The 144,179-nt window shown below is 37.0% G+C and overlaps 1 protein-coding gene across 2 annotated transcripts; it reads right to left on the bottom strand.

Moving 5' to 3' along the window:
- Positions 1-54,365: 54,365 nt before the first annotated feature.
- Positions 54,366-110,138, bottom strand: LOC149217287 (B3 domain-containing protein At3g06220-like). Of its 2 annotated transcripts, XM_089392970.1 has the most exons (3): positions 109,828-110,138; positions 109,519-109,693; positions 54,366-55,043 (listed from the first exon to the last, which is right to left on the bottom strand). In XM_089392970.1, exons 2-3 carry the CDS (start codon positions 109,645-109,647, stop codon positions 54,768-54,770), a joined length of 405 nt encoding a protein of 134 aa, XP_089249096.1. In that variant the 5' UTR covers positions 109,648-109,693; positions 109,828-110,138; the 3' UTR covers positions 54,366-54,767. The 2 variants fall into 2 exon arrangements, with proteins under 2 accessions (XP_089249096.1, XP_089249095.1); XM_089392969.1 differs by having other exon boundaries at positions 109,519-110,137.
- Positions 110,139-144,179: the final 34,041 nt, after the last annotated feature.

The following is a 144,179-nucleotide window of genomic DNA, read 5'->3' on the forward strand; positions in this document are numbered from 1 at the left end:
ACACTTTCATCATTATACATCTTGAGGGTCTCATATTGAATCCTGAGAGTTTGAAGTTTAGCTTGCTTTACCTGTTCATCTCCTTCATAGCTAGTGATCATTTTGTCCCATATCTCTTTTGCTGATTTGAAGTGCATGACCTTCATGAATTCTGTTTGAGATATACTTCCTAATAGAGTACTGACTGCTTTTGCATTTGTTTCATATGCCTTTTTCTCAGCTGGATCTGTAGGAGTAGCTGAAGGAAAAGCATAGCCTGTTTCTACAATGTCCCAAACTTCTGTACCAAGAGATTGAAGATATGCAGTAACTCTTACCTTCCAATAATTGAAATTTGTTCCATCAAAAACTGGTGGCCTGATTGATGCTTCTTTCTCGTAGTTGCTCATGATGAATGATCTTCCTTCAAGCGATCAAGCTTCTCTGAAGAACCTGCTCTGATACCAATTGTTGGAAATAATACTGAGAGGGGGGGTGAATCAGTATTATCAGATTAATCAAACTTTTTAAATGCTCAGAAACATATACGCTACTTCAGTTAAGTGAACCAGCGTGTACACGCTACTGTGACGAAGTAAAACAGCGTATAAGAAGAAAACCCACAATTTAGTTAGCTTATTCTTCAATTAAGTGCATCAGGACATTATTCACCACATTAACAGTAAACATGTGCAGTATATCAGAACAAATAAAAAGCCACACACATGAACACCAAGATATAAGGTGGAAACCCAATGTGGGTGAAAACCACCTGCTGCAAGTTGTCTCTATCTTTCTTTAATATGAAACTTCAGTTTACAATCTTTTGTACTGGTGCAGCCTTATACCAGTACGCAGGCTACAACCTGCAGAAGGCTACAACCTTCTCTCGTTCTCCAAACTTCCTTGGAAAGGAGCTCCAACCCCCTTTGCTCTTGTACTAGCCAAGATACTAGTACGTAGGTGCTGACCTACAATCTTCCTTCTTCCAGGTATCACTTTTCATACATTTTCAGACTTGGATATTCCTGAAGCACAACATTACAATCTGAAGACCACAATTCATTCAATTTTCACAACAGATCATTGAAGCATAAAACAACCAAACTTTGAATCACTGAGCCACTGAACCCTGTCAATCACCAGTTACCAGAACACAGAGCAGACTACAGAACTCTGCAATAACAGTCAGACCCCACTGTAAACCCAAAGTCAAGCTTTAAAAGATATACGCTACTTCAATGAGCAAAACCCGCGTATACACGCGCTTTTACCGAATCCAACCTGCGTACAGATCTAAAATTAAACTTTCTCAATTTGCAGCTGTACCAGACATTAGTTAGACCCAGAACGTAACATTGCGACAATATGCAGATCTAGAAATACGCATAATCAACCATATCATGATAGTGCATTTCAAACCATTAGATCCCGATCTATCCTTAGATCTAGTCTTCCATCAACCGATGTGATCTCTCCTTAGCTCATATCAAGCAACCCGAACCCTGCATATCAGATCTCTTTCTCTCTTAGATATTCAAGCCTTGTCGAAAAGATGATTTTGCCTAATGATCTTCTTCTCCTTATATAGTCTTAGGCCTAGCTTAATACCAAGAGCCAAAACCATAGTAACACAATACCATCAACTTTAAAACTAGGGATCGACACGCCCGTCGAGACATAATGGTCCGAAATCATAGGCACAACTTCCAAGGACTAACCACCATGAACCAAAGGAACCTTTCCACATACACGCGCTTTTTCTGAATCGAACTAGCGTGTACACGTGACTTGGGCTTAACGAAACGGCGTGTATGAGCTTCCTTGGCATGCTGTACAGAGATCTGTCTTCTGATTAAGTTGCCATCACCTGTACCAACCTCTGAGCACCTGTACCAACCTCTGAGTGAGTTGCCATCAAGGACAATACTTGAATCATAATGCCAACAACGAATTGATGTTGCTCTTCCCAAAGTTGTAGTGCTCGGATAGATATTTCTAACAAGCTATTGTACGTGTCAAACGAAGATCGGGTGCCAAAGTTATGACCCTGGGAAGTTGATGTACCAACTTACCCAAAACGGGGCCCACAATTTGGTGTTTCATCTTCTAGGGTTAGGTTTTGGGATGTTAAGGGCTTTCCATTGTTTCTCAACAATAAATAGGCCTTCGAGCCTCATTGTAACACAGTTCAGAGGCATGTTGCCGCCACATCTCTTCTCAGAGATAAGCTACCATCGCCCTAGCTGGTTTATTTCTAATTCTATTTGTAAGCATATTTTAGTATTTTACATTAATGAAATGAATTATTATTTTCGCTACATCTCTGTGTTTATGGTTATCTCTGTAATTTTTTGCGTTCCTATTTAAATCCGGATCACAAGTTGAGGTTTATCGAGCACGAACAAAACTATGTACAATGAAATCTCTTTGCACAATGAAATTTGTTGGTATAAAACTCTCTACATAAGCACAAATGTTGGTGAACACCTCTCGCAGACATGGTATTTTTCCGCAGTTCAGCAAAATCAACTTATTTTGTGCTCAAGACTTTGCTAATCAATTGATTAATGGTTGTAATGAAATCTCTCTGCACAAATATCTTTACATGGTGAAATCTTTGCTCATGGTTATCTTTGTGTAATTAGGCATATGTGCGAGGTCGAGCAAGAAGTCCATTATGCTAAGGAATATTTCAAGCTTTTATTGTGTGGACCCCCACACTCCGGACAATGACAAACCTTTCACACAATTCATACATTCTCACACTCATAAACAAGTTTTCAATCACATAAATTACAAAAAATACTTGTGTTCATCTTGACATGAGGAGAATAGCTTTGACTCTGCCATTGACCAAGATTCCCCTCCTTGTGAGCTTGAGCCAAAATTTAATGTGCTTGTAGGTGTGTTTTGGAGACTATATGGTGAAAATTAGTTCAGAATAGCTTATATGGTCCATTGTGAACTATGTCAATCCTTCTTAAAGTTTTTGGACGTTAGAAGAATAAATCTTGGTTGATGATGTACAAGGTTGTGGCCTTTCACCTTATTTCCTCATCAAATTCGAAAATAACAAAATTAATTTCCATGCATGAAAATTAGATATGTGTGGTAGAATCTTCATTCATTGTTTTTAACACTTTCACATGTGTTATCCATCCACACATAGCAACGTTCTGGAGAGTGTATTACTAAATATTGAAAGCTAATTAAGGCTAATAATGAAATTGTTATGGAGAAGCATTTTGCTCGCACTCTAAAATAACGAAAAGTTGCAAAAATGCAAGCATTCTCGAATAATAAGAAAATGTGAGCCCTACATAAATAAGCATGGCCTCAAAAAATTAATTGGAAGAAGAGGTTTCTAGTAATTTTTCCAATGATTCCAAAGCTCATGAGAGTTCCAAATATGCATAAATAGATTTGAAATGGTTTATTGTGTGCGGAGAACATGTATGTGTGGATATAAGGGAATATGGAGAAGCACTTCGCACAATAAAAAATTTGACTCTACCTCCGCATTTCACTATAAGGACAAATTGCACTCCTAATTAAAGTTTCATCAATCATTCTATCATTAATAACAAAATTAGTAAACGATAACGAGAATACATGCAATAACAACAAAGTCCATAATCCATGCAATCTGAACAAATAACAGTAGATGCTTTATTACATTTAATATGATTTTGTCTAGGCATGGTCACATTATCTAGCTATCTGGTTTTGATTAAACATATTTGTGACAAAATAAATATGCAAATAGAAGTATACAAATGAGATCTGCATTATATTGTTTCAATTTTCTATGAGGCATATTGGTTGCAGAAATCTATGTATATACTTGAATTCACTAAATAAATGCCAAAACATTATTTTATAATATTGATAGATACGATTTTATTGATAGAACAGTATGATATTGAGAATTTTAGTGATAATGTGATTGTGTATTGTTTATCTGAATATATATTAATAGCACTGTGAAGCATTATTAATTCTTCAATGGTAAATAAGAATTTGTTTGCATATCAATCAGTATATGTATTCTCTCTCTGCATAGTTCTTTCATATCATTTTTATTATATATTATTGGTAATATTTTAATGCTATATTGTATTCTGAATACCGCTAGTTAATTGATTAAAGGTTGTGCAGAGTGCAGATAAAACTCTACACTATGAAATCCCTCTTCACAATAAAATCTCTCTCTACATAATGAAAGTTGTCGCTAAAATCTCTCTGCACTGTAAAAGATATCAGCATAATGAAATCACTCTCTCCACAGTAAAAGCTCTCGACATAATGAAAGCTTTCTGCATAATGAATTTTGTTTGCAAAAAACTCTCTGGATAATGAAATATTTCTGCAAAAGTGCAAAGAATAGTGATTTTCCCATGATGTCATAGAATCAATTTCTTCTGCACTGAAGACACTGCATTGTAGATTTTTTCTTAGAACATGTACGGGAGTGCATATCTTTGTTTGAATGTGGAGAGTGAGTACAGGAGATTTCAAATCTAACATAAAATTATGCACAATCAAATTATCCGCACTTCAAATCCAATATACAATATCAATTCTCATTTATCAAATTTAATATTTCATATTATACTTGTTATTTTGTGCAGTTTAATAATAGAAAACATATTTTATTATGTAATTATTGTAATGATAACAGGTAACATACAAGTTGTTGGAAGCATTTAGTACTAGATCATGTGAGAAAGGCCAAGTGTGTTATATGCAAAACCTCTGTCAAGATGGTAATGTTTACGAAGATGCGGAAACTTAGAAATTTCACATAGCATTAAAGAATTAATTAATGATTAGGAGTGATATTAATATCTATTTTGAAAATCGATACACAATTATGTTATCATTGAAGAACTTAATAGCATATAATTTGATGCATTGTGTAATAATTACTGGTTGCAAACATATTAATAAAATCATATCTATCAATATTATAAAATACTTCTTTCGATGTTTATTTGGTGAATTAAAGTATACATATTGCTTTTAAAATATTGGCTTCGGTTAGAGATGTTGTTGGTGTTGGTGTTGGTGCATATGGTGTTGGTGATCAGTAGTTTGTATCTACATGTGACCAGTCAGAAATATTAGTCATAAACGGAGGATATGTGGAGGAAGTACAATTTACAAATTAGACATTAGTTTGGAGACCAAGTGATAGCTTTGTGAATGGACATGCTTATGTTCCTTGGATGGAATATTAAATCTATTTCCAAGTCTATTTTTTAACTAAATAGTTTGACTTATTTCTATTATTTTGTGCCTATATGAACGTGCAAGATGGAGATAGATGGTGTTATTTAGTCTTAGCTTTCTGATGATGTTCAAAGCATAATGGTTTTTGGCAATGCAATGATTCTAAAAGTTTTCAAGATCCTGAAATTTTTGTTAAGTTGTTATCGATACTATAATATTTTCTTTTTCCTTTCAAAGTGTAGAGTTTACAATCAAAGTTTTTATTGTGCATGAAAAGATTAGAATAGTTTTGGAATGCTAGTTTTTAGCTAGACACAAAATGATAGAACCCATACCAAGTTATAAACTATTACTTACTTTTCTTATTTGAGTGAAAAGAGTTCATTTAATATTTGGATAGTGTGACAAAGGAAATGACGCATCTAAGTCATGAATTGACATCTAAGTCTTCCACATAGTAAAATTTGGTCGATAGCAAGACAAGTTTGCATAGTAAATTTGTTGAATACGTGTTGGTTCGATGAATAAATTTGTAAAATACTTCTATTTATTGGCAAGAGATCTTTAGTTAATCAAAATATAATATGGTTTAGGATATTGATAAAATAGTATCTCGATATCGATTTATAAATCGTGCAAAATGGATCAATCATGAAACATAATCATATCAATTAGACTATTTCAAGTTGGAATTTAAGTAAAACATATATGATTTATTTCTTATTAAAGATCAAGAAAATAAGTTCTATCCATATTGATGACGATCACTTGTTAATGAATACCATTAAAATTGATAGTAGTTAAAGGTCGTTTTAGAACATAGATGTCAATTCGTGATTTAGATGACTTATCACCTTTGACGCATTATATGCAGGCTTGTTTCCTATCAAAGCAATTTGCCAATGTTTATTTTGTTGTAGACTCGTTAGTAAGTTCTTGGAAATCGACTTGTTTTGTTTGTTCTGAAACTGTTAAGTGTTTTCAGGTTTTTCTTTATAATTTGTCTATCGTTTTCTGAATTTGTTACTAAGATCGAAAAAATGGCCCAAAGAAACAATCATAGAAATACACAGGAAGAGGTACATGCAGAGAGCCAAGATATCTTAATGCTTAATCAAGATATTTTAATGCTAATGGAAAGATATTGGAACTTCAAAAAATGTTTAGGTGATTCAAAGATGAACTAGACACCATAAGAATGTTGGAAAAAGAGTTCTTGAAAAACACGAACAGAGCAAATAGATCTCCATTTCGGTAGCATAATCAATACAAGCTTTAATCTCCATAACCAATGGTTAATTAGTAAAGAAATTGTTACCAAATTTTTCTGTTTGCTCAACGAATTTTGAAATTCAATATATTTTAAAGGCTATGTATTATAATATTCTCAACACACATAAAGAGAATAACATATCAGACTATTTTGGATTACAAGTGTATGTATAGATGCAAAATATTTCACAACTTATATCGTAGTCTTGCTTATTTTATTTAAAAATTTGTTTCATCTATGTATGATAATAATTTATTTAGATATTTGTTTAAATATTGCATGAAATGACTTTTTTTATAGAAACAATATTGGATTGGTTGACAATGTAAACAAAGAAAATCGTGATTGTAAACTCCATTAATTAATAACAATGTCACTAGAAAATGATTAAACAAGTTGTAAAATCTCACGTAACCAAGTTTCAATATTGTCTGAGTAGTATGGAACTTGAAAATTTGATAAATAAATAAAACAATGTAAGAAAGGAGACTGCAAAAAAGAAAACATGACAAAGCATAGTGAAAAACATAGAACCTAAACTTGAAAATGTGATAAATAAATAAAACAATGTAAGAAACAAGACTACAAAAAAGAAAACATGACAAAGCATAGTGAAAAACATAGAACCTAAACAAAATAGTTCATTGAAATACATTCTTGCACAATGTCATATTAACAATTGCATTAGTAGAAGTAATCGCCTTGTTTTATCTAATGATTGCATTCCTAATCTTGTTCTCATGAGTATAGTATATTTCTTGACAATGCGAAATCAAATCCCAATCATCGAGTAAAATGAAAGAGTTGTTTGACAATAGTCTAATTCCTAAACCAGAAATTATAAGGCAATGTTAAGTTGCTTGACAATGCAAACAACGAGAACTGTGTCATTACTAGATTTGACAACGTAAACAAATAACATCATCATTGTATATGTATAATCAAGTTTTGATGGCTTATTTTAAATGTGCCATGTGTCTCAAATCAAATCAAAATTATTTTTGTTCTTTTTTCTTTATCTATGTCTGTATAAACAATTTAATAAATTTTACCATGCATATTCCACTGAGCGAAGAAAGCAAGTTTCTTAGATTATTGGCTTTCTTTCCTATTTTCAATGGACATATGAACGTTGATTGTGAAATTACGAAAACTCTTTCTTGTTTTCTAACTATATTTTCAGCAATATTAGCAGAAAAAAAAAAAAAAAAAAAAAATCTTGCAATTGTCTTTGAATTGAAAGACATGCCAAAACAATTTTATCGTGTACTTGAAGTTGTCACATATGTATAATTTGTAAAATAGTACATGAAAACTATATAACACATGGACAATAACTTTGTAATATTGAAACATTCAAATAAATCTAAGCTTATTGTTTCCCTGTCCTATTATGCATTGTCATCTTTGATTTCCAATACACATTGCATTGTTGTGTGTGTTACCAAAATTGAAATAGTAGTGATTGTTCTAACTAGAAATGAATCTTCATTATATGACAGGTTTTCAATCGTCATATCTGGAAAGAATCAATACTCTGCACAAACAGGATAAATATTTTCTACACTGCAAAAACTATTTAGATAAATAGGTTTTCATAATTACCATTGTCGTATTTATGCTTTAGAATTATTTTGAAATCTCTAATGGAAACACCAACATTTGCAATAAGTTTTGTCTCATGTTGTTCGATAAATTGTGTTGGCACAAACAATGTTATTGTCATTTTTGCTTTCTTATCTATTAAATCTGCATGGAGTATTGCTTTTGTCTTGTTTTATTTGTCCAAAAATGTTTGATATGTAACCAAGAAAAGGCCATAAAAAATCCTCCCAGTTATATTATTAATGATATATTTGATCAACAATGGAATAGACTCGATTTCGTTTTTCCTATTCATGAGCATTGAATTGAAATAAATTCAAAAAAAAGAACAAAAACACAAAAAGAAAAATTTGATATATAGTTAACTAAACCTTCAAAGAACTACCTATTTTCTTTTTTTTATTTGTTGGTTTATGTTGCTTTCGTTTTGTCTATTGTGATATTTGTTTCTGTAGTATTGCTCATTTCTATCTCTACACCCTCATCCATCTCTACTATGACATCATTCGAATTCGATATATTTTTCCTGTTCACAAATAATACATTGAAATCACTACTTAAAAGAACATTATAATTGAAACTAAGTAAGAACTATCTAATGAAAATAGAATGAGATAATGTGAATTCATTGCTAACGTACATAAATTCTAAATAGATTTTAGTTTCAGCAAATACAAATGTTTTATAGAAATGTTCAAATTACTTTTTTCCTTGTAATTATTATCCTGGATCCAAATTTCTAAGTGTTATATGTTTCCTGAAAATTGAAAAAGCCTTGCTTTTAGTTATAATACATTAAAAATATAGCCAAAAAAAAAAACTTTGGGTTGTATAATGTAAAAATAATCAAATAACAATAAATAGAAGAGAAACACACCTCTTAGCAAAGTTATCATTGTCTTTAATGGTATATTTTCTAATTGTGTTCATTTCTACTGCTTCGATGATATGAGTTAAATCAAATATATAGAAATAAGAAAAATAATACGTTATAATTTCATAGCACGGGAGTAATTCAAAAGTAAGAGCTATACGAAAGTAATGCATGGTGTAAATATGTTTAGCATTATCACATTATCCAGTATTTGAAGTTTGTACATCATTTGTACAGGAATGTACCTATATTGTATAAATGTTCTAAGCACTCACATATAAATGAAACAATGCATTGTTTGCCTATCAAAAATGCTACATGTTTTTCACTTTTATTCGAAATAAGCTTGCAAAGATAATCCCTCACAACATGCAACTACTAGAACAACATTGTACAGCCTGGAAAAGGAATCTATTTGTAACCAACTCGTTTCAAAAGCAATGTAACATGCATTCATAATGTGTATGCTAAAAAAAATGCATGATGAACACCTGGAAAATGCTTCTAGGAACAGCACAACCAAAATTAGTGGCTACAATTGTCACATTACCTTATAAATATTTAACATGCGTATGATATAGTCAATGGAGTTCGACCTATAGATACGAAAATTATAGTAAAAAATAATTGATAGTCAGCGGACTTTGACCATGAGTCAAGTGATATAATATCCAACAAGGTAGGGAGTTATCAATGCATTTCGTTCATGAACAAACTACTATTAATAATAAAAAATTAACATTAAATAAATTTTATTCAATATATCATTGTAGAGAGTAAAGAAAAAATGTTCTCCGGAATTATTATTATTTTCATATACAAAAGTTTTGTTAAGAGGTGCGCTTATGTTCAATTTATTAAAATAAATCTTAAAATAAGCAAATATGTAAAAGTTTTAAATGCATAAGAGTTTAAAATTAATTATGTTCATGGAATAAAGTTTGCTTTGCACATTTGTTCTCCCACACATATCTTGTCCTCTGCACTGCTTCTTCATTCCATACAGCTTCAACACCTTTGCACGTACCCTATCCTCTGCATATCCTTCCTTCCACATAGATAAATATGTAGAATAATAAAATATAAATATAGTATCAATACTTGTCTTGTTGTCAATGATAAAGCAGTAGTCAAATAAATGCTCCTCCCGGCCCCACCCCCACCCTCTCTGGCACGCAATGGAAGCTCCCCACAACAAAAGTTTTAGACAATGAAATGTGCTAAAACTGACTGAATATTGTTAGTTCAAAGTAGGTGTAGAAAGTGACTGAAAAGCTAATGGTTATTGCTAAATAAATTGCATTGTGTGGAATGCTTAAATATTATATCAAACCTTAATATTGGTTTACTGTCTCTATAAATGAAGTAAAATCAGAGCTACTTGGAAAATTCAAATCTATTTTGTTTAATAACAATAATTTTCTGATATGCAGAAAAAAGATAAACGTTGTGGGAGAACTAAGCCAGAAATATTATATAAGAAAAATTGGGAAGAAATATGAAAAAGTAAATTTGAAATATTAATTTAATGTGAAATATGAAAAAATGAAGAAGTATAACATATACAGTTAGAGACAATGGTACATAATGATAATTTTTCTAAAAGGTTCACTTTCTGCAGCACATACCCCATTCTCTGCACATCTTTCGTCCCACGCAACTAAATTTGTAAATAATAAAAGGTAAACAAAATAGCAATACTTTCCTTGTTGACAGTGATAAATCACTAATCGAAGAAATGCCCACCCACCCTCCTGCTCTTTCTAGTTTTTCCTATTACATTATGACTTGAAGTTTGTGTTCCTAGTCAAATTAAATTTGCGTCTATGGAGTAAAATTCCCTCTGCACCTCGGTTCTCGCGCACATACCTCATACTTTATACATCCTCCAGTCCACACGCACTCATATCTCTATGCAACCACTCTTTCACATAGCTAAATCTTTAAAGTCTTAAATGTAAAAGAGTTTTAAATTAATTTCATCTCATTTGATTATTATTATCACATTATACAACCATGTATTTTTTGCTATATCTTTTATGCATTCTATAACATGTAATGTTGTATACAGAAAGGCACTCAAAATGTATACAGACATAAAAAACATTATGGAACAATCCTTTTGTTGCCTGTCCCATAGAACCATTCTTCCGCACAAAAGAGGCAGTTCATTTAATTTTGCATAAAATCTTGAGTAAGAGCACCATCATTCCATTTCCTATAAGCAGAAACAAATGAAAAATTTTCAATAGCACTAAGTCAATGTTTCCTTAATAGTTCTTCATGATTACTTCCTGCTTTGAAAGTATTGCTACTCCACAACTTGCCCCATTTTCATTAAATATACTATTAGTATTAATTAATTATGCATATGCATATTAATTATAATCCCAGAAAATTGAAAAGATCCTTTCCACTCTAGAACATGCCCCGTGTCCTTTAAATCTACTATATCCCACTTCTTTACATATATCAAATAAAATAGGCAATTGTATTAAGGATCCACATAATCTTCAAGCACTCTTCACAACGTTTCACACCTCTGCACAATCTGTGAACGTTACTTGTTCTGCACCTCCGCACAATGTGACAATGTTACTTTTTCTAAACCTCCGCCCAATAATATAAGGAAATTTATATAAGTGACAATATGATTTTAAAGTTAAATTTATTTTCATCATAATCAAAGCTTCATTTTGCAACTCTAGCTTCCCTCTTAGAATTATAACATAACACTAAGATTTTTTGATACATTGTATGAAATGCGGAAGTGCCCACTCGTACATTTTTTGGATTTATACATTCTACTGAACATAGTTAATAGTTAGAAGGAGACTTCATTTAGTATTAGATACTAATGCTAGAATGAAAAGGTGCAAACAGTGTTTTCCTTGTACGAAGTGCGGAAGCGGAGTTGAATTTTCTTTTCTCTATACATAGCTATTGTTGTGGCTTTCGCACATGTATCCCTTCAATAATGTGTCTTGGAGACTAAGGCTATTTTTCTTTTCTGTGAGGAGCACAATACACTAAACAGTGGTTTAAAGGTTTGTCTAATTTTTAGGAAATGTTGTTATAGTGAATTAATGATATCATTGCATTTTTGTTTATGCAATGTCCTCCAATATGGATTTCATGAAAGCATTTAGTTCTCATTGATGTTAATTCTAGTAACGGTTCTACTAGCATGTGAAGCAATTGTCATGTAGAAAAACATGCCAACCACTTCCACACTGTAGGATCTAAGAGTTTCAATAGGCTTTAGTTGATTTCACAAAAATATTTTCTAAAATTATTTGTAGCTTTCCCTGTGCAGAAAGATCTTCACACTACTTGTTCGTACAAGCAAAGCTCTCCACACTACCTATCCCTCTTTAACAAACTTGGCAAAGGTATTAAATTTTATTTTTTAATTCCAAGGTGAGAAACTTTATTCACACTATTAACAAGTTTTCATTGGGAATGCAATTCAATATATATGAAAAATTATTATCACCTAACGATGTTGTCTAAGATGGTGACAAGTTCATGGCATTGTGAGGAGGAAAGTTTCCTCTCATTGTGCAGAGGCAAGTTTCCTTCACACAACGGGAAGCTCCATTCAAATTTGAGACCACAATATGTCTAATTTTTATGTTTATTAATAGTCTAATGTTCATATTTGTTTATTAATATTCTAATGTTAACAAATATGTCATGAAGTGATTTTCTTGGGATAGCATGTGAAGCAATTGTCATGTTGAAATATAGGCCATCCACCTCCACATTGTAGGATCTAGGAGTTTCAATAGGCTTAAGTTGATTTCATGAAAATATTTGCTAGACCTGAGCGAAGCTTTGCATCTAGCACTAGCAAAATGTGTCCCCAATTGTAGAAGCACCATTTCACTGCAGGTAGCTTTGCATAGAAATATTTCACTGTGCGAAGAGCTTTGTGTACAGAGTTTTGTGAGAAGTGTAGAAGTGGAGTCAAAAGTTTTACTATACAAAGCACTCTTGCACTTTTTCTTGTCTCCACATATAGATTTTGTTGACACCTTCGCACTTTGCACATGTATCCACTCAATAGTATGTCTTAGAATTATAAGGAAATGTGGAGGTGTGGAAGCTTTCATTATGAAATGGGAAACTCAATGTTTTTATGTTAGGCCCCTATACTACTAGTATAACCCCTTATTGTTATTAGTACAACCCCCTTATTATATTGATGTACCCATGTAGTGCCCATATTGTTACTATTGTGCTCCATAAAAGCCCACTATTGTTATTATTGTGCCCTTACATTATTATTGTTATGTCGGCTCTGATTATATTATGACCCCTTAGACTCTATATAGAAGGAGGTATTTTCATTTGTATCATCCAAGAATTGTTCATTTGTGTAATGTAAAGGAGGTTGCCCTCTCGAAGAGGCTGAATTCTAAGGCGTTGATCTATCTTTTCTATCTTTTTGTGAGCTGGATTCATAACATTTTATTGTATGGAGTGCAGAGGGACAATGAACTTATTTCTGCAAATCTTTCACTGGGTGAAATGCATTACTCCATTATGGTAGAGTGTGCGGAAAAATATTCATTCATTAGTTATGAAATCTCTATGCACAATGAAATATCTCCACAAAAATATCTACCACTAATTAAATATTTCGGAACAAAACTTTCCGCATTTTTTCTTTCTTGAACAATATCGGTTCATTTTCTGCAAAGTTCTTATTTTGCTTAAGATTGAAATGCAATTTATATTAAGAAATTGTATACCTGAAAATCGAAATCACATAAAATCAATATACCAATTTCATTTCAAAATACAGGAAAAATATTCAATTATGTACAGTAGGAAGATATAGGAAAAGCGTGATAAAATCCTTTCCTATACTATCGGAGTCTGCACAAATTTAAAATATTAAGGAAATCAACATTATTCAAGCTTCATAGCAAATAAAAGTACTTGAAAATATAAAAAACTCTTAACTACATTTCTATTATGTATTATTGGCATATGTATGTATGACATAATATAGGAGCTCAAAGCATAAGTATCTAACATTAAGAAATACAATCACAGTAACAAGAATTATATCGAGTTTCAAATTTCAATCATCATAGCTATGATTAAAATAAATACAATATATGAAACATACATCTGAAATCTAAAGTTGTTCTTGACTATTCATTATAACTATGATCAGTAACTTATGCTCTATTAATGTTTCTGAGCAATGTCACAGAATACAGATGCATACAAGATCTTATGCAAAACATTAAGAACTCTAATTCTCAACGGAAATCGCTTATATTGATAATGAAAATGCTCAATAGCTCAGTTCATTAGCTCATTCACTATGTTATTTTGACATCTTCTCTTTAACTATCTACTCCTACATTCTATAAAAGTAAATGTGTTCATCCCAATGGGGACCGAAGTTGGGCTCTCGTGAATCATAATATGGAAAAAGGCAACTACAGAAGAAAACAAAGAACTGCATTGAGAAACTAGACTAGGTGACATTAATAAAATGAACAGATCCCATTAACTAAATACTACCAAGTAGAAAACAAATATGTTAATATTAAGGACACTTACAGTTTGTGAAAGCATATACGCTAATTGTTTCACTATTAGTTGTCTTCTCCATTCATGACGTGTTGAACCAATGTCTTCAACGTAGCTTTAATGAAATATTTCATTGGACTGATTGTAATATCTATCTTAACATGATGGTTCAATATATGTTTTTCGATCTCGATGACCTCTTTTTGTAATTGAGAAGCTAAGATAGACTTCTCATCATTAATACTAACAAAGCTAACTAGCCATTTGCTAATTTCTTCTGGATTAAAATTATTTATATCATCAAATTATTTTTCCAATGACTCTTTTAGCTTTTCCAATTCAACTATTAGCGTATCTTGAGTGATCAATTAAGAATTTCATATGATGCATGGACCGTCTAGATCTTTAATTTGCACCGCCTCTAGAAAAACGCATTTCTTCTATTCTTTATGCTTTCACATTCAGAAATAAGGTTTTCTAGTGTATTGATTCTTTTAAACCATTTAGATTTGATTTGCCTCATTTGATTAGCATTTGGGAGTTCTCTATTTTTTTGTCTAGATCAGACGGCAATTCAAGATTTTAACTAAAAGAAAGTAAGTAATTATTAATGAAAGTCTTGTCTTTGTAATATTTCTTGTGCTAATCGTAGCATATCAAAAATTGTTTTCCATGCATGTTCAATGATTTCTAATCTTTGGCATACATTAGTGAAAATATGACATTTGGTTGCATTAATGAGTTTCAAAGCATTAATAGATCCATGATATGTGTTAGCAATGGGAATTGCAGAAGCCATTGTCTGTAACATGAGTGGAGTCATCAACAAAGGACTCAAATTTAAAGCATTTTTCATCCCTTATATTTTTGTTTTCAGTACCATGTTCTTTGATTCTTGTTGCTCAATAGACACTCAAGTGCATTACCATTAGTTTGATGGAATCACATGAGGCCATTGGTTGTGATTCCAAACATATCAACATTTGTTTCTACTTTATCAATAACTTTTTTATTATGCATCTTTACTTTTTCAATTTTAAATGTTTTACTATCCTTGTTATAGTTTTCATCTTGAAAAGTGACAGAGTGATCATCAAAACTAGAAGCTTCTTTAGAAATTTGCTCCATTATTTTTTGATTTTTGTTCAAACAAGTATTGACCCAATCACGTAGTAGACCACTTTCAATTTCGACATTCATAACTTCTTCAATGCTTCTTATTTTCAAGGTACTTTTTTTTCCAATTCACTGATGTGCATTTTGTCTGGAATAAATTTTCGACGAGATCAGTCATCATCCCCACTAGCTGATAGCTTACCGTGAATCATCTTTTCACTTTCACTATATTTTCTCTTTCTTTCACTCAGAAAAGAAGTCGAACTAGCTCTAGATGTGCAAGCTAAATATTGGGAAGGGTTTCCACTTCCTTTCATGTACTTTGTTAGTGTTGATGCTCTATTCTACAACAATTTCTCTATCACTCATTATCGGTTCTTGATTATTTCTTGGAGCACTTTGACTCTTTTCAATTTCATTTTCAAGTCTTGTCAGCTAGCTCTCGTATTTAATAGAACCTATATGTGCGATAAATAAGCCTTCTGAATCAACGTCTCGCCAGGCTTCAACGTCTTTTAAATTAAAGCAACACAAAGACTTCGTAAACTCTACAAGGTGGTTTCCATTCTTCACAGTTACTTTTCCAACAGTAAATGGCAAAGAAATAATTTTTTTTTCTTTTTCTATTCAAATATAACTTTTCAATCGTAGTATTATCTTAAAAATTCAACAAAAATATACCTATCTATAACAATTCTTGGAAGCAACAGTGGTTTACCTCAAAACCCATAAACTCGAATAACCATATTATTTCCTCTTTCTTCATGTGTCCCTTTTCCACACAAGAAAACGTGTGCTTTACTAGATATCGATGGGGCTCTTGTTTAGTTATCATGCAAATAGCTTGTTTTATAAAAATATCTTGGATTAGACAAAAATTTGAAGTATCTTCCTACCTCCACAATATGGGATACGATAATTGCATCAGTTCTTCATTAAAATTGAAGTTAGGGTTATGCAGAAAGTCATCAAATACATGACTTGAGATGAGGGTTGTTATTAGATACGCCATCAGGAAGAATATATTTCTTTTGAACAAATTCACTAATTTAAAATCCAATTCATTTCAAATATGATCAGCCTAGTCAGATACATATTTTTTTATATGAATAATAGAGCACATAGATAATGGATCTTGGGACACTAGAAGTAGTTTCTCAGCCGATTAGACAGGCATAGAGCCAATAAAACTCTCTAAACATTTGTCTAAAAAAATTAAATCTAGAAAGGAAAGATTAGAAGGAACCTCAGAAGTTGGTGAAATGAATTTTTGAATGATGTTCGAGCCACCTACCTATGACTCTAAAAAACTATCTGCTTTTGACAAATTTAAGCATATATCTAGATTTGATAGCTTGAATATGTGCCTGAATGCCTCTGAAGTCAAAGAAATAGGAGTATTTTTGGTTTTTGGCATGATATCTCTTGTGAGTGCAGCACGCACCTGCCTTCATAGGAGTGTCATCAATCAAAAAGAGGCGCTTGCCTCCGAGAGTTCGCTTACTCACCCTCGCCCTTGAGAAGGGGCGATGACATTGATCTGTTAGTGCATGTCTCAACAACACAAAACGAGGGTTTCGCTCGTTATAGGACTTAACCAAACATCTCACGACACGAGCTGACGACAGCCATGCAGCACCTGTCTTTAAATCAAAATTCTATGTGAAAAAATAAAATATTTCTCTGAAATCAAACACTTTTGGGACGCATGCAACATTCGCTAATCCCTTAGACCAAACATTATCACTATTCTTCTCTTCTATGGAGAGATTCATATATTGTTGATACACGGTCGACCACTGAAATATTTGATCAATAAGCTCAAGTGATTTAATCTTATTTTTGCAAATAACTTATTTCCTTCCCCTGGTATACATTTTTTCTTTGTACTTTTAAAATATTTTGTCAATCAGTAACCTTTTCATTTCCCTTTAAGTATAGATTTATCGATAAGATAAACAATCACCACTTGTTACTATTTTGCATGTGAAATCTATTTTACAAGAAACTCTCAATAAATAGAAATTCAAAATAGAAAGTCGACGTTTACGGGAAATAGTAGAGATAATTTGCATAGTCGAAATGGGCCAAAATTTTTACCAAAAAACAATAGAAATTTTAGCATGATGTTTAGAAAACCCAGCACAAATTTTTGGAAAATTGGATTATAGTTGTCAAGATTTAGGATGTTCGGTACTGTGGTGATTGTTGATGGTATTGAATCCATTTCTCAAATAAAATGTCAAAATTATAATGCTAATTTGAAATTTTTGTTTTTTTCATTTGTGCTATTTGTTACTATTCTGCATGTGAAATCTGTTTGTCAAAACATTTTAAATAAATAGAAATTCAAAAACAGTAAAGTTGACATTTCCGATAAGTAGTGGAAATAATTTTTAAAAAATATCAAAAATTAGAAACCATTTACTCCATGTACGAACCAAATTAAATGTGAGTATTTTCTAATAACTATTGTTAGCCTACAAGTTATCAATAATCTATATTACGAAACAACTTCATAGTTTGAATCGCATCCACTACTATATCAATGTCAGTTTACAGCTAGTAGCATTTACCATTCTCGATTACGTGTTGATTCGTTCATTCGCCAAAAGAATATTGAACTGTTAATGTCATTATGCCAAGTACAAAAATGAGGAAAGTGTACTCTGTACAGTGAAATCTTTTTTTCCGTTGTGCATGACGCTAGTTTGTAATTTCATGCATTTTCCATTTGCAGTGTGATCCTTACGTATTCATTACAAAAATGAAATTGCATTAGTATCGATTCAATAACAGTAATTTTTCTCACACGGACTAAAAAAAAAAAATTGGATATTCAATAATTAGTATTTAATTCACAAATGTAAGAAGCAAAAACAAGTATAGGAAAGAAATTTGTTGACGGAAAATTTACATGCAAAACCGTAACATTTCCAATGAAAGTTTTTGTTACACTACAAATTAAAGTTTCTATTCCTTGCTTCACACACTCATTCGCCCACACAATAATGACTATCCACACACGTCAAAAAGATGTTTATCACAAATGCATATAGTATTCAAAAATATTGAGCAAAGAGAAAATGTTACACATTTCACTATTCGGCAAACGTAATCAAAAGAAAATGACTATGTATGCATGAAATTATTAAAACTTCAAGAAAAAACTTAGTATCCAATTGAAATAGAGATAAGCTTTCTCTGTATAATGAAAAGTCTGTATACAATTATATTTCTCAATTTACTAGGTCAAAGCTTTCTTGCATGTATTAAAAAATAACTGAATTTGCATTCATAATAACATTATTAATTATTTTTTGCAATTGATAAAATTTATTATTAAATAATTTTGATTTCGTCATAAAGTTAAATTAATTTAATTTATATTTATGATTTTTAGGTTTATAGTTGTTTAATAAAAGCTTTCATTGCACGGAGAAAGCTTTGTGCGCACAATGTAAGCTTTAATATGAGCTTCATACAAGAAAATATTTTCACAATGAAATCGGTTTCTACATCTAGCAAGAGCTATTTAAATACTTATTTTCTTTAAGAAAAAAAGTGTACATGTCTATAACTAAATTACTTACAAAGACTAATTTACCATTGATTATTGCAAAATGAAATATGAAGTTTTTGCACAATGCTTTGAAAAATAGAACCCATAGTTTAACGTATTATTATTATTAATATTACTAGAGATTTATTTGAAGTTGAGAAAAATCATTTATCGTGTCATAAGTCCCTCTTGTTTTCTTACAAAGTGATAAAATGTATTATAAAACAAATATGATTTAGTCATAATCAATGTTACATTATGTGGATCTTTTACTCCAGGCAAGAAGTTTACTCTGCACAATGAAAATCATGGGTATGTTATGAAAACTTTCATTCTAAGCCCTGCACAATGAAACATTGATTTTTGTAACTCTCACTTTTGTACATGGATTCATAAATAAAGACAATAGGGATAGAATAATCAGTCTTTCTACTTGAGAAGCTTTAAATGGTGATCAACATAGTTACAACAACTATAATTGTATTCAGATTCAAATGTTAATAACCATAGTTGTAATTAAAATAAACATTACAAATGAAATAGACAACTGGAAACGCACAGGGGTTTGGACTTGTGGTTAGCGAACAGTCTGCTAAGTCATTCATGCGACTGTGCAGGTCACGGGTTCAAGTCTCGTCTTACCCTGAGGGGTCATTCCTTGCGGGTTGGGCGGTTCCTCCTAGCTATTATAGTGGCAGCCGGTGGGATTCGACCCCGTGTAACGCGAGTACGATACTACCACCGTTGCCGATTCAACTAGATATCAACAAAAAAAAAAATAGACAACTGGAAACCAAAACTTTTTCCAAACATTCATTTCCATTGTAAACAGAACTCAAACATATTAATGAGTCTTTATGCTTCACAAGCCTTGAACAGTAATGGACATAGTTACAGTAACAACAATTGTATTCAAATTATAATTCTAATCGCTTTATCAATCATTAAAATAAACATTACAAATGGAATAGATATCTCTAAACCAAAACTCCTGCTAAACATTCATTTTTATTGTCATCAATTTCACACCATTACATAGAATATAAAATCTCAAAAGCATAGTCTCATGAACTTATGTTCAATCAATGTTCTTGAATAATTTTACAGAATCCATAGTAATACAAGTTCACATGAAAAATATTATCTAAGAATTATTTATATAATTAGTAAACAGTTTCAGTATTAGGACAGAGAAAATAAATCCTTTAATTATCATGAATTATAAAACATTAGCTAATATATAAAATCTCAAAGAAAATACTGGAAAACACATGTTCAATTAGTGTTTTTTTGTATAATGTGGCAGAATTTAGGCCTATACAATATCCCATGCAAAACTTTATCTCAGGATTGTTTACATAATTAGTAAATAGACTGAGAAATAGAAAAGACAATAACCAAAATTCAAACAAGGTATGGTTACAGACTCATGGTCCAAAAAAAACCTTTGTTTCATAAAGCATTTATCAAAATGCTAATACTTAAGTCATAAAATTACATCCATTTGTCCTAATGGGGATTGAGATTGGGCTCACGTCAACAGTAATCTATAAAAGTCATATGCAACAAACAATAAGAAATTTCATTCAGGTTAGACTATTCCATCATAACTTACCGAGAAAAAATCAATAGTTAAATAACATAAACAAAACAAACAAACAAACAAATGTTCCAATGTATTAAAACACTTACAATATGCAAAAGAATAGCCCAACATTGTTTAGCTATCAGTTATCTCTCAGAATCTTGTTTTCTATAATGAATTAATTTACTTTAGCTTCAATGAATTCTTTCATCAGAGCGACAGTAATGTCATGTTTAACACATTCATTTAATATCTCCTCTTCAATTTCTCTAGTTTCTTCTTGTAATTGTGAAGCCAAGGTAGAGTACTCTTCATTAACACTAACGAAAGTAATTATCCATTTGCTAATTTCCTTTATAGTAAAATCAGTTATATCATCAAATTGGTTACCTATGATTGTTTCAGCACCTCCAATTCAGAAATCAGCTTGTCTTTCAAAAAATTTCTAGGCTCATATGTAATGCATGGACAGTTTAAATCCTAAACAATTGCTAACGCCTTGAGATTGGCATCAGCTCTTCTATTTTCTATTTCTCCACACTCAAAAAAAATGTCCTCTAATGTTTTTATTTTCTCTTACCATGTAGCCTTGATTTGCTTCATTTGATCAGCATTTGGCAGCCCTTGTTTATCCTTTTTTTTTTTTTTAGACAATAGATTAACCTTTTGACTAAAATTTCGTAGGTCATTTTCTATGAATTCCCTGTCTCCTTTGAGCTCACTTTTGACCAAATTGACAGAATAATTAGTTATATGCTTTAAATGTTTCAAATCGAAAGTTGTTTGCCATGCAAATTCAATAATTTGTAATCTTAAAATATATATCTAATAATATACAATTTCATTGCATTAAGAAGATTGACAGGTTTATCAAATCTATGAGATTTATCGGGACTAGAAATTTCCAATGGTGGTCTATGTATTGGTAGTAGAGTCTTCAACAAAGGACCTGGGCTCAAAGTATCTTCTAGATATTTTATTTTTTCCTTCAACTTTAATTTTTTTGATTGTTATCCGCTAATAAGCTATGAAAGCACGTCACAAGTAGCTTGACATAATTTCATCAGCCCTGGCGTCGCAACCCTAGATAAATCAAAATTCATTTCTACTCAATCAACAACCTTTTTTTCAAAGTATACCCTTTCAATCTTCAATCTTTTACTTCCCCTATCACAATTTGCATCTTGCAATGTGATATAACATTCAGCAATGACCTCTTCGGAAATGTGCTCCATCATTTTTTTATTTTCTTTCAAACAAGCACTAACCCAATTAGGTAGTATAGCGCTACCAACTTCCATATTCATGGCCTCTTTAATGCTCCCTATTTTAAATGGAATCTTGGATCTATTTGATTCAGTTGTGTGCACTCTTTCTAGTGTTACTCTACGAAGAGGTTTTTTGTCATCCCCAGCACCTGATATCCCATTGCCAAACAATTTTTATCTTGCAGTAGTTTTTTTCCTCTTTTGGTTGGTAGATGAAGTTAGACCAACACTGCATGTGAGAGATTGAGATTGTCCCATAGGATTTGTGCCTCTTTTCTTGTATCTTCCTCCCGTGATGATGATCTCTTTTTCAGGGATCTCTTAAGCACCTACTAGTATTTTTTGATGTTGTGTTGATAGATTGTGACTTCCTCACTCTGATGTCTAGATCTTGGAAATAATTTCCCATACTTAATAGACTCTAGGTGTTCAGTGAAAATTTTTCCTCCATCAAATCCTTCAATAGCTTTAGCTTCACCTAAGTTAAAAGCATCTAAAGAATTTGCAAGAATGTCAACGTGAGACGTATTCTTCACAGTGACTTCTCCAACAGTAAAAGGAAAAGAAATAAATTGTTTTTTATTTTCTTGTTCAAATGTAAGCATCTAACAATGATATTGCATATAGACTACCTATTGAGAACAAACTTCGTCAAGAGAAATGGCCTATCTTCAAAACCATAAGTTTGAATAACTGTATTTCTTTCTCTTTCCTCATGTTCCCCTTTTCCATATAGGAAAACCTCAGCCTTTGTAGATATTCGAGGAGGCTCTTGTCCAGTTAGCATGCAATAGAATTTCCTTACAACACATCTTGAATTAAAGAAAAATTTAAAGAAGCTCTATACTTCCATAATATAGGATACCAGAACTGCATTGGTTCCTCACTAAAACTGAATTTAGGATTACAGGGTAAACCGTCAAACATATGCCTTAACACAAGAGTTTTTATAAGAAATGCCATCATAAAGAATCTATTGTTCTTGGATATTCTATCCAACTGAACAGTTAATTCATTGGAGATGACATCAGCCGAATCGAAAATACAATTATTTTTTTATGTCTCATAAAGCACATAGAAAATTCATTTCATAACATTTATTATACTTTCTTGACCTATTATGCGTGAAAAGAGCTAACACAAATACCTAAATGGTTTCCTAAACAAAGAAATATCTAGCAGAGAAAGATCAGAAAGAACCTCAAACTTGGATAAATGAATTCTTGCACAATGTCAATCTCGCCTGCTTCTAACTAAAGAAATTTATTCGCATCGAAAATTTCTAAACTCTTGTTTGGTTCCGATAACTTGAGTAACCATCTGAATTCCTTGGGATTTAGAGGAACCTTCATCGCTCCTATATTAATTTTTATTTTTCTTGAATCAAAATTATTTGCAGAGAGATAAACAATTTCTCTAAAATCAGAGACTTATCGTTTTCTCTTTCATTGACATATTCACATATCACTCATATGTTTTCGACCATCCAAAGTTATCATCGATAATTGCATGTGAGTTAACTGTCGCTGAAAATAGACTCTTTCCTTCATCTGCTAACCATTTTCGCTTTGCAGTAAAAAAAAATACTTTGTCAATGAATCACATTTTCAAATATTGTTTAACTTTACAATTCTCCATTCTCTTCACAATCATTGTTTCTTCCTATTACTCATGTGAAAACTATTACACATGACACTCTGAATAAATAGAAATTAAAGATACCAAAGCCAACGTTTACAGAAACTAATAGAAAAAAAAAAATTGAAATTCCAAAAGCATCATGTCCGTTTACTCTACACTTTGCTCTTGCTTCAATAGTATTGATGTATGTGGAATAATAATCAGAAACTTGTGATATAAAATAATAGGTGTCATCTACCAAGGCATCAAATTTTCCTGCATGGCCAAAAATCATCAGAATCCTGCATCTTTTTTCCAACAAAAATTTGGTAGTACGAATGTTTAAATTGTGTGTTTTATTGTGGAAATGGATTCAGCGTCATCAAAAAACCCTAACGACACCCAAGATCTTTAATGTTGACAATTGTAACCTAGATTTACAAAAAAAAATTGTAGAATTTTATCAAGAATGTGTCAAAATTTCCATCGTTTTTCCAGATAAATTTGAAGTCTCATTAAACTATGGTTGTGATCATGGTAGTTATCTTAAAAATATCAATAATAGCTATATATAGTAAACTATGTAAGTACATTCGCAAATAAAGATATACAAACACGTATTCAGCTACCTTCTACAACGAATCGACTTGACAAGTGGTCCCCACTACGATTTACGAAAATCTTGACACTCTATTTTTAACATTATGGCACAAATCTAATTGTCAAGACTTATTTGAGCCAACTAAACAGAGTAGAATATATTCCCATGCACATTCCTTCCGCATACCTATCTCCCGCACAAAGAATTTAGTTTTCAATTCTTCCATTTAAAACTTTTATAGATTTTGTGCGGAAACACAGTTTCATATAGCTATGAATTGAATTCCTACGTCAAGCCTGTAAATATTTAGTTGTGTAAAAGAGAAATTTCATAAAGTTGTGAATCTGTGCGAAATGAAAGATGTGTGCAATATGGGGTGTATAGGGTACTTTATTCCGTAGACGCGAAATTAATTTAATTACTAGAAACATAAACTTTAATTCGTAATGTAACATGCATAACTAGAAAGAGTGATTTGTAAACTAGAAATAACAAATAAATTTTAGATTAAGTACTTATTATTATTATGTAATTTTAATTTAAGTTTCTTTTCAATTCATGTGAACAAGTAGTGTTCTGCAGTAGAATGTATGTGCACAACAAATATGGGAACCATTGATACATTGTGTGCATCGGTACATTGAATAAAGTCATGTGCACGTACGTACCCGGTAAATTGAATGCAAAGAGAGATGATATTTACCCACAACGATGTTTTCTGTTAATTAGAGAACAAACATTGGAACAATACAAAAATCTAAATGACAGCTTTATCTTCGATACAGATATTTCGTAACATGTTTCAGAATAAAAATAGTAGCATGTAGTTATTTTTAAGGATAAATCAGCAAGCATTTGAAATCGCTACTATAGTGAAGGAAAATGTCATTTAACATTAGAATTCATTCAAAAAAAAAAACCAACGAATTCAAGCAAACTACAAAAGTCAATGAACAAAAACTAACACTTCGTACATATGTATACATTATGCTAATTAATTAGGCATCATTTACAATTTATCCAAACCCCACATAAGTACTTTCATTATAAGCTTCGAACAAGAAAAAGCTCTTATCAGTATTATGTTTACCAATTTGTTAAAAAAACTAATGTTTCCAGTCTTCAAATTTTAACTTCTAATAACATATTCTTGCTATGAAATTCAATAATATTGAATGCAGAGACTCATGTGAAACATTGCAATGAAAAATTTTATGTTCCTTGCTCTGCACACTTGTTCTCCCACAATTGTTACTATTACCCATGTCAAAATTGTTACATACGACATGCTCAATAATTAGAAATTGAACATACCAAAGCTAACCACCATTGCATGCATTTACTCTGCACTTTTCCACTTCTTTAAAATCTCGTTTATACATGTCGTAAAAAATAGGAATTTACCATATAAAATAAGTTTGAACTACCTTTGAATATGATAATCAGCTAAGAAATTGTCAATATTAAATGCAAATAGAAAATTGTCAAAGGTTAATCGGTTTAAATGTTGGTAATATTATAGATATTTTGTATTTATACACTACTTCTACCAACCATGAATTAATATAAATTCCATATATACACTATTGAAGTCGAGGATATGATTTTATGCAACCTCGACTTTAGAGATAAAATTTTATGTAAGGAAACAGAAGCTCACACACAACAAGCTTTTAAACGCAATTTGTAAAGAGAAAATGTTACATGATACACTATTCAAAATACGTAGTCAACAAGAAAAGGCTCATATTGATATGAGAAAATAGATTCTTTCCTTTCTCTGCTAATGATCTCAAAATTTTGTCGACTCATTTCCCTATAAATCACCACTTGTCACGTTTTTGTGTCTCACATATGTCACGAAATCTCTGAATCAAAGAAAAAGTTGGCATCGAGATATTTTTATCATCTCAATGTTTGTCCTGTAATTATTATTTAATTAACAAATCTAAGAAGCAAGAAGATGTGTGTGAAACAAAATTTGTCGACAAGAAATCTATGTGCAAGACTACAGCATTGCGAATGAAATATACTTCAAAGAGAAAATGTTACACATTCTATTATTCAAAAAATGTAATCAAGATTAAATGAGTTATTTGTATCACTACAAATAGCATTTTTTCCTCACTATACTATCTATTTCAAATTCTTGCAAACATGTTTCCTTGGAAATCACCACCTGCTACTATTTTGTGTCTGAAAAATGTTATAGAGATAAAGCTGCCATTGAAAATTTTAAAAATGTTATAGAGATAAAGTTGCCATCGAAAAAATTTATCGCCTCGATGTTTGTCCTCTGATTAATAGAAAACATCGTTGGAGGTTAATACCATTCCTATCAGCATTCAATTCACCGACTATGCACCTGCACATATCTTCAATTAATGTACCGATGTGTAGACAAAATGAGAAAATGACACAAGCATTAGAATATCAAATCTAGAAACATGATTTTCAAAGCATTAAAGTATTAATACTAACGTATATTTTGAAAATTAATACAAATGAATATGTGCAGGACTGTAGACGAAATCAATTATGTAGAGGAAGCTTTCAAGATTTCATTATGTGGACCTTCACAATTCGCACAATCTGTGAATAATAAAATAACCATTGGTCATATGTCGAACTGCGAATGAAGCTTTCAAGCTTTCATTGTGTGGAACTCCATACTCTACAGAATATACTAATAAAAAAATTAAGTGTGCCTAATTACACAAAGATAACCAGAATAATAAATGAGGTGGGTCAAAGTACACATGTACTAACTCCAAAAGAGTTAAAACGCATTAAAATTAAAAGATCATTTTGCACACCCTTCATTCTACACATATTCATAGCTTTATGCAATTTCTCTTCCACACAATTAGATCTATAAAAGTTTTAAATGGAAAACAATTTAAAATGAATTCTATCTCAATGGAATAAACTCATCTTTGCACCCCTATTATCTCACACTTATCTCGTCCTTTGCACATCTTAGCTCCATATTCTTACCCCCCATTCTCCTACACTAACCCTGTCCTCCTCACATCCTTCATTCTGCACATATTCACATATTTATGTAACTGTTGTTCCACACAACTAGATCTGTAAAAAAAAAAATACAAAAGAGTTCAAAATTAATTTCCTCTTTGCAGAATAAAGTCATCTTTGCACCCCCGCTCTCTGGAACATACTTCATCCTTCGTACAGTACAAGCTTCACACAAGGAAACATTTGGGTGTTACATACATTGTTTAGTTTTGCAGACATATACTAAACTTTTCATGACACAAATTGCTTCTCAATTAACTCACTCGTAGTATGGTTCGCATATTCATTTTACCGCACAACACTTCTTCCTCACACAGATTGAAAACACAGTTTATTAATATTGCATATTATGAGTTCAATTGAAAAATGTAAAATCACTAATGCATTTAGTATTGGGTAAAAAAATTGATATTAGTTTGAATATTTCCATGTAGCTTTGACCAATCATTGCAAGATGAACATAAACAATTTCTTTCACAACCAACGGGCCTACATATAATGCATCAAAAGCAATAATGCATCTAAATCACGAATTGACATCTAATATATGAAATCACTTCATCCTCTACACAGTAAAATGAATTGTTCGGCACTCACAAAATTAGTTTTATTTTAATTTTAAAATGAATTGTTAGACAAGTTTGTTGGGTTTGGGATCTGACTTGTTATTAAGTAGGTTGACTTGACAGAGGTCAAAAATCTAGTTTCTCCACTTGAAAAATTCATTTCTCCTCAATGGAGAGGAGCTATGAGGCATGTAAATACTCGTTTGGAAGGGCTTAAAGTCCTATTTAAGCCTGTGTAATTTTCTTCCTTGACTAGAATCCTTTTGACATCAATAACAATTACTTTCTCCATCGATCTCCCCTCTTTTATTGATGGAACCATTCCTCAACATGCTAGTCCCTTTTTCATTGTGCTACTCCCCATGTCATCATGTTATTCCCCCTATCTTCATGTTCTCCCCCTTTGAAATCAATAGTAAAGGTATGCTCTACTAGGATGCAAGAGAGATGGGCCCCCATATTTTTATGAATATATTCAAATGATTCTCAAGGTAGGGGTTTTGTGATGATGTTTACAATATGTTCCTTAGTGTAAACATATTCCATTTTGATGTTCTATTTTGCAACTTGTTCTTAGAGAAAATGGTACTTGATTGGATATGTTTTGTTTTTTAATACATGATTGGATTATTTGAGAGGTTGATTGCACTGGTATTGTCACAGTAGATGGTGATAGGTTGATTTCTTTATATTTTGATATCCTTCAATGCTTCCTTCATCCATAGGATTTGTGTACGAAAATCTACTATTGTTATATACTTGACTTCAGCCGTGGAAAGAAATATAGATGATTGTTTTTTGCTTAGCCAAGATATAAGACAGACTCTTAAGAATAATGCATTTACACTAGTGATTTTTCTATCATCAATGCTTCCCACCCAATCTGCATCAATATATGTTGTCAAAGTAATATTTGTGCTTTTAGGGTACCACAGTCCAAAATCAAGAGTCCCATTTAAATATCTGAATATTCTTGTCACTACTTGCATTAGAGGAAATTCCAGCCTAAAAGTGGCCTTCTAAGGAAAAATAATAAAATAATAAAATAAGAGATGAATTTGGAGGGAAAAGAAGAAAACTATTTTTTATTGTATTTTTACTTTATCTTCTTATATGTGTACTCTAATTTCAAGTGTAGACACTCGTTGGATGCAGAATTTAATTCTGCATCTAACAAGTGTCTACACTTGAAATTTGAGTAAACCTATAACAAGATAAGCCAAAAATGCCATTAAAAAAGTAGTTTTTTATATTTTCCCTCCAAAATATTTACATGTATCTCTTTCTAAACTTAAAGGATTTTGATTGGTTTACATATTATGTATGTGAAAATTTCATGGGCTCTTTTACGCTGAAATTTCCTCTAAAGCATGTGTGATTCCTTAGGGGTTGACTGGAATCTTGCCACCATTCCTACTACTTGCATGATGTTTGGTCATGAAGTTGTCAGATATAGAAGCCCTCCAATCATTGATTTTTAGAGAGTTGCATCTACTGTAGGAGAATCATCATCCTTACTCAGCTTACAACCTATAAACATATGTGTGCTTACAACAGCACATTCTTCCATCCCAAATTTCTTAAGCATCTCCTTGAGGTACTTTATTTGTGTTATGAACATTCCAACATCGGTTTGAGTTACTTGAAGTCCAAGAAAGAAAGGAAACTCTCCAATCATTGACATTTCAAATTATTTTGACATTCCTTGGGCAAATTTGTGACTCATCTCATCATTGTTGCAGCCAAATTTTAGGTCATTCATGTATACTAGTGTGATCAGCAGACTGTCTTTGTCTATTTTCATGTAAACATTACTTCCTACAAATCCTTTATTGAACCCTTGTTGTTGAATATAGTGATCAATTCTGGCACACCAAGCTCTTGGAGCTTGTTTAATCCATACAGGGCCTACTTTAGTTTGCATACGAAGTCCATATTTTCTAACAATTCAAACCCATCTAGTTGTTCCATGTATTCTTCTTATTTTAAGTCACCATTTAGAAACACTGACTTTACATCCATTTGATATACTTTGAATCCTTTTCAACATGCAAAATCTAAAAACATCCTTATGGCCTCTAGTCTAAAAACTAGAGTGAAGGTCTCATCAAAGTTAATTCCTTCAATTTGAGTGTATCCCTTTTACGTCAATCTTGATTTGTTTCTAATGACTTCTCCATGTTCATTCATTTTATTCCTGAATACCCACTTGGTTCCTATGATATGTGGTACAAGTTTTCATTTCCATTCTTTTAAATTTGGTTCATATCCTCTTCCATTTCTTTTATCCAATGTGGATCCTCGCTTGAGAAAAATCATTTGGTTCTATTTGAGGCAACAAAGTGATGTCATTTTTCTTTGGTGTGTTTTTCATCTTTCTTCAAGTTTGTATTCCTCCATCCACTTCTCCAATAATTTGGTCTTCTGGATGATATTTTTATACAAATTTTAAGGTTTTCCTTGATGGTGTTTGAGATGATTTCTCCTTTTTGTCGTCTGGTTTCTGCTCTTCTTTTGCATCACCTTCCTCTTGATCTAAAAAGAGAGGTTCTTCTTCATTTGTTTCAACAACTTTTTTTTTGGGAAGTGCCTCATATATATTTAAATCATTGCTTTAAACTATCTTCTGCAAATGATTGTTGTAGCATTTGTAATCCTTTCTTCTTAATTAGTATCTAAAAAAAAGTTATTTCATCAACACATAAATCAAATTTACCTACTAAATAGTCATTAATATTCATAAAGAATTTACTTCCAAATATTCTAAAGTGTTTCACTGAAGCAGGCCTTCCCAACTTCCATAGTTTGTATGGAGTTTTGTCATTGTTTACCCGAAGTTGTGCCTTTTTCATGATGTATAAAACTTCCCCAATTACTTACCTCCAAAATTTATCCTGTAAGTTAGTGTCATTAAACATTTTTCTTGTCGTCTCTTGTACATATATGTTCTTTCTTTCTACCACTCCATTTTGTTGTGGAGTCATAGAAACAGAAACTTGCATCTTGATTCCATGTTTTTCACAAAAATCATTGGATTCTCCTGAGGTAAATTCTCCACCTCTATCCATTCTTAATGTTCGAAATAATACTGAGAGGGGGGGTGAATCAGTATTATCTAATTCTTTTAATAAATCTTCTTTATTTGTTCTTTGAATTATTTTTACATGTCAGTACCATAAAATAATGAGCATGAACAAAAGAAAACAGATAGTCACACCAAAGAACACAAGATGTAAGGTGGAAACCCAATGTGGGTGAAAACCACCTGCTGCAATATGTCTCTATCTTCTTTCAAATTAGAAACTCCTTTTACAATGGTTTTGTACTGGTGCAGTCCTTTACCAGTACGCAGGCTGCAACCTGCAGAGAGCTACAACTCTCTCTCTCGTTTTCCAGTTTCTCCTGGAAGGGAGCTACAACCCCCTACTTCTTTTCTTACAAGGACCACTTTTCATAAATTTTCAAACTGGATCCATAAGCATCAAATGATCATCAAGTATAAGAGAATCACCCAGTCAAATGTAGTAACCAGATCAACAATAATAGGACCAAACCCAGAACACAACAATGATAAACAAAGATTTTAAGAGAAGTAAGCACCCTGCTCAACTGCTAGCCTGCTTATGTAAGCACCCTGCTCAACTGCTTGCCTGCTTACAGTACTCACCCTGCTCAACTGCTTTCCTGCTTACAGTACGCACCCTGCTCAACTGCTCGCCTGCTTACGTACGCACCCTGCTCAACTACTAGCCTGCGTACCTCGCTCTGAGTCCATTGAACTGCCTGCGGACCTCCGCACCTGCAACCCTTCTGTGCCTGCGTACCGGCGCACCTGCAACCCTTCTGTGCCTGTGTACCAGCGCACCTGAAACCCTTCTGTGCCTGCGTACCGGCGCACCTGCAACCCTTCTGTGCCTGCGTACCGGCGCACCTGAAACCCTTCTGTGCCTGCGTACCGGCGCACCTGAAACGCTTCGTTCCTGCGTATGTACGCAATTTTCTCTCACTGTACCTGCGTACCTTCGGGCATAGATGATTTCAAGACTTCAGAAATAACCCAGACAGTCAGATCTACAGATCTGAACATGCGCCGAAGAGATCTCGGTCCATCAGTAGATTCGCCTTATTTAGATCTAGACCAGATCTAGCCCTCATAAGATATTCAACCAAAAACATGCAAAAGCCAAATGATCTCCTTTGCTTTATATAGGAAAGCTCTTCCTTAAATCATGGATCAATACCACGAGCCGACACCATAATAACACAATACTGTCGGCTAAATACCAAGAGTAAAACATAAGAAAACCCCACATGTGAATTTCTTTGTCTTGAAATGTGTGCACTGGGGGTACGCACCTCCTGAACGGGATAACTGCGGGTATGTACGCACTTTATGTAACACTGACCTGCGTGTACGCACCTTATGTAAAGTGTACCTGCGTACCCCTTATTTTCTTCAATATTTGATAGCTGATCATCAATCTCTGCTGCTGACTTGAAGTACTGTGATCTATCACCTGAATGGGTTGCCATCAAGGACAACACTTTAGCCATAATGCCAACAATCTCCCCCTTTGGACTTGATGGCAACCTCAAAACTTCAGCTTCATTCTCCCCCTTTGACATCAAGGGCAAAGGGTTATGCTCCCCCTAAGAACATGCTCCCCCTGAATATGAACCAGATCTGCAACGAAGAACCATAATCCATCATGAAAGAGATAGAGACATATTGCAGCTACTTCCAAGATCTCCTTCTGCACATCCTCCATAATTCCAACAATGCATTATATGCTCCCCCTGAACCTGTACCATCAATCAGAAGAGGTTCAGCAATAAGATGATGCATCAACAACCCCCAGCTTTTGCCTGAGGTATTCAAAAGTTTCCCTGGGCAATGGTTTGGTGAGAATATCAGCAACTTGTTCCTTAGAAGGAACATACTCCAACTTGACCTTCTGTTCAAGCACTTGTTCCCGGAGAAAATGATACTTGATTGGTATGTGCTTGGTTTTTGAATGCATAACAGGATTCTTTGAGATGCTGATTGCACTTGTGTTATCACATAAGATGGGGATTGGTGGTGTACAAGTGATTTGAAAATCCTGCAAAGTCTGCATCATCCAAAGGAGTTGGGTGCAACAAGATGCAGCAGCAACATATTCCGCTTCAGCTGTAGACAAGGCAATCGAACTCTGTTTCTTGCTGAACCAAGATACCAGTCTGGAACCCATAAAGAACGCACCACCACTTGTGCTTTTCCTGTCATCCACGCTTCCGGCCCAATCTGCATCTGTATAAGCATGAAGTGTAAGATCTGTATCTCTAGGATACCATAAGCCATAATTTTGAGTCCCTTGAAGATATTTGAAAATTCTCTTCACTGCCTGAAGATGAGTCTCCTTTGGATTTGCCTGAAATCTTCCAACTATTCCAACTGCATGCATGATGTCCGGTCGGGTACCTGTCAAATAAAGTAAACTTCCAATCATAGATCTGTAGGTTGGTTGATGTACTGCTGCAGATTCATCATTTGCACTGAGGCTACATCCTGTGACCATGGGTGTACATAATGGTTTTGCATCTTCCATACCATATTTCTTCAAAATCTGTTTGAGATACTTGGTTTGAGATAAAAAGATTCCTCCTTCTTTTTGTTGGATTTGCAAACCAAGGAAATATGTCAGTTCTCCTAGCAAGGACATTTCAAATTCTTTCTGCATGACCAAGGCAAAGTTTTGACTCATAGCTTCTTCATTGCTCCCAAAAATAATGTCATCTACATACACAACAAGTATTAGCAATTTGTGATTTTCAACTTTTATATAAAGATTGCTATCTGCCGATCCTTTTGAAAAGCCTTGTTGATGAAGATATTTGTCCAAACGATAGTACCAAGCCCTTGGAGCTTGTTTGAGACCATAGAGAGCCTTTTTCAATCTGCATACAAGATTTGTATCATTTCCAAGAATGAACCCATCTGGCTGTTCAATGTACACTTCTTCTTCCAAGTCTCCATTCAGAAAGGTTGATTTCACGTCCATTTGAAATACTTTGAAGTTTTGAAAACTTGAGAGAGCAAGGAACATTCGGATGGCCTCAAGTCTTGCAACAGGAGCAAAGGTTTCTTCAAATTCTATTCCTTCTTGCTGCGCATACCCTTTACAAACAAGTCTGGCTTTGTTTCTAATTACTTCTCCATTTTCATTCAATTTGTTTTTGAAGACCCATTTTGTCCCGATAACATTCTTATCTTTTGGTCTAGGAACCAGCTCCCAAGTGTTGTTCTTTTCGATCTGCTCAAGTTCTTCATCCATTGCTTTCACCCAACATTCATCTTTGCATGCCTCTTTCACATTTTGTGGTTCAGTAGAGGAGAGTAATGCCAAATAGCTTGAAGCTTCTGCAACTGTTCTTCTTGTTTGTACACCTGCTTCTTTCTGCCCCATAATCTGAGATTCTGGATGGTTCTTCTGAACATATCTGGATGGAGTCTTTTCTTCTATTCTTGTTTTTCCTCTGGTTCTTCTTGAGGTTCTTCTTGAGGTTCTTCTTCTTCATCATTCTGTCGTTGGGGGTAGCCTTCATCTTCTTCGATGTCTTCATGATGTACTTGCCTAGGAATGTATCCCTTCTCATCAACCACTACATCAATGCTGTCAACAATTCTGCCAAGTCTTTTATTGTAGCATTTGTATGCTTTGCTATGTGGAGAGTAACCAAGAAGAATGCCTTCATCTGCTCTAGGTTCAAGTTTGCCTAGCTGCTCATCAGTATTCTTGATATAGCATTTGCTCCCAAAGATTTTGAAGTGCTTTACTGAAGGAGTCCTACCACTCCAGAGCTCATGAGGAGTTTGAGTGTTGTTCACCCGGACATTTGTTTTGTTGAGAATAACAACTGCAGCATGTGCAGCTTCACCCCAGAAAGTTGCGGGAGTTCCTGAGTCATCAAGCATAGCACGAGCCATTTGTTGGACTGTTCTGTTCATTCTTTCCACAACTCCATTTTGCTGAGGATTTCTTGCTGTAGAGAATTCTCTTCTTATCCCATGTTCTTCACAGAAATCGAAAAATTCATTTGAAGTAAATTCCCCACCTCTGTCGGATCTGAGGCACTTAATTTTGTGACCTGATTCATTTTCAACCAAGGCTTTGAAGGATTTGAATTTTTCGAATGCTTCATCTTTGTGCTTCATAAGTCCTAACCAAACAAACCTGGAGAAATCGTCAATGAATAATATCAAGTATTCTTCTCCTCGAGGTGTTCTTTTCCTAAAAAGACCGCATGTATCTGTATGTACTAGCTCAAGAGGCATGCTAGCTGATCCTTCTTTCCCTGGAAAGTTAGTTCTGGTTTGTTTTCCAAACTGACATGATTTGCATATGGTGTTGTCAGGAATTTTGATATTTGGAAGATCGTGAACTGCCTGATATTTGCATGCTTTCCTTATTTGTGAAAAGCTTAGATGTCCCAACCTCCGATGCCATAACCGGTGCTCATCATCCTTGCTCAGATAGCATTGTTGTTGTCCTTCTTCAAATATGTATAGATTATTTGGAGTTCTTTTGCCTTTGATCACTGTTTTACCTGTATCAAGATCACGAACAAGACATCCATTTGATCTGAATATAACCTCGGTTCTTTGATCACACATCTGGCTGACACTTAGAAGATTATGCTTCAATCCATCAACATACAAAACATTTCCAGCCTTGACCTTTTCTTTTAACTGAGCAATGCCCTTTCCTTTTATAGTTGCAGGAGTATCATTTCCAAAAGAGACTTTCTTTCCCTTTTCTAGAGTAGAATAAGACTCAAGTTTTTCTTTATCACCTGTCATATGCTTTGAACATCCACTGTCAATGTACCATAGATTTTCCTGTCCCTCTGCATAAAATGCTATCCCACATCTTTCTGTTTGAGGTTCCTTTATTCTCCATGTTTTGGTGCTTGAGGCTTGTTCCTTTTTCTGCTGAAACCTGCTCCTGCATTCAGAGTCTTCATGACCAAAGTTATTGCAAATAGAACATTCAACTTCATTTTCAAGAACCGAAAAGTTGTTATAGGTCCTTTTTGTAATCCCCGTCATACTTCTTTGTTTTTGAGCTTCCCTAGTCATGATCGTTTTATATGCAACACATTGAGCTGCTTTGTGACCAAAGTTATGGCAAGAAAAGCATTGTCCATTGAAGAAACTTCTGCGGTTATCAAATCTACCAGCCAATTGATTGTAATTTCTATTGTCATCTATTCTTGACCCAAATTGAGAAGATTTTACCTGTGGCTGGTTGTAGCTTTTGTTCACCCTTAAGATGGATTTCCCCTGATAGTTTCTGTTTGTAATTCGTCCCTGCTTTACCTGATGATCTTCATTGTGCTTTTGCTCATTTCTTCTTGCTGCATCAAGATAACTTTTTGAGGTGGATGCTTGAGAAGTTTCTCCATTATAGCCCAGACCTGTCTTGTTTAGTGGAGACCGCTGCACATTGATAATCTCATCCAAAGTTTCAGATCCTTTGACAAACTTGAGATTAATAGCTTTTGTTTTCTCAATCTCTTTTCTAAGACCAACAATTTCACCTTCTAATTTTTCAAGATGTTTTTCCTTTTCATCAATTTGAAATTGTAGAGTATCAATGATCATGTTCTTTTCTTCTATACATCTCTTGAGTCTAGTAATTTCATCATAAAGGTTATCCACATCTATAGCATCCATATAATCATCATCTTCAAATGCCATTAACAACTTATATTCATTACCTTGTTCATCTTCATCATTGTTTGATAGACCATCACTATCTTCATGAGTGTAGTAGCTTTTCTTATTTGCATTCTGTTTCTTGTTCCATCTAGCAGGTTCCTTTCCTTTATCCTTATAAAGACATTTTGCAGCATAATGAACTACTCTTCCACAAGCAAAGCATTTAAAAGGTAACTTACCTCTGAACCTTCCAGAACCCCTTTGAAGATTTCTGACAAAATTTGATTCTTCTTCCTCTTCTTCTAGGACGTGGCTCTCTTCATAATAATCTCCTTTGCCTGATGCCTTGAAAGCAGCTTCTCTTCTGTCTGATGGACCTCCCTTTCTCATTTCATAAGCAGTTAGAATTCCATGTAGCTGAGACATAGTAAGAATTCGTAGATTTTCCTTTTCTTCTATTGCAGATACTTTAGATTCAAACTTGGGGGACAATGATATTAGAACCTTTTCAACCACAATAGCCTCTTTTATTTCTTCACCCAAATTTTTCATACAGTTAACAACCTCATCTACCCGAAGAAAATAGTTAGCCACACTTTCATCATTATACATTTTGAGAGTCTCATACTGAATTCTGAGAGTTTGGAGTTTAGCACGCTTTACCTGTTCATCTCCTTCATAGCTCGTGACAATTTTGTCCCATATCTCTTTTGCGGATTTATAGTGCATTACCTTCATGAATTCTGATTGAGATATACATCCTAATAGAGTACTGACTGCTTTCGCATTTGTTTCATACTTCTTTTTCTCGGCTGCATCTGTAGGAGTAGCTGAAGGAAAAGCATAACCTGTCTCTACGATGTCCCAAACTTCTGTACCAAGAGATTGAAGATAGGCAGTAACTCTTACCTTCCAATAATTGAAGTTTGTCCCATCAAAAACCGGTGGCCTGATTGATGCTTCTCTCTCGTAGTTGCTCATGATGAACGATCTACCTTCAAGCGATCAAGCTTCTCTGAAGGACCTGCTCTGATACCAATTATTGGAAATAATACTGAGAGGGGGGGTGAATCAGTATTATCTAATTCTTTTAATAAATCTTCTTTATTTGTTCTTTGAATTATTTTTGCATGTCAGTACCATAAAATAATGAGCATGAACAAAAGAAAACAGATAGTCACACCAAAGAACACAAGATGTAAGGTGGAAACCCAATGTGGGTGAAAACCACCTGCTGCAATATGTCTCTATCTTCTTTCAAATTAGAAACTCCTTTTACAATGGTTTTGTACTGTTGCAGTCCTTTACCAGTACGCAGGCTGCAACCTGCAGAGAGCTACAACTCTCTCTCTCGTTTTCCAGTTTCTCCTGGAAGGGAGCTACAACCCCCTACTTCTTTTCTTACAAGGACCACTTTTCATAAATTTTCAAACTGGATCCATAAGCATCAAATGATCATCAAGTATAAGAGAATCACCCAGTCAACTGTAGTAACCAGATCAACAACAATAGGACCAAACCCAGAACACAACAATGATAAACAAAGATTTTAAGAGAAGTAAGCACCCTGCTCAACTGCTAGCCTGCTTATGTAAGCACCCTGCTCAACTGCTTGCCTGCTTACAGTACTCACCCTGCTCAACTGCTTGCCTGCTTACAGTACGCACCCTGCTCAACTGCTCGCCTGCTTACGTACGCACCCTGCTCAACTGCTAGCCTGCGTACCTCGCTCTGAGTCCATTGAACTGCCTGCGGACCTCCGCACCTGCAACCCTTCTGTGCCTGCGTACCGGCGCACCTGCAACCCTTCTGTGCCTGCGTACCGGCGCACCTGAAACCCTTCTGTGCCTGCGTACCGGCGCACCTGCAACCCTTCTGTGCCTGCGTACCGGCGCACCTGAAACCCTTCTGTGCCTGCGTACCGGCGCACCTGAAACGCTTCGTTCCTGCGTATGTACGCACTTTTCTCTCACTGTACCTGCGTACCTTCGGGCATAGATGATTTCAAGACTTCAGAAATAACCCAGACAGTCAGATCTACAGATCTGAACATGCGCCGAAGAGATCTCGGTCCATCAGTAGATTCGCCTTATTTAGATCTAGACCAGATCTAGCCCTCATAAGATATTCAACCAAAAACATGCAAAAGCCAAATGATCTCCTTTGCTTTATATAGGAAAGCTCTTCCTTAAATCATGGATCAATACCACGAGCCGACACCATAATAACACAATACCGTCGGCTAAATACCAAGAGTAAAACATAAGAAAACCCCACATGTGAATTTCTTTGTCTTGAAATGTGTGCACTAGGGGTACGCACCTCCTGAACGGGATAACTGCGGGTATGTACGCACTTTATGTAACACTGACCTGCGTGTACGCACCTTATGTAAAGTGTACCTGCGTACCCCTTATTTTCTTCAATATTTGATAGCTGATCATCAATCTCTGCTGCTGACTTGAAGTACTGTGATCTATCACCTGAATGGGTTGCCATCAAGGACAACACTTTAGCCATAATGCCAACACTTAAGAATTTGATCTTCAACTCACTTTCATGTTCAATTGTTGCTTTGAAAGTTTCAAAACAATCTAGTGCTTTTGACTTATATCTTATGCAAATACCCACATCATTCTAGTATAATCATCTATAAATAAAATAAAGTGCCTTTCTCCTCATAGATTTGGAGTTATGGTTGGACCGTATAGATCTGCATGAACGATTTCCAGAGGCTTTGATGTTGAACATTCCTTTGATTTGAAGTTGGTCCTGGTTTGCTTTCCATTTTGACATGGTTCTCAAATAGCATTTGTTGGCTTTGATATTTTGAGGATATCTCTTATTATTTGAGTTTTTCTAATCTTCTTCAAGTTATCAAAGCTTAGGTATCCCAAATCAAAGTTACCAACTTAACGGGAACTGTACCGAGTTCTCATTTTTTTAGAGGCTACAGAAAATCATCCGATTTTGAAACCCATTTTTTTGGGAGGCTTATTTTTTACACTTTAAATTTTATAATGTATTAAGTATGGATAATTACTTTTTAAATGTTGTCTACCTAGGGTAGCTCAAGCGGCGGTGGTCGTGGAAATGAAGTCTCACCGAACCGGAAGTCTTGGGTTCAAATATTGGGCTACCCTCCCCCATAGGAGGGTGAATAATGGACATGTAAACACGAAAAGCGGAAAGTCCTACCAAGCTTACAAAAAAAATACTTTTTAAATATTGGTTATTTAACAATTTTTGTAGTCTTATTCTTCTTCTTCCTCTTTTTCCCTAAGATGTTTGTTTTTGAGTGTTTTTCAGGTTTGTGTTTTTTTGTTTTTATTTTCAATTTTTTTGTAATGAAATCTTCGTTTTTTTTGCATAGTTATAAAAATAAAATTAAAAAGGTCAAGATTTTAAAGTTAGGATTTTCTATATATTTATATATTGTTAGTTAATATTTTAATGTACATCAAAAAATTGTCACTAAAAAACATTAATTTTAAAATTTGGCAAAAAAATACACATTTTGAATATAAATATAATTAAGAAAAACACATTTTGGGAATTTTTGGCTACAAATGGCATGTCCAATAAATAATTTGTATGGTAAAATTTTAAAAAATAACATTTTTTATGAATTTTATGTCAAAAAATAGTAGTATTCAAAGTTTGTTTTCAAAAAATAATGATTCACATAAAAATTAAAGTTAAAATTAAATAATAAAAATAGTAAGCATATAACAACAATGGTTGAATATTTATTCTTATCATAAAACCTCAAAGTCAAAACATTACAAGTATACCTAATGATTAGTTCTTAAAATTGAGCTTGATTTTCAAGCATAACTTAAATTTAATCAACAATATCATATAATCCATGCTCGTCACCTTCTAGAGCTTCATTATTATCTTCTTCCATAGTATTTTGTGCTCCAGTTTGGTCATTTTCCTCTCCCATTGGATCTTTGATGTCTGCAAATCTTTCGAAGTATCCCTTTCCAATCATTCCATCTAAAGCAATGTTGACGTTCCTTTTCTTTTTTTGTCATACGTGATTCATTTAAATCCCCCAACTTTTAGCATTTCATCTAGAAAAAGTTTAGTAACATTAATTCTTTGTTGAATAAAGTGCATTATAGTCAACTTTTTTCAATGATTATCAAAGTTATGTTAATCTAGGTTGTCATTGATGTCAATATGGCAGTGTTTGTGATGGCAAATTCTTGTGACATGTGTGGTTACCCATTGATCATAATACTGCTTATGGAGGACCCAAGTGGATTGATATATATATATATATACAGACAGAATAGAAGAAGTAGATCCATGAAGCAACAGGAGCAAGAAGCCAAAGAGGAGAAGTCATCGTGAAGTCAAATAGTGAGAGGAAGAGTTCATCGGAAGCCATTAAAGAAGCGGGTTATGGAGAAACAGAAGCAGGTTTTTGCATATGCCCAAGGGTAAGTGCTATTGGAAGAAAGAAGAGGAACATTGCATCGGAGGAATTATATCGGCGGGTTATCGGCGGCTTTATCTTTTTATTATGTGTCACATTGAATCCCCTGACTGTGAGATGTACTGCGGACCCGATGATTCCATTACAATATGCCACAATACAATATCGCATCCATCGTATAAAATTTCATATCGCAAGTCATAAATGGATGTCACAATAAAAACTGCAATTGCAATATAAGCTGCAGACCCGATAGCACAATAGAATATACCTTTATGTAATATCGCGTCGAGGTATCGGGGAAGTTATGCAAATCTTAAGGGTTGACATCGCCACACTGCCAATTGCGATAAGTCTTGTGAACCCGACTGCTGATTGTGATATGTACTGCGAACCCGATCATTTTATGGTAACAACTCTATTGAAATATCGCATCCAATGCATTGCAAGCTTTAAAGCCTTATCACGTCGAAGCCCCAATTGTGATAGTATTCTGACCCGCTCCACCATTATAATACATCCTAAAGAAATATTGCATCTGTCGCATATCGCAAGTCTTGAAGAAATGTAACGATGAAAATCGTTGATTGAGATAGAATTGTGGACCCACGGATTTATTAACAATTGTTTAATATCGCATCGCATCCGCTCATTCGGAAATAGGGGCATCGGCAATGTTATATCATGAATCCAAAGGGTTGTGATTGTGGGAGTTTTGTGAAGTTGTGATTGCGATTTTAGCAATGACGTGGCATATGGGACTGCGAGACATTTATTATAATATGAAATCCTCCGTAAATAAACAAGTTTATGAGTAATTGGATGAATATCCATAAGTCGGCCTCTCCTTTCAAATGAACGTGTCTTTTGAGTATTGGTGAAACTCGTATAAAAACAAGTTAAAATGCTTCACTTCTGAGCATTGATCTCAGGCATAAAAATAGAGTATAAAGAAGTTCACAACTCGTGAACTTGAAGAGACAGAGGAAGTTGAAGGTCAAGAAGCCAAAGGTTGAACAAACGAAAATGGAAGTTGAAGGTCGAGCGAGCGAAAAAGGAAGCCAAAATCCGAGCAAATAAAAGTGGAAGCCGAAGGTCGAGCGAGCGAAGAAGGAAGTCAAAAGGTCCAGCAGAAGAAGAAGGAAGCTGAAAGGTCCAGCGGAAGAAGAAGGAAGCTGAAGATCGAGAAGTCGAAAGGTCGAGAAGCCAAAGGTCTAGTAGACAATGGAGGTACAAAAGAAGCCGAAGATCGAGTGAGAAGGAAGGAAGTCGTAGGTCCAGTAGGACAGAAGGAAGCCGAAGGTCCAGTAGGATAGGAGGAAGCCGAAGGACAAAGCAATTTTGTTGATTGGGTTAATCTATGAAAGGCTCAGACCTATGATAAATTAATCTATGGAAGAAGTACAGAACGCGATTTGAAGAATAGTTCTGTGAAAGGAAATAAAGTTTCATCTGTCATCGTTTGAAGGGAGAAGTACACAACACCAGCATTGAAGTGTTTGTGAGTTTGTTTCTTGGAAGTAAGATATCGTGACAATAAGAAGTTGTCACTCCCAAAAGAGTTACTGCAACAGTAAGAATAGAGGGTTGAAAAACAAAGAATTGTTTTTTTTTTTTTGTGCAGACATTGAAGCTGAGCGCAACTTATCAAAGATATCTTGTTGAAAAGCATCAGCAAATATTGGAGACATTATTGGAGATCATGATGCCTATTTGAAATCATCATGAGGTAACTTTGTAGACTCTGTGTGGGCAATATGAATAGTTGTGAAGACTCCTTCATATAAAGACAGGTTATCATTGATGATGTAGCATGGAGACTATAGTGAAGCTATAGATTAACAGAATTCAGTGAAGAAGATTTTGGAAGGATTGGTGTCCTTGGAGTTGGTGCTCCTAAATCCAAGGTTGGTGCCTTGACAAGATAGGGTCGGATCCCTTGGGGTTGGTGCCTCAGAATTGGAAGGATTGGTGTACTTGGAGTTGGTGCTTCTAAATCCTTGACAAGACAGGGTTGGTGCCTTGACAAGACAGGGTTGGTGCCCTAGAGGTTGGAGCCTCACAAAAAGTCCAAGTTGGTGCTTGGGAATAGGTTGAAGCCCTATATATATTGTACTTGATTTATTATAAAGATTATATTAATAAAAGCATTTATTCCTATTGTTCATTTTGCGTTCTAAATATAAATTATTTAACTGGTAAAAATAACAATTGAAAAGAAATACTAATTCACGCCCTCCGACCCCACCCTCAATATTTACAACAATTTATTCATTTTTGTATGCATCATGCTGGTGTTGTACCCAATCATCTAGTACAAAAATAGTTAAGAAAATTAATATAAACACAAAAAAAAGATTGAATTTTTACATGAATATAAAAAATATTTGTATCTAGCACCAAATATATATCTCGTACCTTGTTCACTATCTCATAATTTTTACCATATCGAAGCTCAACCCAATATTGAAATATTTGTCCTCTTTCGTTGCTTCGTCTATATTTAATATACCATGAAAAGTCCATTTTATTTTCATTTAGTACCATCTTCCATTCTCTAACATTCTTCATTGATTTTTGGGGGTAGGTTGCTTGAATTTTACCGTAGGGGTTAGTTCGGTTTTGTTGAGTAGCATTTGTAGAGGGTCGAATGGAAACTTTAGATGTCGTAATTGTTATCATTAATCCAGAAACATTCACAGATAACCTCTTTAATACCATTTTCATTTATATATATATATATATATATATATATATATATATATAAGTTTGTAGTTTATTATTAGAAGAAATTATACTCATATTATATTTATTTTTTTAAATACACTCTCAATTTAAACAAAGTTAAATATTTTAGTAAAAAAATAACAAAAAACACATTATAACGTCCAAGAAAAAAATTATAAAAATATAAATATAAATAAAATATAATATAGCAAAAAATATTAAAAATAAAACAAAAAATTTAATCCAAAAATCATAACATTGTAATTAAAAAAAGCATTATTAACTTAAATAAAAAAATAAAACAAATTCAAAACAACATTAAAAGTAACATTAAAAAATTAACCCCCGGTGGGGGTGGACAAATGGTAAATCGACGGTCCTTAGGGTTATCCCCCTCCACCACGGGGCACAGATGCTCGTATTAAAGAGTGGTTCCATCATTTGATACACTCATAGGAAGGAGCATCCAAAAGCTACGAAGGTTATGTTAAGAGGCGTGTTGGAATTCATGGCACTGTTGGAAGTTTGGGCAATGAATTTTGGGAGGATGGAGCATTGCAAGAAGTGCGATAGAGACCATGGGTGCTCGCCTGGGTGTTGGCTCTGTCGTTGTAGCATAGTGGAAGGCTAGTTCACAGTATCTTGGAATGAATTCGGCTCCCAAATAAGTATTTGGGACCCAGTAATGACACTAAGCAATGATTTGGTGTCTGGCTAGGCTCTTAGGCCCCTTCGCCCCAATCTGGTTTGCAAGTTTGTGATGGACTGCCTTTCCTGCGACAAAAAGGTAATCCTGGTTCGCTAGGTTTATTGGTCTCGGTTGTGTATCAATCGTCCTCTGGGTAAACTCTGGAATCAATTTAAAGAGACCTCGGCTAAGCTCTGGGGTTTGCGTGTTGAAGTTTTCAGTGTTCATAATTGTGTCTTTATTCTTAGTTTTAGTCCGTGTTTTTGCAATCTTGTTTCTGGTTAGCGCTCTTGTTTTGGCATGGCCTTGGTCGTATTTCAGGTTTTTCGCTTGACCAAAAGGTAGTTCAAACTCCCCTTAAGTTTCTTCAATCTCCCAAATTGTTGTTGTTCCTAGGTCATTTTTTCGTGGGTTTTCTCTCAAACCACCCAAGAGAAATATTTTAGAATTTGGGGGTATGTGGGTTTCAATGTCGTGTCTCTTCTGGGCACTTACTTGGCTTCAGGGAAGTCTCATTATGCAACAGGTCATTGTTCCCATTTCTCTTTTGTTCAGAGATTAAAGGGCTACTCAAAAACCACGACAGTCAGCTTCGCTGGCTTGAGGTAAATGTCGTGTCAGAGAGAGAGGCCTCACCATGGGGGTGGACAACACCCCAATGCAAGTCGTCTAGCTCACAGCCACAGTTCTTTCTTAAGTAATTAGTGAGAACTCCAATCCTCCCTTACAAAAATTCAGGGTCCAACCTATACAACAAACCCTTTAACTTCTTCAAGGCTCCAACCTTGAATGAGGACTCCAATCCTCAAAGAAAAATCCAGGCACCAACCTAGTTTCAATGATGAAACCAACCCTCTTAGGCTCCAACCTAAACAAAACACTTCCAATATACTTCAAAACTTTACCCTAGCACTACTTCAAGATGTCTTCAAATCAGCACCAAAAATTTTGCTTCCAAAACTCTTCAAGTGTGTTCAAAGGTATCTTCTAAAGACTACTAAGTAGCAGTTAGCTACAAGGCTACTCCAATGTGGTTCCAAGGCACTACTCTAAAGTCTTCTTTAGAATTTCACCAAGGTATGTCCAAAAAAAGGCATTCAAGCCTACTCCGAAAATCATCAAGAATTCTCTAAAAAGGTTTGCTTCAAAGCGGCTATAGGATTACTTCAAAACACTTCAATCAATGCCTTCAAGATAGCTCAAAGAGTTATACAAGTTTTCTTCATAAATCACTTCAATTTTTCCTTAGGGATTGCTTAAGGACCACTCAAAACTATTACAGAGAAATGCTCTTGAAAGCCTCCAAAGTAAGCACAAAGTATGTATGGAATCTGAGTCACAAATGGCTGAAAATAAAGATCAACTAGGGTCGAAAGTATGTCCCCATCAAGCCAAATTACAAGCCTAAATCAGTCCTCGGAAATTCCATAGTTGTAGAGTCGAAAATCTTGGTTGCGGGGATCAATTTTGCATTAATATCATGTTGAGGTTTACTACTACTTCAGACCGAGTTCTTCCTTCTTCCGCAAGCTAAGACTAGGACAAGTATGTTGCTCTTCAAGCGCTGAAAATCGTTCTTCAGATAGGGTCGTAGTCTTCTCCAATATTATCCAAAGAATTGATTAAGAAAACCCCAGTAACTATTATGCAAGAACATAACCAGAAACTATGAACTTCTCCTTCAATTTGCCTTAGGTTTCATGGGGTATGAACCACTAAATCTCCTTGTTACAGGTCTGAACTTCCCTTATTTGTATTCAGGTAGCTAATCTCACCAAATTGGGAGGATTGTGGCCTTAATTTATACTAATTCAATTATACATTAAACTAACGTGTCTATTGGGGAGGGGGTCTAACTTGTTCTTAAGTAGGCCAATTTGACAAACGTCAAAAATCTAGTTTCTCCACTTGAAAAATTCTTTCTCCTCAATGGAGAGGACTTGGGAGGCGTGTAAATACTCTTCGGAAAGGCTTAAATTTTTCTTTAATCCTATGTAATTTTCTTCCTCGGCTGGAATCCCTTTGACATCAATAACAATTAATTTCTCGAACAAACTCTTGTTAAGTCATAAGTTTCTGGTATATCTGGCTTGTGGGTTGTTGGATATACTCTTGGTTTTACAATGGTAGCTACTATGTTTGATCCTCGGCCTCATATAGATTAGTCCAACAAGTCACCAAAACACCATGGCCAAAAAAAAAAACTCATAATCCCAACCTTGAAAGCAAACACTATGCAACTTGCATGTCGAAACAAAACAATAAAGCACTTAACAATTCGTATATTTTCAACCATCAAAAAAGGCACTATCATCAAAATTGGGAAGACATTTATTTTGTCAAGGTATTTATCCAAGAGTTATTACCATAATATTTCCCCTTAATAATCATAATCTCAATTCCAAAAAAGAAAAGACTTCGCAACGCTAAGAGAGTAAAACACTTTGCAAGTGGCAACTTTTCAAGAATACCGCAACATGAAAAGCATTTGTGTTGTCAGTGTCTTCATCCATCTACAAGTGCCATTATATATTTTAATTTCCCAACATGTCCTTACAACACAAAGATGAATTCTTACATACGAATAACATGCAAGGACTCCGTCATCTCCTCCTTCAGGCATTGAAGGTTATTTGGTTGGTTATCGGTTGCCACGTTTTTTGACACCACCCCTCTAGAAGTTCGAAAGGAAATTTTACAGCTAGAAGCAAGGTAGTTTGAAGACCGAATATATCACTTTGATTTTGAAATTGGCAGTTTCTCTCTGAAATGGGTTCTTGATCCTGGAAAGTTCAGGTAAAGAAGCGTACACTTTCTTCACTACATCACAACCCATAGGAAAATGGAAACTTTGTTAAGTATGGTTATACAGGACAAACAAATTGACAATTATAAACTTTTTGTTGGACAAGAAGATATCAAGAAGATCAAGAGTCATCAATGCTCCTCCCAATGTTCCACCCATAAACATTTCAAATGCACACTCTCCTCCACTTTCTCCAGTCATCATCTTGGACTAATATGTCCAATATGCTTCTATGCCTTTTGGTTTCTTTTACTTATGATGTACTAAATAGTTGTTAGTGGCTATCTACTTGTTTGTTTACCGGTTTTTTTTCCTAGTTGTTGGAGGCTATCATTGGCTTTCTCTTGGACTTGGCAGCGTAGTTTTTTGTTTTTAAGAGGTCGCTATAAGGTGCCTACAGTTAGCATCTTTTTACCTACAATACTATCTCACAATCTCCTGGACAGTGAGTACGAATATCAAGTTATATTTATGTAATCTTCTCTTTTGCTATTAATAGAAATCTACGGACAAAATTTACAATAAAAAAACATGCAAGAACTCCAAGAATATTGCACATAGGGTGAACCATATAAGTATTATGGAAAGTGGAAATCAGGCAATGACCAAGCATGAGGCTTTGGAAAAGGTTGTAAAAACTACTTTTGACTTTAGTAAATGTTAATTGTAGATTTCTCATGTTTATTAGGTGCAAGGAATTTGTAATACATAAAATAATGTTCTTTAGAGGGTTCTAAAGCATTTGTTATTGAAATGTATCAAGAAAATATACATTTTGTTAATTCATTTTTTTAAATGAATATATATTATAAAACGTTGTGTTACTAATTCATTACTTATCACTAAGTTGTAGTTATATATATAAATAAATAAAAAATTTGAATTGTACTAGCACAATTATTAAAAGTGATTTTGTAATTGTCGCAATAAAATTAAAATAAAAATTGAATATATACTAGCACAATTGCATTTTTAAGGTGGTTCATATATATATATATATATATATATATATCCCATTTTCACATTGAAAAATATTAATCGCATTGATTGATGTATATCAAATTTTAATAATGTGGTTATCATGGTTGACGACCAACATGCATGAAGAGAAGTATTAGATCATGATTGATAATGTTTGATTGTTGTTAAATACAATCAACATATGGTTAAATAAGAGTGACCATGGTTGACCATGTTTAACTATAGTTGATTATGATTGATTATGGTTTACTATAGTTTATAATGTTTGATCACGTTGACCATGCAAACAATACTTAACTATGTTTAATATTGGTTGACCATGAGTCATTGTGTTTGAACATGTGGACATAGTTAAAAACGGTTCAATATAATTTGTCCATGGTTCACAATGTTGTCCATGCTTGACTATTGTTAACCAAGCTTGACTATTGTTGACCATGCTTGACCATGGTTGATCTGGTTTCAGAATGGTTTAACATGTTGAACTTATTAACCATGGTTGAGTTAGCTTGATCATGGTTGACCATGGTTGAGCTAGCTTGATCATGGTTGACCGTAGTTGAGCTTATTTGACCATGCTTGACCATGGTCAAACTTGTTTGTCCATGGTCCCCATGGTTGGCTTGGCCATCTTTGACCATGTTTTTCAATGTTTGATGTTAATTGGTTTTGACCATGCATACCATGCTTTGACTATGGTTGACCACACTTGACTATGTTTGACCATACTTGACCATGCAAGCCATGTGAAGCATGTTGACCATGTTGAATATGGTTGAGCATAGTTTGACCATGGTTATAAAGAGAATGGGATATAAAGAAAATGCATTAATATATTTAGTAATTTGAGAGTTAATTAGAATCAACTTGATCCAATGTCTTTAGATAAGTTGTGTTTCCTTAATGTGAATTTGTAATTATGTAATTCGAAAGACAAATAAGTTCTAGAAACATGTAGTTTTTCATTATCTTGTTTCATAAGCACTGCAAGATATTTAATTTTCTCAACAATCCACTAGGATGTATATCTATTGGCATCATCTTGAGATCGTTAATATTTATTGAATAGATTTTATAGGTCCTTAATGACAACTTTTCAACATTTCCTATAATTATTACATATTTACAACTTTTTGCATTTTCTAACTTCTTTATACACTTTATAATTAACAACTCACCTACTTTCCTAAACCTCTATGCTTTTAAAAATCCTTACATTCAAATTGTACAAAAATCACTTGCAATACATTTTTTAATTTGAAATTCACATCAGTGTTCTTTAATCTATAATAAAATAATTGTCAAATTATCGCATGTTACATTATTAATACATTTTTTAATTTGAAATTCACAACATTATTCTTTAATCTAAAACAATTATTGTCAAATTATCGCATGTTACATTATTAATAACAAACTTGTTAAGCTATGTACTAGATTGTCTACCTATACATATATGATATTTGATATCATACAAAACAAAATCATTTATAAGTAATTTCGGTTTTACGCCTTTAACCTTATTTTTATTTTCATTACCTTTTATAATAAAAGACTTTGTCAAAGTACTTTATTTTTATTTTCATTACCTTTTATAGTAAAAGACTTTGTCAAAGTAAAAGACTTTGTCAAAGTGTGTAATAAGCATGCACACGCTTGTTGTTTACCGTTATACAAAATTTTAAAAGATTTTAAAAACATTCTTAAAAACCCCTTCTTAAAAAATTCTCAAAGCCTTCTAACAATTTCAATTTCCAATGAAACTCGATATTATAAAATATTTTACACCAATCAAAAGAGACTTTCAAAATTTAAAAGTTATAAAGCTCCCTATATCATCTATAATAAAAACACCTTCTTAGAAAATTCTCAAAGCCTTCTAACAATTTCAATTTCCAAGGAAGCTCAATATTCCCTATATCATCTATAAATTTCCAATGAAGATAGATATTATAAAATATTTTACATATTGTTTAACGTTATTAAAATTTTAAAATATTTTAAAAACATTTATTATAGAATCTCTTAAGAGATACCTTCTTAGAAAATTCTCGAAGCCTTCTAACAAAATTTCTAATAAAGCTAAATATTATAAATTTTTAATAAAGCTAAATATTATAAAGCCTTCTAACAATTTCAATTTCTAATAAAGCTAGATATTATAAAGCCTTCTAACAATTTCAATTTCCAATGAAGCTAGATATTATAAAGCCTTCTAACAATTTCAATTTCCAATAAAGCTAGATATTATAAAATATTCAATTTCAATTTCCAATGAAGCTACATATTATAGAATATTTTATAATACTCAAGAGAGACTTAAAAAATTTTAAAGTTATAAAGCTCCCTATATCATCTATAAATTTCCAAATTTCCAATGAAGATAGATATTATAAAATATTTTACACCAATCAAGTGAGACTTTCAACTCTCAAATTTGAAAAGTTATAAACTTCCCTCGTACATATGTTCGAGATGTATTGAAAACACAATCATGCGAAATATTAGCCAATCATGACAGGTTGGAATAATCACAAGTTTATTCCAAGTGGAACACACGATATTTTCTCATTATCTTCTTTATTATTTTCTTTTATTTCAAAATAGCTTGAACAATTTAATGGAAAGTAAAGTGAACAAAGAACCCCTTAAAAGTTAAGGCTAATGGAAAGTAACGTGAACAAAGAACCCCTTAAAAGTTAACGCTAGATTAACAAGAAAGAGCAATTGAGATACTTTACAATAGAGAGGTTAGCAAAGTATAGTAAAAGTTGATTTCAAAAGAGAAATCAAATTTAGATCATTCCAATCTCATCACTATTTCGAAAGTGACCAAAGAATCGCGTTGATTTTCTTTTATAGTGAATTGTTTCAAAATACCGGATAATTTTCACCATTGATTATCCACGAAATTTAGTAGATGATACTTCTCAAGGGTGCACCCAAATCAATTTGTTAATGTGCTTCATGCCAATGCAATATTATAGTTAGTATTAAGTTGACAAGTTGACAACTTAGTTGGGCAGGCAACTCATATATAATTCAACATGTATGTTCTACGTTATGGGGAAGAGGACAGTGGTTCAATTCTTATGGCTATAATGTGCTTGTATGTTCTATAAATGGTATGTGCATATGGGCAAGTTATCTCGCATGACTAAAGGTCAAATGAATCAGCAAGCAGCTCTCTTACCAAGGTTCTAATTCCCCAAACCCCAAGTGAATTGCCTTTCTTCGAATCATTGTAGCTTAACTCGTGAATGTCATAGTCGCATGACTAAAGGTCAAATGAATCAGCAAGCAGCTCTCTTAGCAAGGTTCTAAGTCCCCAAACCCCAAGTCAATGCAATGCCTTTATTCGAATCATTGTAGCTTAACTCGTGAATGACATAGTTGCTTTCGCCCAACTTGTCACAATCTGTCATACTCAACTGCACACATTTTTTAAAGTCATCACTACTATTAGTGTCATACCTTTAAAGCCTTTTTCAAACTAGATTGTTGAGTGTGTGTTACGTGTATACATAACAAATATGCAATTGTGCATAATTTACAATCAAAACCTTGATTGCACTACAAAGCATCCATTGGACCCTAGATTTTGATTACTCCCACATAGCCTTAATCAAAACCTTAATTGCACTAAAAAGCCTCCACCGGACCCTCGATTCCACAATTGAAGTGTAGTCTCCGAGAAGCATGGATTGCCCATATGGATTAACCCGTACCTACACCTTCTAACACTTTTTTGACAAAAAAAACATGATTCCACAATTGAAGTGTAGTCTCCGAGAAGCATGGATTGCCCATATGGATTAACCCGTAACTACACCTTCTAACACTTTTTTGACAAAAAAAACTTGCACATACATGATTGATAAGGATGGTCGATCCATTCACCTGTGTGTAATTCATATTATTATGACAAAAAGATATAATGTTCATACGTATTCTCCTTGATGTGTAAGTTTACTCTCTAAACATATCAGTAAAATTTTACTTAGAATTTTTCATTTCACCAAGCTTTTGGTCAACTTTATCAAGCGACAACTACTCGACTTTAGGTTTAACACTACAACCTAAACATCTTTCCATGTTACAAAAGTCTTGTTCAACTAAGAAGAAGTCACGAGAAATCAAGACGAATATATGCAGTCCATATTTTGCAATATATGCATGTATGTCATGTATTTACCTAAAACACCCTTTGATTGGATCAAGAGAGCAATTGACAATTCCTTGGAACCTAAATCACACCCTTTATTAATTCCACGTAGCCTTAATCAAAACCTTTATTGCACTACAAAGCCTCCATTTGACCCTCAATTCCACAATTGAATTGTAGCCTCCAAAGATCATGGATTGGCCATAACTACACAATCCAACACCTTTTCGACAGAAATACTTGCACATACATGCTAGATAAGGATGGATGATCCATTGACCTCTCCATGTAATTCGTATTATATGACAAAAAAGATATAATGTTGGTGTTCATAAGTGTTCTTGTTGATGTGTTAACATATCAAGATCCAATAATGATGCTTCAAAATTTTACTCGGAAACTTCCTTTTCAGCAAGTTTTTGGTCAACTTGATCGAGTTGGAAATTATTCTATTTTTAGATTTAACACTGTGATAGAAACATCTTGCTCAACTAAGAGGCCATGAGCACTCAAGACTACTCTCGCAACCACTGGATCACACAAGCACAATCTATCAGTCCTAAATGAAGAAGACCAATTTGTTCAGAAATCTGCAGGAATTTTACAATAATGGAGGAAGCAACTCCATTCTAGATGCATGATTATTGTACTTGATTAACTGGAAACAGCTTCCACATGAAGCAGCCACATGGGAGCAAGATACTTTTGTTAAAATGTTGAAAACTATCGTCACTTGTTCGAGCTTTGAAGCCAAAGCATCTTGAGGTTTTCTTTTCTTTGTTGGGGGGCATGTAACAACCCTTACAGTCGTAGGTTATTTGTTTACCTTATAAAATTATTCAAGGAATCAAGATGTCGGCCTTGTTTAAAATAGCTAAATTTGGCTATTATTCTAATTGTTGTATAGGTCCACTGTCCCTGTCTTCCAGACCCTCCAGTCCGATATAAGAGTCTCAATTGTTATGTTATTTTATTGGGCCTCTCTCGAGGTATGAATAGAATGATTGCTTTAGTATCTATCTTTATCTTTCCTAGTGTATTCTCGTCTCTTGTTCGTTACCAATGAGAATCTCTTGGATCCTTACCAACTTTGCAGCGATTGCTTGATATCATGGAAATGATCAATTGCAAACCAACGGACAACAGTGTACGTAAAAGATGAAACTACATGGATAGTAGGCAGAACATCCTGTGAGAATAGCTGTCAGCATTGCCATCACCATGGTCACAAGCTGCTTTCCACATGAGAAAAGTTATTCTATGATCGGTGCATGTATGATTGAGACCACATGCAAATATGATCATACGCCGTAGTATCTATCTTTCAGATACAAAATGTGAAGGTGGTCGGTAAACAATGTCCTTCAGATACAAAAGGTGAAGGTGGTCAATAAACAATAATGTTTGTTCGCACAAACTTGAATCAAAATACTGTTTTTTGAATTCACATTTTACTTCATGTAAAGGGAGACTGAAATAGATTTCACATTATTAAAACAATTGAATTAAATGACACATATTTATTGGCATGTTAGAGCAACCTTCAGATACTATCAGAAGTTTACTCTTTATCACAAAAGAAGCAGCTTGATGCAAAGTACCAACATTAATAAAGCATCCACTCAAAGAACGACTTCATATAAAACCATCATTGACAATAGAAGAAGAGAAATAATTAGGGCATTCAGTCTACATAAGATCACTCTAGAGTCTGGAACAAGGGCATAACAAAACAATGAAGGAACAGCCAGAATCATTTAAAAAAAAAAAATGACAAGATTGACATTCCAAAAATCTCACTTCAGGACAAGATACTTCCTCTGGATGTTCTGACAGCATAGAAGATACCTTGAACTGTAATAAGAATTGCTTGGCTGTACATTAAATGATCATAACATCGACATTTCATGAAATAAACATGTTTCCCATTAGCAATGTACATAGATTGCAAAGAGTTTCATATACATAGGAGATACCTTGAACTGTAATAAGAACTGCTTGGCTGTACATTAAATGATCATAGCATGGACATTTCATGAAATAAACATGTTTCCCATTAGCAATGTACATAGATTGCAAAGAGTTTCATATACATCTCACATATCTGGAATCCTGGAAGTAAAGGAGACAAAGATGGATAATCTATACCAGACAAGCACTACAAAATTAAAGGAAAACACTTCCAGACAGACGTCAGCTCATGGAATGATACCTGTGAGATAGGTTCTAGACAGTATTTCATAACGAAGATCAAAATACTAAGCAAGAATATTAGAACCACTATTTTATAGACAAACATTTATGGTCGTTAATTTATCCTGAATCTTTGGCTTTATGCCTTCCAACCCGTCCTTTTTATCTCATACCATGCAGGTTTACTCAAGAAAGTGCCTCGGAATTGATTCTGAAGGGTATATGCTTCTCACCACCCCCTTTACCATAGATATGAACTTTGAAGAATGAAGCGTTGTCCATATTGAAAACGAGAAACTCCCCAGCTTGAAGGTTATGATCGGAGACAAACGATTCCCAACCTTTGACCAAATTCATCTCAGGATCACGGTTTACAAGCCATATCTGCCCGCTTGGTCCTTCCAATACAATGTGCTCTCGAAGATGGTTGCCATATTCATCAACAAATTTTCTAGGAATTCTCTGTAACAAATAAATTAAACAAATTGGTTATAAAATTTCAAAAAACCTATCCCTCTCTCTCTCTCTCTCTCTCTCTCTCTCTCACGCACTAAAAAAACTCCTATACGTAGATGATATCATTTTAGCAGTCAGGACACTCCACAGCCTACATGCCCACTTAGGGGCTTTGGAAAGCTTCTGCAAAGAGGTGGAGATGAATTTGAATACAGGTAGATTAAGGTGGTACTTTTCTCGCTCAAAAAAAGCCAAGGAAAATCCATGTAAGTTTTGAAGCTAACAGCTAGAAGTGACTCAAAATTTACAGATCTCTAGCTCTAGAATTTAATGAAAGATTAACCTGGGCATGTGGGCCAGAAAGAGGCTTCAATGGAGTTGGAAAGTTCTCTTCTCACCTCAGAACAGATGTAGAACAGCTAAAATATCAGACAAGTAATGTTATGTTCTCTTTTCAGACATTCACGACATCTGTGCTCCTCTATTGTTTGGAGGTATAAGGACCTAGCTCAACCAATGCTCAGTAGAATCTGCTGGAAATGGTAGAGGAGCACTTAACAACATGCATCTTGAGGGGGGAAATCAGCACTCCTTACAAGATTTTTCTAGCTGAAACAGGCCTTTATTCCTTAGATATGGAAGCATTCAGAAGAAAACGTGGAATCAGCAAGGTAAGACATGGCTGAAGGAGTGGGATGCATTAAACGAAAGTCCTCCAATAGATGGGGAAGAGCTGAAAACACACAAGAATGTTGAAAGGCAGGAAAGTGGAGGAAACATGCAAGGAGAAAACAACTATACTATATAGAACAGTTGAACATACTAGCAGAGATTAGGGCTCTATTCTAGACACTCGTCGCACCTGCTCTCATCTATGGTTGTGACATATGGACCTAGTGCAACCAAGACTAAGTGGAATCCACCATAAAGGGTGCAGAAGCACTTGATAACATGCATCTTGATGGTGAAAATCAGCAATCATTATGAGATTTTGTTGGCCTAAAGAGGCATTTATCCCATAGAGACTGAGGCACTTAGAAGGCTGATTTTGTAGAATGAAAGGGTGGCATCCATGGATAGCAACTGGATACCGGCAACAATCAGCAGGGAAAAGCTTAAAAGAAGAAAGAAAACATGGAATCAGCAATGTAGGACACGGCTGAAGGAGTGGGATGTAATAGAGGAAAGTCATCTAATAATGGGAAAGAGTTGAAAACACACTTACAAGCATAGTACATTGCAGGAAAATGGAGGAATCAGGCCAAGAGAAAACAGCTATACTATATAGAACAGCTCAACATGCTAGCAGAGATTTGGGCTTAGGACTACAGTACTACTTGAAGCTTAGCCTGCCTTGAGTAGAGAAACAGCTAATATTTCAACTATGGACAAGTTCTCACAGACTAAGGTGTGATACAGGGAGACAGGTACAACCAGAGGAAGTTTGGGAGGACAAAACATACCTGCTATGTGGAAAGGGTGAAATATAAAAGGGTCAAGAACAAAAATCAGCAACTGGGAAGAAGCTCTTTAGGAAGAAACAATAGAGGTTACAGTGAGTCTGGTGACAAGAATGATGAGGGCCAATAACATGTTTCAGATATCAGCAATGGGGCGACAGGCAACAGCCAGAGCAGCGCAAAGGATGGGATTCCAGATAAGTCCAATACTTCTTTGTACCATGATATAGATCAAACCTACAATTTTTCAGCTCTTTGCTTTCCTTGCTGCAATATTTTCTGCAGTCATTTTAATGTAGACTGACATAGTTATTCCATTTTTGCACTGCCTGGAAAGATAGCTCTCATTGTAAGCATCTTAGTCCCATATTGGTTTAATAAAACTTATATTCTGTCTGATCGCTTTACAATTTCATGAAGCATATTCTCTTATAAACACAAAGAACAATCTTCAGCTAAATCAAAACCACCTACAAACTTCAATACATTATTATAAAATTTGGTCTCCTTTTTTATTATTTTATATGTCATAATATCTAACGAAGAGATCTTTTGCAAATATGACGTAAAGTAAATAATAGAAATAGACTATTCCTGAAATAAGATGGATAATAGGAATGTTCATCCCCTTAAAATAAGAAAATCTAAACTCACCTTGCAGTTCATTAATATCAAATAAGCATCCGGGCCATTTGAGCGCTTAAATCAAATTAGCATGAAGATTGAGTTTGAACAAATTTGCTGCTATAACTTGAGGTCAGAGACTGCAGAATATATTTGTCCTTGAAGTTTGAAAACTGGCAGGTAAACAAGAAGAAAAAGGATACTGAGGTGTGACACTTCTAAACAGTGAACCATCAAGGATGGAAGGAGTCGTAACAGTAGGTCTAAATTTTGTTGAATTCTGTACCTGCAGGTCTTCTAGCTTGGTGTCTTAGATAGGAAGATCTTGTAGTAGGAAGATCTTGTTTTGCCTCTTTAGGAGCTTGCATGGGACATGCAAGGAATGCATGAAGGTTGCATCCGACATGCAAGGCATGCATGAGGGTTGCATGAGACACATGCATGGCATGCAAGCTATTTATAACTTCTTTCTTATGTTTAGGAAAAAAAGACGTAAGAAAAGTAAGTTACTTAATTTAATAGACTTGTCTTTAGTAACTCAACGATTTAATCTCAAAGGTCGATCTAGACCTTAATGAAGTTATAAATTGAGCCTAAGAGAAGAGGTTAAGACACACAATCATTGTTGAGCACTCGAGCGAGTGATTTTTCGAGTGAAAAGGCTTGACTTGACCAAGGAGATTCAGGAGGACGCTGAGAAGATTTTGGGAGGAAATCTAGAGGTCGAATTGTAGGTAGGAGGCGGCCGAGCAGCAAGGAATCAAGCCAATGCCCACGTGTGCAAGTGAGGAAGGGTGCAGACAGTCTACATGTGCAACAAGACAGCCGTGACTCGCATGTGTGACACCAAGGAGGTCAAATAGTCCGAGATCTTGATCGCGTAGGCCGAGTTTTGTTTAGGCCAAAATTCTCAAGTGGCAAGGGGTTTTCTCAGGCCAAATTTCTCAGTAAGAGGTTGAGTTATAGGTCTTCTTATCAGTTATAATTTCCTGTACATTTCTTTGTGCATCTGACCCATATTTTCTGAGTTAATAAAATTTTTGGAAGGGTTTTGTCAGTGAATTTTTCTGTTTTACTTATTTCTACTACAAATTTAAAAATTAACATATCTAGTTTTCAGCAGTTTTGAAACTTATTTGGTAAAATACTTTCCTGGGTATTGTTAAATTGTTGAGTGAAATTAAATCACACCTGATAAGAGTTTAAATTAACATGGTAGGAGAGAGATCACAGACTTGATGGTAAAAGATTTTTTTGAACACAAGATTTAAAATGATTTACTGTTTTTGTGGCCAAGTCAATTTGTTTAGTATGGCATCATAGGGTTTGAGGTATGAAGATAGGTTGAGGGAAGGAATGAACCTCCATTGTTCTAAAGGTGAATGGCTTGTGGGAATTTGCAAGCACACAAATTCAGGTTCCTACAGACCCTACACAAGCAATCGATCACAAGCTGAAGGATCCGAAAGCAAGGGGAATTATTTTGGATGGTGTGAAGGATCACGTAATCCTTCACATAATAGGGAAGCAGAATGCATACAAGATGTGGACAGCCTTGACCGGTCTATACTAGAGTACCGACAACAACAAGAAGATGGTGCTGCGAGAGAATCTCAACAATATTTGCATGAACAGATCCAAGACTGTGACCTCATATCTCACTAGGATTCAGCACGCTTGTGATGATATATCAGCCATAGGAGAAACTGTGGTTGATTCAGAGCTTGTAAAAGTAGCTCCAAAGGGGTGTGCTAAGCAATGGACCACCTTTGTGGAGGGGGTACTTGTAAGGGAGCAGCTTCCAGATTCAAACCAGTCGTGGGATGACTTTACACAACAGGAGATTTTGGAAAGTTCTATCACTGGTTGGCAATACAGGGGAGGAGATTAGGTGGATCTTGCTCTTGCTAGGCAAGCAAAGAAGGGAAACAGAAATGTCAGGCAGAACTAAGGTGGAGGTGGATCTTAACAGGGAAAGGAGAAGGAGGGCATGAAAAAATTCAAGTGCTTTGCATGTCACAAGTTCGGTCACTATGTCGAACAGTGTCCAAACAAGAAGAAGGGCAAAGGGAAAAATTCTACGGCAAGAGAAGTGCAGGTGGATGAGCTTTATGAGAAGTTTGATAAGGAGTTTGTCTTGGTCTCTTGCTTTTCTGGCACCATATATTGTGGTGTGTGGTTTGTGGACAGCGGAAACTCTCATCATATGACGGGATCTCGAGACCTCTTTACTAGCTTCACTAGTAAGCACTGAAGCTCAATGTAGAGCTTAGAGACAATGTAAGATATGCAGTGAAGGGTGTTGGCAGTATACAGTTCCAGCTGAACTCAGGGAGTCCTATGGAGGCTAAGGAGGTGTTATATGTATTAGGGTTGGAGAAGAACTTGCTCTCCATTTTGAAAATGGTGGACAGGGGACTTGAGGTCAACTTCATGGGAGATGAAGTTCTTGTGAGGCTAAGAGGAGCAGATCCCAGCTTGAGGCGTGTGATAGGGATGAAGGAGAGCAACCTATATCTATTGAGAGGATAGCCTATGAAGGCCCTGGTGCATGACAGTGACATTGTGACAACCAAAGTGGGCTTGGCATATGAGGATGGGACATCTACACTACATGTGTTTACCATTGTTTTGGGAGATTGTCACTGGTTTTCCAGAGATTAGGGCAGAGCAGGAGGTTGTGTGTAAAGGATGTGCGCTTGGCAAGTATGCCAAGACAGCCTTTCCTCACAGTGCGACCAGGTCCAAGGGAGTGATGGACTTTGTACATTCAGATGTATGTGGTCCTATGTGACTGTAGTCAATCATAAGGTTCAATTACTTTATTACCTTCATAGATGACTATTCCAAGACGACTAGGAGGACTTGGATCTACTTCCTGAACACCCAGGATGTGGTATTCATCCAGTTCCAAGAGTTCAAAGATCTTGTGGAGAATGAGACCGGGAAGAAGATCAAGGTGCTAGATCAATCATCAGATAACAGGGGTGCGTATACCTCCAATGATTCAAGGCTTTCTGCAAGGATGCAGGGGAATCAAAAGAGAAAATACAGTGCCTTATAAACCTTGGCAGAATGGCGTTGTGAAAAAGAAGAGCGGGACCATCGTTGGAGAAGCAAGGGCAATGATCCATGATCAGGACTTGCCTATGTTCTTATGGGTGGAGGCTTGCAATACAGTTGTTTACTTGCAGAACAAGAGTCCTCACATGGCAGTGGAAGACAAGACTACTGAGGAGGCTTTTACAGGAGTGAGACCGGAGGTGAGCCACCTTCATATATTTGGTAGTCCAGTTTTTGTCCATATTCCTTCAAACAAGACGACTAAAATAGAATCTCTTCGAAGAGAGGGATCTTTGTGGGCTAAAGTGAGGTCTCAAAAGCCTACAGGTTCTACATTCTAAGATAGAGGAGAGACATCATCAGTGTAGATGTCACATTTGAGGAGTGTAGAACCTTTAGGTCTCAAGACACAGCCAGTGGTGGTAGAGGAGAGGAAGCAAGAGGCTCCAAGGGTTGAGGAGGATCCAACAGCACCAGCAGTAGGGACAGCCTTTACTTCAAAAGGAGAATTGAGATGTTCCTTCTAGCTCTACTAGGAGGATGACCAAGTAGACATTGAGAGATGCAGAGAAGCATGTGTAGACTCCTAACAAGATGTTTAGATAGAGTAGACCAGTAGCTAGATCTTCCATCTATATGGCCTTGATCAGCAGCATCAATGATTCCAAGCATTCTACTTTTGAGGACACAGTATATCAACAGGTCTGGAGGGATGCCATGGTGGAGTACAGTTCCATCAAGAGCAATGATGTGTGGGACATAATGCCAAGGATGGAGAGAAAGTTTGTGTTCACTTCTTGATGGATCTATAAGATCAAGCATGCAGCAGATGGCATCAAAGAGGCTTCTCCCAGAAGGAGGGAGTGGACTACGATGAGACCTTGCACCTATCCCCAAATATGCGTCTATCATGACAGTCATATCTATTGCCTTAGGCATGGGGTGGAGGATACATCCGATGTATGTGAAGGTTGCCTTCCTCGATGGGGTGATGAAGGAGGAGGTGTATGTTGAGAAGCGTGAAGGATTTGAGGTGCATGGGAGGGAGTCTTATGTATGCATATTGAATAAGGCCTTCTACGAGCTGACGCAAGCTCGGCACGCATGGTACTCCAAGATCGATGGGTACCTTCTTGGTTTGGGCTTCACCAAGAGTGAGGCTAACAACAACTCGTACTATGTACTTGTTGAGGACGAGTCACTTATATTGGTGTTGTATGTTGACAATCTATTCATGACAAGATCAGAGGCTCATTGAGATGTGCAAGGAGGACCTTGCTTTTGAGTTTGAGCATTGGGCTTATGCACTACTTTTAGGATTGGAGGTATGGCAGTAGCCAAGAGAGATCTTCCTTAAGCAAGGAAAGTATGCAATTGAGATCCTAAGGAGATTTAGGATGGACGACTGCAAGCATATGTCTACACCAATGATCACCAACTTGAGGAAGATTGAATGCTTTTGAGCTTGAGTTGGTGGATCCCACTTTGTACAGACAGCTTATTGGGTCCTTCATGTATCGGGTCAACACTAGACCAGATGTTTGCTTTGCAATGAACACACTCAGCCAATTTATGGTGGAGACAAGGCAAGATAATTGGGTGGTAGTGAGCCATGTGTTGTGGTATCTTCATGGTACAGTATACTTTGGATTGAGGAATGCCAAAGTTGGTGGAGAGGAGTTGTAGGTCTACACAGATTCAAACTGGTCAGGGAGTGCAATGGACGAGGAGAGTATTGCAAGTTGTTTCAACTTGGGATCAACTATGGTCTCGTGGTATAACAGGAAGAGCACTCAGTGGCACTTAGCTCAACAAAGGCAAGTACATGGCAACGAGTCTGGTCAGTTGTGCGGCCATCTAGCTTTGCAAGATGCTCACAAGTTTATTTTATCTTGAGATGGAACCGACTGTGATAGACGATGAGAACCAAATTTGCATCAAGCTTTCAGAGAATCTAGTATTTCATAATAATTCCAAGCACATAGAGATCAGGTACCACCTCATCAAAGCCATGGTCTAAAGAGGTTTTGTGAGATTGCAATACGTACCCACAAGGGAGCAAGTTGCAGATATTCTTACCAAGCCTCTAGTGAAGGGGAAGCTTGTGTTTTACAGGGACAAGTTATGGGTGGTGGAGAATTCCTGCCTAGCTAGGAGGGAGAGTTGAATTCTCTAGTTGCGGAAGGTCTTATAGCTTGGTGTCCTAGCTAGGAAGATCTTATTTTTTCTCTTTAGGAGATTGCATGCGACATGCAAGGCATGCATGAGGATTGCATGCTACATGAGACATGCGTGAGGGTTTTCATGAGACATGCATGACATGAAAGCTATTTATAACTTCTTTCTTATGTTTAGGAAAAGAAGACCCAAGGAAAGTTACTTAATTTAAGTGACTCATCTTTAGTAACTCGATGATTTAAACTCGGTCGTCGATCTAGGCCTTAATGAAGTTATAGATTGAGCCTAAGGGAAGAGGATAAGACACACCATCATTGTTGAACGCTAGAACAAGGGACTTTTTGAGTGAGAAGGCTAGACTTGACCAAGGAGATTCGGAAGGACATTGAGGAGATTTCGAGAGGAATCAAATCAGAGGAAGGAGGCTAAGAAGCAAGGTCAAATTGGAGGAAGGAGGCTGAGAAGCAAGGAATCAAGCCACAACCCATACGTGAGAGTGAGGAAGGGCGCAGATAGTTGAAATGTGCGAAAGGATAGCCAAGGCTCACGTGTGACAAGACAATCACAACACAAAACTTGTGATGTCAAGGAGGGTCATACAGGCCAAAGATATTGATCAGGTTGGTCGTGTTTTGTTGAGTCCAAATTTCTCAAGCAGCGAGGGGTTTTCTCAAGCCAAATTTCTTAGTTAGATACCAAGTTACAGGTCTTCTTATGAGCTACAATTTCCTATGTATTTGTCTATGGGTCTAACCCATATTTTCTAAGTTAATAAAATTTTCATAAAGGTTTTGTGGGCGAATTTCTTTGTTGTACCTATCATTTATTTTTCACTTATTTCTACTGCAAATTTACCTGTTAATTATCAACATATTTAGTTTTCAGTAGTTCTGAAATTTATTCGGTAAAATATTTAAATTGCTTAATGAAATTAAACAATGGTTGATAAGAATTAGAATTAACAAATTTGGACCGAATCTGTTAGGCGTCGAATTTTGACATTGTTTTCTACTGTGAAGGTTTTGGGGGTTTCCTGCTACAAATTTCATGCGTTTCATGTTGCAATTTCTGAGACATTTTGCTGTAAATTTTGGGGTTTTCTACTACATATTCCATGGGTTTCCTACTACAAATTTCATGCCTTTAGCAAGATGAAATGGAAAATCAAGGAAGTATGACCATCGAGGAAATGGCCCATTTTGCATTACATTCTCTTTAAATGGAGCCTAAGTTCAAAGGAGAGGTAATATTTTGTGTAGATTAAATGATCAATCAAACGCCTACTTGAGATATATGACATATGACTCCTTTTGAGAAATGTATGGTTATAAATCCTCTATTATGCATTTTTAAAGTCTTTGAAACTTGTGCATGGAAGCATAATCCCAAAGAAAAATGCAACAAGTTACATCCTACAAACCAACATTGCATTGTAGTGAGATTTATTGAAAATTCAAGGCATATCACTTGTATGACCCTTCCACCAATATGGTGATAGAAAGAAGGGATGTTGTCTTTGAAGAGGTTCTTTACATGAGCCAGCGCGATCTTACCCCACTATTACTACAAAAAATTCACCTCCAATTATCTCAGTGGATCTATCTTTCAAAACCTTATGATCCTCCACTTTTAGTTGCTTCTTCCAACACCTCCCCTACAATGACTCAATCAATAATCCATGATGAGTATTGATGACTTGTCTAGTACTATTCTCATTCAAGTCTCCACCACTCAGGTGGCTCTCTTTGATCTCATATTAGTTAAGCTACCTCATCAGAATGTTACTATAAATCTCTTTGCTTTTGCTTCCCCATAGGATATGTCACAACTAATGCCTATGTGAGCTACATCTACTTTGCAAGATGTTATTTCATTCTTTCCCCCTAAAGGAGAAATTAAAATCAGATAGAGGCCCCTTATTTTACAAGCTCTTTTTACCATGGTTGATATGGATCCTAGTACTTATAATCAACCAAATAATTTCCCAAATGGAAGGATTTTATGAGTGTCAAATATGTTGCACTAATAAAAAATTAGAGTTGGGATCTAATCCCATTACCCAATGGTAAGACACTAGTTGGTAACAAGTAGGTGCACAAATACAAGTATGATACAAATGATAAACTCAAGAAACATAAAGCATGTCCTTTTTTCTTTACAAGAACTAGAATATATTTATATAAGCAAAACCTGTGTCAATAGGACACAACAAAGTTGTAAAAATCGTGTACATTATATAGAGAATACCAATCCAAAGCACTAGGTTTAGAGAGATCACTAAACATGGCTGAAGTAAAAAGGTACAAATAACCAAATAGGAAATTTACAGAGTAATCTCGATAATAAATTACAAGGATTGAGAGAACAAAACATTACCTTAGAGGAGACCTAAAAGTTGGAGAAGATTGTCAGTCTGCGTCATTTTCATCAAATTTTCCTAAAGATGGGGCATCTAAAGCAAGCATGAGTAGTTCCTACACATGTTGGGGAAATAGTGAATTCATCCTAGGTGTGCTTCCTGTAGATCCCCAAGCTAAGTAGGAAGCAACCCACATTCGTCTTGTACCTAGTGAATGCATTGCTTGTGACGGATGAGGATGTCTAATGTTGTCTCTACATATGCTTCTAGATTTGAGAATTGAATTTGGAGGAGACAGAGAGGAATGAAGCTCTTCAATTTCACCATCTTGATAGTGTAGGGTTTCCCTGAGGTCATTCATTTTGCGATGGGCCATGAGGTCAATACTAACAATAAATCTTTAGACCTTTAATGAAGGAAACCTGCAACAGTGGGGGAGCAACGAGAGCGGGACAAGAACGGAAGAAAAATGACAAGATATTGTAGATCAACAATGAAGCACCTTCTCTCCATATGGACCATAACTACATCACCCATTAGTGAGAAGACCCACTTTTGGTTATGATGGCTCATCTATAATTGCACTGCCTGGAAGATCCCACAACACTACAAGAAAATTCGTGGGAATGGTTTAAGAGATAGAGTTGGGCATGTTGATACCACAAGAAGTGACAAGGGTTGTGTCCATTATATGATGCAATGGTGGCAGAGGAATACCACGTGGAGTTCATATGAGTAATCATTAATTGGGGAGCGAATCATTAAGGTATTGGTTGAGAGGAGAAATGACCATTAATTAAAATATCCCAAACCTTTCCTCAAAGAGCCTTATTTTCTTAGTAAATAACTTGTGAATTGTTTATGCAGAGGATATGGAAGATATCTACGAAATAAAACAAATGAAGGAAAGATCAAATTCGATGGCAAATCAAACTCAACCTTGCATCTGAAAGAATTGTGCCCAAATGGATGTGTTGAATCATATTATTATAATCCCCTAGATGGCTAGGGAAGAGGCCAGTTTGACTCCCTAATATAGAGCATAGGCTTTCACTTGGTTGTTAGAGGCCAAATCTAAAATCCATGAGAAGGGTAACAAAAACACAATGTTTCCTCTTGGATCAAAGAGAACCCCTCTTGCTCCTACTACCCGAAGGTTATGCTTGGAAGAATTGTCAAAACACAAGATGTGAGAGGTAGGACTTCATCTAATGATGAAATTCTAGAGGTGCTCACTGAAGCTTCAAAGTTTATTTTAGTCTTATCTAAATTGAAGAAATTTCAAGGGCAACATTTTGGTACCAAGCGTTCTCACACCTATTAGTTTGCTAGGGGTGATAATTTGAGCCTGCAAGAATTGGAGTGATCTAACAAGAGCATTAGGGCCTTGGGCACTACTATCTTGGGTTGTGACAACTCACTCTGAAAGGTGGCTTAGTTCCGAGCTAACCAAATTTTCCAACATACATAGTTAGGAAGCATTTACCAGGCCCTTTTAAAACTGGGCTTTTGTGCCAAAGAGGTGGTCTAAGGAGGATGGCCATCTTACCATGTGACTAATTCCCTACAAAGCACATTGCCAAACCTGTCAAGAATAAGCACATTCTAAAAAGAGATGAGTAGACATCTCACAAAGGAAGAGACAAAGGATACACCTGGCGGGGCCTTGAATGCCTCGTTTAAAAATATTTTCTACTATAAGGGTCTTTCGTTGAGCTAGGGTCCAACAGAAAATATTGACTTTGCGGAGGTTGTCAAGTTGCCAAATTTTGTTCCAGATTCCAGATTTCGGAGGGATTGCTAATTCAAAGAGTTGGTACTCGTATCACTTTTTGACAGAGTAATCTTGAGTTCCCCATCCTCAAAACTCCAAATTAGCTCGTTGTCTTGGAGCACAATCATAAAGGCGCAAATGAGAAGGGGATGAGATTCTACAATTGGATTGAAACTTCCCCAAACTCCTAGCCTAACCAAAGACTTGGGGTATGAGACCAAGAAGATATATAATACAACCTGAATTTCCCCTACCTGTCCAACCAATGTTTAAGCAGAAAAAAGAAAAAAAAGTAGATCAGGGAAAATTGCAATCTTTCCCATGATATTGTCACTCCAAATGTTGATTTTCTTACCTTTGGTAGGGATCCATGTCAATTGACTTTGGAGGAGGGGGAGAAGAATTGAAAATTTTCTAGATTTGCAATCTATTGCAAACAAGAAGAATGGTGTCCAAATAACAGTGATGATCCCCTACTAGATATCTTTTTGTAGCACATTTTTCAACCAATCGTAGTTCCTAGAGATGAGTTTCTAGAGAAGTTTTCCCTGAGAGCAACATTCACAAAAGTAGGGTCCTTCACACTTAAGACCACCATGGGATTTAGGAGCTCGAATAGTTCTCCGATTTACCAAGTGGAATCATTTATGATTTGTCTTACCTCCTTCCTAGGGAATCTTTTTAGTTCCTTGACTATATCAAGCTTAACAACGATAAGATCCAACAAGGAGGAGAACTGGAAAATTGGATAAGTCGATAGGGTAGATATGATTGAAATTAATCGACCAGTCGAATTGAGCCATTGTGCAACCCATTGGATGAATTTAGCTTTACCAAGAATTGGACCAAGGGGAGTGACGGCAGAGGTGAATGCCTAAATATTTAAAGGGACGTTAGTTTTCTTGGAAAGGAAAGTGAAGAATTTTGGCAATGCTTAAGAGCATTTTGATGCTAGTATTCCATGCATAGATTCAACTCTTAGTGCATTTAATTAAGCCCTTGGATACTTTGGTGCACAGATCCATAACTTCCTTAAATTTGGGGTTATGATGGTAGATGCTTCTCCTAGCAAAAGGGTATCATCTCCAAATTGGGAGTGATCAATTTTCTTAACCCCTCGAACAAATTATAATCCTTGGAATGTCCCTATCCTTCTCTCGTGCTCAAGTTTCCTGTTCAAAGAATCCATCATTAGAATCGACAATGAAAGAGATAACAATTAGCCTTGTCTTAACCCTCTTATTGTTTTGAGGAAAGTTGTTGATCTTCCATTAACCAATGGAGCTATGAAGGGCTTGTCAATACAAGTTGATATTCAACTAATGTCGCTATCTCTTAAGCCAAATTCATGAAGCAAATCCAATAGGAAGCAATGGAAAACGTTGTCAAATGCATTGGCCATGTCTATTTTGATAATCATCCCTGTCTCTTCTCTTGATTTGTTGGAATGTATTGCTTCTTGGACAAGGATTATGTTGTCCACAATTTGTCATTTTTCTATGAAACCACCTTGGTTTGCTAAGATAATTTTGGAGAGTAATTGTCTGTATCTATTAGTAATTAGTATAGATATGATTTTATATGAGACATTGAAAAGCAAGAATGGCCTAAATCTTAACGAGGTGGGTTTGACTCTTTTGGGATGAGGGCTAAAAAAGAAAAATTGGTGACACCTCTTAGACACATAAAGTGGTGCACATACCGCAACGTTCCAAGTAAATTAAACTTAATAATGCACCAACAACGCTTGTAAAAATGCGCAGTGAATCCGTAAGGCTTCAAGCTTTGTGAGGGTTCAATTGGTTCATCACCTCAAGGACCCCCCCTCTATTTTTATTCAGGATAAACATTCATTGTCTTTGTTGTTTTTTCAAGTGCAATAGATAAAGCATTAATTTCTAAAATATTGATAATTACATCTAATGATGTAGATATTCTTTTGGCACATTCTATTTGTCATTAAGCAATTACACTTCAGAAATTCAACCATAAATGTACAAGGTCAGTAGAGATCACAATGCACAAAGAGAACACAAGATTATCCTGAGAAAACCTACTTGGGGGAAAACCAAAAAACCTTTTCCTTAGAAAAAAATTTAGTTCAACAAGAAATACACCTAATTCTACTAGTCAATATGATGGTCAAACTAACCTACAATGCTATGATCAATCCTAGACAACCAGCCCTCTTGTCAAGTCAATCTTCTTCCCAACAACCTCGGCCCTCTTTGATCTTCCTACGCCAAAATTCAGCCTCCACGAATCTTCCTAGAAACTCACCCCTACTACCCAGAATATTTTCCCTGAAATTTTGGCCTTGCTACACAAAATATGTCCAGGAAGTCACACGTGCAAGTCAAGGAGAGGCAGAGAAATGCTAAAGATGAATTCATCCTTCTTCATCCTACTTCGTCCTTCCCCTTTGCTTCGATGGCCAAAATATATCTTGTTGTGTGTGAGATCAAAGTGTACCTTATGGAGGAGGTCGAGTGCCTTATATATAGTGTTTTTCCTATTCAAATGGTTGTCTCTTCACTAGAGCCGACTTGACTTGAAGGAGGGCCGACTTAACAAGTTTGGAGCCAAAAATTTGAAATTTGAAATTTTCTGTTTTGAAACCGACATGAAGAACATATCCTACATTAAACTTTTCAAGGAATCATCAAATAAAATGACATGAAGAACATGTCTTCTATTTCAAGGGCTAAAATATAAATTATGAAGATCGACCATAGCTACAAAATTCAATAGTGTTTAGGGATGATGATGGTGGGGATGTGTTCCAATGATTACTTAGTTTCCTCCTTATTTATTATCCTTGATTATATATACAAGTTTTCAAAATGTTTGGAGGCAACTTCTTTAATTTTGTCTACGAAGGAGATTACTTCCCCTATGTCTCATTTGATTTCTTTGACTTTCTTTCGCAATAATCTAGATTTTGCTTGTCTATGGAAGTATTTAGTGTTCCTCTCTCTTACTTGCAACCAAAGACTTCTAAACTTCAACCTCCATTCTTCTTCTTCTACATGTAATGCATTTTGATATCGAGTAAACACACCTTTCCCTTTCAAGTATGTTTCTTGACTTAATTTTGTTTCCATTTTAGTCTAAATATCCTCTAGTTCATTCTTGCAGTATTTGATTCCTACATCCAGAGACAGATAACAAGACTTGACCCATTCTTTTAAGGCCATATTAGTGGCTTTAAGCTTTTGTTCCCATATGAAGATAGGGGAGCCACTTACTCAACCACAAGATCAAAGAACAGGAGACAAGATTAAAGAAGGAAGAGGACTAAATCCAAAGGGATTGAAGCGAAAGGGGATGGGGCCAAGGGTAGGGGATTCTACAAGTTGAAGGGAAATGGGGTGATGATCTAATCCAACACAAGGGAGGATATGGGAACACAAGGAATAAAAACTCTCAAGAAAGGATCTAGACACAAGAAATTTGTATAGCCTTGCAACAATGTGTCCAAGGCCAGCTCTTTTGTTTAACCATGTGACTTCGCCCTTTGATGGTTCAATGTCAAGCAAATCAAGAGACGAGATAAGATCCTCCATTCGTTTCAAGAATGGAAAGCAAACAATACTTATCTTCTCCTTTTGATTCAAGTTTGTAATAAAATCCCGAGCTATGATGCATTTTGATTCAAATTCCCTGTCTTAGAGATCCAATAAAGGCCCCCAACAGTAAAGTTTTTATTGATGTACAATAGGCATATAAACATTCACCACTTTGACTTATTCTCCAGTTGGAAGATGAGTTGGACTAAACAAAATCGAATGAAGAGTAGACTAACTGGTGTTCACATAGAATAGGTTTGAAATCTAGAGAGTGCAAAAACTCTCAAAAGCATCTCGAGAGCTCACTACAAACCCTTTGCAAGTGTGCCAAAGATTAGAACTTTCATGAAGAATCTTGTGGTACTTCAATTTTGTCTCCTAGATTAAGAGAACATGGGGTTATTCGAATCTGATTAATCCCTTAATTAAATCCAGCATTCCTTTGCTTCCCAGGCACCTACAGTTCCAAGAAATTATCTTCATCATTTGCTAGTGACTCAAGAATTCCTCTCTTGGAAGGATTGGGTCCTATTACCCACCATTGTGTGGGTAATATCCCTAGGAGAAAAAAAATCTCCAAGATGGTCCTCAGTCGACAGCCACCAGCCACCAGCTAACTCATTGTGCCATCTTCTCTGCACCTAAGCGAGCCATTTGGTCCCTCGCCCATCTGCCATGATCGTATGTTTGAAGGTGGACCCCCCGAATCTAAAGGTATTCCTTGTCATTTGGAAATTGAGTATCGTAGTTTGCTTATCGTGGATACTTCTGGGAATGGATTAATGGGGGGATTCAACGGAAATAATAAGCTAGGTCTATGCTTCTGTCCCCTAGACCCCTCTTGGGAATTAACCTTGGATTCTAGTCCCATGGGATCTCTTTTACTGACCATTTGGTTCCAGGGATGATATTTCACAGGAAACCTTGATTTTGGTTGCGTGGTCTTGCTCCCTTATTTGCTTATATTACCCTCTTTCCATTCATTATTACCCCATCCATCATTTCTCCTGCCTAGGTCCACATTCCTCCATCAGATCCACATAGGGTTAGCTCGCCCCTTCCCTTTACCCACATCTTGGGTCATGGCCTAGAATGAAGCCCAAAGGTTGATGTAGCTGAAAATAAAGTTAAAAGCATATATGGCCACATTAAACAGGAAAAGTACCACAAAATGCAAAAGATGGTTGAGACAAAAACATTTAGCACGTGGGAAAAATGCAATACGTGAGCTCTACCCCATCATTATGGCCATCACCCTGGTTCCTATAGGTTCTATGAGCCGCCTTCATCATATAGGAACCCACGATTGTCCCAACCGCTAGTGGGCGATGAACCGCATGAACTTAAAACGGGAAATTCATTGCTATATCTTATACACCATGCTCTAACCCCTTGAGCTCCGAGAAATTAATCAAAGAAAATCATAAGAAGGCAAAAGGGATTAAAAAAGGGTGGAAAAATCAAGGTCGAGGCACCTCATATACCACAATTTCTCCCTCCTACACATTAGAAACCCAAGTGTGGACTTCCCTTTTGTTAGTTACCATTGTACCCCAACATGTGACCCAGGGCTACCCCTTCTCATTTCCTACTTCATTCACCTTTGTACCACATGCCACTACCTTTTAACAAATGTACCTTAACTATATTATCCCCTTCAGAAGTAGAAACCACCTAATAGTGTGCTTGGTTAACTCCATTTGGAGTTGAGGAGACATTAGCAAATCCCAAAGCCCATTATGTAAGGGCAAGCCATTATGAAGTCCCCACCTGTGGTCCATGATTGGGTAAGCTCATTTACTCAATTTCTCTAATGACTTGTTGTAAAGGCTAAGGGACGCATTAGATCTTATGCAAGATTGCAAATGGTTTCCATTTGGGGTTTGGTATCCCTATACAGGGTCCTAATCCTTCTAGAAGGCTACATTGGCACGTGTAGGGTGAGCACTGAGAACCATGGGCCTCCACGGCAGCAAATTGCACTCCATGGATCCCCACAGTCATTTAGAGATTGCTCGTGGTTTCCTTACTGGACGAGGAGGATGCACCTAATCCATCATGCCCAGACAGCCCCAGATCTACACTATACACTTGGTAGATGATCCAGGACTTCCATGATGATGTGGAGACATTAGCAAATCCTGAAGCCCATTATGGAAGGGCATGCCATTATGAATTCCCCACCTGTGGTCCATGATTGGGTAAGCTCATTTACTCAATTTCTCTAATGACTTGGTGTACTGGAAGGCTAAGGGACACATTGGATCTTATGCAAGATTGCAAATGGTTTCCATTTAGGGTTTGGTATCCCTATACAGGGTCCTAATCCTTCCAAAAGGCTACATTGGCACATGTAGGGTGAGCGTTGAGAGCCATGGGCCTCCACAGCAGCAGATTGCACTCCATGGATCCCCACAGTCATTTAGAGATTGCTTGTGGTTCCCTTATTGGACGAGGAGAATGCACCTAATCCATCATGCCCAGTCGGCCCCAGATCTACACTATACACTTGGTAGATGATCCAGGACTTCCACAATGATGTGGCATCACCTACACCATCACCCTAGCCCTTGCAGGCAATCTACAGCATCTTCGATTTGTTTTGAGACCCATGAGGACACTTGTGTGGCCCCACATGCCATTTGGAGCACTACAAGTTATTACAAGGGACCAACCCCTTTGTCCACTGCTTTTGAGGGTCCTATTCTTCGTTATGGCACCCATGGACCTCATTAGGCCTCTTAGAGGGCCCAACGACGTGCATAGATTATTATTTGACCTCTTCAGAGGCTTACTTTTTCATCTATGAGCTAGTTTGGTGGGCTTGTCACCAAAAGTTAAATTATTAGAACATTATTTTATTTTCGGTGCTTATGTAGGCGAAGGAGGCTAATTCGAACTCCTAAGTTGTGTATAAACTATAAACACAAGTGAGATGAGTTCATTTTTCCATCATCACCTTGGATTGGATCTTTATCTCTCTTGAGATTTTCACATGTTTTCTAAGGATGAATTGGAGCTTTATGGATGAGTTTTGATGTGTGGATATTGGTCTATCTTCTCTTGGAGCTTTTATTGTCAATTCTGAATGGTTGGATATACTCTATTGCATTTAAGTATGCACTTTTGATGCTATTATTTTTTACTTTTGTCCTATATGTTGGGTTGGGATTTTCACTGTTCTAGGGCTAATTGTTGCATGCATTTATTGCTTAATATTGTGGAATTTGACTCTATTATAGTGTTCCTTCAATGTATGGGCCATGTAATGTGAGAAAAATATCTTAAGGTAAAACTCGACCTTGATAAGCCATTCCTCTTGCACATTGAAGTATAAAAGTTGCAAGGTTGCTTCTTCTTGACTTAGAAGGCAAACAAAGTGATCTTGAGGCCTCCTTGACTAGGAACCAAGAAATCCTACTCATACTCATAGAATCCATTCTCCCAAATATTAAGGCACTGATCTAGCAAGGGTGGTCATTAAAAACCATATTCTTTCATCTCCTCCCAGGTCTAGCCACATTAGGGTACCTAGGGCATCAATTTCCGAACAAGTTAGCCATCAAAAAGTTCGATCTCCTAAGATCTCCTGCGCTAGCCTTTCCTCTAGCTCTCCTCTAATTTTGAAGACATTCTGACGATGGAGTTGGGAGAAAAGCCAAGCCCTAGCTCCGGATCAAAACTTGCCCTACCATCCCCCAAGCTAGTACCTCATGGGGTCAAAACAACACCTTTGAGTGAAAATAATTTCTTTGATCCTTCCCCCACCTTATCTGGGGTAAGAATATCATTGGTTGCTACAATCCTTCCTCATACCCTAGACTAGATCCACTTGGCCCTGTGTGGTCCCATTCCTTTGAAAGATCTTTCTTCAAGAATCATCCGGGATACCAAATCTAACAAGGATTTTAGGGATTGGGGAACTCCTTCACAAGTCTTATCCCATAAACCTAATCCTCAAAATCCTCTCTTCATTTCCCTATAATACATAGTACATTGCTTAGAAAGAAAGCAAGCTCCATCCTTCAAGCTTTTATGGGAAAGGGTTTGTTTGGGTCACTCATCTCCATTGACTTATCATTCATTAGTGACTCCATACATATCAAGTCTCCTCCCATCGGTGAAAGTTCGTAAATAAAAGGGAGCCTTAGCTAAGGTGATAGTGGGTTGAGTCTCCTATCTTTGCCCTTGGCCTAGCATTTTCCCTTGAGGGATCCCCTTTAGGTCCCCTGCTAGTTTGAGCGGCAACAGGTCCTACATAATTCCTTGCATTTCTTTTGTCCATTCCAAATGTACTTTCAAGATTGGATTGAGATTTAGGTCTTTCTCCTTGTCTGCAATCAATTCACGCCTATGTTTTTTTGTTTCGCAGCCTAATTTCAAGGTTAGCTTTCCTTGCACGATGTCTTTATTAGAGTCCTCCATGGAGCTTTCCTCATTTCCCACTTCTTTTGAGATGATGGGGCTTTTTGGCCCATGTTGGGCCTTCCTTGGAGAGTCATCCATTTTCTCATCCTGATCTACTAAAGCCATTCTTTCGAGCGTGGGGAAGAATTATGGGTTTTCTTCTGGAGGTGGAGCTCCTACAAATCTATCATTTTGTGCCTTAGGGGCTTCCTAATTTTCTTAAGGTATCACAACATCTGAGTGAAATAATGCTTCATACGTATTATTGCTAAGGATTGGGTCATTGCCATCTTTTCCATTCTCAAAGTGAATAGGGGGGACTATAGAGGGGCTCCAACACCAAAAGTGGATGGATGAGAGATAATCTAGTAAGGCTTCTCTGTCTAAGGTGGAGCTCCTTGCTTTGTAGTACCACACTTGTTTTTGGGTCGCTTCCATTGATCATGATCTTCGAACGAAAGATACTCAAGACCTAATTTGGGGCAATTTTTAGCTAAGTGTCCATATTCATGGCACACTTTGCATTTGAAAGGGAGTTGCACATAATTAACTAGTTGCCAATACAACCAATTATCAAGATTTAACTAAATTGCTTCTCGCAGCACATTCTCTAAATTGAATTCAACACAAATACGAGCATAGGCTTGCAAACCATCTCGATGCTCAGCTCGATCAATGTATTCCCCAAGGGAGTTGCCAATATTTCAAACCACTTTATCATTCCAACAATGCAAAGGAAAATGAGGCAGACACGCCTAGATAGGAACAACGGACAGGATGTTGTTTTTCGAGGTTGAATTCTAACGTCCAGTGGTTGAGATAGGTTCCACAAGATCCTAAAATGTAGGGGCATCTATGGAAGATCAAATCCCTATCTTCCTCTTCTTCAAACATGAAGCGAAGAACCCCCTTTGACAAAATGAAATGGAAAGCTAGCCTTTGATGAAGTGTTTCTAGCTTTTGTCTACCAAAATGGACATAGCTCTCGAGGATGGTCAAATACTTGTGAATTGTCCAATCAAACCCTTTTCAACAAATCATAGGGCTAAGCTATTGGAAGACAAAGCGTGCACAAAGAACTTAGGAATTTCATCCAACTTTTTCATAAATCTAGAGGGTCGAGACTTGCAGATTTGCTGATGGAGGTGACCAAGGAGCGAAAAGAAATGATGCCAAGGGAGGGGGGCAAGTAACCCCCTCCAAGGACCAAAGCCATGGGGAAAGCCAAAATGGTGGACTAGGGTTTGGAGCAAAGAGAGAGTGCACGATTCTGACACAATAAGGGTTTGTAGAAGGATTCTTTTGTTATGAAGCATTTCTGTTGATATTGACTATTCAAAGACTTGTATACAACTGCTCCTAAATACTCTATTCGAATGATTCTATATATATTTAATTCATTGAATTGAGAGGTTGATCAGATGAATATCAAAAGCACTTTTCTCCATGCAGATCTTCAAGAAAATATTTATATGTAACAATAAACAAGGTTTGTGCACAATAGTCTTGTTCCCTTGATTTATAAGCTCAAGAAATCACTATATGGCCTTCAACAAGCAGCTTGTGCACTTGTTATGAGAGGATCCACAATTTATTTACTAATTGTGGCTTCACTCATTACGATGTTAATCATGATATCTACATTCACCATCATGATGACCAGACTCTTATTATTGTGCTATATGCAAATGATCTCCTTCTAGTTGGTCACTCCACATCCAAGATGAATGATTTGAAGTCACGACTTAAGAACACCTTTGAGATTGATCATTGATATACGGTTGCTTCATTCCTTTTGGGGGCTTCATATTTCTGAGACTTCTACTAGGATTTCTCTCTCTCAATCACTAATCACATTAGATCTCTTAACACTTTGGTATGGAAGGATACAAGCCAATTAGTAATCCTATTACTTCCAATATGAGGTTTCAAGCCCAAGACCCGTCAACGTTTTAATGCATCAATTTATTGATCTCTAGTCAATAATTTTCTTTATCTTACACATAATTAGTTGGATATCTCCTATGTAGTTATTTTGTGTTCCTGCTACAAGCAAGAGCCCCAGGATAATCACTAATATTCCGCTAAGCACATTTTGCATTATCTTAGGCGCACCACTCACACAAACATTCCCTACTCAATAGATGTTGACAACCATCTTCTTGCCTTTTCCGACGTCAACTAGGTAGGTGATCTTGATGAGCAATGATCCACTTCAAGTTATTTTCTCTTGGTTTTGGACCAAGTTGTTGGTGTTTCTGGAACAATGGGAAGTGGGACTTGTTACCCACCATAATGGGTAACCCTATAGGAGAAATTTTTTTCTCCTATTTTGGACATCTAGCCAACCAACAGCGTTAGACATTGCTCATTAATGATGATATGCCACATTCCTCTGCCATTTGCATCTGTCATGTACCTCACATCTAGCATTCCTCTTGAATGAGGATGGGCTACCACCAAGCATGTACTTTAACCATTTTGCAATCAAGTTCTTTTAATTAAAGTTTTGGGAATTCTAACAAGGATAAAGTAGTGATCTGGATGATTAACCGATCTTGATTGTATACTTCTTCTCTCACCTTACCAGGGGGTAGTCTTTAACCTCGTCCCAGTGAGACCTCCTTTATGGCCTTAGATTTATAGGAGGGGCACTACTTGGGAGACTTGGATTGAAGTAATGTGTCCATTACCATTCCATACTTAACTTCTTTCATCATTCCCTTGTTACCACATCCATTCTTCAGGTTAATTATCATTGTTTCATTAGGATTTGGCACTCACACATCCACATCCTTTAGTAGGGCCAAGAAAATTTTCCATTTAGGTTGATGAAGCTACAAGGATGAAAAACATAACATGGCCACAACAAAGGGAAAAGAAAATTTAAAATGAAAAAGATGGACAAGACATAATCAACGTATGGGAAAAAGCCTGGCATGAGCTCTATGCCCCTCATTAGCCATCACCTAGTACCTAAGCACTTGATGCTCCTTCTCATTATAAGGAGCCCTTGAAGGTCCCAACCCTAATGAGCGAGAAGCTGACTCATCTTAAGGGGTAAAACAATTATATATCATAAAATGCAAGATTTGATCCTTGAGTTATACATCATAAAAAAGCATTATCAAAAAGAAGTAAAAGGCACATCAGAGGTGTGGAAAAAGTAGGCTAAGGAAAGGCGTAACCCTTTTCATCTATACACTCAAGATGTGGACCTCCATCAGTTGGTCCTTGGCCATGGCCCTTAGCCATGAATTCATTCCCCTCCATTGCCACCTACTGTCACTAACACCTATGAATTGAAGGGTTGACCTTGGAAATGCCACCTCCCCTTAGGGGCTAGAAGCACCAAATAGGTTTGATCGCCTAGCCACCTCTACAAAGGTAGGAAATTTTTTACGAGACTTGGTCTAGTTAGATATTTGAAGGTGATCTTGGTTTGAAGTACTATTATGGTATATTAGGACTTCATAATTGTATATGAGAAAGAGGCTAACATTCACCCCTTCAATTATAAGTCTGAGCAATAATACCAACAATGCAACATAAATTGGTACCATCTCCAAGTCTTCACACTAAACTCTTATGTTGAGCTTCAGGGAAGAACTGCCTAAAAACCCAACCAAAAAGGATGCCAAAAGCTCCAACCTGAAGAGATTGAGCCAAGAGAAGTGAATCAACTGCAAGTCTGACACATCCCTAAGAATGCTTAACAACTCAATCTAATGCCAAGTTGCAATGCAAAAGGATCCATCTATCCGTTGCTAGGTCAAATGACCATCCAAGTGAACAAAAATGACCACAAATTTTCTCTCTATTGGCATCCTAATCTTACATCATGAGTATGATTTTCAACTGCAAAACATTGAACCATAATCCGTTCAAAGCTTGCTTGCCTCATATACCAAATTTTGATGCTCATCTGGCATATTTAGTTGTGTTGTCGAAACTTCAGTTTGACAACCATTTTCACTTTCATCGTTAATTCCCCGCTTTGTCAGCGAAAAGGAGATACCAATTCACTTGATTTTTAAACGTCCCCCCTTCATTATACTCCCCCTTCCAAGCACATGAGAGTACCATCTTCTTTTTAGTAGCAACTACAATATTTGTCTTCACTCAAGATTGGATTCTTTGATAGAACTGATATAGTCACTTGGTTGTTGATGACCACTCCCAAGGATCAATTTCTTCATAGTCAATCTTCAATCTTGCAAGATTGTTTGTTTTGGAGCATTTCTCTAATGGATGATTCTTCTTGCCACGACAGAGAGAAGGATGGAGATCAAAACAATGTTGGAATCATGATTGTCGTTATACCAAAACTTGCAAGCATTAGTCTCCGCTATAATCGCCGAAGTTACGATCCACGAGAGGCGGTTACTCTATGTCATGAAACACACGAGGAGCGTTGAACCCAATGTCCAACAATCCCCCCCCCAGTGAAAGTTGAGTGACTTTCAAACTCGAGACCTGTTGCTCTAATACCACTTGTGAATAGTCGAGTGCCACTTCTATAGTGTTTGAGAGGGGTTTCTTAAGGAGAGAAGTCGAATTTCAAATCAAATTCGAAATTTAAAGTTTGCTTTGGAGCCAAAAATTCCATAACCATTTGGATTGAATTGCATTTTGGAGGAGCTAAAATTACCTTCTAATTTTAGGACCCTCTTGAATTTGAAAATATTAAAACAATGACATTTATCCCTTAATTGAAACATCCTTCTCAACCATAGTCAAGCCAATAATATTCTACGACATCATCACACCTTTGGGGATTTTGACCACAAGATGGGGTTACCATTTTTGATTGGGTAATCTCTCAAACCGTGAGAAGTCTCAAGGCGTGCTATATACTGTTGGAATCGACATGACGAGGATCATTTGTTGGTGATGGTCACGAAGGCAAATTCATTGATTGTCATCCTCCAAATCTGTAACAAGTGTGAGGCTTTTAGGGTTTCCCGCGCTTACTTGTCCTTTGGAACTTCAAATCAATGCAAATTGGACGAATATTAAGAGCATTCAAGAATCGTCGTTGCCATCAACGACAACATCATTCAACAATCAACCCCTTTGTCATTGATGGCAACACATACTCCCCTTGCAGTCGTTGCTCCCCCTGACTTAATGCCTTTGATCTTCCTCTCCTAATTTCTCTCCCCCTTTGACATCAATGGAAAAGGGTTACTCCCCTTGACGAAATACCTTCTTAAAACTTCCTGCAAGAAACCTATCTTCCTTTAACTGCTTCTCTTCCTTGATGCTTTCTATAATAGACAACCTACTTCCCTTAATGTAATGAGCCATAGGTAAACCAATAATGTATTGCCACGTCATCTCCCATTGGAGATTTTGACCACAAGGTGGGAGCATTGATCTTCTGAAGGACATACTTTCAAACCGTAAAGACCCTCGTGATGTGCCATATATAGTCAGAATCGACATGACGAGGAGAATCCAATGAAGGTGTCTTGAATCTCAAAGACTGAGAATTTCCTTGTCATATTTGTCAATAAAGGCGAGCCTTCTAAGGCTTCTTGCCATTTGGAGCTTCCAATCGATGTAAACTAGGTGAGTATTAAGAGCGTTCAAGCACCTGACACTGGCATCAATGACAACACCATTCAACAAACAATGATCTTCACGTGACCAATGCGATTGCAATGTTTTCACTTGTCTTTCTCCTCCTTGTTGTTTGATGTTTCATTATCCAAAAAACCTCCAATGACAAACTTGATAAGTTTTAAATAATCTGGAATATGCAAGTTGTTGTCATCTTTGTCATATCCTAACCCATGTTGATTTTTGTGGTACTGGATTCCTTCCCAAGGTCTAATGATTTGCTTGAAAAGAGAAGGTTGAAGTTGATCATTATCATCTTCTACAAGTATTGTAGTTGTATTGTTGAGTGGCTAGGAATCATCATCTTCGTGATCATTTTCCTCCTCAAAAAGAGGGTCGTTATGAACCATTATTACTTCAAAATCCTTTTGATGAAGTTCGTCTTGAAGAAGTTGAATTCGAGTATGGAGAAGATTAACTTTAGCTTGATTTAATTGCAAACAAATTACCACTAACCGGAGAGTATTTTTGTGAAGGATGATTTTGTAATCTTTAGCACTAATTATCAGAGTATTCAGGAACTCCAACAATTCAATACTTCGTTCCATTTGAACTTCGCTTGAACTCCCTTGCTTGAATTTGCTTTCTTTATTCACTTGAACTTGGTCTCTTGAACTTCTCACTCCCTTGTACTCTTGAACTCACTCACTTGCACTTCACACTCTCTTTTACTCGCTCTCTTGTACCTATTTGTTTTATCACACGCTCGCTTGAAGTCGCTAGCTTGATTTAGTCTCGGGAAGTCGAGGGCGTTGGATACCACTGGAAATACACCCAAACTAGTGATTTTTACAATGAGTTTCAACTACTCAACCTTCTCAACCTTGACTTACAATGACTTAAAAAGGTGTCAGGTTCAACTGAAAGTGCACCCAATCTTCATACAACCAATGACTCTAACTTCAAGGAATTATCGACTTGACTTCGGATTAAATTCTTACCAAGTCTTCATTTTTCTTGACAATTTCATGACTTCATTGCATCAAAATAGTTTCGAATTGACTCTTCCCACTTCAAATACCTAACTTTTTGTGACTCACATATATGGGACTTTAGGCTTTACATGACTCCTTTACATTTATGATGCTCACTTACATTCAACATATTCTCAACACTTTGCTTGCTTGCTTGTACTTCACGCTTGCTTGAATTTTTCATCCCAACTTGTGCATTTTATAGTGATTTGAAATTTTGAGTGCTCGAGTGTTCCTTGCAGTTGATTACAATGTGTGTATCAATTATGAGCCTTGATTGTTTCCCCCCTATATATGTAGTGTTTATTTTAAAGACTGGACAAAAAAAGCATGCATCATCACAAATGTACTCAAGGTCTACCTAAGAATCCCCTTATTCAAATTTCGGGCGGATCTAGAACCCGAAAACATTAAGAAAATGATATCATTTTTATTAGATACTCGAGTACATAATATTGTCAAGCTTCTTTTCTACCTATTGAACACTTCACCCTCGCATCACTATCATTGGCAATGCTCTGGCAATAACAATGAACTATAGAATATCAATCTTCCTTCAAACAGCGTTGAGTCATTCCTTTGTTCCCTGATCTTTACCCATGATTTTGACTTTTCATAGCCTCTGTCCACACACCGCACCATAGCACTTCCAAAAGGTAGTTTATATATGTATTGGAGGACCCTGTTACCCACCACTTGTTAGCATATAAAGGAGAAAAAATTTCTCTTATATGGTCCTCAATCGCAGCAAGCAGCCCCTTATAGCCACCAGATAGCTCAATGTGCCATTATCTCTGCCACCTACGCCAGCCATGTGGTCTCTCGCCCATCTGCTATGATTATATATTTGAAGATGGGCCTCCCAACCCCAAAGGTATGACTTTTCATTGGTATAGTCGAGGAACTTTCCTTACTTGTGATGGGCACTTTTAGGCATGGATTGGTGGGGGGATTCAGCGGAAAGAGTGGGTTAGGTCTATACTTTTCTCTCCACTGCCCGTTTTTTGCGGTTAGCCTTATAGCCTAGTCCTGTGGAATCTCCTTTACTGGCCATTAGCTTTAGGGTTGGCACTACATGGGAAATCCCGATTTTGGTTGCGTGGTCCCGCTTCCCGACACCATATACATCACTCCCTTCCACTCATTTTAGCCCCATTCATCTCTTTTCCCATCCAGGTCCACATGTGTCCACTGGGTCCACATAGGGTTAGCCTCCCCCTCCCCTTGTCCACACCTTGGGTCAGGCCTGGAACGATGCCCCAGAGGTTGATGCAACTAAAAAGAAAAGAAAAATCATAATTTGGCCACTCTCAACAGGAAATGTACCACAAAATGCAAAAGATGGCCAGGACATACAAATTTAGCACGTGGGCAAAAGCCAAACATGAGCTCTACCCCTTATCCATGGCCATCACCCTGGTTCCTATGGGCCCTAGATGAGCCCCCTCCATCATTAAGGAACCCATGATTGTCCCAACCCCTAGTGGGCAATGAAATGCCCCACCTCAAAAGGGGGTACCTATTGCTTCATCCTTACACATCATGCTCTCATCCCCTAGAGCCTTGAGCAGTTATGAAGAAAAACAATCAAAGGCAAAAGGCATATGAAGAAGGGTGGAAAAACAAAAGTCGGGGTAACTCATGTACCACGATTTGCTCCCTCCTACACTCATATACCCAGGTGTGGGCTTCCCTTATTATAGCTACCCTTGTACCATGGCATGTGGCCTGGAGAATTTCCCCTGATCCCCACTTCGTTCCATCACTATATCATTTGCCACCTACCACTTGATGGATGTACCATGGACATGTCACCCCCTTTAAAGGTTGAAACCACCTAATAAGGTCCTTGATTAGCCCCCTTATTGAGTGTGGAAACACTTGTACATGCCAAAGCTCGTTATGGAAGGGCATGCCACCATGAAGTGCCCCATTGATTCCATGACTTGTAAGCTATTTTACTTGATTATTCTAATGATTTGTTGTATTGGAGGGCAAGGGGACGCATTGGATCTTATGCAAGATTGCAAGTGGGTCTCCATTTGGGGCTTGGTCTCCCTATACGAGGTCCTAACCCTCCAAAGGGCCACATTGGCACTTGTAGGGTGAGCGTTGAGAACCATGGGCCTCCACCATAGCAGAGAGTACTTCATGGATCCCCAGCACCACTCATTGATTGCTCGTGTTCCACCTTTTTGGATGAGGATGATGCACCTAGTTCACCATGCCCAACCGGCTCCACACTTGCACCATACACTTGGCAGATGTTCGAGGGTCCAGATGAGGATGTGTCTCGCTACAAGAGACACAGGGAGGGCTTATGTCATCATCGCAGCGCTTACATATGGTTTACAGGCATTTTCGATCCGCTTAGAGACCCATGAGGATGTCCTTATGCTCCCCACACACACTTGGGAGCACCACAGGGACATCTTGGAAGACAAGGGCCCAAACCCTTGTCCACTATGTTTGGAGTCCATTTTCTCACCATGGTACATTCTGGAGTCTGGGCTTCATTAGGCCTCCTCAAAGGCCCAACGCCTCATTTTATTGATCATTCTGCCCTTTTGAGAGGCTTACTTTTATGTTATTGAGCTATCTTGGTGGGCTTGTCACCAAGGGATGTTATTATTGCACATTATTTTATTATTTTGGGTTTAATTAGGCCAATTAGGCAAATCAAATTCATTAGAGATAGTATAAATAGATGAGAGGTGATTCATTTCTCTCATCATCACTTGGATTGGGTTATTAGCTCTTGTGAGAATTTTGCATTCTCGTTTGGAGGACGAGTTTGGTTTCATGAAGTGAATTTTGATGTTTGGATTCTATCTTCTTGGTCTTGAAGCTTCATTATTTTCATAATTTGATGATTGGATATACTCATTTGTACATGTAAGTGACCTTTTTCATGTTTATTCTTGTTATTTACTATGTCACATGAATGTTGTTGGGATTTACGCTATATAGGTCTGAAATATATTGCTTCTCTATGTGAAATTGTGGAAATTTTGATCTTTTAAAGCGTTGCATCATTGCATGTACCATGTATGAAGGGGTGAATGTTCCTAGAGATTATTTGTGTTGAATACATCTTGATAATTCATCGATTTTTGCATATCGAAATGTAAAGTTCTTGGGTCGCTGCTCTCATGCCCTAATTCCCATGCGAAGTTGCCTAAAGACCTCCTTGATTTGTTATAGTTTCTCCAAATCATAAGTTCATCTTGACTCCCATCTCTCCCAATGGCAAGACACTAATCCATCCACTAGTGGTCACCTAAACGCTTATCTTTCTTGCCTCCTCTCTCTCTTCCTAAGCCTAGCCACCATAGGTCACCTAGGGAATCATTTTTCTCCCATTGTAGCCATCAAAAAACTTTGATCTCTTGGACATAACTGCGCTAGGATTTTCTCTAGAGTCCCTCCAAATTTAAAGGAAATTCAACGATGGGATCTTGAGGTTTACCAAGCCCCAGCTCAAGGATCGTTTCTTGCCCTAGATTTCCCTTGGCTAGTGTCCTCATTTGGATCATTGCATTTAAATCTCAAACGAAAATTTGTCCATTGATCCTCTTCTCTTCCATAACTAGGTCAAGCGCCTCCTTGGTTGATCAACTCCACATCCTTGGCCTAATTCTAGGTCCACTTTGTCCCATGTGCTCCCGCAACCTTACAACTCTAATTCCACAAAGACCACATAAAGACCAATTCTCTATAAGGATTTTCGGGTCTAGGAAATCTCTTGATGAGATATATTCCCAAACCCTAGCCTCAAGAATCCTCCTAGCCTTTCTTAGAGAGCATATCACCTTGCTTTTCAAGCAAGAAAACCATATTGTTGAGCCTATCTTGTGAATGGGCCATTGGAATCACCCTCTATCCTTTCACTGACCTATTCATCCTCATGATTCCCCTTACTACGTCTCCTCCCATCAGTGAAAGTCTGTAAAGAGCAGGGAGCCTTAGTTGAGGTGACAATGCACTATCGCTCCATTGTTGCCCCTTAACCTACTAGTTGCTCTATAGGATCCCCTCTTATGACCCCTGTTAGTTTGAGTGATAACAAAGTCGAAGACCCAGCACTCAAAAAACAAAAAATTAGTACACTTGCACTCTTTTGCAGGAAAATTTATGGAAGTTTCACCACACGCAACATAGGTGAATGGCACCACCAGTCAACCAATTGTTAGTTATAATCTCATGTTGCAACATAACACAAACTCCATTTCTCTCCATTCATCTGCAATTCACGCATTATTGCATGTTTTAACTTTTGACTCGTTTCACTAATTGATGCCTGCAAGTTGCTTCAAATTCTTGTGCCTCAATGTTAAGCATATAAAGGTCTTCAAATTGTGCAGTATATGAAGCAATTCAAGGCAAGATGAAAGTTGGATATAAGAGTTACAGAATGCAAAATTTATGGTACTCATTTCAGAACTTTAAACCAAAAATTTGTTTCCATACGTTTAACTACGCTTCTCTTTCGGTAGAGATGGATGCAATCCAACTCTTCTTGCACTAGTCTTTCTTCATGCATCAAAACATTTTTCTCCTTGATAGTTGGCCCACCAAAACCAACATCTTCACCTCTACAATGCTCAACATCGTCCTACTAACTCAATGCTTAATGCCATCCATCATAACACTTTGTAAGATGCATCTCTTGTCTTATTACTTTTATGAAAGTAATAATATATGACAAAAGTTTTATCATTAAAAAATAAAAAAGTGTAGTGATACTAATAAACTAAAATGGTTAAGTTTTTAATACCCATTGTCAAGTGCACTCTTATCTCATCCAAGTGCCACTTACATGATGTCAAGATTCGAGAAAATGAATGAATCCTTTAGCAAATCATTTGAGCCAATAGACAAAGAGGTCGTTGAGTAAACCTTGGGAAAATCATTATAAGAGGAGTTTGACGTGAAGATTACACGAACCTATACAAGTTATGGACCAAAATTATTGAGAAAAAATTGTGGAGGCTATCATTGGAGGTCACATAATATCATGTGGGCTATGATTTTTTAAGAGAGGCCTAGTAGATTCAAACACATGGTTCCTTGGGATGCTTGTTCAAACAAATCATCATCCTGATCCTCATTAGTGAAGATCAAGGTTGATCTTAGATCCACTCATCCACTGCACAAATCTAAAACATATGGCCATATTTTAAGAGCTAGAGGACAAGGCAATGGATTGTCAACACCGATTTCTCTAAATACACATGAATTAGTGCCTCAACTTCGAAGGTCAACATTGCAAAGGCAGTCATGTTGAGTAATTCACCAAGTGATTTCCATTCAACGGATCTTGTTGTTTTCTCCAAGAATGTCGCCTCACAGTTTGTTTGTTGAGCAGATCATGGAAATTCCTTTCAATTACCATTGATCCAAGAGTTACTCTCCAGTTGGAAAAATGCATGCAAGTCACTCGTTGGTGTAGACTATTGGACAAATGGAATGTTGGTTTCTAGCCCGAGAGTATATACTATTTTATAACAAAATGTTGAAAATAGAAAGCGAAAAAAATTGATCTTTGTGCTCGACCAGGGCATGGGTTCGATCCTTTAGACGTTGGGTCGAATTCATTAATACATAGTTGCTAGTAGCATTGAACAACACCTAATCTCCTTTGAAGAATGGATAGTGAATAGAAGAAACAACCATAGCACATCTTCTAGCCCCATATCACGCCTTCACCAAGGGCATACTTTTCTGTTGGATTTGGTTCATCATATGCCTATGGAAACACACTCATGTCGATATTGTGCATGATGTGATACAAATCATTCTCGATTCACTCAATCTAACAATACCATCATCCCAAAAACCAAAGAGATCCGAATTTTTCACTATGTAATGCGAATAGTTCAGCCACATATATATAGTAGTTTGTCTATGAAATAAGCCGACCTGAGTTTGTCGAATAGGTGTGTCTTAATGAGGTGAGCCGACATGAGTTCTTCCATACAGTTTGGAGGCCAACTTCAAGAGAGGATTGTGCTTGTCTTTTTGGAGGGTTGTTAGACACTTTAATAGACTTCATATATATATATCTATATATATATATATATATATATATATGACACATGCTCAAGAAGAGCTCTTCATACATGACATTAACTATTTTGACTCTAATGAAAAATCCTAAGGCTCTCAATGGGAGCCACTAATAAAATAAAATCTCTTGCTCATGAAACCCATGAAGCAAGCTATACAAAAATAATTTTAGTCTTTTCATTTCATCATTTACAAAGATCATAATTACATGTCTCATTATGAAGACCGGACCTAGTTACATTTTAGTATTTTACAACACTCTGAGCCGAAATGTAGGTGAAAAATGTTGCAAGAGAGCATTTGCATGGTTTTGAATCATTAGCTAATGATCCATGCAGTAGAGAGATGAGCCACCTTCCAGTAATGATGGCAGGCTACAACAAGAGATCCAAAGCCACAATTTGTACATGATCTTATTTGAAGACTTAAACAACAGGGTTTTTGAATGATTAATGTTGTTAAAAGACAAAAATACCTTAGCATCATTCATTTGTGGTGCGTTGAGGTCTCAAAATTAGTGGAAAACTTCAATGTGCATGATGAAAGATAAGTTCTATTAATTTTATTCAAAAGTTTCTCTATAGAATTCGGTTCTGTTGTGGAGGATTTTTTTATAAATTTATTAAACCTCTTCGATTTCACCATAGATGCAAAGTATATTCTATCCAATGGTCAAATTCACATTTTATGAGCTCATCAATTGTAAAGGACGACAATGTTAATTGTTGATAATTGATTCTAGTCTATACTAGCATTGAGATATGGTATTGTTAAATTGAGTGAATCGAGAATGATTTGTATCACATCATGCACAATATCGACATGAGTGTGTTTCCATAGGCATATGATGAACCAAATCCAACAAGGACATGTTTAAGGGTGATCATAGTTCAAGAAAGGCTTGGACCTCTCCCAGAAGTCGGATCACAGAACAGAGGACAGGTTAGATATCTCTTTGATTTCAAACAGTCATAAGATAGCAGTCATAAGATTTTGATGCAAGAAGGAACTGTGGGTCTCTGTCTAGGGCTAAGCATAGTTCGGATGTATATATAGTGACAAGGTCGAAGAAAGTACAATGATAAGTTCAGTGAAGATGCATGATTAAGGGTGTTGTCTCACGGTCAAAGAGTTAGGTGATGAAGACAAGCATTTCAGTGTTGCTACAGTGGTCATATTGTTATGTCTCGATATCATCTCTAATGCATCTACAACTCATTAAAGGTCGAAGAAGAAGAAGAAGAAAGGAAGAGAACTTGTGTCTTGGTCTTGGAGTGGCTAATAGGTCAAGGGTCTTGGTCTTGGTCTTGGTATTCATCAATTGGAATCTCTATAACAAGAATTTGTGTGGATTTTCCTCTCAAAAAGTGAGAGGTTTTGGCCTTGGCTCATGCCTACATGTTGTGTCTCTTGTCTATTTATGTTCATTCATTGGTTACTGTTTGATGAAGAAGAACACTAATAATCTAACATGAAGAAGATACTAATCTAAAGCAAAAATCATTCACAAGAACTCACTGATGGAAGAGAAATCCCCTAATGCCAATGCCCTAGATTTCTCAACATGGTTTCAGAGCTAAGGTGTTGAAGACAAAGGAAGGGCATCAAAGAGACATTCAAGGATCAAGCTTCGAGGAAGGCATCAAAGCAAGTTGAAGGTTATCGATTCAAAAGATCAAGATCTACATTGAAAATCAAACCCTAGATCGAAGAAGCAATCTACAACGGCAAGAGCTTTTGTTTCTATACTTATCATCAAAAAGGCCTCAAAGACTCTCATCAAGTTGTCTACACGACAAGATAGCTCGAAGGAATTTAAAAGATGAGGATCACATCATCTTGGAGAAAGACGGAACCCGAGATGCATTTATGATCTACACTACAAGAGAAGTCGAAGTATATTAAAGGCGAGAAGGCATTGTCACCATTTTCTCAAGGTTATAAAGCATGCAAGGATCCTCTCCTTGCCCTAGAAGAAGTTCATCCGAGGAAGCAACAAATCATCCTCATCAAAAGGAGCAACCTTTTCTATTGGAGAAAGGCTTTTTCATTTGGAATAAGATCATCCAAGAAAGAGCTCTAATACATCTTCTTCAACCATCATCAAAGTGATCAAGTAGAAGAGTTCATCTTCACTTGTCAAGTATCTTTCATTCTTTAATCAATTTGGTAAAATGGCTTCGTGTTTGCAAGGAGATCTATAAATTGGATGGGTCATCAAAATTCCTTGCATGAAAAATGAGGATAGACATAGTCCGCTAAGAAGGTGAAGTCGTTGAACATATTAAAAGGTCTCCTCTGAATTCATGGAAAGGGATTCTTACAAAGGATCCCCTCATATAACAATATTGGAGACATCAAAGAGATGTATTGATAAACTCATAAGAACACTCTCTGAAGATGCAGGAAAGAAAGTCACGTGACTTAGATCTGATCTACATAAAATGTAAAGGTATCAAAGGATGAAGGATATCTTCATAAGTTCTCATTTACAAAGATCTGTGAAAGAAGATAATCATCATTGATCTATAATGCACTAACTGATAATCAAGGTAACAAATATCCATGGGATAAGAAAGTTATCTCATTTGACAACTTGTGATTTCTACCCAAAATAGAAGAAGACAAGTTGAGGGAAAAAGTGATGAAGGTTAAGGACTCAAACATTTGCTGGAAGGAAAAGAAGTTGGGAAAATTCGAGGAGCTGCTATAGGTCCCTAATTAAGAGAGAGCTTGAAAATAAGTTTATTACTTGGAAAAAAACTTGGAAATTCCTAAGCCAAGAGGGACCTTAGGTACATTCCTTATGTCGAAATGAGTACTTTCCATTGATTGGAATTGATATATCCTCCCTAATTGAGAGGGAGAGATAGACACATCATTTTGGTCTTCACCTGGGAAGACCGAATGGAGGATTGGGTAAACATCTCGGATCCAATGCTCTTTGAGGATGAGAATTTGAGATAGGGAATCCAAGATAAGAGTAGTCGTAGTGGACCGACATTCTTTGAGGATTAGCTACCCAAGTTAAGAATAGTCCAAAGAAGGTCATACTCTGTGAACACCCGGGTGGAGTATGTACCTTAAGAACCAGGTGGAGTATGTACCTTAAGAGACAATGATTTTGGTGTCTATGAATCATTGGTCTCGCCAACATTGTGCTCTGATCATCTGGATAGAGTTGTTAGTCAAGGCCTTGCTATGTGAAAATGATGGTTGATATGATGCTAGATAGATAGATAATTAATCCAATTCTTCTAATGAGAAATTCTTCAAATTGAGAATGACCAAGTACCATTATGAATACCTCCCTAGTTAAGAGGGAGTGTTGAAAAGTGTAACTAGGTTCGGTCTTCATATTATGTAATTGTGACTTTTGTAAATGAAGAAAATAAAATTATTTTTGTAAGCCTTGCTTCATGGATTTCATGAGCAAGTGATTTTATTTTAGATGGCTCCCATTGAGAGCCTTAGTATTGGTCATTAAAAGTCAAAGAGTCTATGTCATGTATGAAGAACCCTTCTTGGGGATATAACAAAGTATTTAAGTCTATTATGTGTCCAAATAGCACTCCAACGACAAGCACACAGTACTCTTCCTATGTCGGCCTCAAGATACATAAAGGAACTCATGCCAGCTCACATAATGGAGACACTGATTCACAAACTCATGTCGGCTTATATATTCGGACAAACCACTATATATACAAGGGCAGGCTCTTCGCATAAGTACACAGTTCAGATTTTCGGATCTCTTTGAAGTTTCAGATGGGTATCACAGAGAGTAGTTCAGATCTTTAGAACAAACTTCACATATCTCTGAGATTCTCGGTGGAGAGGGCAGAAAAGAGTTCGGATCAGATTCGGATGGGTACAGTGAATAGGTTGGGTGTAATCACAGTAAACAAGAATATGGATCCCTTTGTATTTCGGATGGATAAGCACAGTATCAAGTTCGGATCTCCTTGATCAATAGTTCGAAAGGAATGCAAAACATTGTCTCATTAAAAGGACTCGACCTACCTTGCAGTGAAGTATACCTTTGTCTCGGTGTCACATCAAAGAGAAGTAAGGTCTCATTGACAACATGATAGCTCGTTGTAACTATAGTTTGTTGATGATACTAAAGGTATCATCTCTATGATGAAGATGTCGGTGTCAAGGGAGTGATGCAGATCTTGCAATGATGAAGATCTCAGTAATGATAAGACGGTTGAGGACTTGTGTCTAGGTCTTGGAGTGGCTAATAGGTCAATGGTATTGGTCTTGGTCTTAGTATTAGTCAACTGGAATCTCTATAAGAAGAATTTGTGCGGGTTTTCCTCTCAATGAGTGAGATATTTTGGCCCTGGCTTATAGCCTACATTCTATGTCTCTTGTCTATTTATATTTATGCATTGGTAGTTGTTTGATGAAGAAGAACACTACTAACTTAAGCAAAGAGAAGATACTAATCTAATGAAGTAAAATATACTCACATGCAGTTACTAATAGAAGAGAAACCACCTAATGCTAATGCCCTAGATTTCTCAACAAACAACAAATGAATTAAGAGGGAGAATCCTCCCTACATTAATTTACTCCTAAATAATGCTTGGGCTTCATATTAAATTGAAAAAGAAGAAAAATTCTATATAATTTCACACCAATGGAAGCATTAAACCTTACACCAACAAGTAAATCAAGAAGGAGAAGGCTCCTCACATTGATTTGCTCCCAAATAATGTTGAAAATGTAACTAGCTTTGGTCTTCCTAATTGTTGTCTAGATCATAACATGATGTAATTTGTAAAAAGAAAAATTATTATAACAAAACAATAAAAAATAAAGAACAAAAAAACAAGAAAAACCAATAAAAATAAATAAATAAATAAAATTATTTATAAGTATGGCTTTCATATTTTATTTATTTTGTTTCTAGGTCAAAGCACCCATTGAGTGCTTCTAGAGTTTGTGTCATGAGTGATTGTCCATGTCATCTTGTCCTAGACCCTTCTTGGCCTTATTGTGTTAAAGAAAGAAATTTTATTTTATGAAATTTGGTCTTTTAGACCTCCTCCACCAATTCAGCCGCAGAAGAAGACAAGTCAACCTCATTGAGGGAGTTCGACCACACATAATGACTATAAAAGTAGTGCAAATCGACCTAGTTGAGCACCTATCCAAGCAAGAAGTTTGATCTGCAATTTGAAGTGGAATAGAAGGCGTGAATAGGCTAGAAAGATAGAGGAAACTAAAGAAAAGAAAGAAGAAACACTTGACAAGCAAAAGGAGTGAATTTCTCTCTTTTACTCCCACAAGTGCGAAGATTCTAAGTTGCAGAAGGGGCTAAAATTGCAGGTCTATAGTAAGGTCGAAATTCTGATGCAGTAGGGCTGAAATTTATGGTTGATGTAGTATTGAAAAAGGTTGACTATTGTTGATTAGAATTGATTGAAAGGACTATCTTGGGAGGCTGACTTGGTGGATTGGAGGAGGTCTTTGTCTTGGTCAAGGGTCTTGGTTGTCTCATTTGATTTGTTTTTAAAGGAAGGGAATAGAATTTTGGATTTTTCCCTAGGAGAGGGGTTTTTCCCTAGTTGAGAGCCTACATCCAATGTCCTTATTGTTTTGGTCTTCATGCACTTATGTTTTGGTAGTTGCTTGATGATAAGAAAATAAAAGAAGACATAAAAGAAGATAATAAGAATTCAAAGAAATCACAAGTATCAAGATAAGAAAATCTTTCCGCCTTTCTAATTTTCTAACATGGTATCAAAGCTAAGGTGAAGTAGAAAAAGGAAAAAGGCAACTTGAAGTTCAATTGCTCTCATAAGGATTCGAGAAGAAGATTCAAGAAAGATCATGAGGAAAAGAGGAGTCTCATCATTTGACTTTTAAAGATCTATTGAAGGATTTTCATCTACTAGGAGGAAGTCTTGGAAAATCATATACTCATCTTGATCTACTACTAGCTAAGTTGAAGAAGATCAAACTGAAGAACATATTTTTGGGCATCTTTATATGTCATAAACATTGTGATTAGACCGTACACTTGTGCTATAAGGATGAAGAAAGTGAAGGTGTCGAGAAGCACTCTTTAGGCATCACCTGTCATCATTTTAGGGAATTCAAATACCAAAGATAAAATCGAAGATCATGTGAAGAAATCTGAAGTTCTTAAGTGTCTTGACGTCATATCAAAGTAAGAAAAATATCATGTGCATATTAATATAAGGAAGGCTGAGACCTAACTATGGCCTAGAAAGTCAACTTCAATCCAGCAAAGAAATCTCCTTGAAATATCAGTATTTGAAAGGCATATTAGGCCTATTTACAAGGTCTCTTTTAGTAGGTGTCAAAAGCCCTAATCAGAGAGACATAGTCATAGACCTATATCAATTATTATCAAGGCTTACATCAGTCCTATCTCAAGGATCAAAATAAAAAGTGAAAGGCTACAAGTATCTCAGAAATCAAGTGACCAGAAATACATATTATTCCTTCTAAGGGTAGTTAAAAGTCATTTAAGGACCTGTGATATCTCCTACAATTTTCTCTAACAAGAGCAGAAAGAAGCATCTTGGAAGAACACTCCTATTTGACATCATTTGAAGGTAGCTCTTCAACACCTTGAAGCCAAGAAAAGTTGCAGCTACAAGTCACCTTGTGAAGGGCATCTTGAAGGCAACACTGAAGGAAGTATAACTTGGGAAGCAGTCACTTTCAAGAAATGGTAAGGCTTCTATAAGGTACGTATAACATAACATGTTCATTTGTGAAGTTTTTGTTTAAAGGTCTATATATAAATATCCATAAGGGTTTTGTTATATCTTTTTAAGTCTAAGGTTTGTAGTCTTATATTTGTTGAAGATTTTTGAATATCTAGGATTATAAACCCTAGATGGATATTAAATTAGAGATCCCTATTCAAAAACCCTAACCCTATTCTATTTTTTTCCCTCATAGAAACCCTATCCTTTGGTCTCTAGGGTTTGTAGGTAGTCTAGGGAGAAATAGCAATCCCTAGTGAGGGTAGAATTGGATTTGAGATTCAAACCCTAGAGTTGATGTTTCAAAAGGTAACATCATGAGACTTAGGGTTTGGATTTGGAAACCATAGGAATTTTTCCTCTCTAAAAGATTCCATAGATTAATGAAATTGTCTTCATGCTTTCATACTTGTATATTTTGCTTGGTGGTACTTGTCAGTAAATGTTGCAAGTACTTAATAAGTAAGATATGTTGATCTTATGAAGAGTATGATGAATAAAGACTTGGTAATCAAGTTAGATCCTTGGGCACTCTGATAAAAGTAGACTCATATGGAGATGGACCATGAAGATGCTATCTTGATAAGTTTATAGAAGAAGCAACTCAAGGTATGTTTAAAATTCTAAGATTTGTAACATGTCCCCATCATATGAGTAGGTATGATCATTTTGTCTTTGAAATCTATTTATGGTAATGACTCTCATCTCTAAGGTTTTGCCATAGAATCATAAAGATTCTTGTATTGATAGGGTGTTTGATCTCTAGACGAAATCAACCCTTGTAATAACTATCTATCGCTATTTGTTCATTTTTAGTGAAACCCAAGCCTTATGATTTTTAGAGTTTGTTAGGCCATACGATAAAAATCCTAGCTTTTTAGGGTTTGATGATATCATCTAGGGTTTATGACAAAAACCCTACTAAAAGTTGAAATAAGATTCTAGAACTTGAAAGAGAAACCCTAGATGCTTTCATTATGGTTGACACCCTAACATGATTTAATTGTTGGATATCTATGTTTTGACAAAACCCTAGCAAAGGTTGTTGTAAGAGTCTAGGGCACAAAAATGTAACCATAGGTGTAAATGTTTTCGTACAATTTAAACCCTCACAAGGTTTAGTTTTTAAATATCTAAGCCTTAAAGTTTATTTTCTTGTTTGAAGTTTTGATAACCCTAGATGCTCTCATAACATGTTATTGATAAAGTTAATTTCATGCTCTTGTGCATATATATTTGTGTGCCTAATTGTACTTGTTGTTGAGCTCTACAAACACATAGTTTGCAGGATATTGTAAAGTGGTATGCCTACCTCATACTTGATGATGACCTTATGATGATAATGAGCATGGTGGAAAGGGGGAGTTGTAAGAACCTTGATAACATTGAAGATTACATTGATGTTTGAAAGATAACCTTGTTTCCATATGAAGATAAAGAATGAAGTTTTGGAAGGTCAAATTTCTTCGATGATATGATGATGCAAAAGAAAAATCCTGTATAGCTGGAAGAATAAAGTTGGTGATAAAATTACCCCCCTAGATAAGAAAGAGCTTGGATGAAGGAAAGTGTATATCCTCCATAATTGAGAGGGAGAACATGGTGTGTCAACCCTACGTATGGTAAGGTTTAAATGAGATCGGAGAATAGCTAAGGCACTACTGGTATTGATGTGTTGAGAATAAGATTCGGTTGTTTTGAGAAGTGTTGACGCTGAGTTTGGTGTCCTGGTGAAGTTGGAGAAGGAAGCTTTCGTCGAGATTTGTTTGGATATTTTGATCACCTAAGCAACAAATGGTTGATGACCCCAAAGATTGCGCTAGGATATCAATAATAAGAACCAATATATTGGAAGTGATTGGGGTCGTGACGCTACAGTGTGTTCTGATGAATGAACAAGTAGTTGACCTATTGATCTCTCCCTAAGAAGTTTGAATATTTGATAAGCATGCTTGGATTGGTGGATATCTCTGATTTGGTTGAGAGGGAGAGATGAGTACCATAAGCTACCCGTATGATGGTACTTGGGAGGACATCTTGGCCTAGTTGGTGTTGAGATCTCAATTATAGTTTGGCCTTGATGATGTCTAGATCCTGGTGTGGGAGGGTATCTTGGTCTTATGGAGCTCTATTTTAGTGTTTGACCTTGATGATACCTAGATCCCTGTGAGGGTTGGTGTCTTGGCATGGAGGCCTAGATGGTATCTATATCCAGTTGGATTGATACCAAGGTTGTAGCCTGATGGTACCTATAGTGGCAAGTTGCCTTGATGATACCTTAGTTCCTATTGGGAGGATACCTTGGCAGTTTTGGTATCCATAGCATTGTGTATGTTATTGTACTCTTCTTGGAACATTTCAAATTGAGGTCAACCTTGTACCGATTGAACAATTATAAATACCTCCCTAGTTAAGAGGGAGTGTTGAAAATGTAACTAGTTTTGGTCTTCATAATTGTTGTCTAGCTCATAACATGATGTAATTTGTAAAAAGAAAATTTATTGTAAATGAAAAATACTTTATAAGCATGGGTTTCATGCTTATTTATTTTGTTTATATGTCAAAGCACCCATTGAGTGCTTCTAGGGTTTGTGTCATGAGTCATTGTCCATGTCATCTTGTCCTAGATTCTTCTTGGCCTTATTATGTCAAAGAAAGAAAGAAAAAATTTATGTACTTTGATCTTTTATACCTCCTCCACCAAGTTGACCTCAAAAAAAGACAAGTCGGACTCATTGCAGGAATTCGACCTCATAGAAAGACTATAAAAGCAGTGCAATTCGACCTATTTGAGCACCTATCCAAGCAAGAAGTTCAATTTGCAATTTTAAGTGGAATACAAGGCCCGAAGAGGCTAGAAAGAAAGAGGAAACTAAAGAAAAGAAGAAAGAAACACTTGACAAGAAAATAGAGTAGAATTTCTCTCTTGTTCTCCCACAAGTGCGAAGATTTTAAGTTGTAGAAGGGGCTGAAATTGCAGGTCTGCGGTAAGGCCGAAACTCTAATGCAGTAGGACGGAAATTTATGGTTGATGCAATATTGAAGAAGGTTGACTATTGTTAATTAGAAGCTGATTGGAAGGACTATCTTGAGAGGCTGACTTGGTGGATTGGAGGAGGTCTTTGTCTTGGTCAAGGGTCTTGGTTGTCTCATTTGATTTGGTTCTAAAGGAAGAGAAGAGAATTTTGGGTTTTCCCCTAGGAGAGGGGTTTTTCCCTGGCTGAGAGCCTATATCCTGTGTCCTTATTGTTTTGATCTTCATGCACTTATGTTTTGGTAGTTGCTTGATGATAAGAAAATAAAAGAAGACATAAAAGAAGATAATAAGAATTCAAAGAAATCACAAGTAATTATCAAGATAAGAAAATCCTTCTGCCTTTTTGATTTCTAACAAATAATACTCAGGATTTTGTATTAAATTGAAAAACAAGAAAAGATTCTATATTTCTTGACAACAATGAAAGCATTAAACCTTGCACCAAAATTGAAAGCTATACCTAATATCTTCATTAGTCATCAATCTTGATAGTGCAAAGGAGCCCCATGCTTCAACTCCTAAGCACAAATACCTCGTCATTTCTCTGATTCTTAAATCTCCAAATGCCAATTCCTTATGATATGGAGAGAAACTCTTCTTTATATAGAGTGAATCTTTGTATTTAAAACCTCATATTTATGATTACCTCTATACTAGTTAGATATGAGATCTAAAATATTATTAATCTTTCCTCTGTTCATTAATTTTTTTTCCACGTCTTAACTGCAGTTACAGCTTAACAATGCATCAATATGTTTCCAGAATATTCAACCATATGACAAAAGGAACAATGGGACAGACCAATCCTCTTTATTGAATATTGTTCCATGTTAGGATACTATTTTCTACTGCTAACCATAGGAAAGCTTTTATCTTTGGCAATAGACCCAATTCCCAAATCTTAACAATGCATCAATATGTTTCCAGAATATTCAACCATATGACAAAAGGAACAATGGGACAGACCAATCCTCTTTATTGAATATTGTTCCATGTTAGGATACTATTTTCTACTGCTAACCATAGGAAAGCTTTTATCTTTGGCGATAGACCCAATTCCCAAATCTTTTCCATAACTTTGATGCCTTGATTGAACGTTGTGGGCTGCAATACGATTGGATTCCTCACTAACTATATTGTGTCATTACTTTTGCATTCCCCATATGTTTCTCGTGTAAGTTTCTGCGTCTACAATTATGTCCCAGAGAAGTCCTTATCATAAGCAATTCCATCAGGCCAATCTTTCTAAGACAACTTTTTTACTTACAGTTTTTCTCAATTTACAAACTTCATCTGATATTATATTCTAACTTTAACGTCAAAAGCATGACTTTGTGCACTGCTATTTCTTTCTCTCATTTCACAATTTGAACAATGTTCCATTCAACCCATTAAAATTTCCGGGATCTTTTTAGTGATCTAAATTAAAGACCAAAAACTCATATTTGGAAGATTTTAATTAACAATAACTGGTCCATTTATTTGAATTGATGTAAATCTGATTAGTTTTGAATGTTTTCTTGTTTTGTTTAATACTGAACTTCGCAAACACTACAGATTACATTCTTCTCAAATATTCTGGAATTTGAAGCAAGAAGTTTTTAAAAGATACCAAGATAAGATAAGATTAATTTTATTAATGTCCAACGAATGACCACAAAAATACAAGAACTGATCTATTGTGACTATTGCAGGCCTGAACAACGGAGTTCACTGTATCAACGCTCACAAATGCTACAAGCTCATTCCTCATCGTCAAATTTAAAGATATCTAGTGAATTACTTATTCAATTGACTGGCTATATTCAAAGGAGTTTAGAATATCAACCTCACCAACACCAGGCAATTAGAATACTAATTGATGCAGGCTCTCAGACATCAGGATTTGGGCACAATTATGGCCTAGGCAAGTCTTCCTTATGGCTTCCATTTGATTTATTTATGGAAAATGCAATGGATGGAAGGCAACTTCCAGCTACATCTGCTATTGAGACCCTAGCTGGTATGCAAATTAATTTAAACCGATATTTTTAATTTTTTTCATATTTGCACATATATTGGGCTAGATTTTGTTGATTTAGTTTATGATAATTTGATTGTGTAGGGAGGCAATCTAAAGGAAGAGTGATTTAAGGCATTCCTAGATTGTTATATTTAAGTTAGATCATTTCTAAGATTGTCCTGTATATTGGTTTGTATTAAAGTAGTAAGCTTACTTGGTCGCATTACTAGTGGAAATGGGGCCCATGATGGCCTTGGCAGCAGTGATATTTCACGTAATGCAGGTGATCTCATCAATACTTTCATTTGAATCATTGATATTCATCTTTGTCACTCTATTTTTTTTGTTCCACTAAGTGCGTGATAGATAATTTACTTGTTTGAGAAGTGTTCAGAGATCATTTTTTTGAATGTGTCAATTATATCATTTGTTTTTCTTGCAGTCGGAAACATGCAACACCTAATCGTTGAAGCTTGCATTGCTAGAAAATTGATTGATTCATCAGCATATTTATAGCCTGGCTATGTGGGAGGACTAATAAATCCATTATCTCACTCAATACCAGTTCAAAGATCTCCTTGGTCTGCATTCATGAAAGTATCACCATTATCCATTTCACTAAGAAATGCTCTCATTACAACTCCTACTTCAAGGTATTCTAAATCTCTCCGCAACTGCATATCAAACTTTCTCTTAGTGTGATATCTCTCCCAAGGCCATAAATTCTACTGTCTGAGTTTCAATTCAACCATTTACTGTTTTGAGTTCCTAGTCATGTCTCATTTCTACATCATGGCTTTTGTCTGGTGTCATCAATTATTGTTAGAACAATATAATTGAACTTTAATGGATCTGGTGGAAGCATCTCTAAACCAAAAATACATTAACAAGGCCCTAAATGGCCTGTATAGCCCAAAAAAGATCATGCTACAACAAATAACTAGTATTACATATCATTAAAATCATTGCCTATATTGGGATCCTCATCATCAATATCACCCTCTAAGCATTAAAATAAGATTGAAAAGCTTAACATGTCAAATCAAGATTTTATTTGAGTGAGGGTGTATTTTGTTTGGGTGATAGGATGTCACGATAGAGGAGTTCAACAATCAATGCCACCAACATCAACATACATAGAGCGCTTGGTCCTCTTCATTAAATGTTAGTTTCATTCTCTCATACATGACAAATCCCAATGGAAATGTTACAATCCCCCCAACCCTGAAATCCTGAAAACCTTTAAGTCTGTTGGAATTCTAGTGGGATCCACAATTCTACTTTCTCCATATGAAATCCAATGAGGTTGAAACCACTCTCAAACATCCCCAATCAATTAATGGTAATGTTAAAAATTTATGTAAAAGGATGAAAATGAAAGACAAAGGAGAATGTCACTTTTACTTGAGAATTTAACATTACCATTAAGAGCATTAGTAGGGCCTAGACAAATCTACTTCCCAACACTAGGAATCCCTTCTAACATTGCTTAATTTCCCTTACTTGCACTCCAAAACCTTTTAAAGCTCCAAAACTATGACTGAATTGCGTGAGAATGAAGCAATAAATCAATTCTAGGATGTTATTTTCACAGGACGTGTCCAAATTTCAGGACACCAATAGGGCTCTTGTCCGACACCAATTAAACTCATCTCCTAGGAATAGGACACAAGTAGGACACAAGTCAAACTTGTGTCAGAGAAGTGTCACCCATATGTCGTGTCTAACATGAAGGATTCGAGACACGAGGGGGTGGACGTGTCAAGTGACTTAGCTTGGAAGACTTGGATTAAAGTAACATGACAATTACCATTCCATACTTAACATCTTTCATCATTTCCTTGATACCACATCTATCCTTCGTGGTAAGCATCATTGGTTCATAAGGATTTGGCACTCACACATACACATCCTTGAGTAGGGCCAGAAAGTTTTTCCTTGGAGGTTGATGCAGCTACAAGAATAAAAAATCATAAGATGGCCACAACAAAGGAAAAATAAGAGTTAAAATGTAAAAGATGGCCAAGACATAATTAGCATGTGGGCAAAATCTTAGCCTGAGCTCAGCCACCACCCAGTTCCTGAGCACTTAATGCTCCTTCTCATTAAAAGGAACCCTTGCATGTTCCAACCTTGATCAGCAAGAAACTGACTCATCTCAAGGGGTAAAATAAATGCTATATCATAAAGAGCAAGCTTTTATCCTTGAGATATGCATCATATAAAAGCATTATTAAAAAGAAGTAAAAGGCCCACCATAATTGCACCCTCCTTTACATCTATACACTCATGATGTGAACCTCCATCAACTAGCCCCCTAACCATGGCACTTAGACATGAAGTCATTCTGCTTCATTGCCACTTATTGTCACTAACACCTATGAATTTAAGGGTTGACCTTGGAAATGCCACCTCCCTTTAAGGGCTGAAAGCACCTAATAGGTTTGATTACCTAGCCACCTCTACAAAGGTAGGGAACATTTTTATAGGACTTGGTATAGTTAGATATTTGAACGTGATCCCAGTTTGATGTGTTATTATGCCCTTAACAATTAAGTATCGTCCACTTTGATGCATCTATGGTTATGGTCTCCAATGAGCGGTTTTCACTTGAGTTTGAGGTGGTTTTGCCAAGTGGCTTTGCATAGAGCAATTGAGCCCTCGAGGGCACATTATTCCACTCCTACTCCACATGACACCCAGGCCATACTACACTTTCGAAGAGCATGATGACCTCGCAGATGCAACATTTCCCCTCTACAACAAAGCGTTGGGCACTTGGATTATATTGGCAATTGACGGACATCCCAAAGCATCCTCAGATGCCAGAACACTCAAATTACATTGCTCGGCATTAAGGATTCTTGATGATGTACCTAGGGGACCCAGCATGCCCGTAGGTTAGCCTTAACACTACTTGATGGGCATGCCTTGATTTGGAGCCCAGATGTTGATGATCATCCCCATGATGATTAGGGAGGGCTTGTATTACCTGATGGAACCCCAGCGACGGAGAAAGAGCACACTACAATGTCCAAATGGCACCTGTAGAGATGACACGGGGCACCCAAAGACAGCTTTTCGATACATGGAGATGTTTCGAGGCTTGATTTGACGACCCTTCATCAAATTTAGGTTGATCATGATGATTAGAGACACATCCAACCCTTGCATTGCACTTTTGGAGCATTTTTAGCCCCAAAAGCGCATGACATCTTGCTTAGAAAGGCCTTATGGCTCACACGTGTGGACAAATGTTGGCATATTTTATTTTGTTGAGTTACAAGGTTGGCTTGTAACCCATTTACTTTGCGTCTACTCAAAATTAAAGTTGTTTAGGGGCTTTTAGCAAGATTAATGGAAGTGATAAATCTCCTACAAAAGGATCACTCCATTCATTCGTTCATCATGATCTTCGTGGATTTCAACCTCCTTAGAAAGAGCTCAATTTAGCCTTTGTATTTCACTACTTGTGGAGATGTGATCTTTTTTGGATTGCTATTGGAGACTCGTTTATGTATTAGAGACACCTTTTTGGGATTGAAAAAAAAAAGAAATTTATTGGAAATTTTGTGAGTATCATTGCATATCTTTTATGGTTTTACATGTGATGAAATATTGCTAGGGTTTTCTATTGTTCCTTGTCTAAATGATTTATTGGAAAATGTTGGTGAATTATTGCATGTTAAATCTATTTTCCTTGAATTCCCTGATAAACCTACTAGAGAGCTTTGTTCTAGTTATTTTCTCCCCCCCCCATAAAAAGATAGTTAGGGTTTGCAAGTAAAAACTATGGTTTCCCCCCTTACTCCATCCATGAATTTGATATCTCTTAAATCTAGCTCCCATAAGACTTCATCACCTAGGTAGAAAAAGTCTCTAGGATCTTTGTGATGGTCAAAACTCTTTGATTTTATTCTTTACTCTCTTTTCTAAATTCCTTAGCCCTTTAAGGCAAGTCGTTAAGGCTAGGGCAAGGGTCAAATTCAACTAGGGTTGTAGGAAGCAAGCTATTGGAACTACTTTGGTTTGTTTTCACCTTGATTGACTTCCCACACTCAAAATCTAGCCTCTTTCATGGTGAAAATTGCCCTAATAAAGTTGATGTCATCAACCCTAGGTAATTTATGCCTTAATAAAACCCTAATCCTATACAAGGCTTCAACTTACGACTTATTTGAAGATTTGCCATCTCCCATTGTCGATCATGCCTTTAAGTTAACCTTTTCCTTGTCCTTGCATGCCTAGATGCACCTTTTGTTGAACTGAATCTTGAAACCCTAGGCATCGTACTCCTTTTGTGGTGAAAATTGTGTTAATAGTGCTGACATTATCAACCCTAGGTAATTTATGCCATAATAAAACCTAATCCTATACAAGGCTTCAACTTAGGGCTTATTTGAAGGTTTTCCATCTCCTTTTGTTGATCATATCTTTTAGATTTGAGTATCGGGAAGGAGCTTTGTTGAGGGGGGGTGGGTGTTGTGTTAGTCTACATTTTGAAGAGAATAAGGGAGGAAGGAAAGCAAGCTTATTTGGTGTCTCTGTTTTGTTTTTCTAATAAATACCTAAGAAACAATAAGTTAATGATGCAGGTGACCATATTTATCGAGGGTGTACATCTATTTGCTCTCTGATTACATAGGCATTTCAATCAGGAAACCTTCACGTCTACTATCACTTTTTGCTTCATAATGTAGGCCTTTTTCTCTTTAGAACTTTGCAACTATGCATTTGATTTATAGGCTTGTAAGTTTTATTCCTTGAAAGTTAGTACAAGTGTTCTATAAAGCATTGGGAAAGAAATGGGAAAATGCCACCTTCACAGTTCACACCATGTGAGTCTAACAGCCAACAAATGGGATCAGCCAACAACCTTCCTGACAATGAGAGAAGCAAAGGAAGGAAAGAAAAGGGACCGGCATTCCAACAGAAGAGAGAGACAAAACTGTTAAAATTGGCAACTAGGGCCAAACTCCATGTGGATCACCTTATTTATGGCTTTTGATATTTTTCCTAGATTCCTCTCATCAAGAGGTGTAGGATTGATCTAAAGATCATCCAATTTTGATAAGTATTTATGGAGATATGAATTTATTTTGATTGTGGACAAATTGTCAAGGTCAGCCAGCAAACTTATGTAGGCTCAGAAGCCCAACAGTCACGTCTATTCATCCTCAAAGCTTGCATATAAATACAAGGAGCATTCTCCTCATTTGGACAATTCAATTCACTCATCTTCTCTCTCTCTCTCCTACGCATAAAAGGAGCCTCTCTCTTTCTCACACGTGTGGCTGAAAGGAAGACGTCCTAGGGCAAGGAAGACGCAAAAAGAAGGACGCTAGGTCAGCAGGTTATCTCTTTGACCAGCGTTGACCAAGTGTTGACCTTCCAGAAGTGCGGATTGGATGTAGTTGCCTCTCCTAGGCAGGCCGCAATTTTTGGCATGAAAACCGAGGTGATCTAACCTCTAGTTTGACCGGTGTTGACTGCCCTAGTTTAGGGCTGCAGTTGACTTCAATAATCTGCAAATTGACTGTACTTTTGGGGCTGTTCAAGGGCTGTTTCTTCATGCTGTTCGAGGACAAGTTGACCGGAAATTGACCCAGCATTTTATAGGTCAATTTCAGCTAGTTTGACGAAATTTGACTTTGTTGATCTAAGGTTTGCTGCTATTGATATAAAATTACGAAATTCAGATTTTGTACTATTTCTCTCTGCTGAACTATTGAAGATAAAAGAAGATTTGATCAAAGGGTTTCCCCGCATTGGGGTTTGTCCTTTGGCTAGCCGCCGCATCTTGTGTCTCTTGTCTTGGCTTGTTTTCTGTTGATCATTTAATGTTCTATCTGCACTTTACTTAATGTATATGTGATTGTCCCCGGATGCGGGTGACCTGTAGAGCAATAACCACGATGGGACGGAGGAACGCGGAGCATGGCTGGCACCTGTCCAACATGCTCGCCGGACAGAACTTCAGGTGGGAAGACATAAATGCGAGGTTGATTAACAATACGGGAGCTCGGATGTTTGGTCTTGGAATTACAACACTGTCCATTCACGCCTGCTCAGGAGAATATCGGTCTGCAGTGAACTTAATTGCCATAGTAATGGCGGGTGAGGATCGAGGGAAGGGCACCTGCGTTTTAAGTGACCTCAATGCCAGTAATCTGCATCTATGCTTCATTCAGTTCGGTAAGATTCGGAGCTGTGAGAAAGAATGGGTCTGGGGAAGGTCTGACGTCGGAGGCTGGTTTCGATTTGAGCCTGAGGCTACGCTCTGGCAGTGTAACTCTCTCACAGAGACAAGCAACAACCCCTGTGGTGTCACTACTGGTCAAGGCAGCTCAGTTTTTGGAGACTTTCTTGCTGCTGTTCGTGTTCGTCATTGCGTGATGCCGAGACCCCGCCAGCGTATGCTGAGTCGCAGAGGCTCTGGAAGAGGAACCCCCTCATGGCCCCCAGCTGATTCAAGTTCCTTGGGGATTCCCTCTCATCATCGGGGAACAGAGCGCATTCTGACCCCTAGCAACTACCTGGACCCAAATTCTCCAGACTCGGCCAATTCGTCTTCATTTGGTTCAGCCACTTTCTCGTTCAACTGCTCTCTAACGCGCCCTCGAATAACGGCTCATGTCTCTGTTCTCTTCATCGAGGAAGCTCAGCACGAGGGAGAATCCAGCACTCCAATTCCTCATTCTGAGGAAGTCCATAATCCCAGCTCTCCAAAGCCCACCTCAGAAATGCAAAAGGAGCAGCCCCAGCCAGCCAGCGCCATCAGCTCCATGATGGAGGCCCATGCGCAGCCAGACATGCAGGAACCGGAAATGGGTTGGTGTAGGATCGTAGAGGAGGAGCCCGATGAGTAATCCAGGTTCCAGCTCTCACCTTTTTTTGGATGCCCAACGAAAAGGAGGACAGGTTATCTATGGTTCTGTCTGTCAATCTTTCTTCATGTTTTCTGTACCGTTTTCTACTGTCTAGTGTCTGATGTGGCGATGTTACTTGTGTCTGTATACCCTTCACAGGGAATGTCTAGTGTCGGTTATGTGTATCACTCTGTCGCCCCTGCGCGGGAAGTAAGGTTCAATCTCTCTGTTTCTGAATCTGTCATGAACAAACGGCCTACTACACAGGCTTGATGGCTCTCTATTATCCAAGGATGTAATTGTTCTCTTTTTTGTATATAATAGATTAAATTTACTTAGCGAAAAAAAATGTATATGTGATTGCTAATCTGTGGCTAATAAGAAGAAAAATAAGTAAACTGCTCTAAGCATAGAACATACCATAATTTAACAAAAACAGAGTGTTTACACCATCTGCTTCTAGAGACCAAAGGCTGCAAGACAGAGGCAAGCAAAACAGAGGATTCATGGCATCTCACTGTAGAAGCTCAAAACTGAAAACAACAAGCAGCAAATGGCTAACAGCCTTTTTTGTACTGTAACATCTATCACTTTTTCTGAATAAACAATGGAAATTTTCATTCCCAAAAGGGTTTTCTCCAGTTTAAAAATCAATTGTCTATGTATGCTTGTTTAGTGTGTTCATTTCTTTCTTTCTCTGCTGTTATTTTGGGTTTTCCTGTTAAGAATTGTTAGTGCGGATAAATGACAGTTGTGTTTAATTATGCTAAATAACTGCAAGAATAAAACCCACAACAAAGGGAAGCTCAGAATCAGAGATTATACTTTTACTCAACCTAAATTTTTTATTTTGGATACACTTGCTAGAAGCTCTGTTTTAATTCTCTCTGTTCTTCACTTAATTCAACTGTTAGTCCTACAGAATTTATTGAATGCAGACACCAAATACATGGATAAAAAATGACATGGGTTCAATGGGTACAAGAGTGCAGTAGTAAGACTTGCAGCCAAAGTGAAGAGTTCAATTCTGCAACTGAAACACTGCCAGATAGCCTCCATAAATCCAGATCAGTTGGTGTCAGAGCCAAATTTGAAATTACATGGGAGTGCATGATGTAGCGGTCGGGGCAGTCGGTTTGCACACACCCCGGCCGTGTTCGAATCATGTGGCGCTGCGCGGATGCTGTGGCGCATATTCCGGTGATGGCGAATATTCCGATTGTATGATGGTTTCGATGTGACTGTTATCAGCATTGTCTGATATGTATACAATGTAATAAAAAAGAGGGCCCTATGATGCTTCTGCTTGGGAACTAGCCCCTCCCTTTAAAAAAAAAAAAAAAAAAAACTGATTGGTAAGACCTGGAGCAGATACAAAAAGCAGAGAAATCCACTACAGCGAGAGTTGGAAAGTGACAAAAGAAGATGGAAGAATGAAGAGCAATGCTAAGAAGACCCAGAAGTTGGGTTTGCATGTTTGGAGCAGAGCATTGCCACACTAGCAGAGAGGATCACCCAATTTAATAAAACAATGGCAAAGAAGAAAGAATTTTTAGTAGAGTTCCAGCATGAAGGAGAAAATCTGATCATGGAAAAAGAAAAGGTAAACAGCCTGAAATTTTGGTTCATGATAGTTTTTCTATAAGTTCTCACTCCATTTAATGTCACAGTGAAGATTGATAAACCTGCTTATCAAAGACAATTTGATGCCAAAAGGCTTGACAACTGGTTCCATGCTTCCATATGCAGTTATGCAGGGGTAAAAAGATGAGCAGAAGATATATTTTGCAAGACTGAAGATGACTTCCACACATTAGTGTAGTCAATGCAAGTAAGAAGCTTGTAATGATTTGTCAAATAGCAGTTTTAGAATGGAATGCAACTACAGACCGTCTCAATTATATTTTTTTGGGACCAAAACCCTTCGAAATTGGGAGGTCTGATCCATTTAAGGACCAGGAAGGAAAATGGAAAATATCATGTTGGCACCACGTGAGCCTAACCACCCAACAACCAACGAACAGGCAATTGGCCAACAACCTTCCAGACCAAGGTTGCAGCAGGGTAAGGGAAGAAAAAGGGCTAGGAAAAACAGAACAGAGCATTCACGACATTTTCCTCTAAAAACCCAAATTGTGAGACAGCGGCAAGCAGAACAAAGGATTCACAGCCTTTTGACTTAGAAACACTAAACTGAAAGCCACAAGTGACTAGCGGGAGCAGCCTATTTTGAGCCTTCTTTGAATAAACACTAGAGTTCATTCCCAAAAGTTAGTGTGTTAACTGGGTATGAATGCCTGTTCACTGTGTTTCTTTCTTTTTTTCTCTACCAATAAGAATTGTTATCACAGACTTGTAACCAATGCATTTAATCATGCTAATTAGCCAAAGGAATAAACGCATAGGAAGATAGTCTGTTACCAGAAACAAAAATCGATAAACGCAACCAGAAATAAAAATGATACAAGAAACGTAGTCCAGAAGTTTCCCATATAAGAGACGTATAAACTGTATATACATTTTGAGGGTAGGGAAAACAATTTCAGGGTTCCCCAATAAACCAGCCCAGTCTCCTGATGCACACTTCCCTGAGGTAGCATTGCATCATAGATTAATATAACGTATATAAGCTACTAACTAAAATTTAACAGAATCTAAATCTTTTCTCACAATATTATAATAATCCGGGTTAACATTATCCGTCACCTTTGGACTTTATGGTATAAAATGGTCGCCATTTTAAATATAAAAGGAAACAGAAAAACGTATGTCTGCCTCGACCTGCAGCGACCTCCGATGCAATGGGCCGCAATCGGTCTAAACACAAATTGCAACTCATTCAAGCACGAAATTGAGCACAACGACTGGATCCGGCCGGTGTTCCAGCCCCAACTTTCGTTTATCGCAGCAAAATTTTGAGGGTTTCAAGCATTACCAATGCAGTTATGATGAGTTGGTAAAGCATGATGTTTTCTAAGAAATGGATCGAACTATACTGAATGCAAGCCCAAAGACATGGGGAAAAACGACAGGCCCAATGTGTACAGCAGCACAGTAGTAAGACTTGCAGCCAATGTGAAGAATTTCCATTCTGCAATTCAAATTTCAAACACTGCCAGACAGTCTGTGATTCCAGATGAACAATCACCTGAAATTCAACCTAACTCTAAACCAAACTCCCTACAAAGTTGATCCAGGTAGCCGTAGCAAGCCCCAAGTTCGATACTTAGTCCCCCCCCTCCGAGATGGTGTCCAACACAGACCCAGAGCGGCAAGCTCCAAACCATTACTAACTAGAGGCGTTATTGTCCTAATATTTCAGTCAATAAAAAATGACAACCCTCTCATCTCCTCAAGGGGTTGTCCTATGATCCCAGCTTGTTCAATTTAATAAGCCCTGTGCGGCTTGAAATTTACATTTTGATAAACTGGCAATTCAACTCTGCATGAGCTTTATAGATGCCACCTACAATGCTAGTTTAAGTAATCTCATTAACAGTTGCATTGGCTAAACCTCTCTGCAAAAAAACCCTAGAGATACATTATTATAGGTAGAATTGAATTTTTACAACAGAGATCTAATTCTGAAATTCAAAATACAAAGAATCAAAACTCAAATTTACAGCACTGCACCACATAAACGTAGAGGCTAATCGGTAATCAATGGACTAAAACTGTTCTCCTACAAGAAAGTATGGCATTGACAGCATGAAAATTACCAGTCGAGATTTGTAATCCGCCGGCAAAAACGTACAGAAAGAAGGGACATGCGCGTTATTATCCCCTCTCGCAATTCTTCGCATGCATTGTTTGGTACAAGGATCGCATGCCTTGAACTTCTCAGACATGTTGACTCCAAGTCTTGTTCAGAGCTTCACCGTGAACCTAAATTATCTAAAGATTAAACCGAACCAACAAAAACAATCACATACACTCCTTCACATTTGCCCTTTTCAGCCATCCTTATCATTCATAATTTCAGCTAGAAGATAAGGAACACAAAATGGGGTTTCAACACGATTCTTCACCTCTTATTGAAAGCAACCAACTCTTTAACAGAGCTCCCCCGAGGATGGAAGCCTCGTTCAAACAGAAAATGAAAAAAAACACCAAAGCGTTGCATCCAAAGGATGGACCACGAAGAAATCCCCAATGAAATCCCCAATGAAAGCGCAGAGAAAACACAGATTTGACAATAACTTGGTAATCATATCCAAAGATTTGTCATCATCATTTTCGGAGATTTGTCAGGCGTGTTACTTTAATTATTAGTGAATCCAGACAACGGATCACTGGTGAGAGGAATATGTTAATGGGGCCGGGGCTTCAATGCAGTCCTCAGACTTCGAATATGACGCGCTGTAGCACGTATTTGTGGCCAGACCGGTCATTTGACACGTATGTAAAAAAGAAAAAAAAGAGTACGTTAAGTATTAAAATATTTAATTTATCAATTTGATATTTGAATTTTCAAGGTATTTGTAATAAATTGCATATTGCATGGAGAGTTGAGAACATTTATGTTTGTTAATTTTTATAATTAAATTAAATTAAATTTTAATGTTTACGAGAGTATAAATAGTTTATAGGATTATTAGTTTTCTGGTTTTTGTTTTTGCAATTTAATCTTTTTATTAGTCAAATTTATGATGAGTTGACTCAATTTTTTAACAATGTTTTCATTGAAAAGACAATGCCAAGGGACTGATGTTAATTTACGTTTTTCACTATGCATCACATTCCAAAATGAAATGTCTTTTCCGATTTCACTGCCCTTGATGTAAAAAAAATACACACCCGTTCTTCCCAAACTTTTTTAGGTCTTTATTATGGACCTATTTCGCACCGTAGTTGATGTGAGTTAATGCTTAATTGAGCATTAAGAATCTTTGTTGTCCATGGAATGCTAGCTCCAATGTACTCTTTTTCTTGGAAATCACAAGTGGGATTGAATTCTTGAACATAGTATTTCTTCTTTCTACCCAACTATTTTCCCCATATACACCTATGAAACTTCTCCATAACAAAACTCTTTAAATCCTTGTTGTTTGTTGGACATGCATTGAGGTAAATATTCCATTTTTGCATCCATTTGTTGTTTTGTCTCATCCATGATTTCTTTCTTTCACTCATTCCTTCATTGAATATAACTTTAGGCCATCTACCTTCTCCCATTTGTTCAATTCTTTGTAGATACCTTATGAGACGCACCATAGCAATTGCTTCAATGGAAGTTGCTCTTGTTTCACTCAGCATTATCTCATAGGAAACCAAACTTTTTATTTTAAACTTGCTCATGATCAAGCGCTTTTGAATTTTTCCAATTTGCTTTCATTTTGAGACAGGGATGCTGCCAGCCCAAAATTCACACCCATATAAAATCACCGGACAAACTAGGAGCCCAAAAAGCACTTTAATTGTTTTCCAATCCCATAACTCTGCCTCTCTACATCTGTTTTGAAGAGCATATAATGCTTTCCACCCTCCTAAAATTCTCTTCTTTTTGCAGTGCTCCCAATTAAGCTTGTTGTTGAAATCAATCCTGAGGTACTTGTATTCATTTAATTCTTCAAGAACGTTGACTTCAAAGAAGAACGTATGTTGACTCTGCTTCTTTTTATTTGAGAAAATCATTATTTTGGTCTTGTTGTTATTGACTTGCATCCCCACCGCTTTGCAAAAATTCTCAAGGGCATATAGGTGCATTTGTAATCCCTGGGCCAATTTAGCAATCAATACAAGGTCATCAGCATATAAAAGAAGCTTTATCACAAACTCCCCCAACTGAACACCATCCCCACCTTGCAGATTTAGCCACTCTTCCAATTTATCAATATATAAACCAAAAAGAGTAGGGGATAAAGGGCAACCTTGCTTGACTCCGATGTCACTTCTAAAGCTTTCTGAAATGCCTGTTGAAGTTCTAATTTTGACTTTCACCACTTCATAAAGCCTATGGACAACAACTCTATAATGCAAAGAAATTTCAAGTTCTTCCATTCTACTCCACTACTTATTTCTAAGGACCGTGTCAAATGCCTTTTTGAAGTCAACAAAGCAGCAAAATACTTCTCCTTTGCCCTCCCAAACCTTTTCAATAATGTGTCTCAGCGTGATACCATGATCAACTATAGAATGTTTCGGTCTAAAACCTGCTTGTCTTTTTTCCCTCTTTTCTTTGACTTCCACCCACTTACTGATTCGAGTTTCTGCCATGCCGCTAAAGAGCTTTGCAAACAAAGGATTGATCATAATGGTTCTATAGTTGGAAGGATTATTAATGTCTCCACTTTTAAAAAGGGGTATTGCTAGATTGGTTGTCCAATCTCTTGGGAATCCTTGTCGACTAACATTGTTGAATATTTCCATGATGTGCGGTGTAAGAATGTTCATTCCCCACTTTATATATTCTTCTTGAAGTTCAACCAAGTCCTTTGCCTTCACTATTTTCAACTTCTTAATTCATGTCTTTACTTCCTATAATGTGAAAATCTTTGTAGTTGTGTTGATCTTGGGAGGAGGCTCCTCCTCTGATTCTTTTTCATAAAGTTGTCTTGCATAGTCAACCCATTGATTGGCTGTAATATTATTTTCAATTTGCTTCTTCCTTGGTTGAAGTTCCTGCCAAATGTTGAGATTTTCTGTTTGTAGCAAAATAGGAAAAATCTCAGCTGATGACAACAATAGAATTCAGGTCCTAGATTAACTCCAGGTTGTTGGGTGGGAGTTAATGCCTCCTATATTTGATGTGAGGGAGTTAATGAGGCTGTTAGATTTTCTATACTATATAACAGGCAACCATTCGGATGGTTTGCTGGAGAGGGTGAGAGTTTTATGAGGTTTTCATTATGTAATCTCCAATTTGATTAATAAATTCCTGATGCCTATGTTTGGTGGACGTAGCCCAGATTGGTTGGGTGAACCACGTTAAAAACTGTGTTTATGTGCTTGATTTATTCTGCTGTGTGTTTAATTAATATTGTTGTGCCTCTGAATTCCAACAATTGGTATCAGAGCATGTTGGAGGTGCTGCCTGGAGGAGCTGACTGGAGGCGCTGCGTGCGTGACTGCTGAGTATACCCTGTGCTGGTGCGGGCGTGAAGCAATCGCTGGTGCGCACTGTTTTTTGTTTTGCTGCTGGTGCGTGGAGAGCGTAGCAAGGGAGCAGACCTTTGTTGTTGGGAGCGCGGACTTGTGTTGACCGGAGCGCTGGCTACATTAAAGCCGTGCTGGTGCGTGGTGGATTTGTAAACCAATCAGGTAACTTACTTGTGAAATATAGATTGCTGCCTGTATATGGTTTTGTAAAACGGCGTGGCTATATATATTTACAATCGGCGTGGACAGCAATCTGCGTGGCTATGTGTTCAAACAACGTGGATATATAACCATGCGTGGGTATATATATTTCAAACAAGCGTTGATTCATAGTTAAAACGGTGCGGATGTATGTTTTTTGTTTAAAACAGCGTGTATATGTATTGGAAAAGCATGGATATATGTTGTTTCAAACAGCACGGATATATGTGAAAAAATAGCGTGGGTAGATTGTTTCCAAACGGCAAACAGCATGGTTTTTTGTTTTTCACTGCTGCGTGGGTGTATATCACTGCTGTGTGCGTGCAATTGGTTTTGCGTGGGTTTATAGCCGGCGTTCAGGTTCATAACAGTTTTCTTTTTTGTTTTGGGAAGTATTGAACACACTAAAATCGCACCAAAGTCACCATTTAGGAACAATCCTTGGCGTGAAAGCACGTTAGTGTTTATCCAGTGCGGCATTCCTGCGTGTCTATGTGGAAGAACATTTGGTCTCTGCATGAATATTGCAGATTTCTTTTGTTTGAGACAGAAGTTAATAAAAAAAAAAATTTTGTTTCTGGCGGTGGTCTTTATATACTGTAATTTTTTGCACAGCAATAAGTCAGTTTTTTTTTTTTTAAGGACGTCTCTTACTTATTTTTTGAGAAGTGCATATGGCAGAAAGTTGTTTTTTTTAATATAAGTGCAAAGGGCAGTTTTTTGTTTTAAAGGCAAAGGCAGAAAGGCATAGGCAGTTTTTTTATTGCTGGTTAGTTTTGGAGATTATTGTGTTTTTTGCTGATATCAAATGGCGAAAACTCAAAGTGCCCGTTTTGAAATTGAGAAGTTTAATGGCAAGAATAATTTTGAGATCTGGAAGGTGAAGATGCACGATCTGCTGGTTCAACAAGGTGTGGCGAAAGCACTGTTGGGGAAAAACAAAAGACCTCCTTCCATGACGGAGGATGAATGGGATGAGATGGACGATAGAGCTCTGAGTGCAATTCGGTTATGTCTGGCGGACGATGTTCTGTTCAACATTGTGTCAGAGAAAACCGCCGCAGGCTTGTGGTCGAAGCTTGAGAAGCTCTATATGACGAAATCTTTGACAAATCGGATTCTCCTGAAATGGCAGCTTTACAGTTTGCGAATGAAAGAAGGTACCTCCATTGCTGATCACCTGAATGTTTTTAATACCTTACTGGTGCAATTAGACAGTCTAGATGTGAAATTTGATTCAGAGGATAAGGCAATAACTCTATTATGTTCTTTGCCTGAATCCTGGGATCACTTTGTTACTTCCATAAGTTTTAGTACATCAGAAATTCTTGAGTTTGATGATGTTGTTGGAGCCTTGTTGGCTGAGGAGACGAGGAAGAGGTCGAATGCAGACACCTCTACATCAGAGGTAATGATGGCCAGAGGTCGCTCACGAGAGAGACACTCCGGGGGAAAGCATAGCAACTCTCGCTCAAAGTCCAAAGGAAAGAAGCCAAAGGTGAAGTGCTGGCATTGTGGCAAGGCTGGACATCTGAAAAAGGATTGCTGGAAGCGAAAGCAGGCTGCTAAAGAAGGCTCTTCGACAGAAAAGAAGGAAGCCAACACCACAGATACAGGTTCAGTATCTGGTTCAGGTATGAGTGATGAGGTATTGTCTGTTAATGTTTCAAAACATGATCAACATTGGTTGTTAGATTCCGGGGCATCTAACCACATGTGTATTCATAAAGATTGGTTTAAAACATATAAATCAATTGATGATGGTGTTGTGTACATGGGTAATGATGTAACATGTGATATTGTGGGAATTGGGAGCATACAACTGCAAATGTTTGATGGGACAACAAAAATATTAACAGATGTGAGGCATGTACCAGATTTAAGGAAAAATTTGATTTCATTAGGAGCACTTGATTCAAATGGATATAAAACTGTAATTCAAGGTGGAGTTATGAAAATCTACAAAGGCATCTTACTAGTTATGAAAGCTAAGAAAGTAGGAAATCTATTTCAGTTAGAAGGTAGAACTGGGTCAGATCATGTGTCTGAACATGACAATAGTTCCATTCACTTATGGCATCAAAGATTGGGGCATATGAGTGAAAGAGGATTGAAAATTTTGGCTGACCGAAAGTTACTTCCTAATCTAAGATTTGGAAAATTGGATTTCTGTAAACATTGTCTGTTTGGTAAACAAAGTAAACAAAAGTTTAAAACAGGCAAACATACTAGTAAAGGCATACTTGATTATATCCATTCAGATGTTTGGGGTCCAGCCCCTACAGCGTCATATGGTGGCTCGTCATATTTTGTATCATTCATTGATGACTTTTCTCGGAAAGTATGGGTCTACATGTTGAAGAGAAAGTCTGATGTTTTTCAGTTTTCAAGCAGTTTAGAGCATTGGTAGAAAACAGCACTGGTAGAAATATAAAATGTTTAAGAACTGACAATGGTGGTGAGTTTTCCTCCAAGGAGTTTGACAGCTATTGCAAGGATGCAGGGATCGAGAGACATAAGACCACGGTTTATACTCCTCAGCGGAATGGAGTTGCTGAACGCATGAACAGGACTCTTCTAGAGAGAGCAAGGTGTATGCTGAGTAACGCCGGGTTGCAAAAGGAGTTGTGGACAGAAGCAGTGGCAACAGCTTGTTATGTGATAAACCGATCTCTATCAACGGCATTAGGCTGCAAGGTTTCGCAAGAGGTATGGAAAGGACACCCTTGTGACTATTCTAAACTCAGAGTGTTTGGTTGTGATGCATATGCTCTAGTGCCTAAACATCAGCGAACTAAGTTAGATCCAAAGTCTAAAAGGTATATCTTTGTTGGCTATGGTGATGGAACAAAGGGATTTAGATTGTGGGATCCTACTACCCGCAAAATCATCATCAACAGAGATGTAAAGTTTGATGAATCCTCTCTTGTACAGTTAGATGTAAATAGTAGATTGAAACAGGATGATGTATCTGATTTCCAGCATATTCAGTTTGACAACATTTCTACTGATAGTCATAACGACCATAGTTCAGATTCTAGTCATGAACAGGTTTCAGAATCAGATTATGAACAGGGTTCAGATGGAGGTCATGAACAGGTCTCAGATGGCGATCATGAAGAAGTTCCTACGGATGATAGACAGCCAATTGTGGAAGCACCAGAAACATTCTTAAGGAGGTCTACAAGGATCAAACGCCCTCCGAGAAGGTATGATGATCATGTTACTTCAGTTGCTTTGATCGCTAATGATGATGAACCTTTGTGTTATCAGGAAGCTGTAGAAGGTTCAAATAGTGACAAATGGAAAGTAGCCATGAAGGAAGAAATGATGGCCTTAGGTAAGAATGGCACGTGGGATCTGGTTGAACTTCCCAAAGGCAGGAAAACTGTGGGATGCAAGTGGGTGTTCAAGGTGAAACGGGGTGCGAATGATACGGAAGACAGGTACAAAGCAAGGCTGGTTGCAAAAGGGTTTTCTCAGAAAGCTGGCATAGACTTTCATGAGATATTTTCACCAGTGGTTAAAATTGTTTCAATTAGACTTGTGTTAGCATTAGTGGCTTTGCTTGATTTAGAGTTGCAGCGGTTAGATGTTAAGACTGCATTTCTACATGGTGATTTAGATGAGGAAATATATATGGAACAACCGGAAGGGTTTGTTCACCGTCGCAATGAAAAATTTGTCTGCAGGCTCAAGAAGTCATTATATGGCCTGAAGCAGTCGCCTCGGCAGTGGTATAAGAAGTTTGATTCTTTCATGTTGAGTCAGAAATATGTAAGAAGTGAATATGATCATTGTGTTTACTTTAAGCAGTTAAATAATGGCATGTTCATTATCTTAGTGTTATATGTTGATGATATGCTTTTAGCAAGCAAAAACATTGAAGAAATCAACAGGTTGAAGACTCGGATGGCAAGGACGTTTGATATGAAAGATCTAGGAGCGGTAAGACAGATTTTGGGCATGGAGATTTTCAGAGACAGGGGCAATGGTAAGCTGTGGCTATCACAACAGAAGTATGTTGAGAAAATACTTTTGAGGTTTGGTATGAATAATGTGAAGCCTGTGTCAGTCCCTTTAGCTTCCCATTTTAAGCTTTCTTCGAGTTTATGTCCTAATACAGATGAAGAAAAGGATTATATGTCTCGAATTCCATATGCCAATGTAGTAGGGTGTTTAATGTATGCGATGGTTTGTACTCGACCAGATATTTCACATGCAGTTGGGGTTGTCAGCAGGTACATGGCAAATCCGGGTAAAGAACACTGGTCAGTAGTGAAATGGGTGCTTCGGTACTTGAGAGGCACAAGTAGTTATTGTATTTCTTACAATAAGAGTAGTGAATTTGTTTGCGGATATGTTGATTCCGATTTTGCATGTGATTTGGATAAGAGAAGATCAACTTCAGGGTACGTCTTTACTCTTGCAGGTGGAGCTATAAGCTGGATGTCAAAGCTACAAAACATTGTTGCTTTATCCACTACTGAAGCAGAGTACATTGCTGCTTCGCATGCTTGCAAAGAGGCGGTTTGGTTGAAAGGTTTGCTTGGTGAGTTTGGTAGGTTACAGGATAACATCAGGTTACTTTGTGACAGTCAAAGTGCAATACATTTGGCTAAGAATCCGGCCTATCATAGTAAGTCAAAGCATATTCCAATCAAATATCATTTTGTAAGACAGGTTATCACTGAAAGGGGAGTTTCTCTTGAAAAGGTGCATACAAAGGAGAACTGTGCAGACATGTTCATGAAACTAGTTTTGTTGGAGAAGCTACGCTGGTGTTTGGCTTCTCTTGGCTTGCAGAAAAGATAAAATAATAATAACAGGGCATCAGGCGAATTGTTGTCAAGGTGGAGATTGTTGAGATTTTCTGTTTGTAGCAAAATAGGAAAAATCTCAGCTGATGACAACAATAGAATTCAGGTCCTAGATTAACTCCAGGTTGTTGGGAGGGAGTTAATGCCTCCTATATTTGATGTGAGGGAGTTAATGAGGCTGTTAGATTTTCTATACTATATAACAGGTGTTTAGTCAATTTAGTGTTGTCGAAATTGCTATCATAAATTGTCAACCAGGAGCTCATAAGCTAATGAAGTGAAGGTGTACTATATGTACTTAAGCAACCTCTTAGATCTTTTTGTCGTTTGGGGGTGTTGTTTGTGGTCAATTTAACTTCCTAAGATGGAGTGATGATTTTATAAACAGATGAGTGATAGTGTGTGTAAGGTGATTTCTAAATGAGTGAGTGTGTGTAACTGGTGTTTCCTAACTACCTTCTAAACTTTGCAAAGAAAGAGATTGAAAGAAATAAATAACTTGAAATGAACTGAAAGCAAAGAACCACTTTCTAATGGCACTAGTCACTACTCATGCTGCTGCAAATAAAAAGGTAAGAAAAACCACTTCAAAGACCAATGATAATGTTCATCTCTTCCTAACACTCTGCTTCTAACATATAGTACTATGTAAAACACGATTAGGAAGTAGTTAGAGATAAGTCTAAAAAGTGATAAAGCTCTAAATGACAAATTATAACACCACTGTGCATTTCTCCAACATTCTGCTTCCAACATACATTGTTATGTGTAACAAGTGAAGAAAGAGTTAGTGATATAAGCCAAAACTACTCAAAGCAAGCTGTAATTTATTAGTATTCTGATCTCTTAAAGATGAACAACTTATGATAAGGAGACCATCAATGTGTTAGCATACAGCTTGAGAAACTAAGCTAGAAGTTAAGCTAGAAAAACATAGTAAAGGCAGCAACTATGAATATGACAACTGAAAATACCATCAGAGATAAAGCAAATACACAAGACACACAATCCCGGGCTAAAACCTGCAGAAAACAATCCTGATCAGTTTAAAATAAATGCTGGAAATGAAATGACATGAAATCAAACTGTACACTATTATTCATGATGAAAGAAATAAAAATTGATGAAGGCAAGAAAATGAAATCAAACACTATGTACACAAGCTGTCATAGATGGGGGCCCTCCATCCACGCAACCAGCTAAAGATCAGCTACGAAAAGGTGAACAGAAACAGTCTTCTTTTATAAAACCAGCATGTCAAAATACAGTGAAAAAGTGTTGTAGAAACAGCCTTCTAAAACAGAGTTTTGATAACAAAATAAGCACAGCACTTACAATATTCAAAAAGCTAATCTATAAGCGTTGGCACACGCTTTATTTATAGGCGCAGGGACAAACTACCCTCTGCGTGAACTAAGCAACTACAGCCTAACTAATTAACTACGCAGCAACACGCAGTCTTAACTAATTAACTTATGCAGCAACACGCAGGCAACTCCGTGCACGTTTGGAGGAAACGGTCATCATGGGAAGTAAATCTATGTTTGGATCCTGTCTTTTGCTGTCTTCGTGGCGTGGAGGAAGTGCCAGCTACGGTTCCGTGTCTCAGCTGCTCACGGCTCCCGTGCCACCGTTTAGAACTTGACCGTTTGACCGAGGGAACACCTGCGTTGACCAAGGGCATACGTGACTGGTTTGGCTCAACCAATAGCATACGATCCATGTGTACATCCATCCCAACGTGCCCATGTGGCCCGTTCCTTGAGAAGACACGTGGAGTATATCAAACAACAAAAAGGCTGCGGAATCTCTGAATAGCTGCGGAATTGCTGAACAGCTGCAGAATTGTTGTATATGTTCCAAAATTCTAATCAAACAGTCAAACATTAGCATAGTTAACAAACCATGATAAAAAGACATGTAATGCAATAATTTGAACAAGTTAATGGAGGAAAAGATGGAAAAAGGAGGAAGTGAATGGGAAAAAGCTGTTGGGAAGATAGCTAAGTGAGTGCAAGGTTGAGGCTCAACATACCCCCACTCTGAGGGTGTTGCATGTCCTCATGCAACCAAAACTTTGCATAATCCTTTAGTTCATATGCTCGGATGCCTCTGCCAAGACATCCAACCTTCTTCTCTTCCTCTTTGTTGCCAAACTTGTTCTCGGTTTCTTCACCAAGCACCTGAATTTTAAGTTGATCAATGCCCGGTTCAACTTCTTGCATTTTCTCTTCAACTTTCTGTTCTTTCTTTGCCAAAGGCCCAAATGAAGCATGGTATTGTCGTGGATCATCTTGTCCACGTTACCTTGTTGTTTCAATTTTTCATTTTCATTTTTGATGTGGCGATTTAAGACTTCTAGCTCAAATATTTCTTGCTTCAGAGATTGAACCTGCTGTTCAAGGGGCAAGACTGTGCTAGGACCAGCAACAGATTGCTCCAATGTTTCTAAATAGTCATATGCTTCTTGCTGAACAGGGTCAATATCTGGAGTTTGCCTTGGTCTGAATTCAAACCCTTGAAAGCTGCTCTCTCTTTCTTGTTGAAAAGGGCTTTCCTTTCTTGGAGGACTTGAGTCAATGTCTAGCTGAATTTGCCTCTTCTCAGGTGTGCTCAAGTCAACAAAATGGCAATGTTTTCCTTTTATTACACTTTTCCTTTCTATGAGCCTCCTACTTCTTCTTACCTGTATGCTAGTGCTTTTCTTCTTGGAGATGGCAGTTTCCTGAAGCTGAGCAAGCCTATGAGCTAATGTTTGAGTATCTTCTTCGGTGGAAGGCTCAGGTGAAGGGGATGGTGTTTGCAAAATAGCTTTTCCCTTATCCCTTTTCTGTCTTTTTGTTTTGCTGCCCTTTCCTTTCTCTTTTTGACCAGTTTCCAGGACGGTTTCTTGGGCAATTTCTTGAAGAGTTTCTGCAATGATTTCTTGGACAGTTTCTTCTACATCAGTATCTTGGGCAGCAGTTTCTTTTTCTTTTCTTCTACTTCTTCGGGGCACTTTAGGAGAGCTAATGGAGGCTGGTACTTTAGGAGAGCTAACAGAGGTTTCAGCCGCCTCCTGAAAATGGTTCCTAATAAGGAATTTCTCCCATGTGTCCTTCCTGATTTTTAACTGCTCTTCAATTAATATTTTGATGAGGCCATGGTGGTATAGGTGTGGCTCAATGTTACCCACATGTTTTTGCACAGTAGCACTCATTTTCTTTAAACTAGACAGCAGGAAATAAGGGAGATTGATGGTATGTTCACCCATAAAATGCATCATTATCTTTGTGTGATAAACATACATTGTACCAAATCTGCCTTCACATGTCAAAAATTTCTGCACTAGCAAAAGTAAGGCAGTCCATTCCTTTTTAATGTTACTTACAGGTATTCCTTTGGTGAAGATAGTAGTATCCATACCTGGATTTTTCAATATGTTCTTCCACTCTTGGCTTTCAACAGTTCGATTCTTGAACCATCGCTCTCCAGTACGAGGCAAAGCAGTTGCTTGAGCCAAGCTGCTTTCTGTGACAGTGAATTGCAGGTCCCCAATCTCCACAGTGTTTGTTTTCCCATCAAACGACCGAGCAAAGGCCTTGGTAACCTCTTTGTGGTATCCTTTGAATTTCTGAATAAATTTTAACCACTTGGCCTTCTGCAGGGCATTCCTTGTTTGTGGGTAACCGTCTAGAAATTTAGAACCTTCCGGCTCTGCTCTTAATAGCTTGCCCATTTCGGTTACCAACTTCTCTTGCTGCTCTGACAATACTGTTTGGACGCTAGAGGAAAGAGACTTCACGGGAAAACAGTGCTCCTCAGCGTAAATTACGGCTGGAACAGAGAACTACACGGCTACAGTAGAATGGCCGTAATGGAAATTGGGAAAACAGTGTTCAGTAGTGGGTATTACGGCTACAGTAGAATGGCCGTGATGCAATTGCGAGCCTGTTGGTCAGGGTTTTAAGCGGAGAGATGAGGAGAATGGAGCAGCGTAGGTTTACGGTGAGACAGAGTAGTGAATGAATCGAGAGTGAAATCGAGGGAGTGAACAGCGATAGGAATGAAGTTATGCATGCGCAGAAAGGTATTAAAGGATAGAACGGCCGAATCCCATCGACGTCGGGTGACTGTATACACCTGGCTGCGGAATGATCAGTTGAAGAGCCGTGGTATAACAGGACACGTCATTCTGGTACGAAGAATTAATGCAAGGGAGCGGGCCGTATCAGGTTTGAATCACAGCGATTATGGGACCGTTAAAACGGAGGTGAGGTGGACTACGCAGCATAATGGACGAGGAGTGAACGGAGATCTTGTTCAATCATTACACTAAGTGCCTAATACCATAATCCGAAAACCATACATAATGATATAACTGTTAGTTAGAGGTTTAGAACATACCTTTGTGTATTTTGATTCCTTTGCTAATCATGATGCTAACCTTTGATTTATTGCTGCCTTTGTATATGCTGTGTGTCTTCACCCTTTCATGATGCTGGTACTTCTGACTGCAGACTTTTTTCTTTTTGAAACAGAGTTTATTTTTGTTGCAGGGACAGAGTGTATTAGCTGCGGAATTCGGATATCAGCTGCGGAATTGGCTCCTAGCTGTAGAATTTGCAGCAACATTTTTCTTCCTGCACCAAGAGAATTAAAACAACTTGACTAAATGAAATAGTCCTGATAGGGACTTTATTGATGAGAATGAGATGGAGTGAATGGACTGAAAAAAAATGGAATGGAATTAAGATGATGAGATGGATGAAATGAATGAGATGGATGAGATGGATGAGATGGATGAGATGGATGAGATGAATGAAGAGGGATTTTTTTTGGAAAATATAAAGTGTCAAGTGAACCTGATTTTCACCTTATATTTTTTGCATAAGACTGCCAATCCAAGATTGGTTTTCAGGCTTATACAAGAGATTTTTTTTCTTCTTTTTTTTTTTTTTTTTAACTGAAAGAAACAGAGATTAGGCTGATGGAGGAGAAGAATTCTTCTCCACCAGCCTCATTGCAGAATCTTCTTTGAACAACTTGACAAATTCCTCTTTTGAGAGTGGCTTCTGGTAGATTTTCAGGCGATGGCCATTCACAATAAGAGGAGTATGAAATTCATCAATAGTTTTCACTCGAACTGCTCCATTACTAAAGACTTCATCAATCTCATATGGCCCAAGCCAATGAGTTTGAAATTTTCCTTTGAAGTCTTTAAACTTTGAATCAAACAATAGAGCCCAATCTCCTTTCTGAAACTTTCTTTCTTTGATATGACGATCATGCCATTTAGATCTTTGGTGCTGAACTAGATCGGTCCTTAGAATTGCATCTTGTCTCATTTCATCTAGCTCATTTAGCTGGTCCATTCTGTGTTTTTGGGCTTCTGAGAGGCTCATTCCCAATTGGACTGCCATCTTGAAGGTCTTGATTTGGAACTCAATGGGGAGCAGGACTTCCTTCCCATAAACAAGTTCATAGGGAGAATGTCCTGTTGTGTTCTTCCATGTAGTTCTATAGGCCCATAAGGCTTCAGGGAGCCTTTCCGCCCAATCTCTTCTATGAAGATGAACAGTCTTGGTGATAATGCCTTCAAGAACTTTATTGGTAGACTCCACTTGGCCATTTGATTGCAGATGGTATGGAGTAGATGTTATGTGCTTGATCTTATATTCCTCCATCAGCTTCTCCATCAATTTAGATGTAAATTGGCTGCCCTGATCTGTCACAATTTCCCTTGGGACACCAAAACGAGTGAAAATATGCTCAAAAAGAAATTGAACAACTGAATTTTCAGTGGCAGAAGGCAAAGCTTTGGCTTCTACCCACTTAGTAACATAATCAGTACAAACCAGTATATACTTCTTTTGCTTTGATGGTGGATTAATTGGTCCAACGAAATCTAGAGCCCATTTCTCAAAGGGTTCGATGCATACCTGAGGCTATAGTGGCATTTCATTTGAAGGAGTTGGTCTCCCAACTCTTTGGCAGCTGTCACACCTTCTAACATACTGTTTTGCATCTTTAAAGAGAGAAGGCCAATAATATCCTAGAGAAAGGATTTTATAGGCTGTCCTCTTGTCAGTAAAGTGCCCGCCGCATGGTTCATCATGACATGCCTTAAGGATGTCAGGCATTTCATCTTCCCGAACACACCTTCTGATTATACAATCTGGCCCTGTTTTGAACAATTCATTAGAAATCCAAGAAAAATGTGAACTCTCCTGAATGATTTTCCTTTTCTCATTAGGAAATAAGTGTAGAGGTAGCTTCCCTGTAACTAGATAATTAGCCATATCTGCATACCAAGGAGTCTTGGTAGTTACTGCAAACAAGTATTCATCTGGAAACTTATCTTCTACTGGAGAATCTTCATTAGTGTTTTGGATTCTAGATAAGAAATCAGCTACTGTGTTTTGTTTTCCAGGTCTATCTAACACAGTAATGTTGAATTCTTGTAAAAGTAAAAGCCATCTTGTAACTCTGCCATTAGTAACAGGTTTGTTCATTAAATATCTTATGGCAGAGTGATCAGTATGGACAAAGGTTTCATAGCCGGTTATGTAGTGTCTAAACTTGTTGATTGCATGTACTACAGCTAAGAACTCTTTTTCTGTAACAGTATAATTTAACTCAGTGGGAGTCAAATTTTTACTGGTGTAATAAATGGCATAAGGGATCAAATCCTTTTGTCCCAAAACAGCTCCTAGAGCTGTATCTGAAGCATCAGTAGAAATGTGGAAAGGGAGTTTCCAATTTGGCCCCCTTAAGATGGGTGCTTCAGATATTCTAGTCTTTAAAGCTTCAAAGGCAGATTGACACTCAGGATCCCATTTGAACTCACAGTCTTTGGTAAGCAATTTAAAAAGAGGAGATGTTATCTTAGTGAAGTTTTCAATAAACCTTTTGTAATATCCAGTAAACCCAAGAAAACTTCTAACATCTTTCTGGCAATTTGGAACAGGTAACTTAGAGATGACTTCTACTTTGGATCTATCAACCTTAATCCCATCTCCTGAAATATGATGTCCTAAAACAATCCCTTCAGTAAACATCATAAAACACTTTTCATGACTTAAAGAAAGATTTGTTTCCTTACATCTTATCAGTACTTTTTCCAAATTTTCCAAAGCTTCTTCAAATGTATTACCATAAACTGTGAAATCGTCCATGTAGACCTCTACACAATCATGAATTAGATCTGAAAAGATTCCTAGTACAGCCCTTTGAAATGTAGCGGGTGCATTGCACAATCCAAAAGGGAGTACTCGGTAGGCAAAAGTTCCCCAAGGACAAGTAAATGTGGTTTTGTCTTGATCTTCAGGTGCTACCTGAATTTGATTATACCCACTAAAACCATCCAAGAATGAGAAATACTTTTTACCTGCTAAAGTGTCTAGTACCTGATCAATAAAAGGTAGAGGAAAATGATCCTTTAAGGTTGCCTTGTTCAATTCTCGATAATCAATGCAAACTCTCCATTTACCATTCTTTTTGGGCACTATAACCAAGGGAGAAACCCATTGGCTATCTGAAATGGGGTAAATGAAGTTTACCTTGAGCAATTTCTGGAGTTCTTCTTTCACGATTTCCCTAAGGTTTGGATTCATCCTTCTTTGTGGTTGCCTAATAGGTCTGCTGTTTTCTTCAATATAGATGTGATGAATACAAGTCTTAGGATCGATTCCTTTCATGTCAGTGTATTCCCATGCAAATGCAGTGGAATGTTTTTGCAAAAGTTTGGTTAATTCTTCTTGTTGTGGTCTTTCCAAGTTTCTGTTAATGTTCAATGTTTTTCCTGGAAGGATTTCAACTGTAGAACTACCAAACTCTTCCATTGAGAAGAGAGACATCTGTCTAGAGGAGAGATATTCAATGTCTGCATCTAACTGAAACTGTGTGGAGTCATATTCTAAAGGTATTTCAAAATTTTCTAATGTATTTAGAATTTGACTATCTTCACTGATCTCAGAGATGGTTAGAACAGGTTGAATAGTATCCTCATCATCAACCCACTCATCTTCTCCTATTTCTGTTATTGCCTTTGCTGGAGGATACAAGTTGAATTTCTTGGTGGAATTACCATCTGATATATACATGTCCCCAGACCTACAACTGATAAAAGCATCAGCTGTTGCTAGCCAAGGTCTTCCTAAGATAAGAGGATGTCCTCCTAGATTGTTCTTGGGAGTTAAAATCATAAAATCAACTGGATATTCCCAAGAGTCTAGGGAGACTGGAATGTCTTCCAATACACCATCAGGTTTAATGATTGATCTATCTGCAAGTTGCAGTAAAGTAGGTGTAAAGAGAAGGTTAGGAAGCTTTAACTGATCCATGGTCTGTCTACTCATGATGTTGATAGCGGCTCCTAAGTCAATCAAAGTATTTGGGATTTCAACCCCATTAATATGAGTTTTGACAATAGGGCTACCGGGATCCACATACTTTTGCATGGTAATCTTACCCATCATAATGTCTGCAATTTTCCCAACTAGATGTATCCTTTTGGTATCTCTGGTTCTTTTTACTGTTTTCTTCAAACTCAACTCCTTTATTGTCTTTGCTAGAATGGGAATTTCCTTAATGGCTTGTAACAAGGGGATCTTGATACATACATTCTTCAATTCATCTAGAAAACTATAGTCAGGCACCCAAATTTGCTTTTCCACTCCTTTGTCAATCTGTAATCTTTCAGGAAAAGGAGGTGTAGCTAAAGATGTAGGTTGCTCAACTATGGGAGTTGTAGAGGTTGATTCTTTTTCTTTTTCTTTTTGGATATTTTGGTTTTGAAGTGATACTTCAGAACCCTTATTGACTTTGAGAGATTCTTCCTCAGAAATGCTTGGTTGTTGAACACTTGTAGAAGGTTGATCTAGGATTCTACCTGATCTGAGTTGTACTTCATTGAGAGGAACAACCATATAGGTAGGGAATGGTTGACCTTCCATCATGTAAGCATTTTGAGGGTTCCTATTATTTGGATTTGGTAATGGCTGAGAGGGAAGTTGATTTGACTTCTGTTGGGACTGAAGCGAGAGTTGAGAATTTTGATTTTGTGGAGGAGGTTGTTGTTGTTGAGGGTATGGTAATGATAGTTGTTGACCTTGATTTGGAAGTTGTGGAGCTTGCTGATTCTGAAATGATGGAGGATATTGATAGAATTGAGCAAGTCTCCCGTAAGGATTTTGCATGCTTTGCATCCATGCTTGAAAAGCATTTTGAGGTTGAGGCCAAGGTTGTTGCCAAGGATTCCAATTTGGTTGGGATTGAAAATTCATAGAGTTGTTAAACCCTTGATTCTGTTGCCCTTGCCAAGGTCTCCTTGCAACAAAAAAGAGAGATTCAAGTGTGTTTGGATCCTCTTGAAAGACTGCTTTGAGGCCAGGAATTGAAGGACAATCCTTGGTCTCATGAGTTTCTGAGCAAATTACACATGTTTCTACAACGTGTGCATCCAAGGGACATTCCCTTAAAGCATGTTTCTTTCTACATTTCGGGCAAAAAATGGCCAAAGCTTCAGCTTCTGCTTTTTGTTTATTGTGAATCTTAAGGGTATCTAGTTGTTCGCTAAGACTCCCTAAGATGTCAGTTTTGAATTCATCAAGCATATTGCCGATTTCAGCCCTACTTACTGATCCTGTTGCAGATTTATTTGCTCTAAGGAGAGAAGGATCTCTAGGCCCTTTTTGAGTTTTTGATTTGCCCCTTGAGAGATGGATACATAGTTCTGCTATATCATTGAGTGAAAGTTGAGAAATATCCCCTTTCCCCATCATGTTTAAGATATCTATCCATTCATCCCTAATGGCTTTTAATAAGAGGGCTTTTAAGGTCTCTTCATCCAAGCTACTCATTTTTGCTCTTTTCAAGTTATATTGAAATCTTTCAAGTAAATCTTCTAAGCTCTCATCTTCTCTTTGTATCATTTTAAATACCTCGTCCTTGTGATTAGTAGGCATACAATAGTCCAAATACCTATCCAAAAATGTCTGTTTCATTTCATCCCAAGACCTAATGGATTGAGTGAGTAACCCCATGAACCATTTCAAAGCTTGATCTTTCAGTGTTGAAGGGAACAATTTGAGTTTCTGGGAGTCATCCAGATAGTCATAAGTTCGACACACCACTTCAAACTCAAATAAAAATGTTTCAGGGTCCTCAGTTCTTAACCCATGGAAATTTGGGAGGACAGATGGCGATATGTTTTTCATAGTGGCTCGGGAATCCTCATTAACAATGGGAAACCCAAATGAATTATCCCCATCTCTATTTCCTCCTCCAAGGGGACCTCTACCTCCTCCATTGTTGTTATTATTTCCTCCTCCTCCTCTACCTCTACCTCTACCTCTACCACCTCCTTCTTCTTCTGCCATGATGGTTCTCCTAGGGATTTCAAAATCTTCTGGTTCCTCTACAAAGGGTGAATGAGAAGAGATTTCTCCTTCTTCTTCAGATGATTCTACTTCCTCAATTACAATTGGTCTTTCTGTAGGAGAAAGAGAAGAGTCTCTTCCTGGTTCAAAATCAATAGAAGGTGTGGGAGAGTCAATTCTTGGCTCTTGAATTCCAGGAATTCTAGGACTAGGAGTGTCGGTTGGAGATAAGGGAGGTGTCTCTTGTCTATCCCTTGAAGCAGATGGACTTGTAAAAATTGAACTTCGAGCTCTAGCTAAAAACCTTCCCCTAGAATCTCTAGCTCTATGCATGTCATTTTTTTTATTATTTTTCTTCAAGTCAAGTTAATAGTTCTTTTTCTGATCTTCCAGGTCACTCTAGGTGCAAGAAGAGAGCATACTCAAGAAACTACTAAATCAATAACTTTCTCGTTTCTGATCCTCCAGATCACTTTGAAGTGCAAGAGGAGAGCATACTTTGATAGGTTATCAACTTCTTTCCTTGAAATTTTATGTTTTTTTTTTTTAAGAATATGGCTACTTAATTTCACTTCCCCGACAACGACGCCAAAATGTTTAGTCAATTTAGTGTTGTCTAAATTGCTATCATAAATTGTCAACCAGGAGCTCGTAAGCTGATGAAGTGAAGGTGTACTATATGTACTTAAGCAACCTCTTAGATCTTTTTGTCGTTTGGGGGTGTTGTTTATGGTCAATTTAACTTCCTAAGATGGAGTGATGATTTTATAAACAGATGAGTGATAGTGTGTGTAAGGTGATTCCTAAATGAGTGAGTGTGTGTAACTGGTGTTTCCTAACTACCTTCTAAACTTTGCAAAGAAAGAGATTGAAAGAAATAAATAACTTGAAATGAACTGAAAGCAAAGAACCACTTTCTAATGGCACTAGTCACTACTCATGCTGCTGCAAATAAAAAGGTAAGAAAAACCACTTCAAAGACCACTGATAATGTTCATCTCTTCCTAACACTCTGCTTCTAACATATAGTACTATGTAAAACACGATTAGGAAATAGTTAGAGATAAGTCTAAAAAGTGATAAAGCTCTAAATGACAAATTATAACACCACTGTGCCTTTCTCCAACATTCTGCTTCCAACATACATTGTTATGTGTAACAAGTGAAGAAAGAGTTAGTGATATAAGCCAAAACTACTCAAAGCAAGCTGTAATTTATTAGTATTCTGATCTCTTAAAGATGAACAACTTATGATAAGGAGACCATCAATGTGTTAGCATACAGCTTGAGAAACTAAGCTAGAAGTTAAGCTAGAAAAACAGAGTAAAGGCAGCAACTATGAATATGACAACTGAAAATACCATCAGAGATAAAGCAAATACACAAGACACACAATCCCGGGCTAAAACCTGCAGAAAACAATCCTGATCAGTTTAAAATAAATGCTGGAAATGAAATGACATGAAATCAAACTGTACACTATTATACATGATGAAAGAAATAAAAATTGCTGAAGGCAAGAAAATGAAATCAAACACTATGTACACAGGCTGTCATAGATGGGGGCCCTCCATCCACGCAACCAGCTAAAGATCAGCTACGAAAAGGTGAACAGAAACAGTCTTCTTTTATAAAACCAGCATGTCAAAATACAGTGAAAAAGTGCTGTAGAAACAGCCTTCTAAAACAGAGTTTTGATAACAAAATAAGCGCAGCACTTACAATATTCAAAAAGCTAATCTATAAGCGTTGGCACACGCTTTATTTATAGGCGCAGGGACAAACTACCCTCTGCGTGAACTAAGCAACTACAGCCTAACTAATTAACTACGCAGCAACACGCAGTCTTAACTAATTAACTTATGCAGCAACACGCAGGCAACTCCGTGCACGTTTGGAGGAAACGGTCATCATGGGAAGTAAATCTATGTTTGGATCCTGTCTTTTGCTGTCTTCGTGGCGTGGAGGAAGTGCCAGCTACAGTTCCGTGTCTCAGCTGCTCACGGCTCCCGTGCCACCGTTTAGAACTTGACCGTTTGACCGAGGGAACACCTGCGTTGACCAAGGGCATACGTGACTGGTTTGGCTCAACCAATAGCATACGATCCATGTGTACATCCATCCCAACGTGCCCATGTGGCCCGTTCCTTGAGAAGACACGTGGAGTATATCAAACAACAAAAAGGCTGCGGAATCTCTGAATAGCTGCGGAATTGCTGAACAGCTGCGGAATTGCTGTATATGTTCCAAAATTCTAATCAAACAGTCAAACATTAGCATAGTTAACAAACCATGATAAAAAGACATGTAATGCAATAATTTTAACAAGTTAATGGAGGAAAAGATGGAAAAAGGAGGAAGTGAATGGGAAAAAGCTGTTGGGAAGATAGCTAAGTGAGTGCAAGGTTGAGGCTCAACAACAGGCAACCATTCGGATGGTTTGCTGGAGAGGGTGAGAGTTTTATGAGGTTTTCATTATGTAATCTCCAATTTGATTAATAAATTCCTGATGCCTATATTTGGTGGACGTAGCCCATATTGGTTGGGTGAACCACGTTAAAAATTGTGTTTATGTGCTTGATTTATTCTGCTGTGTGTTTAATTAATATTGTTGTGCCTCTGAATTCCAACACCAAAAAAGATTTGGGTTATTCTTGCCTAGATATATTAACCCTTCTCGCCTTGTTTGAATAAACTCATCTTTCTTCCTTTTCAAACCCTGCTTATATAGCTTTACATTCATCTTCTCCTCGCCTGCCTTTATCAAGGTTTTCCTTGCCATTTTGCATTCCTCATCAAACCAAGCATTTACAGGAAAACAATTTGATTCAGATTTCCTATTTTTTTCTCTTTTGCACTTCTCAAGTGCACTCTGAATTATATTTGTTAACTCATCGCATCTCTCCAACATTGTTTTGAAGATAGTGCAATTTTCTTGTGTTAGAAGAATTCTGGCCCTTGATATCGATTGTCGAGAACATTGGGTTTTCCTCCTATGTCATCTTTCTTCTATCCAAGATAGCTTTATATAAATTGGGTTATGATTTTAAGTCCCACATATGTTCTCCAACCTTAACTTCATTTATCCTTTCTATCAAGCTTTGTGAACAAATAACGTAGTCAACCACACTTGCCCCATTGTATGTGTTGCAAGTGAACTTCTCGTACCTTTTCCATTTATCTAGACAATTACAGATAATTAAGTTGAAAGCACCACACAGCCTGAGCAACTCCTCTCCAAAATGATTGCTAACGTTGTCATCTTCTTAACATCCATTGGGGATTATCCTCTTCAATGAGCCAGATAGGATTGTGATCCCCTTTGCAACAAAACATACTAGCTTGTTGATTCTCTGTTCTAACATTGAAATCTCCCACTAAAAGAACTTCTCCCTGCTGAGAATATACAACAATATCTTCCTTTAAAGTTTCATATGGGTCTTTGCTATCTATTCCCTTATTTTTGTGAATTTTTTAGACTTGAGGTGCAAAATAGCATGCTACAATTCTTATGTGGTTCTCATTCTCTATTATTTTGAACCATAAATATTGTTTATTTATATGTTATTTCACAAATTGTATGTGACGACCTTCTTTTTCTTTCACTAAAACTAGTATTCCTCCATACCCTTTTCCATTTTCTATTGCCTTGTTCCAAACTGCTAATTTCAAATAACCATCAAACATAGGAGTTTTACAACCATCATGTTCATGAGTTTCTGTGAGACAAATTATGTCTCTACCTTCTGCAATAGGCCCTATCCCAGGTCCCCTCCTCCAAGGGTACCCTCTATAGTTCCAACAAACTAGACTTAGGTAGACCTAGGTAGGATTTGATTGCTACGCGGCTTGGCACACAAGACTCAAATTTGAGTCTTCACCCCTTTTCATCCATGTTGATCTTGTTGTTTTCCTCCATATTATAGAATTAATTGTTTTTCTTCATTGTCAAATTGTTGCCCTGCTTTATCACGAGGCCCAAACATTGCAATAATTTCTTTACCATTGTACAAACATGCTCTTTTCCCTTCATTTCTTACTACTCTAATCTTCTCCACTTCTCTTCTCTCTTCTTGTTGCTTCCTAGTTAGATCTTCATCTAAGAAGAAGTGCGAGCCTTTCAAGAGTTTCTTTTTTCTTAAGAGATAGTGTGTCTTACACACTTATTGTGATGACTTTTATGGGTTGAGGCATCTCTTCACATATTTTTCCCACCCTCATTGCTTGACAAATTTGCCCTTTTCAATGATTTTGTTCTTTCAAAAAGTCTCTTGTCAAATTGAGAGTTCTTTCATTCTTTCCACAATCTCTTATTCCTCATATAATAAAGTTTGTTTCCCTATCTTTTCTATCTTAATGTTCTCTTTCTTGTGCTCTACGAGCACTTTACATCTTCTTTTTCCTACATCCTTTTGTAACCATTAGTGTCCTTGGCTCTAGTTTTGATTTCTTTTGGAATGTTTGTCCTCTTGATCTCTTTTGCCTTTTTTTTGGAAATGACTACCTGCTGAGATATTTGTGTATCCACCTGAGTTGCTTTAGAGATTAGGACTTCGTTGTTTACTACCATTGTTTCTTTCATGGTTTGCCATGTTGTCTTCATGTTTTCCCGTTCTTGTTTCCTTGTCTCCAAAGTCTCTTGTAGCATTGTTACTTACTTTTTTAGAATCCTATTACCTTCCATTAAAGATTGATTTTCAAGTGTAATCTCTGAAATTTTGTGGTCCCTTTCCTGTTCTTTGGCTTCCAAAATTTTCTGCGTGGCCTTGGCCTTCATCAGTTCCTGAACATAGAGATTTGACGACCAAGTAAGAGGTGTAGATGTGGGATTGTAAATAGTTGACTCTTCTTTCCTTTTGCTTCTCTTATTTGTTTTCCTTTTCTGGGATCGTTTCCTTCTTCTTTGTTCCAATTTAAAGCGAGCAATTTTTCGCTTTAAGTTGCCCCAATATTATTTTGCATTTACCCAAATCCACTTCCCTATTTTGTTTACTGGAGCAATTTTGACTTGGCCTAAGTGATTTGTTTCCACAAAATATGAGATTTCCTTGCCATTGTTTTCCATTTTGGGATGAGGCCCCTTGTAAAACCCTAGTTTTCAAATGACCACCTGAGTTTTCGATTGACCAAATGTAAACTGATACAGTAGATCGAATATACTAGTGTTTGTAGAACTCACCTTAGTGTACAGTAAGTATATGTTTGCCTAGAAATCGGCTCTTTCCCACTGAAAAATCAATTCTTGCATTTTCTCACTGATACAACTGTATATGCCGCACTCTAGAGAAAAATCGATGAAAACTCCCACAATGCGACACAAAATGAGGAGAAGAATATCCTAGAATGTGCATAGAGAAGCATAAGCAAAGGCGGATAGAAAAGAATAGCCGTGCCTTATGCTACAGTAAACAATAAACCCTATTTACGCATGTGGCCTATGCGAGGAGCTATGTGTTTTGTGTTTCCTGTGCGAGGAGATGTGTGTTTCAACAACAATGATTCATAACCCTATTTACGCTCGTGCCCTATGTGAGGAGCTGTGTGTTTCGTGTTTCCTGTGCGAGGAGTTGTGATGTTGTTTTCTATGGCCTCTATATAACCTTTCCTTATGAGAGGTGTTTAATTACAGTGAGGATCTCAGGAGTCGAAGGCTGAAAGCTTAATCATTTTCTTTGTGCTTAGTTATATTTGGTTTCTTTTGGAAGTGGTTCATGTTTTTCTCTGCACTTTTTCTCCCAGCCGACTTTATTGAAATATAATTTATACAAATTGGAGGCATCCCATTCTTGTCCTCATTAATGTCCCCGCGTTGATTGTTTGATTGGACTGGTATTACTGAAGTCGAAGGTTCGAATCTTAGTCATTTTCTTTGTGCTTTGCTTTGCTTGCTCACCTGTAATTTGAAGAGAGGGACACTAGCAGTATCACCTCAACATTCACAAAAACTTTGCCTCCTTGTTTTTTAGATCTATGCTTTTTGTTTACAAATGTTGTGAAGAAGACGTTGAGGTTATAAACAAAGAGGTATGCACTTTTTATTCGTATCTTTGTGATTTATGTGTCACTATGGCCCCCTTAGGTACATATTTGACTTCATTTGGAAGTGGAAATTACTGAAAATATTGTCGATGCCCTTGATCCAAATTTAAATAGGAATGCAACAAATTACAGATATAACCATAAACATAGAGATGCAGCAGAAATAAAACTTCATTTCATTAATATCAAAGAACTGAAATATGCTTACATACAGAATGGAAATAAACTAGCTCGAGCGATGGTAGCTTATCTCTGAGAAGAGATGTGGTGGCTACATGCCTCTGAACTGTGTTACAATGAGGCTTGAAGGCCTATTTATTATTGAGAAACAATGGAAAACCCCAAACATCTAAAAACCTAACCCTAGGAGATGAAACACCAAACTATGGACCCCGTTGGGGTAAATTGGTACATCAATTTCCCGGGGTCGTAACTTTGGCATACGATCTTCGTTTGACGCGCACGATACCTCATTAGAAAGATCTATCTGAGGAGTACAACTGCTAACAACGAATACTGACTTACAAAATAATATTCGCCACTGATGATTTTCCCAAAACAATGTCATTTAGGGCCTTAAAACGGTTCCGAAAGTCTAGGACCTGAAAAACAGCCAAAAATAGTAAATTGTGCTACAATTAAGGAAACTGAAAAACTGAAGGAAACAATGGTGGGCGTCCAAGTGCAATAGGTGGGTGGCCACCAATATCCACTTGATCAGCCCTTAACACAAAAACTTGTGAAACAAACCAAAGGATTGTTCGTATCTCTCTGCATTTTTTCTCCCAATGGGCTTTACTAAAATATAGTGTATACAAATTGGAGCCATCATGTTCTTGTTCTTGTTGATGTTCCCGTGATGATTGTTTGATTGGACTGATGCAAGTTAGGACCCATAGTCATTGAGGTCACAGGTCTATATCTCAAGGTTCATTACAAAGAGTTCGATAAAGACAACAAGAAGAATATGCCCTGGGAAAAAGAGTTCAAAACTATAGATGATGTGAGGTCATGGTTTCGATTCTCATTGAAACCATTGGAAATACTGAGAGGGGGTAAATCAATATTTCTTATCAATTAGCACTTTATTAATCTTTCTCAGAGCATTAGTTAATCTTTAGCAATATATTATTAATCAGTATCAAATAACAAAACCAATAAACAACACCATACAACAATGCAGAAAGATAAAGACAGTAGACACAAAGATTTTTAGGTGGAAAGCCCCCTCTGGGTCAAAAACCACCAAACGCTTCTTATTAATTGTCTTCTTCTCTTTAAAAGAAATAAGTACATCAAGTTTTCAACTCCAACTAAATGAGGCATCAACCCCCTGGTTTACATGCACCAACCTGAAGGACGCACCAACGCCCTAGTTTACAGGCACCAGCCTGAAGGATGCTCCAATGCCCTATGCTTTATTAGTGTGATGACCCTGGTCATTATGCTTATACGTAATTATGATGCTAATTGTTTTGTTTACTTTACACTCATGTGGTTATGTGAACCTGGTCAGGGTTTATGGTTCTATTATAGGGTCATGTGAATATAATGGTTCTTTAAGGTAGGCACTTATATTTATTGCTTGCAAATGTAACTCATGGAGCCTTGGTTATGAAAGATGACCTAATATACATTAGGTAACAAATTACTCTACTAACTAAGGGAGTTAGGTAGGACCTTCATAACCTCTAAGTGATGCTAATAATGTGAAGTTCAAATCATCCTGAATAGATAAGGCATTAGAAAAACATAAAGTCCTAGTATATGGTGCACAATTATAAGGTTATGGAAAATTTTCGAGAGTAGGATGGATATGCTTGCAAGTGTAGGGTTCATATGACTGGAAACACGCATGCAGCTAATGATTCCTTAAGCGCTCATAGATATTTATAAACTATTAGCACATGGTGGTGGAGATTTTTTTCTCACTCCTTCTCGATTCTAGAACAAGCCCTACGGTAAAGAGAAAATGGCATGCAAGGAGAGAAGAGAGGCCAAATGGTAGGAAACCGATTAATCATTTGCAGTGACAGGGCCAGGAGGGACATGGGGACACAATAGGTTGGTCTAGAGAAGTTGGATGTTGAATAACAACCTGACAATAAAAGAGGAGAGAACAGTAGGAGTGCAGCAGAGAAGGAAATAAAGAAAGAGTAAAAAGAAAGAAAAAAAGTACGCAAAGAGGGATGGAAGACAACTCAAGGGAAATAGAGGACTCTTCAATCCTAGAGGTTAGTCGTTGTTAAACTATCGAGACTCATCTTTGACATGGTATTGGTCATTTCATTGTCTCAACACTTATCTTAGATGTTAGGGTATGATTTGTTGGCCATTTAAGTGTTTCTGCACTGAATTCGTTTCTAGATGTTGGGGAGTCACTTAGTAGGAAGTGTTCCTGTTAGAACTGGGTTAACAGATAAATATGTTGTGACTACCATAATTAAATCCATCTCTATAATATTAACTCCCATTTTTATGTTACCACCTGATATAGTGATATGAGGGTGTGCCTAGTCTTTGTATGTTGACTCGCTAAATATACACTTCGGGAAATGCAAATATTTGATTGTCCTCATTCTTCAGAAATGATGCTACTCTTTTCCTCAAGAAAAAATAATTTGCACGCACAATGCTGAAGAAATTTTCTACAAATCAACTAGCTCTGATACCATGTAGAAATTTTGAATAATATGACACATATTCAATGGAGATTATCCTGATCATGTACTATTGTGGAATACATACACAATACATAAGCTCCTCTACGTTGATCATCAATTTACAGAAGCAGAAACATTCACAGGCGCACATAGAAGCATCAATCAAACTCATTAACACAATATGTATCCCGGGGAAAGCATCTCGCTAAAAACCCCAACTATCTGTATATTATATTGATTGAATCATGTAACATTACAAAGTACAATGCTTATCACAAGCAATCCAATACCAGCTCCACCTGTTACACACAATACAGCTCAAGTTTGATCTCCAAATCTCCCCCGCTGCTTGCCTGCCTCCACTGCTTAATACCTGCTCAAGAATTGATGAGAATGACTTCCCAAACTCGTATTTCACCTCAAAATAATCACTCACACTTTGTTGGACGTGAGCAAAGGCTACAATACTGGGCAAATACGTGAGCAAACTCATTGGCATACTCAATCCCTTGATTGTGCAAGATCTGGTGCACAACTATAATCACAACTGATAGCAATCTAATTCTCTACCACCTGTCCCTGTTGAACTGAACATGCACTAACATGCAACTGAGTTAACTGATGTATTCTATAGTTGTATTATGAGTTAATAACTTGTGAATTAATTAATAACTAATTCACCCAACTCATCTATAGTCTATTGATCAGTTAGACTAAATACAACTAGTTTAACAAAGCTAAACTGAACACAACTCCATCAACTGCACCTCCAGTCCACTAAACTCAACTCACTTGAGTTCTAACTGAAGTCCTGCATGCAAATATTAGTCATCCCATAGGTAACCACGTATTTCCCTCTGGGATCTGCATGTACCACATCCGTAGCTCATCCTGAAGTGCTCCAAGAGAATAAGATCAAGTTTATAGTCCAAATATTATTATGAGACAATAATATTTGACTTTTCTATTTTTGACAGCCAGTCTAAAAATAGACTTTGATCACTCACACTGTGATCATTCACACTTTGATAAAAAATAGAAGTCCATCTATTTTTCCCAACTTAACCAATCATTCATAAACAAAAACCTGCAATCCATAGACATGATCCATATGTCTAAAAATAGACATAGTCTAAAAATAGACTTGCGCCAAAAATAGCATGCAAGCCCACTTAGTGAAGACGACTCTTTTCACTAAGCTCCATCATCTTGTTGCACTCTCAACAAGCATTTCTTGTTGCACACTTTTCAACACTCCCTCTCAACAAGAAAGGCTTCCTCTCAAACCCGATCCTATAACTCTGGAATGTTCTCCATGCAACACATCTGGCCGGTCCACTTGCTCTGTCATCAAAGTCTCTAACTGTTATTGCCTCTGTCGACTGAAACTTTGCATCTCTGTGCTCTTCAGTATCTGACTGCTCTAGCCTCTGTCACTTTGATCTCTGACTGCATCTGTGCTGCTGCTGGTTCTATCTCCCAGCATTGCATCCGCACTGCACCTCCCAACTGACCTCCCTGTTGGGATAGAAACACCCTCTGATGCTGAAGCTCTACCTGCTGCTGACAAGTGCTCCCTCTCTGACATCTGCGCTACTGCAACATCTCCATGCATCTCGCACCATTGCACACCTCTCTGTGCCACCTAGCACTGTGCAAAACACTTGTGCCTCTCACATTGCTACAGCCTGCTAGCTATGCGCTGTCCTAGGATTCCCTGCACTGTCGCTCTCTCTGCCGCTCCATCCGCATCTGTCTCTACCCAATCAGTCAGTTCCTGCTACTACACATCTGGGGCTCCCATAGCAAGGTCTCATCCAAGAGGTTGGGTACCTCAAGGATCCTGCCCCTCCTCCTTGGGACAATCAATCCACATCACCCCACCTCCTACCTGGAGGTATGCCTGCATGCGATCCTTCAGCCCATCTGGCTCGAAGTTTCCCCCTACTAGAGGTCTCTGCATGAGTAGATGTCTCTACTCGATCTCCTCTCAGCTTCCCCTGTTGTGGCTCCTCCACAATCTCCTGAAGCTGCTACACCAATCGTGGTTCCTCCACAATCGTCTGAGACTTCTTCTAGCTCTGCATGTTGAGAGGTAATATACGCTCCCTCTCAACCACCAAGTCTCCATCAGTTGCCTCGCTGCTCAAGGCTTTGCATGCATCTTGAACCTCAAGAGCATACAGGTTCCTGACCCTTGAACCAATCTCATGACAACGAAAGCATCTCACCTTCGACTTGTCAACCTTCTTCCCATCACTGGAAGAACAAGATTCGGAAAGAGAACCCTTCTCCTTCCCCTTCTTCACCTTACTCGCTAAGGCACAATTCTCCTCATCCTGCATGGATGAAGAACCGTCTCTGGTGCTTCGTCTAATCTCCTCCTGCACAAGATCTGACCAAAGTCTCTCCCATCCTGGCAGTTTCTCCCTTCCATTCACCGAGTCCTGGTAGCTATGCCAACTCTTAGGAAGGTCAAGGAGTGCTAGACTCACCATCCTCATCCGACAGTCACCCCCACACTTCCCAGCTCATCCCGACATTGGGTGAACTTCGTGAGATACTGGGGCATATTGTCTCCATTCTCACACTGAATGTTTCTGAGTTTACCTCTTGCTTTGGAATTAAATTCAAATTCCACCAGCACAAAACTCAACCGCTTCCGATCTAGAATTCGTGAGAACAAAGTATTTCTCATACAGAGATTGACTGTCTGGGCATTCACCGGATATCTCACCTTCCAAAAGAAGGATGAATCCAGAGGCTACCTGGCCCGATCACAAACTCTGTCTGAAGAAATAAAATGTAAACACTTCCTCAATAATAGATCTAATGATCAATACTCGCTTGATATCCTGTAAAAATCTCTTCTACAAATCAAGCTGCTCTGATACCATGAAGAAATTTTCTACAAATCAACTAGCTCTGATACCATGTAGAAATTTTGAATAATATGACACATATTCAATGGAGATTATCCTGATCATGTACTATTGTGGAATACATACACAATACATAAGCTCCTCTACATTGATCATCAATTTACAGAAGCAGAAACATTCACAGGCGCACATAGAAGCATCAATCAAACTCATTAACACAGTATGTATCCCGGGGAAAGCATCTCGCTAAAAACCCCAACTATCTGTATATTATATTGATTGAATCATGTAACATTACAAAGTACAATGCTTATCACAAGCAATCCAGTACCAGCTCCACCTGTTACACACAATACAGCTCAGATTTGATCTCCAAATCTCCCCCGCTGCTTGCCTGCCTCCACTGCTCAATACCTGCTCAAGAACTGATGAGAATGACTTCCCAAACTCGTATTTCACCTCAAAATAATCACTCACACTTTGTTGGACGTGAGAAAAGGCTACAATACTGGGCAAATACGTGAGCAAACTCATTGGCATACTCAATCCCTTGATTGTGCAAGATCTGGTGCACAACTATAGTCACAACTGATAGCAATCTGATTCTCTACCACCTGTCCCTGTTGAACTGAACATGCACTGACATGCAACTGAGTTAACTGATGTATTCTATAGTTGTATTATGAGTTAATAACTTGTGAATTAATTAATAACTAATTCACCCAACTCATCTCTAGTCTATTGATCAGTTAGACTAAATACAACTAGTTTAACAAAGCTAAACTGAACACAACTCCATCAACTGCACCTCCAGTCCACTAAACTCAACTCACTTGAGTTCTAACTGAAGTCCTGCATGAAAATATTAGTCATCCCATAGGTAACCACGTATTTCCCTCTGGGATCTGCATGTACCACATCCGTAGCTCATCCTGAAGTGCTCCAAGAGAATAAGATCAAGTTTATAGTCCAAATATTATTATGAGACAATAATATTTGACTTTTCTATTTTTGACAGCCAGTTTAAAAATAGACTTTGATCACTCACACTGTGATCATTCACACTTTGATCAAAAATAGAATTCCATCTATTTTTCCCAACTTGACCAATCATCCATAAACAGCAACCTGCAATCCATAGACATGATCCATATGTCTAAAAATAGACTTGCGCCAAAAATAGCCTGCAAGCCCACTTAGTGAAGGCGACTCTTTTCACCAAGCTCCATCATCTTGTTGCACTCTCAACAAGAATTTCTTGTTGCACACTTTTCAACAAATGCTTTGGCTTAGAAGTTGTAATCTGCATGTCTCATACCATTACACCACAAATATGAACTATGTGTTTTTAGTATTGGAACCTTTGTACTCGAGTTGACTGAGGGTGGATAATTTGCATCTGTTCATAGGTTAAAAGGGTGGAAGCCTCTGGCTACCCTAGACCAGTTTTAGATTTAGCACACTTTGGAATCCCAGCACTAGGTGGAGTTTCTAAAGTAATCTCAGGGTGGAGATTAATCTCCGAAATCCTTGAAATAATAAAGGGTGAAGATTTTCTTTGGAATCCCTCTTAGGGTGAGATTAATCTCTAGAATCCTGAAATTAATAAAGGGTGGAGTTGTTCTTTGGAATCCCTCATAAGATAGAGACCAATATCTGGAATCCTGGAAGTAATAATGGGTGGAGATTTTCTTTGGACTCCCTTTTGGGGTGGGGGTCAATCTCTAGAATCCCTAAATAAAAAAAAGTAGGGGAGGATTTTCTCTATAAACCATTATTGGCTAATGGGTGGATAAGAAGTGCCTTTGGAACCTAGTACAAGCCACATTGAATCTCTATATGCAGGATAGAGGTCAAATAGACCTCTGGAATTCCTTGCCTGGTCATTGGGACAAGCGTCATAAGCTAGGGGGTGGAAGTTGCATGGATGGCATCCTGCCAATGGTTGGGAGGAGAATTCTTGGCCTTATACCAGTGACCATATAGTATAATTATTACCTAAAAATCCCAATTATGGTTGGATTGTTCACCTGCTTGTGCATGGTTACCAAATTACATCACTGTGAATGTTTGTCTTGTACGCCACAGGCTTGAGTTTAGTGTTGTGTAGAGTTATTAAACTGCAGGACTGTGGAGTAATGATGATGACACTAAAATCAAAATAGAATATTGAACACCAACCATTGATGTTAAACAACTACATTCCACTAGTCATATGCCCAATATAGATCTCCTTGCCATTAAGCAAACTCTATAGGGTCTCATGCCTCGTTAAGCCTAACTTAGCATTCTAATGGTCAACTTCATGATGGAGGTTCATTTTCTAGTTGTAGTAACTCGTTCTGAGTATTCTCTTTTTTAATTTCTTGGATACATGCAGTTGATTGTGGCTTATTGCAAATTATGTCCTATTGTTTGTTCTAGTGTATCCTTGCACAAGCACTGTAGAAACCCCTGGTATTTTCATGTTATTACGTAGAATCTCATTAAGGGTTGTGTAATGATTAGTTGCCTTATTGTCACCAATATTCATTTTCTTTCCTAAGTATGTAAGTCTCTTGAGGAATGTCATTGGAAAAAAAAAAAACCCAAATGCTGTATGTAAATTTTGTAGTTACAATTTGCATTACCATAACATATTGACATAACCCATGGAGGAATTAGCAGAATCAGAGCATGTGTTGCCCCACCATGATATTTTGGACAAAAATTTTATGAGTTAACTAATAGTATATTGTATTTCTGTGTTTATATTGGGTATGTTATTAAGTGTGTCAATGGCTCTCAACCTTGGGCAAAGTATAATGTCATGAGTAAACATAGCCCTGGACTTACTAAGCTGTCACTGAAATTAACAATGAATTTTAATGATTAATTGAGAGTGGTCTAGAGCACAAAAGCCATCCTCACTGCTTTCCTCATCCACGTTTCAGGTTGCATAATTTGGAAATACTATTGCAGAAAATGATAAATATCTTTCCTTTTTATTGGAACCACAATATGAATGAACATTTGGCCATGAAAAAGGAAGTAAAACTTACCAACATCAGCTTAACCATCTCTTTTTAATTAGATTATTTTAGATGGGGTTCATAAGACCTCATTTCTTCATATCTAGTGGTGAACTACTAAAATGAAAACCATACGGTTAATTCTAACCAGTGATGTGCATCAGGTGCTAAGATGGATCTCTAAAGTTGATTTAGGAGTGGATTGTTTTGATGCACTATATTTCTATTCATATTTTACCTTTATGCAGATGAGATACATTGGTGTGAGCTTGTTGCTTCTATTCCGAGCTCTTGGAATGAATATGCATTCGGTAGCATTTTTGAATTTTTTTCAGCTTGGACAAGGATGGCATGTACTAATAGATGTAAATATGGATTCTAGGTGGAGACAGATGATGAAAAATCTCTCTAGCCCCTTAGATTCTCTGATAAGGGTATTTTCTCCATAAGGAAGAGTCATCATGATATAATATTAAAGCAATCTAACCTCTTGTTGATGGTGTTGGACCCGCCAACAAAGGGGATCTCCCCGGTATGAGGTCCCAACTAGACCTCACACTGTTTGGTGTAGGAGGCCCATCCGATACGATGGCCCAATTTCCATTATCTTAAAGATCGACCTTGGATCTAGCGGTCAACGCATGAGAGTGTTATGTTGGTATCTTCAAACAATAAGGTACGTGTGCCTTGTGAGTGCATAATGACTTGTGTCTAGGTTCTCTTACTGTAAAAGGGGAGAGTAAAGTGAACCTCTTTGATGAGAGGGAATAGTACCAAACTAGAAAGAAACACATGCGCGGAACAACAAGGGTCTATCTAGCATCCAGTGGAATATTCCACAACAGACATGGCAGTCGTGAAAACCAAAGTTCAAAGGAAAACACGTACACCGTACAACAAGTAGTCCACATGAGGGTGACAGTCGTTAAAATCAAGAAAACACAAAGATGGTCTGTCTAATGTCCGACGGAGTAGTCCACACGGACAGGACATCACTGATAAACAATACAACACATATTCAACAATATGAGTACTAAAATAACCGAAGTAGTTCAACTATCTTAATACATGTTAAGCAAACATGCATTACAAACATTTAAAGAATAATCTTACAAACAGATACAAAACATGCATGAAAACGTGTTGGCCTGAGACCGAATTTTGAATTAAGCAAAAGATCCAAGACACATATGTACACCATACATCACTAGTCCCAGTAGTGGGACGTTAGAGCCACTTCTCTCTCCTCAAAGAATAGACTAATATGCGAGAGGAGCCAAGGTGAAAAGTCCTTTGCTCGTACAA

This window comes from Pinus tabuliformis, chromosome 1_1 (assembly GCF_031772625.1).
Source record: "Pinus tabuliformis cultivar Carrire ecotype Pingquan chromosome 1_1, CPIR1, whole genome shotgun sequence".
Lineage (NCBI taxonomy): Eukaryota > Viridiplantae > Streptophyta > Pinopsida > Pinales > Pinaceae > Pinus > Pinus tabuliformis.

Coding starts and splice junctions, on each gene's coding strand:
- LOC149217287 (XM_089392970.1), bottom strand. CDS start 109,647: ATGTCTGAGAAGTTCAAGGCATGCGATCCTTGTACCAAACAATGCATG. Junction 55,044..109,518: donor CGGATTACAAATCTCGACTG/GTAATTTTCATG, acceptor TATTTGTTACAG/AGAATTCCTAGAAAATTTGT.